General features: G+C 43.4%; 3 protein-coding genes across 3 annotated transcripts; all 3 read left to right on the top strand.

Annotated features, from left to right (window-relative positions):
* Positions 1–2,705: 2,705 nt before the first annotated feature.
* Positions 2,706–4,673, top strand: LOC310961603 (rho-related GTP-binding protein RhoU-like; the record flags this gene model as incomplete). Its single annotated transcript, XM_083933734.1, has 4 exons — positions 2,706–2,973; positions 3,197–3,255; positions 3,432–3,461; positions 4,185–4,673. The coding sequence occupies 4 exons, from the start codon at positions 2,706–2,708 to the stop codon at positions 4,671–4,673; spliced, it is 846 nt and encodes a 281-aa protein (XP_083789860.1).
* A 30,988-nt stretch (positions 4,674–35,661) lies between these two features.
* On the top strand, positions 35,662–45,779 carry arhgap19 (Rho GTPase activating protein 19; the record flags this gene model as incomplete). The annotated part of the gene is made up of 12 exons (XM_083931864.1): positions 35,662–35,705; positions 38,501–38,772; positions 39,162–39,242; positions 39,969–40,178; positions 40,944–41,170; positions 41,786–41,872; positions 42,417–42,482; positions 42,912–43,118; positions 43,238–43,345; positions 44,185–44,298; positions 44,552–44,653; positions 45,685–45,779. 12 exons carry the CDS (start codon positions 35,662–35,664, stop codon positions 45,742–45,744), a joined length of 1,578 nt encoding a protein of 525 aa, XP_083787990.1. The 3' UTR covers positions 45,745–45,779.
* Positions 45,780–56,209: 10,430 nt separating this feature from the next.
* On the top strand, positions 56,210–138,265 carry LOC310959947 (slit homolog 1 protein-like; the record flags this gene model as incomplete). The annotated part of the gene is made up of 37 exons (XM_083931503.1): positions 56,210–56,361; positions 73,049–73,120; positions 74,815–74,886; positions 75,705–75,776; positions 99,333–99,404; positions 99,648–99,719; positions 100,437–100,508; positions 100,914–101,077; positions 101,173–101,320; positions 102,864–102,935; positions 105,580–105,651; positions 106,244–106,315; positions 108,260–108,403; positions 108,687–108,874; positions 112,852–112,996; positions 114,321–114,395; positions 115,263–115,406; positions 116,015–116,158; positions 116,330–116,496; positions 117,162–117,300; positions 118,797–118,865; positions 120,109–120,180; positions 121,063–121,134; positions 121,394–121,465; positions 123,813–123,976; positions 126,363–126,487; positions 126,807–126,901; positions 127,217–127,356; positions 127,557–127,650; positions 127,993–128,130; positions 129,684–129,915; positions 131,724–131,854; positions 134,650–134,804; positions 134,925–135,136; positions 136,273–136,397; positions 136,496–136,704; positions 137,991–138,265. 37 exons carry the CDS (start codon positions 56,210–56,212, stop codon positions 138,263–138,265), a joined length of 4,638 nt encoding a protein of 1,545 aa, XP_083787629.1.
* Positions 138,266–144,179: the final 5,914 nt, after the last annotated feature.

Below are 144,179 nucleotides of genomic sequence, written 5' to 3'. Positions count from 1 at the left end.
TCTAAATTGAGTTAATGTATTTGCCTGGTCTGCAAACTCCAATAGGAGGCCTGGGGTCCCCAAAGATTCTGATTAGGTGTCTAGTTTATCAGATGCTGGAGGCGGAGGGAGACTGTTTGTACATGAGGAGAATAGCAGCCTTGTGTGTGTGTGTGTGTGTGTGTGTGTGTGTGTATATGTGTGTGTTGACAAGGTTTATGGGTGCCAGCTTCTGGAGCAGGCTCCCATAGATCTCTGTTGTTGTTGACTCTGCGTTAATCCCGTTAAGCAGCGATGTCGGTGCTTGGTTAAAGATGATTTCTCGTCTCCGTCGAGGAGCTGGGAGACTGTCTGCTCTCGTATGCGTCTTCGTCTTCATGAGGACGACCTTCAGGTTCAGATGTTGAAAAAAGTGAGGACGTTATTTTGGGGACGTGAGATTTATGGTGAGAATATGTTTCAGGTCAAGGTTCGGGTTAGGAGAGCATTATGTCATATAGGTGTGTGTGATACAGGTTGTTTCATATCTCAATAAAGAAATATTTCACGATTAAGCATTTTTTTAATTGAATGATTAAATAGTCTTCAGTATATGAAATGACCACCTCATCATTTTACATCAAGTTTTAGATCTTTTAGTACAGTAAGTCTCTGTGATTGTTTTGCATCTATTTTTAGTCATTTTGCATCTTTTTGTGCTGGTTTTGCATCTATTTTTAGTCATTTTGTATCTTTTTGTGGTGGTTTTGCATCTATTTTTAGTCATTTTGCATCTTTTTGTGATGGTTTTGCGTCTATTTTTAGTCATTTTGTATCTTTTTGTGGTGGTTTTGCATCTATTTTTAGTCATTTTGCATCTTTTTGTGGTGGTTTTGCATCTATTTTTAGTCATTTTGCATCTTTTTGTGGTGGTTTCGCATCTACTTGTAGTCATTTTGCATCTTTTTGTGCTGGTTTTGCATCTATTTTTAGTCATTTTGCATCTTTTTGTGCTGGTTTTGCATCTATTTTTAGTCATTTTGCATCTTTTTGTGGTGGTTTTGCATCTATTTTTAGTCATTTTGTAGCTTTTTGTGGTGGTTTTGCATCTATTTTTAGTCATTTTGCATCTTTCCGTGGTGGTTTTGCATCTATTTTTAGTCATTTTGCATCTTTTTGTGGTGGTTTTGCATCTATTTTTAGACATTTTGCATCTTTTTGTGATGGTTTTGCATCTATTTTAAGTCATTTTGCATCTTTTTGTGCTGGTTTTGCATCTACTTTTAGTCATTTAGCATCTTTTTGTGCTGGTTTTGCATCTATTTTAAATAATTTTGTGTGTCTTCGTCATAATTTTATTGTCTCAGTGTGGTCGTTTTGCATCCCTATGGTCATTCTTTGTCTCTTTTCGGTCATTTTTTTGTCATTTTGTGTATATTTGTGGTCCTTCTTGGTAATTTTGTGTGTACTTGTGGTCATCTTTGGTTAATTTTTGTGTACTCGTGGTCATTTAGCATCTCTTTGTGATCATTCTTTATTTGTTTTTCAGCAGCATTTTATGAGTCAGGGCCCCTGACCTCATGGACCGCTGCTGTCTCACCATGTTGGGGTCCTTCTGCAGAAGCTGTGTTTCCTGATGCTTTTTGCTCAAATGAACTGAGATAATAAAAGCACCTCAGGCCTGTGTAATATCATCTTCAGTGATTTGACGCCTCTGATATGTGACCAATTGTAACGGAGCGTTACATGAATAAAATTACACATGTCTCTGGTTTGACTAGTTGGAAACATTTGGGATAATGTAAGAACTCACCTCTAGTAAATGTAGAATTTGTGAATGACCCTCATTAATGTTGCGCTTGATAAGGACTCTCTCTCTCTCTCTCTCTCTCTCTCTCTCTCTCTCTCAGCTGACGTGGTACCACCACTAGGGGGCGTCAGTCCGCCACATCCCCTCTCTCTTCATACTTTCCTATAAAGCACCCTGGTGGTCTCCTGTTTGAGTGAATAGGTGTTGCAGGACAGAAGAAGTCAGAGCGATAAAAGCAAAAGAAACTATTTGTGTCATATTGTAATTTATTCACTCATTAATTTCAGAATTATTCAGATGGACTCAGCATGTTTTGTCTCATGGAGCTTTAACTTCATATTGTTTTAAAGTTAAATAATATAATATATATTTAAATAACTGAGGTTAGACTGCTGCAGTGTGTAATCCCATCCTCGCGGGTTTTTGTAAAACTTAAAAAAACAAACATAAACACATTGTTTATTGTTTGGCCCCTGATGTAGAAAGATGTTCCACATAATGCCACTATCAATGTGAGCGTTTTGTGTCCTTCATCTAATTGGCTTAAGAGGGAGACATGCTGTATATTTCACTCTATGGGATAAAGGTTTCCAGTAAGCTTAGTTCATTTCACTTGGAAATCTCTGGAGCCTCATATGGTGCTGTGCGCGCTAAGCCTCTTATGGAATCACGACCACAGCAGATGTAGGGAGCATGCCAATCAGGAGCTCCTGCTGAGCGGAGAAACCCGACGGCTGTGCCACTGCGCGCTGCAAATCTCTGCCCCGGTTCACACGAAACACGGCTGAACACCGTAAATGTTTGCCGTCCACAGACCTAAACAGCAGTAGAAAGACGCGTGCGCTGTCAGGGAGATGGAGCGCGCGGGGAGCCACCCACGACCCTGAACTGCCAGACGAAAACAAACAAATCCTTTCTCCATCTAAAAAGCAGAGCCATGCTTCCTCAGGATATCGGGAAGCAGAAGCCACGCCGTGTGTCGGAGCCGATGTGCGGGGTAGACAGTCCTTCTCAAATTCGGCGCTTAAAGAACCGGGAGTTCCCTCTGAGCGCGAAGCGCCGGCGGTCCGGCTCCGCACCTGAGCGCAAGGTGAACTGCATCCTGGTTGGAGACGGGGCTGTGGGCAAGACCAGCCTCATCGTCAGCTACACCACCAACGGATACCCGACAGAATATGTTCCAACAGCGTTTGACAACTTTACCGGTAAGGTGTGACATCAATGGAGCTGATTTTTGGGAGGAGTTTTACGCACACCTGAACGTTAACGTTTAAGGCTATTGTCTGTTGTTCTTTACCTATATGAGTAAAAAAAAAGCCTCTAGATGGTGTACGCCTTTATTCATTGAGCTCTCACAGAGACTGCTGAAGCATACGTTACAAGAACATCCTTCAGCACATACTGTAAGTGCTTTCTTTGTCTTCTCAGTGATGGTTGTGGTTGACGGGAAACCAGTGAGGCTGCAGCTGTGTGACACGGCCGGACAGGTGAGCTGAGCCTTCTCTTATTTCACAGTTTGAATATTATAACAAATACAAGAATGAACAATTTAAACCTGCGCATGTGGCTGCTGAGGTGCGTGAACTACATGTCCTCTTAGTGGAAATCTAACTCAGCTGCACTTCTTTTTGCTTTTCTCCCTCGTTCTGCTTTGGGACGACAGAAGTGGGGGCTGGTGGATGGATCAATCAATGTAAGTCATCGGGAATCAATAAGTTTCTGTCAGGGTGTTACTCCTGAACCTTTGCGGTCCTTGGTGTGTTTGTGTTGGTTGCCCCCTGCAGCCGGATTTAAGTCCTGGACTGAAATCCTTTAAGACCCCTTTAGCTTAACCCCCCTCCCCTGTAGTCCTGTAACTCCACATCTTACATCGCCCCCTGCAGGAAGAAGTTTTGCCCCCTCTGTCCCCCTGTGTTCCATCGCCCTCTTTTGGTCAGTGTTTCTCATCCATCATCCAACTCTTAACTCCCATCAGGAGCCTCTCTTTTAACCATCTGAAAATAAGATGTTTTTACAAAGTCTTTTGCATGATGAAGTCACATTAAATCTAAATTACAGCTTCGGTTCACTTGTAGTATAGCTGCAGGACGTTTACCACTCTAACCTCTTAAAAGAATACTTTTATAAACTAATAAAAAAGTGGCTAATTAAGTCTTAAGTAGAATTCAAATAGTATACTTATGAGTAAATACTAAATATATAATAAAAACTACAGTGACCAGCTGTTTTAGGAAAGTCAATGAGACCTAAAACGAAACTAAACATGTCAGTGTGTATTGAGAGACACTGACACGTTGTCTGTTTGGTTTTTTTTAGAGGTTTATTCGACAGTAAGATATATTTGAATAATGCCTGTCTTGCCCTGTGAAGGCTTTTTCTAACCCAGCCTCTCTGTTTCTGGTTTTACCTCCTGAAGGACGAGCTGGAGCGCCTCAGACCTCTGTGCTACAAAAACGCAGACGTCTTCCTCCTCTGCTACAGCGTGGTGCGCCCCTGCTCTTTCCGCAACCTGATCAACAAGTGGGTTCCTGAGATCCGTCAGCACTGTCCCGCCGCACCCCTGGTCCTCGTCGGCACCCAGGTGGACCTGAGGGAGGACGTCCAGGTGCTGATTCACCTGGCACAGAACCAGGAGCGGCCGGTGGGCACAGAGGAGGGCCAGCAGCTTGCCCAGGAGCTCGGCGTGGTGGGCTTTGCCGAGTGCTCTGCGCTGACCCAGAAGAACCTGAAGGACACTTTCGATTCAGCCATCTTAGCCAGCATCCAGCAAACGGACACCTGTAGCGTCCAGCAGCAGAGGCTGACTCTGAGGAAGAAGACGCCGGATAAGATCAAGAGCCTCTCGGAGACCTGGTGGAGGAAGATCAACTGTCTGATGGGAGAGCAGAGCTGTAATATCAAGTGAACAGCTGCCGCACAATTACAAACCTGGGTCAGATCATGTTTGCGTCTTCTTTGTAAGATTTGGTTTGCAGAAGGTGCCAGATGGGTTAAGATTTTACCAAACAACACAACAAGTTCCAGAAAGAGCTCAGAAATGCAGGTTTGTGACCGACTGACAGGAAAAGTGTGGCTGGGGGACACTCGAGCTACTGTAGAACGTCTTCTGGTCCTCTGAAGAACCCTTTTAAAACACTGACAGCTTCTCATTTGTGTAAGACTAAACCTCGGTTACCTTGAGGGTAGAAATTGACAGCAGTGGGCGTTTACCAGGCAGAGAGCTTCTAACGACAGATCCTCTTCAATTGCATTTTGGGAAGTGTCGTATCCAGAGATTTTTCAAGTCATACTAAAAAGTTTATTCTTTCTGTCTCTCACAAGTCCTCCAACCCAAAGCTGCAGTCGGCAAGTGTGGCAGATCGAGTTGACTCAGTCAAATTTTGAATGTTCGCAACTCTCACGCCCCTCCCCCTCTACCACAGAGCTCCTCCGCTCACTCCCATCAAGTGCTCGTTGATACCTGTGAACGCGCCTGTGTCTTCTCTCGTCATTAAACAGCACGGGGTACACGCTACACGGTTTAGGCTGGCTAACTTACCCAGTCATTTAGCATATACCTAGCTTGAGGCGTGTGCCTGTGATATTGTAACATGCGTGAGGGGGAGGGTGGGATCTGTGGCGTGTGCACAAGCTCTGCTCTGAGTGGACAGGATGATACGGGCGCGGTGGATTTTGCAAAACAAACTCTAGGTGCAGATAGAGGCACATTTTTTTATTCTACCACCGGATGTTGTATGTTGTTCTATTGGAGCATAGTGTCGGCTTCAGTGAATATGATCCAAAAACGTTGCAGACTGCACGTTTAACACAAGTCCAGTATGTAATATCTGGAGCAAACCTTTAACAATACTCAACCATCAACTGCCAAATAACGCAGAAGGTTAGAAAACCACAGGAACTTGTCCTAATGGGGTTAACCCCGACCATCTGAGGTTCCCCGAAGGTTCAAACAAACATTTTCTGACCCAGGTTTGAGTCCGACTGTCCAACAGGTCCATTTATATCTAACCTCTTTTTTTAAACTCGTGTGTTGTTTGTCACTTTTCACCCCAAGTACTTTATTTGACTCTTAGTTTGTAGTTAAGTTATTATATCGGTATTGATTCATGGTTGTTTCATTGCCATCACTGATCATGGAATATGCTCAGAAGCCTTTTTATTAAAGTTAATAACAACTGTATATTGTTATCACCTCATTGAACAAAAAGATTTAGGGCGGTGGTTCCCTTTTTGGTCTGACCTGTTTGAACTGTTTTTACATTACTTTATTTTACTTAATTAGCCTATTTGAACCGCAAGTCCTTTACTTTATAGCTGATATATTATTATAATTTTATAATTTTCATAATCATTTTATTTTTTTGGCCTTTATTTGAGGGGAGCTTTACAGGAAACAGGGGTGAGAGAGAGGGGGGGGGGGGGGGGTGACATGCAGCAAAGGGCCGCAGGTGGGAATCGAACCAGGGGCGCTGCGTTAAGGACTTCCAGCCTCCAGCCTCAAGTCCGACAACCTCTGCTCTTGATCCTTCCCCAGAGTTAATAGGGATCAAGTGTCGTTGATTGTCCTCAATCAACTACTGACCCAGTCCGTCCAGACTTAGATGGACCTGCGTGCACTAAAATGCATCATTACCTCAGTCAGTCAATGTTGGAGTCAGGCAGTCAGAGGCAGAGCGTCCCCTGGGTGATTTTCCTGTAATCTCAAGGTAAGCAGAGTATCGCTACTCTGCTCAGCTGTCCTCTGCGATTCAGAGTCGCATCTCTGGTCCTCTAATAGGAACAGACAGGACCACCTGGACTGGATTAGACCAGCATATGGAGCCCGATCCTCTCACTCAGGATGCCTCACATCTTGTAAAGGCACGAGAGGACAGATTCCTCTGCCTTTATGGGTTTATTCTGCAGCCACACACACACACACACACACACACACACACACACACACACACACACACACACACACACACACACACACACACACACACACACACACACACACACACACACACACACACACACACACACACACACACACACACACACCTTCAGGGGACACTGCAGTCATTCCCTGTAGATTTACCACTACATGTCTAACCCCAACCCTACGCTAACTTTAACCTGAAACCAAACCCTATAATGTAAAGATTCATGATGTTGGGAGTTGGATTTTGATCCCAAATAATGTCACTGTAGGTAAGTATGTGAGTAGGCCTACGCGTTCTTAAAAAAGGGATAAAACTTAAACATTCACCAAACATCTTAAGGATAAAAGTAGTCACTAAAAAATGGCGTCAGTCCTGATCTTAGAACCCACCATAGACCTAATAAACAAATTGACGTAGCCTCTCCATCGAGGTCCGTTCTCTCAACTTGATCCAATCGTCCTCACCTACAGGAGTCGCCATCTTGTCAGACTTTGACTCCGCCTCATTTCCTTTTACCAAAAAAGGCCATGTATGTGACGTTGGGGGGAGGGAGAAACGTCCGTCTGACTGACGTATACCTCTGAGGAGAAGTGAGGGCTAAACTAGCTGTCACTCAAGAGGCCACACCCCTAATTATTCATAACCTTTAACCTCCAATAAAATAAAAACTAGCGTGGTACAGAACAATTCACCCCCTCAGTGTTGTCATGGAGATATGACCTAAACATACAGACTATAATTGTTTTTTGTACCAGGCCTTAAATAAATCATACTCCGCCGCCCCTCTTGAAATCGCGTGCGCAGATCGACTTTGTATGTAATTGCGCTGCTTCTATCGTGTCTATCACTTCTGGTTTGAACGCGGCATAAGTGAGGAACGCTTGGTGCTATTTGTCCTCCTAGTGGTAAGACATGTTTTGTGGATGTGGGCCCAGGAAGGACTTCACTAAACTAGACCATACAACCTTTTTTTTTAATCCAGATCCTTACGTGTACTTGATGTAAATGTATATTATAAGACAGGGCTGCCCAACCCTGCTCCTAGAGAGCCACTGCCATGCATGTTTTAGGTTTCTCTCTGCTCCAACACACCTGAGTCTAATGATGTGCTCGTTATCAAGCAGCTGAAGCTCGTCACAGGTTTGAAAATGGTTAGACTCAAGTGTGTTGGAGCAGGGAGAAACCTCAAACATGCAGCACAGTGGCTCTCCAGGAGCAGGGTTGGGCAGCCCTGGTGTAAGACATCCCACACAAAGTAGTGCAAGTCAAACTATAACAAAAATATGTTTTGGCCTCAAATAGACACAAACGTGAGCTACTCACACACAAAAGTGATCGTGCTGTGTATGAGCATTTTGATTTAACACTTCATAAACAGTCACCGTGTTAACTTCCTGAGCGTCCGGAGACACGACAGGTTAGGTTTACCAGGCGACCTCATTTAACCTGGCCTTAATTCCCTCACACGGAGACACAAACAGCAGGTGTGGTTATCTCCCGGAGCATCTGGCTCCTGCTGCTGCTCTTGTTCATGTTGAATACAGTTTAAAACATGACATGCAAACATACTGTTAGCTTTGCACCAATTCATGTTTCTTTTTTCTTTTTATTTCTGTAGGCGCTAATGGCACAATTTGAAAGTCAGGGTTGTGTTTTTTTTACCCGTGACCTCCGCATGTAACCCTAAAAATATATGAGGAATAGACAATACAGGAAGAAAATCTTGATTGGTATTCAGGAGTGCAGATCTGATGTCAGGACTGTGTGTATGCAACTTGTACCATGCCACCATAAGTCAAAACTTTGAGGCGGCTCGCCATATCATTACAAAAGTAGCGAACATGGGATAATTTACTGTGCTTACCTTTCTTGTTTATTTGTCCTAGACAGCCAACAGCGCGTATCACTGCTTACTTAACTGTTATATTAGTAAATTCTCATTCTAAAGGTCTTGGGCATGTAAAGACCAGAGATGAATCTGTGCTGGGTTTCTAGAGTGCTGGGTAATCTCAGAGATGAGATTAGAAAAAAAGCGTTCAGGACAGTCTGAAATCTGAGGGTTTCGCTCTCAGGGATTATTTTTACATACTTTACCTCATTATTTAATGTTTTGGCCACATTTAATATGAACATCCAACATTGTGACATTAAATATATGACAGAAAATAAGGAAAAACAAAGTGGGTCCCCTTTACCATGAGCTTTCAAAGTAAGTGATGGGGACAACATGCACAGCCATTTTATTGTTTTCATATAAAAGTAATAACTAGACCTGTTCAAGATCACATTTGAGCGTTTGTGAGCTTGTTTTTGTGTCCTTTCCAATTCTTCTCATCATAACCAGCGGGTGAGTCAGCTTTCTTTCATCAAGCAGTTGCTGTTTTAGGTTGTGCATTAACATCAGAGTGAGACATTGGTCAGAGCAAATGGACTCGTGTATATTTTATTTGCAGAGAAAAACTTTATTCTGAATAATAAACACAAAAAGAAAGTTGCACACTATCGCCCTCTGCAGCAGTGAGAAGGAACTGACATGATGTTCAAACTACAACACAAGCAATACATAGAAAATGAGTAAAACGCTAAAGAACTGGGCTAATGTTTTTGAACGTGTCATAAATAGACTAGGCTGTAAGAAACATCCTGTACTGCTGTGAAAGATTTTAGCTTCACTGTCTTTCTCCAGGTAGGGAATGAGTTCTTACCCCAAGTGAAGGAGTTCAAGGACCTCGGGATCATGTTCACGAGTGAGGGGACGATGGAGCGTGAGTTTGGCCGGAGAATCGGAGCAGCGGGGGCGGTGTTGCAGTCGCTCTACCGCACCGTTGTGACGAAAAGAGAGCTGAGGAAGGCAAAGCTCTGGATCTACCGGTCAATCTTCGTTCCTACCCTCACCTGTGGTCATGAAAGCTGGGTCATGACCGAAAGAACGAGGTCGCGGGTACAAGCGGCCGAAATGGGTTTTCTCAGGAGGGGGGCTGGAGTCTCCCTTAGAGAGAGGGGGAGAAGTTCAGCATCCGTGAGGAACTCGGAGTAGAGCCGCTGCTCCTTTGCGTTGAAAGGAGCCAGTTGAGGTGGTTCAGGATCATCTAGTAAGGATGAACCCTGGGTGCCTCCCTAGGGAGGTGTTCCAGGCACGTCCAGCTGGGAGGAGGCCTCGGGGAAGACCCAGGACCAGGTGGAGAGATTAGATCTCCACACTGGCCTGGGAACGCCTCGGGATCCCCCAGTTAGAGCTGGTTAATGTGGCCCGGGAAAGGGAAGTTTTCGGGTCCCCTACTAAAGCTGCTGCCCCCGTGACCCGACCCGGGATAAGCGGATGAAGATGAGATGAGATGAGATAATTTAGTTAAATGTTCCTGCACTGGTACAAATAAAGCCTGCACTCTCCTCAAATCTTCCATACCTACTGCTGATTAAAACTGACACTGAAAACACATTTGGAGTTGAAGGTAAATGCATCCACTTCATTGTTGTACATTGATGGTTGGTTTTAGGGAAGTTATTTCTCAGATGTGATGTTGAGTTTGTTCATTTTCCCTCCATGCCGCAGATTCAAAGCTGTCTGACCTTCACTCCTTTGTGTCTTCTGTCTGTGCTGCAGGGACGGTGTTATCGTCTGAGATGTTGGCAAAAGGATGATCAGACTCCATCTGACGGGAAGAGAGAAGGGAACATGACTGTCGAAGGCCTCGTGCAAGGAAACTTGGATACAGTGAGACTTTAAAGCAAATGAGAGACTGTTTCCTTTAAAAGGCTCTTTGGTACAAAGCAAATGTGATTGGACTGTTTCACATTGGTGGTTTCTATAAAGGAATATGTTGCTAATCAAATTATATGTAAAGATAGATAGATTGATAGATAGATAGATAGATAGATAGATAGATAGATAGATAGATGGATAGATGGATAGATAGATAGATAGATAGATAGATAGATAGATAGATAGATAGATAGATAGATAGATAGATAGATAGATAGAAAGATAGATACTTTATTCATCTCCTCAGGGAAATTCAATGTGTCCCATAGCTCACAGTACACAGTACACATAATACGTACACCATAAAAAAGACATTCATTCAACAATAAAAGAAATATGAATAAATAACAATATAAATAAAGAATAATACAGTAGTAAAAGAAGTGATAAAAGAAGTGAGGAGGTGGAGGGTGGATTGAGTTGGGCCTGGCACCAGAGCCAAAGTCAGCAGCCCCTGTCCACTATTGAACTGTTGGACAGCCTGATGACCGTAGGGACGAAGGACTTCCTGTGGCGCTCAGTCCTCGAGCGCAGCGCAGTTAGCCGCCCGCTGTGGTTGTGGTGGAGGGGGTGGTTGGTATTGTCCATGATGTCAGACAACTTGGTCCACATCCTCCTCTTCAACCCCGGCCCCCAGTGAGTCTAGGCACCTACCCGGCACTGAGCCTGCTTTCCGGATCAGTTTTTCCAGCCTTCTGGTGTCCCTCTCAGTCGCACTGCCTCCCCAGCAGACAGCAGCATAAAAGATGGTACTTGCCACCACCGACTGGTAGAACATGTGCAGCATCTCCACACAGACATCGAAGGACCTGAGCCTCCTCAGGAAGAAGAGCCTGCTCTGGTCCTTCCTGCTCTTTATGATCTTATACTGTATATATATCATCAAATTATAAAACATCTCTGTCTCACCTCCACAGCCTCTGTGGGTTCATTCGTCTTAGTGCAGCTCAGAACTTTCTTCTTCCTGAATTGAATCCAAAATCAAAGAAATAAGGTTTAATTGTTAAATTCCAAAACTATGAAAGTCAATGATAAAAAAAGGTCAGTGATGGTAAAGATTAATTTGTATAGTGTCACCTCATCAACAGACAAACAAGAAGCAGAAGAATCAGCACGACGACCCCCAGAGCCAAAGTGATGTTTATGATCTTCATTGATTTACCTAGAAATGGAGACAGTCATGAGGTAAACACTATTGCACCCTACTAGAAGGGTTTGATTCATAAATCAGTTGGAGAGGTGACACTGTCTGTTAATGAGCTAATTAATGTTGTGGAGAAACTTACGTGCCATACGTGCCACAACAGTCAGATTTAAGTTGAAGCTACGGCGTCCTCTTCTGTTCTCAGCTACACAGTAATAACTCCCACTGTGTTCAGCTTTAGCATCAGTGATGCTGAAGATCTGTCCTGATGCTTTTGGTGAATCTTCATTCTCCTTGTACCAGGTGAAGTTAGCTGCTGGGTTAGCATCACTGCTACAGGTCAGAGTCACTGAACTGCCCTCCTCTATCTCAGCAGAGGGACTCGCTGACACAGAGGGAAGCTTTGGAGCATCTGGAGGAGACAAAATAGGCAAACAGACAAACTAAGTTGATTTGGGTGCCTACTACTGGGAGAGGCATCAAACAAAACACATAATGCAAATACAGTAGATTTCCTAATGTACCCGATGCCGTATCTGCAAGGTCACCAATGTTTGAACACAAGGATGCTCATAAGTGCATGTGGTACCGGAGCACCCAAGGCGGAAGGTCAATGATCGATATGTATATCGTCTGATCTGAGGCCGCATGTTTTGGACACTCGAGTGAAGACAGGGGTGGAGCTCTCAATTGATCACCATCTGATGATGGGTTGAATCAGAGTATTGGGGAAGATTCTGGACAGATCTGGTAAGCCCAAACTGGTAGTGCGGGTGAACTGGGAACATCTGGAGGAGGCCCTCATCTGAGAGATCTTCAACTCACCCCTCCGGCTGAGCTTTTCTGGCATCCCTGTGATGGTTGGGGGCATTAAACCTAAGTGGGCAATGTTCAAAGCTTCCATTGCTGAAGCTGCGGCAGTCAGCTGTGGCCTCAAGGGGCAGTAATCCTCAAACACCATGTTGGACAATGATGGTCAGGGAATCTCTTCAGCTGAAGAAGGACTTTGCCGTGTCAGAGGCAAAGCTGCGATGTGGTAGAAGTTTCGAGAAGTCATGGAGAAGTCATGGAGAAAGACTTCAGGAAGGCACCAAGGTGCTTCTGGAAAACCATTCGGCACCTCATGAGGGGGAAACGGGGAACCACACAAGGTGTGTACAGTAAGGATGGGATGCTGTTTAATCAACTGAGGTGGTAAACGGGCGGTTGAAGGAGCACTTTGAGAAACTCTTGAATCTGATTGGCATGCCCTTTTTTGTAGAGTCAGAGCTGGAGGCTGCTGGGGGATCGTTGTCAGTTTCCCTGGCTGGCGTCACTGAGGTAATCAAACAACTCCACAGTGGAAAATCCCCAGGGATTGATGAGACCCATCCAGAAATCCTGAAATCTTTGGGTGGGGAGGGGCTGTCATGGGTGAGACATCTCTTCAGCATTGGGTGGGAGTCTGGGACAAAAGGACGGTTAAACGAATGGCAGACTGGGGTGGTGGTTCCCCTGTTCATTAAGGGTGACCAGAGCTTGTGTGCCAATCACAGAGGTATCACACTACTCAGCCTCCCTGGTAAAATCTATTCCAAGGTGCTGGAAAGGAGGGTTTGGCAGATAGTCACACCTCAGATTGAAGAGGAACAATGCGAGTTCTGTCCTGGATGTCTAACAATGGAACAGCTCTTTTCTTTCACAAAGGTCCTGGAAGGGGCCTGGGAGTATGCCCGTCCAGTTTACATGTGTTTTGTGGATCTGGAGAAGGCATATGACCAGGTCCCCCTGGAGTTACTGTGAGATGTGCTGTGGGAGTATAGGTTGTGGGGGTCACTTCTCAGGGCCATTGAATCTCTGTACACTCAAAGTGAGAGCTGTGTTCTCTGCAGTAAGAAAGACTCGTTCACGTTGGGGGTTGGCCTCCACCACAGCTGCACTTTGTCACCTATTCTGTTCAGGATATTCATGGACAGGATATCGAGGGGGGTTGTAGTTCGGTGGGATGGGGATTGCATCTCTGCTATTTGCAGATGATGTGGTCCTGATGGCATCATCAGTCAGTGACCTTCAGCACTCACTGGATCGGTTTGCAGACAAGTGTAAAGCAGCTGGGATGAGGATCAGCACCTCTTTATCTGAGGCCATGGCTCTCAGCAGGAAACTGGTGGATTGCTTACTCTGGGTAAGGAATTAGTCCTTACCCCAAGTGAAGGGGTTCAAGTACTTTGGGTTCTTTTTGTGAGTGAGAGGAGGGTGAAGTGTGAGATTGGCCAGGGAATCAGAGCAGTGGGGGCGGTAGAGGTGAGCGTGAAGGCAAAACCTACCGGTTAATCTTTGTTCCTTCCCGCACCCATGGTCATGAAGGCTGGGTCATGACGTGAAAGAACTAGATCACGGGTATAAGCAGCCAAAATTGTTTTTTTCTCGGGAGGGTGGCTGGTGTCTCCTTTAGAGATGAGAAGCTCAGTCATCTGTGAGGAACTCAGAGTACAGCTGCTGCGACTTTGATTAAAAAAGGAGCCACTTGAGGTGGTTCAGGCATCTGGTAAGGATGCCGCATGGGTATCTTCCTAGGGAGATGTTCCAGGCACGTTCAGCTGGGAGGAGGCCTCAGGGAAGACCCAGGACTTGCTGGAGAGATTATATCCCTTCACTAGCCTGTTGATGAGTGAGTGACTAAATTAATGTAAAATGAATGTCCAGGCAGAAAGGTCGGATCAGGGGAAAACGTCTGAGTTGAGCGTTAAGCCCTGTAATGTGAACGTAGTCTCGGTTCTATCTGTCTAGACTTCATCGGTACTGCTCATGTGCCACCTGCTACTGCTGGATAAAAAAAATTTCCAACTTCAAATGCCGCTCTGGATGTGATTTCTACACTAATATCTGCTTGGAATACCTTTACTTACAGTGTGTTACTTTTCATAGTTATATGTATGACAGCCTGTTTGAGAACCAGTGCTTTAAATCCCTTATGGTGCTACTTTAGGACATGTTTCTAAACTCATGTGACGTTAACATCCACTGTCTGAACTTCAGCACACTGTAGGTTGAAGTGGTTTGTACTCACACTGGACATCTATGCGTAGAGACGTGGAGTTTAACCGTCCAAACTGATTCTCAGACTTGCAGTGGTAGATCCCTCTGTCCTCAGAGCTGATGGAGGGGAAATGATAACTTCCTTCTGCTCCTTGAAGCAGTGTTTGTTTCTCCTTGTACCAGGTGTATTTAGCTGCTGGGTTAGCATCACTGCTACAGCTCAGAGTCACTGAACTGCCCTCCACTATCTCACCAGAGGGCTTCACTGATGCGGAGGAGATCTTTGGAGCATCTGGAGGAGATGTGTTAACAGAGATTATTCAATAGACTGGAAACATTTAAGCAATTTGTTATCTTTAAATATCTCACATTTCACATCAATGAAGATGGACTCAGTTGTCTTCCCCAGCTTGTTCTCAGCTGAACAGAAATACTCTCCAGAGTCAGAGGACAGGATGGACCTGAGGACAAGCTGAGGTTCTTTACTGATATGTTTAGCGTCTGGATTTACATTCTTCTTGTACCAGGTGACGTTAGCTGCTGGGTTAGCATCACTGCTACAGTTCAGAGTCACTGAACTGTTCCTCAGAATCTCACCAGGGGGACTCACTGACAAAGAGATGTTTGGAGCATCTGGAGGAGATGTGTTAACAGAGATTATTCAATGTCAGGGTTGTAAATACAGAAGAATATATTATACTTAAATAACAAACTGTTAATAGCTGTGTGTAGCAGTGTTTCAGACTTTGCAGGTGGTCTGAAAATGGACGTTTGAGGTTTGAGGCCCAAAACTGCATAAAACTCCTACTATCTCCTGGAGCTGCTCGGTGAATTACAACAGAGTGATTGTGAAGCAAGAAGAGCTGAAGAAAGAAGTTTTCACCAGTGAAATCTTCTCCTGCAAAGACTGGAAAGGTGTAAGCAGTTTTTTATCTTCAAATAAACTGTTTAACTCACATTTCACATCAATAAAGATGGACTCAGATGTCGTCTTCCCCAGCTCATTCTCAACTGTACAGAAATACTCTCCAGAGTCAGAGGACTGGATGGAGCTGAAGACAAGCTGAGGTCTTGTTCTGAGACGTTTAGGGTTTGCATTTAAATTCTTCTTGTACCAGAAATAATAAGCTGCTGGATTAGCATCAGAGCTACAGCTCAGAGTCACTGAACTGCCCTCCAATATGTCACCAGAGGCACTCACTGACACTGAGGGAAACTGTGGAGCATCTGGAGGAGATGTGTTAACAGAGATTATTCATTGTTAAGGTTGTTGATACAGAACAACATATGATACTTAAATTACAAACTGTTAATAGCCGTGTGCAGACTTTGAAGGTTGCCTAAGACAGTCATTTTGATAAGCCAAATATTCTCCTGCAAAGATTGAATATATTTAAGCAGTTTGTTATCTTTGTATAAACTGTTTAACTCACATTTCACATTAATAAAGATGGATTCAGATCCACTTGTCTTCCCCAGCTTGTTTGCAGCTACACAGAAATACCCTCCAGAGTCAGAGGACTGGATGGAGCTGAAGACAAGCTGAGGTCCTTCACTGAGAGGATGAAGGTCTGGATTTACATTCTTCTTGTACCAGGTGAAGTTAGCTGCTGGGTTAGCATCACTGCTACAGGTCACAGTCACTGAACTGTTCCTCATAATGTCACGAGAGGGACTCAATGACACAGAGGGATGCTTTGGAGCATCTGGAGGCGAAATTAGAATAAAAAAGTTAAACAACCTAAAGTTTAGAACATGTTTTCATGCATAAGACTGTCACAGGTTGGACTCATGAAAAATCTTTTAATAATTTGTCATTTTTAACAACTCTACTAGGAACATTTCGCCCAGTACATGCAGCGGCTGTTGAGGAGAGTACTGCAGATTGTTTTGGGAACTCCAGAGATAAATACTTTTCAAAATTATAACCATGACAATTTGTTTCTCTTTAAACTGACTGTTGAAATACTTGGTTTATGAGGACTGACCTCAGAGCATGCTGGGAGACATTGTTTTGAAGTGTACCGTATGTTCATTCATTCATTTTCAACCGCTAATCCCGGGGTCAGGGTCGCGGGGGGTGCTGGAGCAAATCCCAGCTGACATCGGGCGTGAGGCGGAGTACACCCTGGACAGGATGCCAGTCTATCGCAGGGCACATAGAGACGAATAGAGACAGACAGCCATTCACACCTACGGGCGATTTTAGAGTAATCAATTAACCTAACACGTGCATGTCTTTGGATTGTGGGAGGAAACCGGAGAACCCGGAGAAAACCAACGCAGACATGCAGCTAATTTTATTATAACTTGATTATGATTCTGAACTGGTCCTTGTGTTAAGATTTGTCCTCGCGCTTCACATTATTCTCTGTTCTCTTCTCACTTAGTTGTTGCGGAAAGTTATTGTTTTTTACAAGGGTCTACAAAACAAACTAATTACCGGGGATGAGGAGTGAACATTAAGTTTATTTCTGAGGAAAAAAACAGACTTTCATTGATTTTCATTGGGTCGTAGTGATAAAACTGCAACACACTCAATATTTCTACTTCCTATTACAAATGTAACAACAGTGAGTTTCATATTATTATATTCTGCCTCTGTGGTTAAAGCTGCACTTATGTTTTGCAGGTTTACAATAACTAACTCATTACATTAAACGTATCCTGCTGTGTGTACTCCAGCGAGTTTACATCTGAAATGGTTGTAAATATTGTACTGTAATGTCAGTGTCTATGTGTGTTGTTTGTTACAGGACACTTACACACTGGAGGAGAGTGGAAATCCTCATATCCTTTCAAAGCACAAGTCATGACGTCTCCAGGATAAAACCAGCTTCTATAAGAAGACTTCTCCTCACTCTCTTTCTTTCCATTCTTGAACCAGACGTAGTCAGAAAGATGAACAGTTGGGCTGCAGCTGCTGTTACACTTCAGCTCTACAAAGTTAGCATCAAACTCATAGTCTGTGATCACCTGAATCTGGAGACCTGGATATGAGAACAAGAAACAACATATATCACTGTTATATATGTATAAATATCAATATCACTGGTTCTAAAGAAAGTCTGACAGCTGTGCACATGAGGTGTTTGTTGTTGTTGTTTTGTAATTAGTGTTTTCTGAGTAATTAGTGTCATAACATTAGATTTACAATTGGTTAAGGAGCTGGACTATGTATTTAAAAAAATAGTGAAGGTTCTCTGAGGGCGCCATACCCCTTACAAAACGTGCAAAATGATCTACTGACCAGTGACCTTATAATGTCTTCCCTCAAGAAAGTCAAGTCTGGGTCCCAGAAGAGAAAAACGGAGAAAAGAAAGAGAGGAAAAACAAACCAAGGTAAAAAAACAACTGTAAATCAATTTCTTTTAAAAGAAAGGTGGCTAGCTATTAGCAAACTTCTACTATGACAGCTAGCTAACAGCTACCCAGCTGAGATGGCCCACAGCTGCTATTGATGACTAGCTAGCTAACTTGGTGGTGGCAATTAAAAAAAGAGAAGTACAAGAAGTGAAAGGGCAGGGAGTGTTGACAGTTGTTCTCAATATTGCTTTTCCCCCCTTATATATTCATGGTTTTCCCACGTCTTTACTTTGTTGACCTTACATGACTTGGAAGTATAATCCCTTTGATTTCATCATTTCATTTGGGTCATCCGGATCGGCACCCTATTTATTTATACCACGATATTGACAGAAACTGATCATAATCAACATATTTAGTGTTTTTAAATGTACTGTGTTGGAGTTCATGAGTACCTGTGACAGTCAGAGTTGTTCCAGGTGAACTGTCCCATTCAATGCTTCCTGTCTGGAGTTTGAAGTGATACTGGGCTGAATCTGTGTGCGTCAGGTCGGTGATTCTCAGAGTGGAGCGTCCTCTCTTTGTTTCAAGGACATGAACACGATGGACATACTGGGAGTCTTCACGAAGGTCAGAGGGACTCTGTGACTGATGAAACCTGAACCAGAATGTTGTTTTATCCTGATAATTGAAACTGTTGTACATGCAAGAAATGTTCACTGACGAGCCTTCGGGGGCACAGATGCTTGTGTCAGTGTACGCTACTCCATTACAGGTTTGACCACGGACACCTGGAAGAGAAAACAATTTATAGATACTTGTTTAACCAGGAGGGCGAGGACTCACAATGGGGGTGTCCATATTAACAACACACGTGGTTATACTGCAGTGGAGTAAACTCACAAACTGAAGGAGAGGGGAAATCCTCGTATCCTTCAAGAGCACAGGAATAGCTGTCTTGATGATTGGAGCGTAAATGAAAAGAAGGTGTTTTTATCTGAATTTTCTGTCCATTCCTGTACCAGACGTGGGGAAGACGACCAGGTGGAACACAAGTGCTGTCACACCACAGCTTTGGCAAGGAATCTGCATAAGTTCTGCTCACCTGCAGATCTGGATTTGTGGAGAACAAACATAAATGTTAATTCAGACAAAACTTCACATACACACACGCATATAAACATACAACATATTTATATTATTGTTGTTTTTTAGATGCAATAAAATGTTACCTGTGACAGACAAAACAACTCCAGGTCTAAGAGTAAAACCTCCATCTGGTTGGTTTGTTATGAACCTGAACTTGTATTCAGCTCGGTCGGTCTTTCTCAGGTCTCGGAGTGTCAGAGTGCAGGTCTTCCCATAACAATCATTGTTTACACGACCTGAATAATCTGAGTCTGCAGTCACATCCAAACGTTCGCCGCCATTCATTTTGGTGAACCAGAATGTTTTCTGAACTGTAGTGTCAAGGCCATTTACAGTGGATGGGTATCTGTAGGTGCTTTGCATTGTCACTGTCGATCCTTTTACGGCACAGATCCGCGTAGGACTGTAGGTCATTCCCCTGTCATCCTGACCCTGTATCCCTGTAACACAGAGCACACCAGGAACCACAATCAGACTCAGAACAACATCGACATCAGATGTTTGATTTTATCTTCAGTGTGTGAAGCTGCATTTCCCCAAACTTCTTGTGCTCTCATGTCATCTCACTTTAAGTCAGCGTGAGACAAAGATCTTAAAGTACCAACTTGTTTTTTTTGTCAGGGAGTTTAGACAAACTTTAAAAAACAGCAGATTTATCTCAACAAGAACTGAGCTTCAGACTAAACCCTGTGTCATTTTATTATACATTTACTTTTACTGTCATTTGTGGTTCCTGCCAAAATGAGCAGAGGTAGAAATGAGAAGTCTAAAATTCAATCAGGTCACAAATCAAAGAGTGTGAAAGATATGTAACAAAAAGAGACTTGTTCTGACATTCCTTAACTAATGATCTATTAAGTGTGAACTAATCTCAAAGTCGTACAAAAAATTCGACATCAAAAAATTAAACATCAAAAAATTAAACATCAAAAAATTCCACATTAAAAAATCCAACATTAAAAAATCCAACATACCAAAATCAATTGATTTGACCCATTGGTTTTTTTGAAAGTTGCTACACTTAAACATCCTCGGCATCAGTACCAGTGGCGTCCGTCACTGTCGCTATCATCACGTAGGACAGGAGGATGAAGATTCAACCTCTTTATTTTCCGAAAGACAAAACTCCTTTTCTACATCGCTCCAGAAAGTGAGACGCTCTCTCTGCCGCCGTTGTTTGCATTTCTGTTACGTTACATCACCTTTGGAAGGTTGAGCCACCGCTGTTCCTGCTGTGACAGGTCTACACAGGCCTAATATGAGTCAACTGCATCACACAGGATCAAATGCTTTATGACAATGAGCAGTGATGATGGGCCGATATAAATATGAAAACATAATGGGTGATTGATTGCGGACGTAAGCACAGAGCAACTTTCTACACATCGTCCTAAACTTTAACCTTTTTAGTTGTTACAAAAGAAGAAAAGATACTTTGTTTGCTGCCTTTTCATCTTCATGAACGAAGTCGAGTTAAAAGAAAACATGGAGAAACTTCACGGTGTCTTCTATCTTACAGTCATTTACCGCTCTTTGACAGCTACCGGAGATTTTAAGGTGGAGTGAACGGGGACACCTGCCCTTTTCTGACCTCCGACCGACACTGAAAAAAATAAAATGTTCTGCCAAAGTCTGTTAATGCTTTAAAAGCTCATCGTCCTACAGAATATATTCTGTGGGATATATCTCATATTGCACACAACGTCTTATTCCATTGTTTTATCCTGTGTGGGTCTGGTGTCCTCCTGAGTGTGTAATGTATTATACGGTGTGTCTTGTCTCTTCTATTTGTACTTTATTTATTTATTTAGTAGTATTTGTATTTGTTCTATTTTTTTTAGCAGGGACTACAGATGCAAATTAGCATCTTTGCTATAATCCGGCACTTTTACAGTGATATGTTGTATCGTTGTTCATTAATGTGCACTGTCCCTAAAAAATAAAGTATTGATTGATTGATTGAATCCCCATGTCTCCACTTAGCAGTTGAGCGTCAAAGGGTATTTGCTTGTTGTCTTGCTTCCTACATGTTAAAAAAGGTGAAGTAGTAAAACAAAAGGTGTTTTTGGGAAATACACTTAATCAATAATATTGAGTTGAGATTGTGAATCAACCGAGCCACCTTAATTGTCGAAAAATGATAAACTATTTGTTTTTATCGTCTTTCTTAAACGACATACGCTTTAATAATGATCGGATCTTGAAGTGCTAAGAAAAGACCTGTAGGTATAAACTATACTTATCCTGTTTTTATCATAAGGAGAAAGAAGCACTACATTAACATCCAATCTTTTAATAAAAATCACCTTAATCTGTATTTCAGAGGTGTACTAACAGCCTAAGTATGTAAATGTAGACGTACAGTACCTTGTACAGAGAGAAGGACGAGAACAAATCTTGCTGCTGCTGTTAAACTCATAGCTGCTTCTCACGTCTCTGTTTAATCTGCAGGTAGATCACAGACATGAGTAATACTGAATGTCACAACGTCTCAAACAACATTTCTTAAAAAAGGGAAGATGTGATTTTAGAACACGCTGTGTGTGATTTCTGGTGTTGGCACAATTGTGTGAAATAGATAGCCATCTGAAACTTCCTTCCTCCTTACATCATTAATCAACAGGAGAAGGTTTATTATTGTAAATCTTCAAGTTGAAATGAAGGATTTATATTGCATTAACGTCTTAAAATAAAGTTTATTCCATGGTCAGTAGACGGACCACTGCATTGGCTACAATCCCTGCTCTGATCGGTCGTCATTGCCGACCCTAAAAGCCACACTGCTGACATGCATAAAATCAGGAACGAACATTAAATGCAACATTGGTGCAAAGTGGAGACACCAGTAAAGCAAATTAGCTTTGATCAAACCAAAAGACCTAAACCAGAGTCTGTGTGACCTAAAGCTATGAACTGGGAGTTTGCAGCAGAGATAAATGTGACCTGTCCTACAATGTCTCCATTCCTGAGAGCAGATTTTGCTTGCTGTACTGCCTCAGAAGGGGTCCTCTTCGCCCAGTTGCCAATCTGGGAGCATCCGCTCGTATCATAACATCTTGAGACTCGGTCGGTGTCATGTCCAGTCTCACTCTAGTGCAGCGGTGTCAAACTCAAATTCACAGTGGGCCAAATTTAAAAACTGGGACAAAGTTTCGGGCCAAACTCAATATTTACTAAAAAAAATAAATAAAAAAAAAGACTGCAAATGTGCATGTGTTCCCTTCTCTCCAGATGTGTAACGTTGAACCTTTCCAGTGCAGGTCCTTGTTCTTGTCGAGGTGTTTCTTCTGTTTGATTCTTTGGTTACAGCCACGGTGACAAACAGCTCTTTACCTTCAGACACAGATCATCTGCCTCCCACCGCTGCTGAAAGCTCCTGTTCTCCATCTTTCTTTGGGTCGTTTTTGGGGAGGGGTGGATGAAGTCTGTCTGCAGAGACTGGTAGCATGGATGCTCATGTTTGTGAACAGAAAAGTAGACGTGTATGTGCTTTATACTCACGGGCCAGCTCTCAGAGAACCTTGATATGATCTTGGGGGCCAAATATAATTACACCGCGGGCCAGATTTGGCCCACGGGCCTGAGTTTGACATCCCTGCTCTAGTGCATTTGTATTCTTCAGTGAGGCTAGAGACAGTCTAGCTTCCAGCTTCAGAGATATATGTGAATATGTGTGCACCTTTTTATCAATCGACACGAAAATACAAATGTGCCTTTGGTGTCATTTGGATGCTCTAACATTTACATTTCAAATCCATTTCGGTGTGCATAATATAACATGTGAAACACTGAAGACAGACACAGCTGTCGGACAAACAGAGGCATTTAAAATATAATTTTAATCAGTAAACATTCATAGTTATAAAGTATCAATGATGGTCTAACTCTTGATTGACTGGTGATTCACAAAAGGTTTATTGCTGTATAAAATATATAACAGATAGGATGGAAAACATTACATTGCAAAGTGATGGTTGGCCCTCTACTGGACTCTCTGGGTAATACTCTCCACCAATGAACAGCACACCTTCACCCACTGAAATCTGCATAAACATAGCCATATGTGCAGACCCAACAGTATATAAGCAGTACACACAGCTGTCTGCTATCCTTTTTTCTATCGATCTGCCCACTGATGAAGCTGGAAGTGTTTTATCCTCCAACCCTTGCAGAGCACAGGGAGGCAAAACTGCATCTGCTTTGCCCAGTGTGTGTGCGTTGGCATGTAATGTTGAACTCACAGCCCGCATCAGACGTGCTGAACAGTTGTTTGTTTCAGGGATGGTGTAGTTGGTAAAGCTTTATAATTGTACTTTGTGAGTATCTGCAAAGTCTATAGGTGTACACGCTAGACGTGGTGGTGTGGCAGTGTTGGCAGGCCTGGTTTGGCAGAGTGAATGCCGCTTTGGCAGCTCAGGTTATGCAGGGGTAGGTAGGACGCTGTGTCTGGCCTTTAGCCGGTCAAGGCTGGCGTGGTTGGGCATAGACTGTATAAAAAATGACGTAGCCCCTCTCTCGAGGTCTATTCTCTGAATTTGTTCCAATCGTACTGTCCTCTGGGAGTCGCAATCTTCTCAGACTTTGACTCCACCTTGTATTCTTTTTGTACGTTGGGGGGAGGGAGAGACGTCCATCTAGCTGACGTTTACTGAATTAGCAACATTAGAACCACCGCCTGAGAGCTAGGCTAACAGAACACGTTACTAGGTAAACGGGAGTAGGAGTAAACGGGGTCATTTCTTTTAACTTTCCGTGTCTCTAGCGGAGATTACACCGGTTCTGGGAGTCAAGTGTAGGCAGCCAGCATTTACGATAAATGATTTAAACTGATATTAAACACAGTACCATGCCCTTAGACTGTAAAACACTGACCCTCACAGCCCGAAACCTCCCACAGCTCCAAATTAGCATCTAGTGTATGTGCCATCAATAGTAGGCTGTATTGCAAGTCATGGTGCAAGTGTTATTTAATTAGCATAACAGAGCTAACACATTGTGTTCCTAAACCATCTGTTGGTACAGTTGATCGAGGAGCAAAACATCTTGTCACTTATAGAAACACCACCACACGAATGACCACAGTCCAGGTCGAGTTAGCATGCCTTAACAGAAATGGCCTGTTTAACATGGGGGTCAATGAGAAACGGCTCTATTAGTCCTAGTGGCCACTCGGAGAACTGCAGTTTTTGGCACTTCCGTATTGGATCAGGAAGTTGCTGTGGTGGGGGCTTGGTTCATTCATCAAGCTCCACCCACTGTACCCATTGAGTCCAGTTGAGGGGGGAGCTTGTGTGACATTGAACAAAGGTTATTGTTCTATAAGCACAGACGGAGCGCTCTACCTAGGGACCCTGTCACTCCTATGCCACTCGCTGAAGAAGGTGTAGGATAGCATACAGTGGTGTGTGCTTCATTTACTGTGGGTATAGGAACGTCTTGATTGGCTGGCTAGGTTTATGCAAATTTCAGTGGATGAATGCATGCTGATTTTTGGAGCAGAGGTTCGACCATAGTACTAGGGTTACAATATCGTAACCTCCGTTAAGTAGTGCGTTGTGGCATCTGGGGCTCCACGCAATGCTTCACATCAGGTCTTCCTGTTCTTCTGTGTCTTCAGTCTTTGCTGCAGTGTTGGACTTCAAGGCTGAGACTTTCTGGTACTCAGGACCAGAGTCGGACTGAGGGGGGCATTAAAATGATGACACACAGTTAGACTTCATCTTAAAATGGGTTTAAAGAGTTCTAAATCTGGCTTCTTTCGTAACAAAGCTTTCTCCATCGCTAACCTTCACACTGTGCACAGGGTCATTTGGTTCACAGGCAGAGGCCAGAGTTTTCTTTTTCCTGGATTAAAGCCGTCAAGAAACAAGAAACAACAATTTGTGATTAAAAAATCTTCATGAGAAATCTTGCATACAGTAAATTAAATTAAAAATGGAACTGACAGATGTGATAATAAGATATAAACTCTGATGTGTAGTTAAATATTGTCAAAGAGGAACTGAATATATCCTGAAACATGAGCAAAGGGGAACATGGAAGCTTGCTCTCATTTACATTATTTTCAAACTGTGATTGTCAAACAAGATATCAAAAGAAACCTGATGTAATTCATTATTTGTGTGTATTTGTTCATGTTACGGCCTCTAAACAATTGCATAAATTGACTAGTGGCTCAAACTGGAGACTGAAACATAAAAGAAGGACACCAAAGAAGATAGAACTTTTAACGTTTTTTATTAAACAACTTATCCCAACAGGAAACAAACATTGCTTAAGGACAACTCGCAAAATACAAATAAAGATCTTACCGAAAAAAGAAATCAGCAAACCCAAAATGGGACCTGGAGATGCCGGCCAAACACAGCAAACATGGAGGGGGGACCAGGCCCTCCCTACCTCACAAAACCAAATTATAAACTAAAAACTAAATGAAGAAAGAAGGCTGCCGGCCGTCTCCAGGCAAAAAATATCGCAAAAATTATTAATGAAATTACGGCAAGCCCCCTCACTCTCATCTCCATTAGTTGCATGTATAGGTCCTGTCTGTGCATGTGTGTATTTCAGGCCTGTGTGCGTAACATGATTAATAATAAGAGTGAAAAAATTCAATTTCCCCGTTGCGGGATCAATAAAGTAATTCTTCTTCTATATTTCTTAAAAGCAATGTATGACATAAAACCAGATTTTACCATGTTAAAAACTGCACATATGGAGTAAACGAATGAATAATTTTGTTGATACATTTAGAGGAACAAAACAAAATATGTAACATAAACATTCATCTTTACAGCAATCCATTTTACAGAATCAATAACCAGAAATGGAAAAGGCTGCAGCACAAGGCTTATTTGTACCGATCTTATACAATCCATAAAACCGCCCAGAATATCAGCAATTTAACAGAAACACAAGAAAATACCAAATATATTAATCCCATAATTCCCAATATCAAACAAAACAAGAACAACTGCACTATATCATGTGAATATGTATATAGGTCTATTTCTATGTCTATTTCTATTTCTTCCCTTTTTAAATTTAACTTTATTGCTTATTTTTGCTTTTTTTTTTAAAAAATCTTTTGTCTCATTTTATCTTATTTTGTAATATGTTTCTACTTTTCATATTCTGTTGCTGCTGTGACAAACGAATTTCCCCGTCTGCGGGACATTAAAGGTTTTTCTGATTCTGATTCTGATAAATGGAAGACCTAAGGCTGTCTGACCTTCCCACCACGTCTTCTGTCTGTGCTGCAGTGACGGTGTTATCATCTGAGATGTTGACATAAGACTCCAACTGACGGGTAGAGAGAAGAAAACATGAGAGTCGAAGGGTCATGAATGGAAAACTTGGATACAGTGAGCTTTAAAATGAAAAGATGGACTTTGCTAGAATAAGTTCTGTCCCACATCTCTGTCTCACCTCCACAGCCTCTGTGGGTTCATTTGTCTTAGTGCAGCTCAGAACTTTCTTCTTCCTGAATTGAATCCAAATCAAAGAAATCATTTAAATGTTTAATCGAAAAATTCCAAAACTATGAAAGTCAATGATCAAACATAAAGATCGTGATGGTAAAGGTTAATTTGTATAGTGTCACCTCATCAACAGACAAACAAGAAGCAGAAGAATCAGCACGACGACCCCCAGAGTCAACCTGATGATGTTCATGATCATCATGGATTTACCTAGAAATAGAGACAGGAGGAGTCATGAGGTAAACACTATTGCACCCTACTAGAAGGGTTTGATTCATAAATCAGTTGGAGAGGTGACGCTGTTTGTTAATGAGCTAATTAATGTTGTGGAGAAACTTACGTGCCATACGTGCCACAACAGTCAGATATAAGGTGTTGTTACGGCGTCCTCTTCTGTTCTCAGCTACACAGTAATAACTCCCACTGTGTTCAGCTTTAGCATCAGTGATGCTGAAGATCTGTCCTGATGCTTTTGGTGACTCTTCATTCTCCTTGTACCAGGTGAAGTTAGCTGCTGGGTTAGCATCACTGCTACAGGTCAGATTCACTGAACTACCCTCCTCTATTTCACCAGAGGGACTCACTGACACAGAGGGAAGCTTCGGAGCATCTGGAGGACAATATGTATAAACTTGTCATTATTTGTGTGCAGCGTGCGGCAGGAAGGTTAGATATAATGGCAACATGCAAATGTAGTAACCTTTTTCATAAATCCATTGCTACTGATACAAAGTTAATTAAGAAAAGAATACACAACCACTGCTCTGTGTGAAAGAGGTAACTGCAAGGTTTCTACAGCTACCTTTAAAGTCTGCAGCTGGGAGGAGGTTCATATGAGAAAACGGCTTTAGTGTTGCATCTTTATAATGTTGCATCTACGTTTAAATACATTAAGAGCCTTAAATGATGTGCTGAGGTTTTCTACTTACACTGAACATCCACTGACAGAGGCGATGAAAGGATCCGTCCAAACTGATTCTCAGACTTGCAGTGGTAGATCCCTCTGTCCTCAGAGCTGATGGAGGGGAAATGATAACTTCCTTCTGCTCCTTGAAGCAACGTCTGGTTCTTCTTGTACCAGGTGTATTTAGCTGCTGGGTTAGCATCACTGCTACAGTTCAGAGTCACTGAACTGCCCTCCACCACTGACACAGAGGAGATCTTTGGAGCATCTGGAGGAGATGTGTAAGTTTTAACTACAGCTGCAGACTGTGAATGTGAAGGAAACAGGTCTAGTCTGCTAAATCTGCACCTCTATCAACTAGATTAAACAAATCTGACAGATTAAAATCGTTAGGTGCCTTTGAATAGGCTGTTTTACTCACAGTGTACATTAATAAATACAGATTCAGACGTCTTCCTCCCCAGTTCGTTCTCAGCTGTGCAGTGATACTCTCCAGAATTAGACGACTGGATGGAGCTGAAGACGAGCTGTGGTTCATTATTGTGCAGGGTTTGGTTCTTCTTGTACCAGGTGTATTTAGCTTCTGGGTTAGCATCACTGCTACAGCTCAGAGTCACTGAATCCCCCTTCATAATGTCAACAGAGGCACTCACTGACACAGAGGGAACCTTCGGAGCATCTGGAGGAGATAATACACAAATACATTAATATCAGTGTGTTATTCACTGAGTCTTGATCTCATATGCTGACAAAAACCACTGTACACTGTAGCCTATGATAAAGATGGATGTAGCGTCCAGGTCTGAAAAGTGAAGCCAATGGTGAAGTGCCTCAAGTCCGATCAGTCCGTCAGTCCGTTTGTATAGAAGTCAATGAGAAAGTGAGCCTACTTCTCACTTGATTTACTGCCTCAGTAAACATTTTCCTGATGAGTTTATGATCTTGTTGAACTCACACACTGGAGGAGAGCGGTAACTCTGGTAAGCACAGGAGTAATTGTCTGCAGGGTTGATGTTTCCTCTGTAAGAAGGAGCGGTTTCTTCCTCGATCTTCGTTTCATTTTTGTACCAAACGAAGGCAGAACGATCGGTAAGACAGGTGCTGTGACAAATCAGCTTTGGACCAGCAGAGGACCAGATCACCTGAACCTGTAAGTCTGGATCTGTAGGAGCAAGGAACACAAGCGTAATAAAATGAACTGTCAATAAAAACCCAGTTTCCCTTCTGCTCTGAGGAGATAAATGCAACGTAGAACACTGAACTTTAGCCTGATTCTTCAGCACATGCAAAAGAAAATCTGACTCCTTAACAATATCAACACAACATGCACAATCTACCACTTTCTTATGTACTCTTCAAGCTCTTATCAAACAGATGAAAGGTCTTTATGTGTAAAACAGAGACGTGACAGCACACTCTTAACTGCAACTCACATTTTTCTCATTAATGTGCTTAAACTGGCATTAACTTCTTATTCAGTACTTCCCCTTGTGTTAAACTTCACTTTAACCTTACTGTGCATTTATCAAAATGATCATCTTCAATAAAAAAAGAACATAATCTCCACGATGAATACATTTAACATCACAACTAACTGGGTTTATGTTCGTCAGTACCTGTGACGGTCAGAGCTGTACCAGGTAAAATACTCCTCCATTCAAAGCTCTGTGTTTCGAATTTGAAGCGATACTCGGCTGCATCGGTGTCTCTCAGGTCAGTGATTCTCAGAGTGGAGCGTCCTCCCCATGTTTCGATGTGAACACGCTGTTCATACTGTGAGTCTTTACTGAGGTCCTCAGGTTGATTGTCATACCTCCAACGGCGACTACGTTCAGGACTGAACCAGAATTTAGACTCATCCTCATCATCGTCGTTGATGTTGTAGGTGCAAGAAATGTCCACCGATGAGCCTTTGAAGGCACAGACTCTTCTGTCGGCGTAATTCACTTTGTTGCAGGTTTGACCGCGGACGCCTGAAAAAGAGAACACTTTAGATTATTAGTATTATAATAATTAGTTTTATTAGTGCAGTAACAGCTGGTTGTATTGCTGCGGGCGGGGTCGCCCATGTAAAAGACAAATGCAGACACGTTACAGGACAGCAGCTTAAAAGTTGAACAGCGCGTCGTGTGAGTGAAAGACTGTGGAGGAAACTCACACACTGAAGGAGAGGGGTGGTCCTCATATCCTCTTACAGCACAGGAATAGCTGTCTTTGGAGTAAAAGTAGTGATTGAAAGATTCTTTATCTTTTCCCTTCATACTCTCTCCATTCTTGTACCAGATGTAGGAAGGAGAAGAAGTTAGACGACAGCTGCTGTGACATCTTAGGTCTGCCCATGTACAGGAACCACTAAAGCATGACTTTGTATTGCTCTTCTGCACCTGGAAACCTGAATTTGCAAAGAAACAAAAATAAATTCTGAGAATAGACACAGAGATTCTCAGCAGAGCTTCTTAAATGTTGAGCATTTGGAGCAAACGGGCAAAAATGTCACCTGTGACAGACAAAGCGACCCCAGGTTCACCAGTAGCTCTTCCACCTGGTTGGTTTGTTATGAACCTGAACTTGTACGTAGCTGAGTCGCTCTATCTCAGGTCTCTGATTGTCAGAGTGCACGTCTTCCCATCACAGTGATACCGAACACGTCCTGCGTACTTTGGGTCTGTTCTCAGATCCACCGGCTCTTTGTCCTGCAGTTTAGTGAACCAGAATGTTTTCTCAACTGAAGTATCACCGTTGTTTCCTCTGGGTGGGTATCTGTAGGTGCAGCCTAATGTCACTGTGCTTCCTTTTAAGGCACAGATCCGAGTACGAGTGTAAGTCCCTCCCCACTCCCAGTCATTCTGACCCTGAATCACTGAAACACAGAAGAAACACAATCAGATTTAGAACTGACTCAAATATGAGGAGACTGTGATTATTCTCACTTGTCCAGGTCATCGTTTCCCTCAAAGCCATTTCAGTCAAAAGCAACTGGACTTGTTTATTTGTCTAGGAAGACGTTTCACCTCTCATCCAAGACGCATCTGATCAGATGCGTCTAAAAGACTAGGCACCAGTTGGCTCATTGTCATTCCTGCTAGATTCTAGGTTTTGTGAGGAGGCATGGATGAACGTATTTTTGTCTGCAGAGGAAAAAACACTTTGGCAAAATAAACCACGGAGAGAAAGCGGATCCTGTTTGTTGATCTTTATTGAAGAGATCCATTTCCACAACAGAGTCAACAGCATTATACGTAAGGTTTCTCACTGATGTGCAAACCATAGACTGTATAAAAAAGGTGCAAACCAGTGGTGGGTTGTAGCAGGAAGTGCTATTGTTGTTTTATTTTTAGAAGCAATTTGTTGAGCTTGAGCGATCATAACTTCCTCTTTTGCACTGCTGCTAAGGCAACCCTGTAAATGCTTCTCTCGCTATTACAGCTGCTCACAACAAAATGAAAAGATATTTTGAATAGTATTTAAAATATATTAAAATGAATCAACACAACGCAGAGCGGGATCCAAACACACACTTCAGGTTAATAACCACAATTTGGTGAACTTGCCAGCCCGTCTCATGTTGGCCTTACCAGCGGCCCATATTTGTATCTGACGCTTTACTGCGTGTCACTTCCTCTTTCCTGTTATTCTTCATCTATTCTTATAAAGCCCTAAAAAAATCATCTTAAAAAAGAAAGAAAGGGGAAGATCTTTGAGAACATCCTGCATGTTACACCTACATGACTCCTCACTCCTCTACATCCAGTCTCATGCAAACAGACGCTGGCTGGAGTTGAGTTCGGAGGACTGCAGAACGATAGAGGAAGTTCCACTGGGCGATTCGTTTTTATTAAACTTATATCGTTTTTTCTTTGTCAATGTGTGTACAGTCATTACTTTCATGCACACTAACACAGTTTTACTGTCTACAATGACGCACAACACTTCAGTTTATAACATTTATGATGTCATGGTCTAAGTGTGCAGAGATGCTGCAGGGGTCAGAAACCGCTCTGTGTTTGTCGTCCTTTAAAGACTTCAATCTAAAGACAAGTGAATGTCCGGCGAGGAGGGGATCAAACCACAAATCTTTTAATAAAAAACACATTTATCTGAATTTCAGACGTGTGGGTACTGCCTTAAAATATAAATGTAGATGTACAGTACCTTGTAAAGAGAGGAGGACAACAAATCCACTCGCTGCTGCTGTTAAACCCATAGCTGCTCCGCACTTCTCTGGTACATCAGCTACAGTACATCAGAGAAAGGAGGCTGTGGTCTTTGAAGAGAGCTTGTGTCTTCTGCGGTTGGAACAATTGTGTTAAATAGATATCAAGCTGTTAAAAACTGGCTTCCTTCCTCTATACAGCATTAATAAACATGAAAAGATGTAATGTTGTGAATCTTCAAGTTGATGTGAAAATATTTACTGTACATTGCATTTACTTCTTTAAATATAGTTCACTATGGTCAGTGGACAGACCACTGAATTGGCTACTAAATGTAACATTGTTGCATCATCAATGCATGTTAGTAATTTACTTCTTCCCCAGAGTTGTTTGTGCTTTGTCGTCTCGCAGGTCTCTGCTGATGGTGGTGGTGCCTGCTGCCGTGGTCCTGCATGACGCTTCCTGCTGCTCTTATAATCTATCACCTTTGCTGTGCTTGTTTCTACTATTCTGCTGTATTAATAAGTCATATTCACATTACTATAGATATTATTATAGTTACTGGAAGTGTGTCTGTCTCTGTCTTTGTCTCTCTCTGTCCATCTGTCCGTCTTTTCTCTCTCTCTCCTTTTCTTCCTCTCTCCGGTGCAGACGGATGTGCGTCCTCCACAGAGCTGGGTCTGTCTGACGTTCCTGTCTGTTATAGTGAAGGTTTTCGTCTCCACCGTACTCTACGGGGGAATTGTTGGGTCTATGTAAATCATAAATAAGTCATAGAGTGTGGTCTTTACCTACTCTGTAAAGTGTCCTGAGATAACTTCTGTTATGTCAGTATAAATAAAATAAAATTGAACTGAATTGAATTAAAGTGGACATACCAGTAGAGCAAATTAGCTTTGATCCAACTAAAAGGCCTAAACCAGAGTCTGTATGACCTAAAGCTCTGACAATGAACTGGGAGTCAGGACATCTTTATATTATTATTGTTGGGGTTTATTACATTTTTCATCATGTTTACTGCATATATATATATATATATATATATATATATATATATATATATATATATATATATATATATATCACTTTTGTATTTTGCATTATTTAGAAGAAGAATTACTTTATTAATCCCGCAAGCGGAAATTCAATTCATGTTACACACACACAGGCCCGAAATACACACATATACACAAACAGGACCAATATACATGCAATTAATGGAGAGATGTTAGAGCGAGGAGGCTGCCAATGGATCGGCGCCCCGAGCAGTTGGGAGTACGGTGCCTTGCTCAGAAGCACATTGGCAGTGCCCAGGAGATGAACTGGCACCTTTCCAGCCACCAGTCCACGCTCCATACATGGTCCGGCGACCATCCGGTTCCCAGCCGAGTTACCTATGGACTGAGCTACTGCCGTCCCCAAATTTCAACTATATTATTATCAAGTTTGACACATCCAGCCAACATCTGTGGAACTGTTGAACACACAGGTCACACAACAAATATAAAGTTAAAAAATAAATAAAAACATGTAAAGATCAGTGTCTCACAGAAAAACATCTGGACGAACTTCCTCTCTTTGAAACCCTTCCGTTTCATAAACTCAATTGCTTTGCAGAAGTGTATATTTGCAACATTGTGATAATAAAAGATAAAGGAGAGAGATAAAATAAATGTAGATGTAATGCTGAAAACTATACGCCCAGGAAAACACCATTGCACACACGTTCAGCTTCTTTTCAACACGGGTAAAAGTTGTCCTGTTCAAAGCATATTGTTCACTTCTTTACACCGCCCATTTATGGCCAAGCTACAACAAAATCTATCATGCAGAGGCTGCAGGTTGAGTAAAATTATGCTTTGCACATCCTTTTACAAATACCCAGAGGGGGCAGTGCCAGCCAGATGTTTGTCGCTGCAGGAGCGACAGGAGTGAGCACATTCCATGCACTTTTAAGAAATCTTATGTTTGAATTTATGAAACAACTGGAAGAATCTGGGAATAGTATCATTGTGGTACTTGTAATTCCCAATCTGAGTTGTTGACGCTATACATCTTCTATACACTGTATGAAAAGTTTGTATATAAGCTGACTGTTTTTTATTTTGTACTTTTGTACTTGTCCTATACTATTTATGGACTATTACTCTGAAATAAAGATTTCATATAATAATAATAATAATAAAAATAATAATAATACTTTGTATTCATGAGCGCCTTTCATGACACTGAAGGTCACCTTACATCTACAAAAAAAAAGAAATAAACAGATAGACAGCAGTAAAAATAAAAACACATAACAAAAACAAAAAGCAGACCAAGCATAAATCCAAAGTAATAAACAGCAACAGATTTATAGCATCAATGGAAACTTTGCACACAAACTTTCCCCCGGTCCACATGTCGAAGTGTCCTTGGGCAAGACACTGAACCCTGAATTGCTCCCTGTGCTTTGCATGGGTGTGTAAATGTGGTGTGAATGGTTAGATTAGATGGTATGAAGATGTCCACCGCCATCAGTGTGAATGTCTGTGTGAACGGGTGAATGTGACAAACACTGTGAAAGCACCTCGAGAAGCCAGAGAAAGGCACTATATAAGTACAAGTCCATTCACCATTTGCAACACAGCACCCATGCACGGGGTGATTGCTTACTTGTACAATGACAATAAAGGCCCTATGATGATGATGATTGATGAAGTAAATACGAAAATATTTCTAAAAAGTTCCCCTGATTAAAAGTTACACAGAGAATATTCAATTCAATTTTATTGATAGTAGGCAGTAGCTCAGTCCATTGGCTTGGAACCGGAGGGTCGCTGGTTCGAGTCCCTGTGTGGACCATAAATGGATTGTAGACTGGTGGCTGGAGAGGTGCCAGTTCATTGAGCAAGGCACCGAACCTCCGACTGCTTGTGGCGCCGGTCACTGGCAGCCCCCTCGCTCTGACATCTCTCCATTAATTGCATGTATATAGGTCCTGTCTGTGCATGTGTGTGTAATTCGGGCCTGTGTGTGCATGTGTGTGTAATTCGGGCCTGTGTGTGTGTGTGTTTAAAATTAAAAATAATAATAGAGTAGAAAATTGAATTTCCCCATTGTGGGACAAATAAAGGAATTTTTCTTCTTTACAAACTAGGTATAGACCAGGGGTCTGCAGCCCGCGGCTCTTGGGCCTCATGCAGCTCCTCAGCCCCTTTTCAGTGGCTCCTGTAGCTTTGCTAAAAAATAACATGGAAATAAATGATGTGTTTTTTGCACAGTGGACAATCTTTCAAAGGGAGCACCTGTTCTCTGGGAGTTCAAGGTGATTTAAAAAAAACTAAAATATGCGTCACATGCTACGGCTGTGGCTCAGCACCTTTCCCTGCTAACCTTGAGTTTCTGACCCGCACTGTCAGGATGCTAACCGTGGATAAATCCCACCAAAAAAATTATCAGAGCAAAATGAAGTGTTGCCAACGATGATGGCTTACCTGTATGCCTGATATATGGTGAGAAATCAGGTAATAATAATGATAATAGTAATAGGAATGAAATGTCGACAGTTTTCTTTATTTTTGTTCTATAATTTCATAAATGCAACAAACTGTGTTTTTTTTTTGTTTATATATATATATAACTATATATACAACTTTATAAGCTGTGAGATCAAATATGATTTGCGGCTCCAGACAAATTTGACTTGGTGAAGAGGCGGCAAAATGGCTCTTTTGATAGTAAGGGTTGCAGACCCCTGGTATAGACCATACTCTATAACTTCCTTAGGAGTCACATAGACCCATATGCATGTGGAACTAAAAACGGAACAGAAATATAACAAAAATGATGCATGTGTTGGACGCTTGCAGGCTTATCTGAGCGCTTTAGCTTGAGGCTGCATGCAGATGTTGTTTACCTCTTAGACAAAGCTACTGAATTCAAACCGACCAATCACAGCGAGGGACACGCAGAAACGGCCGCGACGTGCCACGCCCCTTCCAAACAAACGGACCAATGGTTGTCGAGGTGGGCGGGGCCTGGCGGTTAACAGCGGACTATTCAAACTGAACATGGCTGCGGGTAAAGATGTCGAAGAAAACACACAAAAAAGAAGGTAAGAACGAATGAAAACGGACATTAATAGACTCGTAATTGTATCTACTTTGACCCAAATGTAGTATTTCTCACGTCTGAAGCTGAACTCGAGGCGTTTTAGGCCGGTGAACATACGTGTCGGTAGTGTGAGTCTGACTGAGGGCTGTCACTCTCTAACGAAGGCAGTCAGTCGACGCTAACGGTAGCTGCTTTACGTTAACGGCGTAACAAACACGAACATTACGTAAGTTAACGTTAACTACAACTAAGTGACCACATATTGTTGCTAACAAATTTAATGGTCATTTCAACCCGGTTGAGTTACGTTATTGTTGTTATTGATGTTATTGACAGCACGCAGTGACGTTAGCTTTCGCTAGCTGAGGGATGTTGTGTTGCCATAGCGTTAGCTAACGTAACCGTTACGTACGGAGGACCAAACATGACATAAATCAATATATATATATATGTGCATAAATAAATGTATATGTCAATACAGGAATAAATGAATGCATGTTTGAATAAATGCGTGAATAAATGTATGAATCAATACAGAATTAAATAAATGTATATATCAATACAGGAATAAATAAATAAATGCATAAATTAATGAATGAATGTTCAAATAAATGCATAAATAAATGTATATGTCAATACAGGAATAAATGAATGAATGTTTGAATAAATGCGTAAATAAATGTATGAATCAATACAGGAATAAATAAACTAGTGCAGAATTAAATAAATGCATAATTAAATGTATACATAAATACAGGAATAAATAAATAAATGCATAAATGAATGATTGAATTAATGTTCAAATAAATACAGGAATAAATGAATAAATCAATACAGGAATAAATTAATGATTGTTGGAATAAATGCATAAATTAATGTAGAAATCAATAAAAGAATAAATAAATAAGTGCAGAATTAAATAAATGCATAAATACATTTATACATAAATACAGGAATAAATAAATTAATGCATAAATGAATGAATGAATGTTCAAATAAATGCATTAATAAATGTATATGTCAATACAGGAATAAATAAATGAATGTTGGATAAATGCATACATTTAAGTATAAATCAATACAGGGATAAATAAATGAGTGCAGAATTAAAGAAATGCATGAACAAATTTATACATCAATACAGGAATAAATAAGTTAGTCCAGAAATAAATAAATCCATAAATCCATTTATACATCAATACAGGAATAAATAAATAAATGTTTAAATCAATACAGGAATAAATAAATGAAATGAATGAATATTCACATAAATGCATAAATAAATGTATATATCAATACAGGAATAAATAAGTTAGTCCAGAAATAAATAAATCCATAAATCCATTTATACATCAATACAGGAATAATTAAATAAATGTTTAAATCAATACAGGAATAAATAAATGAAATGAATGAATATTCACATAAATGCATAAATAAATGTATATATCAATACAGGAATAAATAAATAAATGCAGAAATAAATATCAATACAAGAATATTTAAATGAATGCATAAATTAATGAATTTTCAAATAAATGCAGGAATAAATGTTCAAATAATGCATAAATAAATATCAATACAATAGTAAATAAATGAATGCTGAAAAAAATAATTAATGTTCATTTTAATGTATAAATCAATACAGGAATAAATCAATAAATGCATAAATTAATGAATAAATAAATGCATAAATAAATGTCAAAATCAATTCAGGAATAAATGAGTACATAAAGAAAGGAATCTATAAACAAATGCATAAATAAACACATTCATAACTACATGTATAAATAAAAGAAAAAAAACATTAATGCGTAAATAAATGAATACAAGAATAAATAATGCTTTACATTTATTTCTACATTTTTGTTCACCTACATTTGTCTATTTCTGTGTCCATATGTTAATTAATGAGGTAGGAGGTCCCATGCATTCATGCAGTTATTCATTCATTCATTTCAGCATTTATTTATTTATTCATGTATTTAGTTATTTATTGAGACTTAGGTCATGTTTAGCAGCATGCTGTAATGTTGGCTGAGGGATGTTGTGTTGTGTTATGTTGTGTGCATAATGTTAGCTAACTTAATATAGAGGACTAAATATCACTTAAGTCCCAATAAATCAGCATAAATGAATACAAGAATTTATAAATGAATGCAGAAATAAATAAACTAACATGTAGAATGTATAATTACGGTGAGGGAAAAAAAAACTTTACCCCCATTAATAAGATATGTCTTCATCTTCATAGCGGTCTGTGTTTTTTGTAACCTAGTCAAAATTCTTTGTGTATGACGTCATCCTATCTCTCATCTCATCTTCATCCTCTTATCCGGGGTCGGGTCGCGGGGGCAGCAGCTTTAGCAGGGGACCCCAAACTTCCCTTTCCGGGCCACATTAACCAGCTCTAACTGGGGGATCCTGAGGCGTTCCCAGGCCAGTGTGGAGATCTAATCTCTCCACCTGGTCCTGGGTCTTCCCCGAGGCCTCCTCCCAGCTGGACGTGCCTGGAACACCTCCCTAGGGAGGCGCCCAGGGTTCATCCTTACTAGATGATCCTGAACCACCTCAACTGGCTCCTTTCAACACAAAGGAGCAGCGGCTCTACTCCGAGTTCCTCACGGATGCTGAACTTCTCACCCTCTCTCTAAGGGAGACTCCAGCCCCCCTCCTGAGGAAACACATTTCGGCCGCTTGTACCCGCGACCTCGTTCTTTCGGTCATGGTTGTGAATGACGTACTCTCCCATACTGTGAGAACACTGTGTGAAATCGTTCTGTGTCCTCCCCTCAGAGGTATAGTGCGCAGTATGGTGATCAATGAGGAATCACCGGGGGACTCTCACGCTGGCCGACCAACTGTCATCTTCAACCCGGACTTCTTTGTGGAGAAACTCCGCCACGAGAGCCCTGAGGTTTTCCTGGAGCTGGTTCTGAGTAACATCACTCGCCTCATTGACCTTCCTGGGACAGAGTTTGCACAGCTCCTTGGTGAGGAGAGTCCCAAGACCCCAACAGGTGGAAATGGAGGCTTCTTTCGCTCATTCAACTTCCTCAAGCGCAAAGGTCAGAGACTACAAATTCCCGCTTTAAACCTGTTTTACCCTGCTCGTTTGTGATGAGACTGTCCTATTTTGAGGCACATATAGCAGGAGAGAAGATTCCTGCACATTCTGTTAACTCCATAAACTTTATTTAATAGTATAACGTTTCGGTCCTTAGTCCCTAATGAGGTCTAAGGACCGAAATGTTGTACTATCAAATAAAGGTTATTCCCATTGTGCAGGAATCTTCTCCTCTTACCTGTGGACATTTCCTCCAACGCACCTGTCCACAGACATTGAAGGTGCACATGAGCCCTCAAAGATTTAACACACATGTAGAAGAAATGGAAGAGCTCTTTCAGCAACTTTTGACATTATCCCTCACTCTCATCTGTCTTGATACTTTTGCAGACAAAGGTGTTGTGTTTGGAACCTCACTGACTGAGAGCTGCATCGCCCAGATCTACCAGCTCATCGAGTACCTCAGCAAAAGTGAGTTATCTACAGGCATGAAAACCACGCACCTTTTGGCGAAAGTTCGCCGTTTTGAAACCCAAATAGGTGACCTACGTGAATCGTGCAGATCTGATGAGAAAATAGGTTGTTTTTTTTTTTGGGGGGGGGGGGGTATGGATGGGACATGGAGGTATACCCGAGATTATCAGTGAACTACGAACGTGCGTACGAACAATGGAATATTTCCTGGTCCTTTGAGTTGAAGCCTGTGTGAAACAGTAATCCCACAGGTCAGAATCCAACCCGGCCGCTGCAGCTCTCATTTTAACAAGTCTGTGCAAAGATGAGCGTGCACAGATCATTTTCTGCTCTGCGTTCCACTACAGCACTTGATAAAAGCGTCTTCCCTACTTCGCCGTCTTGTTGTGGCGTCTGTACTACCACACGTCACATCCCGCTGAGGGCTACATCCGATAGGCAACTGGGCTTCTCTCAGTTGCTCTCCCACAGGGTAAACAAACAAAGCTTGAGCGGCTCACATGCGAATTAAGATAGATAGACCTGCCTCACTCCGGGTATTCGAGCCTTATAGAAATGCACCAAATAGTGATAGTGTCTTATTACTTGTTTTTTGGAATAGCGTGCATGTCATATTTTTTTTTACTTCAGCTAGAATAAAAAAAGCACACAAATAAAATTGACTGGACTCATTTGGAATTATTAGGTGTTTTTAAGTTTTTACCGCCACTCTTACGCACTCAGATCTGCATGTGGAGGGTCTCTTTCGGGTGCCTGGGAACAGCATTCGGCAGCAGACGCTGAAGGAGCTCCTCAACAGCGGGGCCGATGTCGACCTGGAGTCTGGAGACTTTCACCCCAACGACGTGGCCACACTGCTCAAGACTTTCTTGGGAGAGCTGCCCGAGCCCCTGCTCACACACAGACACTTTCACGCACACCTCAAGATAGCTGGTATGAATACACACTCACCTTTTGTATTACATTTGTCTATGTTCTACATTTGGGGCACAAATACTGTACAGTACAACTGAGTATTCTGTCATGAGAAGCACTGTGTTTCCTAAAGGCCAACAACGCTCTGGTAAACGGTTAACTACGTAGTGTGTGTCTAGAGCTTTTATTGAAAAAGGTCAGAACAGAAGAAGTGGAGCTATCTACGCTGTCTTTGTCGAAGGTTGAAGGAGTCAAATCATTTTGTCTGATGTATGAGGTCTAGTAGCAGACCTCTGTGTGGTTGTTTTATAATCCTCATAAGTAAAGAAACAACGTGATTAGTTGGTATCTTATTTTGCAGTGGGAAACTTCAACCTTGATCCAAAAAACAAATTTTAGTTTAACTTATGTAGTTGTAAAGAAAACCTATATTGACGTGCAAATTAATCTCACACAAAAAAACGCCCCGATGTGTAAAGGCCTTAATCGTGTCTCTCCCTGCCTCCTCGAGTGTGTCATGTCAAATTAAAAGCCCTTGCCGATTCGTCTAATTGCGACTTCAAGACATTTAAGGTAATTCTGAAGCACCGGCAGCAATAATTCTGTAGCTGGGCGCCTTAAAAGTCGCATATTTTGAAAAGAAGGACTGAAATTCATCAGTGAAAATATCTAAAATGCAAAGATTCCATTCTTCGATTTGATTATCTTTGTTGTAAATGAGGCAAAATTTCTTTTGTTGTGCTTTTAGTAAATCTATCCATGACTTAACCCCCCCCCCTCCAGATATGACTCTGTTTGACGAGCACGGCAACAAGACCACGATGCCCAACAAGGAGCGTCAAATTGAGTCCCTGCAGCTTCTCTTCCTGCTGTTACCTCAGGCCAACCGCTCACTGCTCAAACTGCTGCTGGACCTGCTCTACCACACGGCCAAGCAGCAGGACAAGAACAAGATGTCTGCCTTCAACCTGGCCCTCATGTTCGCCCCACACGTCCTCTGGCCCAGACATGTAAGATTTGTAGTTTGTAACGACATTATCAGGGTTCACGGACCAGGGGCTTTGCAAATACGATAAAAAATTGTCCATCTTTAGACTATTTTGGTTCATTTTGAAGCATAGTTTTCATTTATATTCACTCTATGAAGTACTTTTGTACATGATTGGTATATATGCTGGTATTTTCCTATGCTGGTGTACACTATAATCTTTTTTGGACTATTTTGCAAGAGGTGTGACAGTTCATGTGTGCTCGTATATGCATTATGGGTTTTAAAGATGGCAACTCTGCAGTCTGGAGGAGAGCCTGGTGCGTACTAAATGTCACACAGCATTCAAATCCTAACAGGAGCTCCGTTCTGTGTGGATCCATGGATCTAATTGGTCATCCACCTTAAAGAAAATTGCCTGAAAAATGGCATATTTTCACATGTAATCTTTACAAGAAAGTATGTGTAGAAATCTTCAAGTTTGTCCCCCCAGTGGTAGTATCAGAAAAGATGCTGAGTATGCACACTGCTATTGTTATAAGCTGCTGATGAAACCCATTTCAAGTGGTCAAAAATCTGTGACTTCAGCTTTAAGTGACTAAGTGTGTTGTCGGTCTTCTGTTCTCTCCTGCTCCAGATGACGGCCAGTGACCTGAAAGACAATCTGAAGAAACTGAACAACAGCATGGCCTTCCTCATCAAACACTCACAGAAACTCTTCAGGGTGATTACCACACACACACACGCACACACATGCACACACACACACACACAGCATAGTGCTGGTGGTTTAGTTTCAAAACGATCTCATCCCCGCCCGACCGAGCTTGCAGCTTCTGTAATCCTGATTCCTTAAATATAAAAAATAAAGTTGCAAATAGAATTTTAAAATAGAAACTAATAAGATCTTCAAAAGTAGAAACCTCTAACGCAGCATTGTTGCCAATGCCAACATAGTCAAAATCGACAATTCTGCAGAAATACAGACACAAGAGTTCTTAATACTGGTACTACTCTAAGTGATGAGATTTCGTTTTTATGATCTATTAGGTTGTGATTCTTTCTACACACACACACACACACACACACACACACACACACACACACACACACACACACACACACACACACACACACACACACACACACACACACACACACACACAGCAAACACTCAAGCACAGAAACAAATTGGGCTACAGATGGATAACGTGACTGGTTTAATAAACCTGTGGATGTGTGACATGTGTCTGCTGCGTGTGGTTCAGGCTCCACTCTACCTGCGGGAATATGCCAGAGTGCACTTCACCGGGACCAAGGCTCTGCAGACCAAGGTAAGTGGACCGAGTTCACATTAGGGCACCACTTTTCCAACATGAACACACCCACAACATGCTTGGCAGTTGGTTTTCACTTCCCCTCCTATTTAAAATCACATTTCATTCATTAATTCTCTTCCTTTCTTCTCCAAAATGCAGATCTTAGAGATGAGATAGACGTTGCAAAGACATTATAAACGTCAAATCTAATGATTTGAAAAGTAGATTAATTGATTGTTTAAAATATTTAGCAACAGTGTCACTATTCTGTATATTTTGGGGCAGTGAATAAGCATTTCTGCAAATTTGCATAACTAGACTGCAAACAATAGTTAGCCAAATGCAGTATTTCTTTTTTTTTTTTTAAATCGTAAACCTTCAATTTGCCACGTCACTCATGTAAAATAGTTTCTGGTTAAAGTGACTTGACTTCTCCTCACTCAGGATGACCTGGAGCTGCTGGTGGCGAGCAGCTCTCCTGCTCAGCGGACTGTGTTGCCCCTGAAGAGGACGGCCGTTCGGGGCCCCAGCTCTCAGGAGCAGTGCCAATCCCCGGCTCAACAATACACAGAAGAGGCTCTGAAGGAGCTCTTCAGACACGTCCACCACAACATGCCAGACTCCGCCAAGAAGAAGAAACTTGTCAGACAGGTTCACCTCAGGATCTTCTTTTACCGTCCTAGAGTTCAGCTAGCTAAAACAGAGAATTTCTGTGGTAAATGTCTTTAAATATAAAAAGTAACTCTTGTTCTTTTTTTTCTAATGTGCAGTTGGTCAAACAGACGACCTCAGGGACGCCTACTAACGAGCACCACCAGGTCCCCCCCGCTGCCAGCAAGAAACATCCGCGTTCCCGCTCCTTCGGTGGCCTCATCAAGGTACTAAACAACTCTGAAGTAGAAAGAGTAGAATGATAAACGAAAAAGATGCTGTTTACTCAAAGAACATGGAAGAAGTCAAACTCATGTCATTGCACATATTAAGTTAAGATAGACTATTATCCTTGGAGGGAAATGTTTAAGGGACTCTAATGCTGTCACATAAAGCTGCTTTACATATGACAAATAACAATACAAATACAGACAATGCATACATATAGACCACAGGCCACATATATCAAACAGCATACAGGAAACAGTCCAATTCACACACACACGCACACGCCCGCCCGCTGTATTACACCATGGGCCATGGTCAGTAGTTCTATTGCACTATTTGTTTGGCCCTATTTGGGGGCATTTAGGATCCTTACTGAGGTGGGCACAAATTAATTCCTAAAGCAGTTGAGTCTGAAAGTGGGGACTGTAGCATCTACCCGATGGTAGAAGCTGGTATTCTGTGTTCTCAGCTTGTGTGAGCACACACTGCTTTTCAGGCCTCCCCATTTATATTTTTTATCGTCTATAACCTCAAACACGCAAACATTTGCTTGCTCTTGTCCTGAGCACCTATGACAAACGGACAGACGTTGTAAAGGTCAATTCTGGTTGGTCTTTAATAAACCGTGATTTCTTATTATTTTTCAAAGTTATCAACTTTAATGTTGAATATTTCAGCAAATAGAAAGCATTAAAAAAAACATCTTATGACATAGAAACCTTGTCAGGTCTTCCGCTCTACTGCATGCTCCCTTTTATTTTATTTATATTTGTGTTTTCCCTGAGTAAAGCTACTCTTCTTGTAACGTGTTTCTTCCCTCCTGATGCTCTGGTAACAGCGCAAAGCTCGTGGTGAGCAGCTGACAGCAGAGAGGCGCATCCGACACCTCTCCCCTGATATCGTCATCAGGGGGGGAAGAAAACCTGGGAAAGAGAACGTCATCCTGCAAGGGGTAAGCTGTGTTTTTTATATATATATATATATATATATATATATATATATATATATATATGTATATAAAAGACAGTATCTAATGTCAATATTTGATGTACTTTATATTTTATTTGTACTGCACCTACTCTGCATGATGACCACACACTTTGTTTCTCTTTCTATTTTCTTCCATCTGCCACACATTTTATCTTGCCATCATTACATTATATTATTATTTTGTTGTGCGTGTGTGTCCGTGTCTGTGTGTGCAGGTGAACAGCCCACTAAATGGTCCTGTGTTGGGGAAAGCGGGGTTGGTAGTAAAAAACCCAGACTTCAATTTCAAGATGGACAAAGCTCTTAAGGTTTCAAAGGTATGATACAGTTTTCCAACCAAAATCAATCTCTGTCCAAATACTGCTCAAACATTTTAGGTGCACTTAACAGTTTATTCTATCTTGTAGTAACTAAAATATATAAATAATAATGATAATTCACAATAGCTCCCACCACGTATGCACATTCATCCACATGTCTATGCATTTACACACATGCACAGCCTCACACACACACACACACACACACACACACACACACACACACACACACACACACACACACACACACACACACACACTCCATGCTAAATTTCAGCCTCCAAGTGGGAAAACTATCTCTGCGAAAGGGTGAAGAATAGATCTGCTTGTCACATTTAACTCATGTGGCCAACCTGAGACCAGCTGGACCGCCGGTGTCCTCGGCCGATATTGTGTTTAAGAGCCCGTGTGGAAAGGGGATAAATCACGTTTGGAAGTTAAGCTAAACTTTGGCGAGAGAAAAAGTAACATGACTATTTTCATAGGGGCCCCTTGACCTCTGACCTCCAGATATCTGAATGAAAATGGGTTCTATGGGTCCCAACGAGTCTCCCCTTTACACACATGCTCACCTTATGCCAATCCAATGCAGTTTTTGGCGACACAAATGCAGCATAAATGTGTTATGTGTGTTATTTCTGCCAATTCTAAAATGCTGTATTTCAATATTTCTGCGTACCAGGGTCCCTGAACAGTCTAGGAAAGCTGGAATTCAATCTGTCCAGTTGTACTCATGTGTGAGGATGTCCTAGGAATGAGCATGAGTTAAAAATATAAAATATCACAAAAACCCAAATTATTTTTAAACAAAATTTTGTTTTTTCTTTATTTTTTGAAGCGGACTTCAGAATGAAATGGATCACTTTGAAAACCGAATAACTACCCAACAAACAAATAGTCAAATATACGTTTCCAGCCCTATAGTTTGGACAAATGTTGTCGCTTCCACTGTTTAACTGTTATTCACGAGTGCCTCCTCTCTCTACCTACCCTTCCACCTCTCTTTCCTCTCTCCGTCCGTCTCTCAGCAGGCCTCTCCCTCTGTGACCATGATGTGTTTCTCTCCAGCTCAGGAGATCTCGCTATAAAAACCCAACTCCTCCTCCTCCTCCTCCTCCTCATCACGGACAGGATTTGGGCAGTATTAATATTATCTCTCCTCATGTTTATCATTGTGTTTTCATCGTAGTATGTCTTATTTTAACTGTGACTAATATACAGCAGCTTTAGCTTTGGCCAGAACAGCCAAACTAAAGCCGGGAACTCACGTCTTGACATTAATCAAGATATGAGTAAGTGTTACAAACTGGCACCAGCAGCTGAATCAAGCCCTCCACTGTCGCTTTGCTCTTCGTGGCCTCAATTTTAACAATTTGAACAATTTTACAGTCTACTTCAAATCATATGGAATAATTATAAGCTCAATATTGGATGACTAATAACACATGCTCTTTTACTTCCACAAATACTTTCAGAAGGTCCCAAATTTCTTGTGTATGAAGACAACTTTGTTAAGTGTGATTCAGTAAAGCAACAATATAGCATATTTCCACAAATAAAGGGTGGGGTTTGGTCGACACAGATGCAGGGAAAAAAACAACTGTGGCTATCTTTTTATATTTATATATCTACATGCCAACTAAGCATGCCAGTTTAGCATGATGCATATTTTCATCACTTTCATCTAGAAATTAAAAAATGTCGCTTGTGCCATTTTTAACGCCTTGTTGTTCTAAAGTGCTGTGAATTTCACCGGATACAAGTGTTGAGTTTCTATTTAACAGATCAAAAGGAGCTTTCATACTCAAATATCACCAATTACACTAAGCAAACAGAAGAAAATTAGAAGTGAAGCCTCTGACACAAGCCTGCTGAAATAAAGACTCATCACCTTTCGTAGTTTACTATGTCACTATTTGAGGAAATATGAAATATATTGGATCTTTTAATCGAACGAGGCCAAAAAGACGTTTAGGTTTGTGAGAACATGGGAATCTGCAACAGCAGTGAGAAATGCAAATTTCCCTTTTTAATAACGTTCATAGTTCAGTTTTTTAAAGTTCACGTTTTAATCGGATTTTGGAGTCTTTAGGCTCTCAGAGTTTGGAAACTGAACCATTCATCTGCATTACATGATCTGATGAAAAGATCCCTGGCTAAACTATTCACACAGAAGCATTAGCACCCAACACATTGCATGGTGCTCATAAACGCACCTTAAATCTGGGGCTGATGCTCAGATCTAACTAAATGTGAATGATTTAAATCAAACTGTGAGCAGAAATCTTTGATTTGGCTTCGCTGGCTCAGACCTGCTCGTACCAGTTATCACTTAAAGACCTTTTTTTTAGCTACTATATCAGAGTCTGTGACCACTAGCACAGTGGGCTTACAGTCTGCTGTCGAGTGTAGAATATGTATACATGTTGTACAGTCTGTGTGTGTGATTTTAAGTTTTTTGGACTTTTTATTTGGGAACTGTGATGGTGTGTGTTTTTGGTACGACATGATGTAAGGCTTTTAGTTACTGGATGATAATTTCCCCTTTGTTGATGTCGCTGATGCAGGATCAGTGAGCAGGTCACTTTATTAATATTTTTGTAATGTGTCACCTTTACTACTCTCTCAGACTTGTTCACTATGAAAACATTGACTGGGATCCCTGTTATATATGAAATGTTACATTCATGTTTTCTTCAGTTGGATGGTGGAAAGGTCATGTGGTGGAGGGATGTGTGATGTTGATGGTTTAAAAGAAAGCCTAAGGAGTGTTTTTTTTATTTTTTACTCTGGTTGAAATGAGCAGTCATCTGTTACAGTCAGCTCCTTTCTTCTTAAGATGTCGTCTAGTATCTATGGAAACCCTGAAAGGCAAGGAGAAATATTATTTATTTTTCCTGTATTTTGTTGGCTAAAACACAAGTTAAAACTAAGGAGGAGGGGACGATAGGATGAGATGCTATCTTCTAGGTACGAGTCAAACTTAGGACGATAGGATGAGATGCTATCTCCTAGGTACGAGTCAAACTTAGAACGATAGGATGAGATGCTATCTCCTAGGTACGAGTTAAACTTAGGACGATAGGATGAGATGCTATCTCCTGGGCACGAGTCAAACTTAGGACGATATGATAAGATGCTATCTCCTAGGTAGGAGTCAAACTTAGGACGATATGATGAGATGCTATCTCCTAGGTACGAGTCAAACTTAGGACGATATGATAAGATGCTATCTCCTGGGTAGGAGTCAAACTTAGGACGATAGGATGAGATACTATCTCCTAGGTACAAGTTAAACTTAGGATGATAGGATGAGATACTATCTCCTAGGTAGGAGTTAAACTTAGGACGATAGGATGAGATACTATCTCCTAGGTACGAGTCAAACTTAGGATTATAGGATGAGCTACTATCTCCTAGGTACAAGTTAAACTTAGGATGATAGGATGAGATACTATCTCCTAGGTAGGAGTTAAACTTAGGACGATAGGATGAGATACTATCTCCTAGGTACGAGTCAAACTTAGGATTATAGGATGAGCTACTATCTCCTAGGTACAAGTTAAACTTAGGATGATAGGATGAGATACTATCTCCTAGGTACGAGTTAAACTTAGGATTATAGGACGACACACTATCTCCTAGGTACGAGTCAAACTTAGGACGATAGGATGAGATACTATCTCCTGGGTACGAGTTAAACTTAGGACGATAGGATGAGATACTATCTCCTAGGTACGAGTCAAATTTAGGATGATAGGATGAAATGCTATCTCCTGGGTACGAGTCAAACTTAGGACGATAGGATGAGATACTATCTCCTGGGTACGAGTTAAACTTAGGACGATAGGACGAGATACTATCTCCTAGGTACGAGTCAAACTTAGGAAGATAGGATGAGATACTATCTCCTGGGTACGAGTCAAACTTAGGACGATAGGATGAGATACTATCTCCTGGGTACGAGTCAAACTTAGGACGATAGGATGAGATACTATCTCCTGGGTACGAGTCAAACTTAGGACGATATGATGAGATACTATCTCCTAGGTACGAGTCAAATTTAGGATGATAGGATGAAATGCTATCTCCTGGGTACGAGTCAAACTTAGGACGATAGGATGAGATACTATCTCCTGGGTACGAGTCAAACTTAGGACGATATGATGAGATACTATCTCCTGGGTACGAGTCAAACTTAGGACGATAGGATGAGATACTATCTCCAAGGTACGAGTCAAACTTAGGACGATAGGATGAGATACTATCTCCTAGGTACGAGTTAAACTTAGGACGATATGATGAGATAGGCTTTGGCCAACAATGCCTTTCAGGGCTTTTGTAAGTATCTGAATTGAGAAGAAGATACACTCTTGTTAAAACACGAGTCTGAATAAAGTAAGAAAGAAACTTAACATGGTTGTTTTATTTACATAATGATAAAAAGTCTGTTAACTAACTTACTGAAACAGATAAGTTGAAAATGAGAAGTGTTTTTCAGATGATGTGTGATTAAAGGGACACTAAGTAATTTACAGGACGCACGTTAAAACTTGACATTAAGGTCTAATAAAGAGACAATATTTAGTTTGAAGCTGTGCTGAACATGTTTCTCTATAACAATATTGACTCAATGTCTCAGAGACCTCAATATTTAATGTTTTTCTCTTTTTTTGGTACAGATGTGCTATCAAATCTAATAAAATACAGTATAAAGTTACTAAATTGTGATTCAAATCGATTCATATAAATGTTACAGAGTGAAAATATTACTTAATGTCCCTTTTAAATATTTCTACTGGCTCGACTTAACAGACGTCTGCTCAATTTGTTGTATAGCGAGTACGGATGCACCGGTACCAGATCCAATACTTCAGCAACAGGATTAGTCCCCCCCCCCCCCCAAACAATGTGGACCTCGACTGAGAGTGACGCCGTCATTATCTGATAATTATAATAATGACAGTGACATCTTTAAGTCTTTAACTTGTATTGATAGTGTGAACATGTCTCATGCTCATGTCTGTTCCCTATACATTTCCTCACCCCTGTGTTAGGAATCTGTTATCGGTGCATCCTGTTTTTGAAGGTGATGTGGATGTCGTAACGAAGGGTTTGTTGAAAGTGACTGAACATGGCCGTCAGGCGCAGATGGACACTAAAAAACCTCCATTTTTTTGTTTTTTTCATTTTATTCTGAAGGGTCATTTTGTACCACACAGTGAAGTTGTCACGATACCACAATTTTAAACTTTGACGCAATACTTGTACAACAAAACACAATTCTTGATACATCTTTTAATAGAAGGCAAAAATAATAAGATTTCAAAGTTTTATTAACCGCCTGCACACTGTGGATGTTCTCCCCTGTTGTTTCATCTGTGCTGCTGATGGTAGATATCCTTCTTTTGTAGTTTTGGTGCTTCGATGCTTTCAAATGTTGATATTGTACCGTTTTAAACGTGGTATTGAAAACGTATAGATACTTTTGACAGCCTCACTGTACTTTTATTTTGAAAGGAACCTGACTGAACTCATCTCAGCAGCATTTTGGAAACTGAATTTCCTGAATGACGAAGGGAGAGCTAAAGTGGATTCTGTTGTATTTATCGCTGTAAGTCTTATTATGTGAGTGGAAATCATGAACCATTGATGTTTTTTTTAATACTTTTGTCCCTCAGACGAGAGCAGTTACATTCTGTATGATGTGGAAATACTGAAACACAAAAGGCCCCTCAGCTTTCTTGTTTTAAGTCTGTTTTTATCTTTTACATAAATGTGAAACGTACAGTTACCGATCTCTACTTTCTTGCTGTGCATCCTGGTCACCATGAGTTCCTCTGTGCGCTGTGAAAACAACACAATTGGTTTGTTGCACTTTATTTCTTTTACTAATGAGACCGTTTTATCGGGTTAACGGTAATCAACACAACACGGTCTCCTTTGTCTAACTTACTCTTCTTTCAGTGTCACAATGAACTTATCTGTGAGTGTTGTACCGTCTGGTTCAAACTGTGGTGACCTTTTGTTTGTTTTTTATATTTTAGTGTGAAGTAACTTAACCCTGTACAGTACTTTTGGATTCCTCGGCGAACCATTCGCTTTGGATTAAAGCTTTTTTAAAGTTTCCTACAGAATGTCTTCTTGTCATAATTCAATTTTTTCAATTGATCTTACTGCAATTTTATATTTTCCAGTGTCTAGGAATGAACTACATCTCTGCAGTGCCTCTGTTTCCCCACTAGAGGATGCTATCAGATAAAGTAGAGGTGTAGGTCTAATGAAAAATATCACAAAGACCAAGTTTGGGTTCTGAGATTGCCCCTTCTGTACTATTACAATAGTTTCTTTTGTCCATATTCCTTAAGTCATCATGTGTTTAAACCTGTATGATTAATCTTTAACTTGGAATAAGAAAGACCTATTCACAGCTGCTATTTTGGGGTAGTTTGAAATGCCATTTACTCTGTCACCCGTTGTGATAGCTTCTATTTATCCTTTTTAAGGTATGATTATAATGTTAGTGATATCAACTTCATTGACACCCATTAAGAAACTTTCTCTCTCCTCCTCCAGGAAGGTCAGAGGTCAGGCTCAACCAGTGAGGCGTCCCAGGGGCTGGTAGGGATTCAGCAGTGCAGGCAGAAAGTAGCCAAAAACCTTCAAATCTAATAATAATAATAATACATTTTATTTATATAGCACTTTTCAGTGACCCAAAGACGCCTACAATGACATTAATACAAAAACAAAAGACAATAAAGGGGTAATGACAGTGAGGGCGGGACAAGCAAAGACAGCACAACAGTAAACATATGGAATAATGGATGTGGCATCAATAATAATAATAATAATAATAATAATTAACTAAAGTGACCTGCAACCAATGGTAGAAGCAGCCAAAATCATTGTGCAAACAGTACAATTAAAACACCGAAATAGAATTAAAATAAAATGCTTTAAAATGTCTTTAAAATGTTTGCATCAAGTGATCAAGACATGTTAAAAAGATGTGTTTTGACCGAGCCTGCCTCTCAAAGTCTTTGGGTAAGCAGTTCCATAATTTGGGAGCGTGATCGAGGACGTACATGACAAGATCAGTTAAGCTAAGTTTTAATGTGATGAACTATATATATACATATATAAAATATATATATATAGGAAATCTGTCAGGATCCTTAATTAGAAGTGGGTATTTCCCCTGCAGTTAAACCGTTTTAACGCTTTAATTCAGGTCAAGTCTGTTGCTTCATAAAACGCCCTCATGTTCATTGCAGCCACTGTGCAACACAATCACTAGTGTGGCGTGCATGGGGGTATCCCGTCTTTTAAGTTTGACATGCACCCTTTCAAAATACTATCCAAACCTGTGAACCTTTTCTCATTGCGTCCTTCTTCAGCGAGACTGTTTTCATCGACGAAAAAGCGCTGAAATGACATTTCTGTCGATTTGTTCAAACAGGAGGGACTACAACGCTGTCCGTGCAGAAATATGAGGTTTGGACCAGGAAATGGGTTCCATCACAGCTTCAAATACCTAATAATCCGAAGCTGTACCTGGAAATATATTGGGTATTTTGTGGTTTGGATGTCAAATAACATTTGAATCACTGAGTCTATATCAACTGCACACATTGTTCTCTTTTAGTCGTCTGTGTATTGTTGTGATTTTGATTTTTGAAGTGTTATTTTTCAGTTTCAGAAGGCAGGGATTCAATTCAATTTTATTTATAGTGCCAAATCCTAACAAAAGTGATCTCAGGACACTTTACAGAGTAGGTAAAGACCACACTCTATGACTTATTTATGATTTACAGAGACTCAACAATTCCCCCGTAGAGATTCAAACCCTGACACGATAGACTCTTAGTTTATGAGTTTAAGTGCTCAAGTGAAGTGCTACTTAATGATCCAATGTATACCACGGCTCTGGACTAACTTTCTTCACTAGGAGCACTGTGCCCCCCCCACTCAAAATATATTAGGGGAGCAACCAGAAATTTTAGGGGCGCACAACGTAAATCAATAATAGATGCAGAAATTACAATGTGCAAAATGTGACCATTTGGTCGCAGTCTGGAGCCCTGTACACACAGTAATTAAGCGGAACTCATCAGATCTTCATTTAATGCGTTAAATAGTCCCATAGTGCTCATCGCAGACCCAAAGGTGGCAGCTTTAAATACCTTGTTTTGTCCGACCAACAGTCCAAAACCCAAAGGTATTCAGTTTACTCACATGTACAACAAAGAAACGGAGTAACTCCTTTCTACTAAGAAATGGTCCCGTGGTCTTTTTCGGCACTTACATCAAATAAGCTGTCAAAACAGTTTTTTCATGTATAAACTATTAACGAAGAAATCCGGTAGAGTCGCTAACAGCCGGATGTGGCTAACTCTGATTAGCTCGGGGCAGTACGAGGAGTTACTGTAAAACAAAGCAGCAACAAAGTGTGAATAGTGAATATTAAAATAGTGTTTTAAAGACTTACCTACTGGCCCCTGTACCAGCTCCTCTCATAGTAAAGTCCATTCAAGTGGATTACCAAAGTCAACCCAAATGGAAGGAGCCCATTGGTGCTTTGTTTTCTGTGTAGGGACTCTTCTCATGCTGCTGCAGAGGTTTGGTGTTATTCTGAGCAGCATTAGTGGTTTAAAAAAGACGTTTTAATGCCCTGAGCTAATCAGTGTTAGCCACGTCCGGCTGTTAGCGACCATTATTTCTCCGTTAATAGTTGTTACACGAAAAAAACTGTCTGGATGGTTTATTTGATGTATGTAAGTGCCCAAAAAGACCCTGTGATGATTTTACGCCGGAATTTCACTTAAAAATAGTGTATTTTTTTTACTGTCGAACAAACGGACTGATTGTTTAGCTCTAAATATGTCAGCTCAGTACATAAAGTTGTAAAAGAAGTGTCTTCCATTTTAATATGTTCCCTCGCACCTGCACCGTGGCTGAAACTGTATCTTAGAAATCACATCAGGAGGGCATTTGACACCTATTTCATCTGGTTTCTTAATTAATATATTTATCGGCATGTCAGTAGAAGAGCCTTCTCTTGAAGGTGGGATTACAAGGTTGTTTTTTTTTGTGCCAAATGATATTATATGCAGGGACTTGATCTGAACGTTTTGAATTGACGCGTTGGAGACAAAAGCATCTGCTCTGTCGTTCCCCGAAATCAATTCAGACGCGTCTGGAGTGAAAAAGCCCCCCCACCACCCCCCACCACCCCACCCACCGTTGCCTCAGAAAGCTATTATGGCCCCAGAAATGAGGGGGTCTACCCCCATGGAGATGTCAACATCTCGTCCCTCCCTTTGTTGCAGATTATCGCCCCGAACGACTCATTCAATTCAGCTGCAGCCGGGGCTCTGCCTGTGGCCAATTTGTTTTCCATCACTTCTGAAGAGCGCCTGGTTAAATGAACCCGTCACACTGAGTCCGCGGGGACAAGACAAAGTGAGGCCACAAGCAATAACCACTCATGTGTGGCGGTAAATAAAAAGCTGGGTAAACTGTGCCCTCCGGTTGTTGATCGTCGTACTGCAAACAAATCAAATGTGTTATTCAAAGGAAATCCTAATTACACTCCGCATGATACATGTGTGGTGCAAATCAGGGACGATGCATGGACAAATATGACGAGTGCTGCAAACAAAAACATAAAGGAAACTGAGTCCAGTAGTTGTTCTCCTTTCTTCCTTGTGATGAACCTTGAACAGTTTACCCTGCATCCGTCCAAAGTATGTAATCTATACGAAAAGAAAAGAAAAATATGCAGGGTTCAGCTTCTTAAATATGATTATTTGCTCTCTTTCTCTGTTTTATATTGATGCAAATGAAACACCATCTGATTTTTTTGGTGAGACAAAATTGGGAATTTGAAGAATTGTGTCAATTTTCACTGTTCTCTTGCAATTTATGGCTCAACCAATAATGGAATAATAACAAAAATGTTGTCGCAGTCCTGCAGTTTTTTTGCTTTAATCCCAGGAAAGGTAGCACACACACTCTTTCAGTGGTGGATTAGCTTCCCGGTGGCTCTAACCCTCCAAAACTCTCCTGATGATTCAGATTTTTTCTCCCCTCCTCTCTATTCCCCGGTTATATGGCAATCACAAAAGCTGAAGCCAGCGTTTCTGTGGAGCTCAAAGAAAAGAAGCAGAAAAAAAACACGCTCCATTTGAATTTCAGAGCCTCGCCAGTGAATTCATAATAGACTTCTGAGTAAGCGCTGTGGCAGCTTATGGCATTCCAGTTATGCCAGTCTCACAAGACCCCCCCCCCCCCCGTCCTTCACAACCAACCCAACCCAATTCCTGCAACCCCGGTGTGCTGGCTTGGCACTGAGCCGCGGCAAAAACAATATTATCACATTCACCGGCAGAACTCCCTCCCTGCTTTCTTTTATTTCCCATTTACTATTTTTTCTCTTTCTTTCCACAAATTGTTCCTCCTTTTTTACGTCTGTCACATTTTCACTGGAGCTCCCTGGTCGGATGCTTCGGTGTGATCACGATTTCCTCTCCTCCCCTCTTCCCTTCCGCCCTCTCTCCCCTCTTCATGTCCATGCTGCCTCGGGCTCTTTTTCTTCCCCAAGGGAGGAGAGCGCATGTGGGCGCGAAGAGAGAGAGAGAGAGAGAGAGAGAGAGAGAGAGAGAGAGAGAAAGAGAGAAAAAGGCTGCCGTCATTGGAGGTGGCTACTGCTGTCACTGAATAGATGTGAGTTCACTCCGGGTGCTGCTGTGTGTGTGTGTCTGTGTGTACATGTGTGTGACTGGGGGTGGTGGCGTGGGAGGAGTCTCGGTGCTGTTATTTGTAAAAGCTTTTGATGGATGATTGCTCTGTGTGTGTGTGTGTGTGTGTGTGTGTGTGTATGTGTGTGTGTGTGAGAGTGAGTGTGTGTGTGTGTGTGAGAGATAGAGTGAGTGAGGGAGTCCCCCCCTTTCTTTTCTTTTTTTTCTTCTAGTGGCTCACTGTTCAGTGCACAATGACTCAATGAAAAGTGGAGGGGAGAGGCAAACACACTGTACGGCTGTGAGAGAGAGAGAGAGAGAGAGAGGGAGCAGAGAACACACAGGAGAGTAGAAGAAGAGAAGCCAATTGGAAGGAGGTCTAAAGCCGGGTACAAGTAGAAGAAAAAGAAGAAGAAGAGGATATACTTGTCTTTTTCCTCCTCTGTCTTTCTCTCTCTGAAAGGCCACTTTGGCATCAAGTGGCAGCCCTTCAGTCGGAGCTGAACTTCACCTGGCCGTGCCGTCTGTCTCAGCCTCTTCAAGCATTTTACTTTGAGCATTTTCGTCCACTTTTTGGTGGAGGTTGTACCGGCGGTGCTGGTATTGGTAGTGGTGGTGGTGGTGGTGGTCAGTCATCCCTGGGAGAAGGATGTCGAAGGAGGGGATAGGATCTGCCAGTTGGTCTCTGCAGTGTGGTGGAGTGGCGCAGGAGAGCAGGATGCCTGCTGGAAGAAGCAGGGATGGAGCCGGGTCAGGAGGCGGTCGGTCGGCGGGGGCACCCGGCCGGGCTCTTCGGTCCGGGCTGCGGACGATGCTGGTGTGGGGCGTCCTGGTGCTGATGGCAGGACGGGGAAGTGTGGAGGCGTGTCCCAATCCCTGCAGCTGCCTGGGGAACACGGTGGACTGCCACGGCCTGGGGATCCACTCCGTACCCAGGAACATCCCCAGAGGGACTGAGAGGCTGTGAGTAGTCGTACACTGACCACGTGTGTATTTGTATTTTACTGTTCTTCTGAGGACCGGGTGATCACACATGCAGAGATGAGGGGAATCCTTTAAAGAGACAGCATGTTGTTGCTCCTCACTTAACGGAGCAAATCTGGGTTCATGGTCAAAAGCAGGTTTTATGTTACCGGTAGGTTTATAGATCAGGGTGTGAAGGTCCTCATAAGTATCATCAAATATGTATTTATCTGATGAACCTGTGTGAAAAACAGAGGAAGAGAAGGTTCACTTGTGCGCGTGTGCGTGCGTGCGTGCGTGCGTGTGTGTGTGTGATTCCTGGTTTGTTGCAGTGCATCTTCTCTTCCTTCCAGCTTTCTTTACGGGTAGTCCGTTTAACTTCATCACACACACACACACACACACACGCACTCTTTGACTCTCCACTTGACTTCCAGGATTCAGAGTGCTGGTCTGCAGCATCATTGCTCTTTCCCTGTTGCAAACACACATGTTAATATTGCTGTCCTTTTCTCTGAATCTGCATCTTTTCATCATTCACACATCTCACGCACTGTACAAATTCCTCATCACCTGTTAGAGAAACATTCCAAGCATGTCCTTTTCTCTCCCCCTGCTTTTTATTCCACTCTTCTCTGTGTCTTGCTTCATCCTTGAGGTAAATGTAATATGATCTCATTTTATTTGTGTATGTTGCTTCTCTTCCAGTCTATTGTGTGCTCCTGATGCACCTCACTGTACAACTACTGTTAATTTCCAAACGTATTCGTAAACGTCTTTTTTTTCCACGACTAAGATGAGACAGTGACGAGATTGCACCGATGTCATTAACACTAACTGTAACGATTATCAGCGTGCATTATTGTTGACAAAAAAGCAGAGATAAAAAAATTATTTACAAAATAAAAGAATAAATAAAAGACACCACAAAGAGGCAGACACTCAGTGCAAAGCTGCCTTTTTAATCATTCAACCTGTGTTTTTCATCAGGTAACGAGAAGATAAACTGAAATATTCAAAAAAGACTAAAATGTACATAGTTTTCATTGGCTACTACGTGACTAAAGCAGTTAATTCTCTGTGCTCAGACATTTTAGTCTTATAAAACTGACTTAAAGCTAAACTGTCCTAACAGGGACGTTTGACACATAATCTAAAAATAGCAGCCACAAATTAACACTATATTCAACTTAACATTTGTTAAAATATCGTTTTAGCTTTGCACATGGTTGAGATGTCAAATCACTAAATTTACAATGTGTGTTAACATTTAAAAGCTTGTCTGGTGGCATCACGTTTCGCGTCAGAGATCCAATTTTCACGCCACTCTGAGGAATGACACGCTGTAATTAAAAAGTCATTATCTCTAACTTTGAAAGGCTGTCATTGCTGCCCTACTGAGCTAGTTTGGATGAAACTTCAAGGAATCCTATTTTGTCTCTTACTCGCACACTTGGATCATATTAGCACCAATGCCAGCTGCTCTGGCCCAGTAGGTGGTTTCCTATGTTTCCGTGCCTCCAGTCGCACTGGGATTTTTGTTATTGTTTCCAGTAACATAAATAAAAAGTGATGCTCATATACCTCTTCTCTCCTGCTGCGGATACTGTCGGTGTCGTAATTGGTCTCTCTGCATGTTCTGCAGCGAAGGTCTCTTAATGTGACGGCTGGGTGTTGGTGCAAATCCCTCGAAATGATCCCTCGCTCTTTGATTCTGTTGCACTGCCACTGCTGTGAAATCTCTACTGCAGCTGTTTGAAACGTCTCTTTGTGACATGAGCTCTCTTATCTACCTTTTCTGACAATTCTGAACAAAAACAAAAGGGAAGATGCACCCAAAGAAGTGTGTGTGTGCGCGTTTGTGCGCGTTTGTGCGTGTGTGTGCGCGTGTGTGCGTCTGTGTGTGTGTGTGTGTATTTCAGGTTCTAGAGTGCCTGTGTGTGAATAATTGATGATTGTCAGGGGTGCCAGCAGAGATACATTATCCGTCCTCCTCTCTGGTTTACTGTAGCGTGGAGGATGTTTTCCCCTCCGGGCCTGATAGCTTTATGATCGGGGGGAAAGAGGGCATGGGCCCCCTGGTCAAAGAGAAATGGCCTGGAAAAAGCTCTGAGCCTGCAGACCCGCTCGCTCGTTTGTCTTTTTTATGTCGCTGAGATGGTAATTGTTCCTCTGCTAAAGGTTTTTTCTCGCTGTGCAAAGTAATAATAACTGACAAGCAACTGCAAAAAGAAAAGAGTTCAGGAACTTTTGTGTCATCTGTCTTTTGCGGGTGCAGTTTTCATTGAGTAGTTTTTATGCCAGGATCTGTATCATCCAGGCATCTGTCACGGCAATCTGTCACTTTATCCCCCCGTAAAAACTGTTTTCAAGACGTATTTCCGGTTCCAAACGGAAAAACTGGCATCCCAGAATTTTGACAGCTGTAATGGCTCAGACGCCGTAGCTGCTGACATCTATGACCCCGGAAGTCTGTCACTGGCCCCTCCTGCTGGTTCACCTGTGCACATCACACACAGGTCGTTAACACGCGCCGGCAGTGATTGGACTGCAGTCTTACGTGTCTTTAACCATGGCAAGAATTGAAGGCGCTGTGATCAGGTGAACTGATACAGTGATCGATGCCATTACATCATTTTATTAAGGAACTTTTAGTGCGAAATGAAAATACGGTGCAAGGATGAGAACGTAAAGTATGTAAATATGGCCATAATGCAATTCGGCAGCTGGCCTTTCCAACATAGCGACAAGAACGTTCTCGAAAGCTATACTGTATATACGATAGACATTTTTATATCGTTATGACGACGTGTTTCATATATTGTGCCCTGAAATCCCAATGTGTTGGTTTTATATTTCAATATCAGCACATTTGAGAGCAAATGTGATGTCATCGATGGCACATTTTTCATGAAATCAAATTGATAAAATTGATATTTAGATGGGTAGATAGTTGGACATTTGGGACGATTTCTTTAGTTTATTCTTAATCACACAGCTTCATTATCAGTGTATTAAATGATTTATCTACACACACAAAAAGGCACAAACATATTATTTTACTCATTTGGGTATTTCTGGTTTTAGTTATCAAGGCGTTGAAAAGTCCAGTCTCTCACAATCCTGCTTCCACCCTGATGCAGAACAGTGGAGCTGAATTACATTTCGTTTTCTCCAATCAATAGAAAAAGATCCTTTAAACACTGAGCAGCAGCGTGTCTTAGCAGAAACACATTTCTCTGCTCTCTGGATGATCCACAGAACACGCTGTTCATCAGTTTTCAAAGGGACCTACGTCTTCTGCAGAAAGTAGTTCCAGTGTAAACTCAACGTAAGGTCTGTTAAGTATTCTCTGGAATAACAGAGACGTTGCTTCTGAAACCTTTTTTAAATTCCTTGACTACTGCAATTGAAAGTCTATTACGCTCTTCTGTTTGCAGTGATCTCAAAATCTTAACATGCATTGTTGGGATTTGTGTGAACTGACCCTTTAAACAAGACCTACGGCAGAGAATGACCGATGGTTACTCAGCGCTTGTAAACACAGCCAGTGTGACCTCTGAATAGTTTCCTCCTCCCAGAGCTCTAGCAGTCTACCATCCCGTCGACTCAGACGGGCTCAGCCCCGCAGTGGAGAGGAGTAACTCATTAAATAGCTATTTGTTCAAGGGCTTGTCGCCCAATTAGCATGTAAAGTGATCTGAGTGTGTGTGTCAGCTGGACAGCTAGCCACTGGGGGGGAGAGAGAGAGAGATAGAGAGAGCGAGAGAGACAGAGTGTGTGTACAGTATTCCCTGGGAGACAGGCAGCAATAAGAGGGTAATTTATCAAGGTGACTGCACCAGTCAAACTAAACACCCCATCCTTGTTGGATTGTCATGGCAACGCTGAAAAAACGGATGCCCCTTTGGGCCCTGTTGAGCATGGTTGTTTGAGCCCAGAAAAGACTAAAGTGTGTGTGTGAGTGAGAGAGAGAGCGAGAGAGAGAGAGAGAGAGAGAGAGGGGATATCTTTGAAGACGTGTTCATGAGTGTGTGCACTGGTATTAGAGAAAAGACTAGACTCATGTCAGTTACTTTCCTCTCATCAAACACTTGTATAGGTTGTATTGGGTCCTGGACCAAGAAGACGCTCTAAACCAAAGTCTGGTGAACTGTAGGCCCTCGTGCAACAAGGGCAGCTTGGTTAACATACTTCAGAAACTGAGAGCTGCTCATAATGCTAAATGGTTCCCTATGTATAGTTTACAATCGTATTGCATCAAAAAATGATCTCCTCTCATCTCATCTTCAGCCTCTTATCCGGGGTTCGGGTCGCGGGGGCAGCAGCTTTAGCAGGGGACCCCAAACTTCCCTTTCCCGGGCCACATTAACCAGCTCTAACTGGGGGATCCCGAGGCGTTCCCAGGCCAGTGTGGAGATATAATCTCTCCACCTGGTCCTGGGTCTTCCCCGAGGCCTCCTCCCAGCTGGACGTGCCTGGAACACCTCCCTAGGGAGGCGCCCAGGGTTCATCCTTACCAGATGATCCTGAACCACCTCAACTGGCTCCTTTCAATGCAAAGGAGCAGCGGCTCTACTCCGAGTTCCTCACGGATGCTGAACTTCTCCCCCTCTCTCTAAGGGAGACTCCAGCCCCCCTCCAGAGAAAACACATTTCGGCCGCTTGTACCCGCGACCTCGTTCTTTCGGTCATGATCAAAAAATTATATTGTTTTTTTATAACAATAATACATCCAACAAAATTATTTCAACATTATCCTGTTTTCCTTTAACTGAGAATGAACTACGAGTCTTCCCATCAGAACCCCTAAAATGGATTTTGTGGGAAATGGCCATTTTATTCAAGAGACACTATTTTAAACACATTGGGTTTCTTTAAATTGTACCCGTTAAAATAAAGGGGTTTCAACTTTTTCAAACCCACCTAACTGCCTAAGGTCCTGTGAATGTTCTCATTTGTCCAGGTCGTCGTTATCCTCAAGGCAATTTCAGTCAAAAGCAACTGGACTTGGTTATTTGTCTAGGAAGACGTTTCACCTCTCATCCAAGAGGCTTCATCAGTTCATGTACGCATCTGACCAGGACCAGGACCAGGACCAGGCTGGGACTGGACCAGGACCAGGACCAGGCTGGGACTTGTCCAACTAACTGGTGTGAGATCCAGGTATTTAACCTCTCACAAGGCCGATGATGTCACTGGAACCCTTTGTGCTCCAAGTGCCAACGACCGTCGTTAGAGTGGCAGTCGTTGGTGGGAAGTTGGTTTGGACTTCGTGAGTGCTCTATCGAGTCTGAACGACAGTCGTTGGAGTCACAGGAGGCAATTTGTGAACAGTTGGGAAGGGATGAAAGGGCAGCATTGTAAATTGGAGATACGTTGTGTCTCAGACCTCCTCCTCTGTTTAGCGATGGTTTCTCTACTTTTGCATAGATGCTTCTTTTACTCCTCTTCAAACCATCTGTCCTCTCTGTCCAGGATGTGGACATCGTTGTCATCAAAGGAGTGGGCTTTCTCCTTGAGGTGTAAGTGGACAGCGGAGTCCAGGCCTGAGGAGTTAGCTCTCCTGTGTTGGGCCGTGCGTTTATGTAGTGGTTGTTTTGTTTCTCCAATGTAGAGATCTTTGCATTCCTGGTTGCATTGGACAGCATAAACCAGATTGCTAACTGGCTGCACTTTTTTTCTTTCTGATCCGTTACCTTTTGCAAGAGCACCAGTGGTTTGAGGGACACGGGCTGCACTCCTGTGATCCTGTGAGCGGCATGAGGATTTGAACTAGTGCACTTCTGGATGTTCATTTGTCTTTTTCAAGTCATTTACAGGAATTTAAACAGGGATTTCTGTATTTTCAAACCTGGACCATATTTCCCCATGTATTTCTGTTTAAGTGACTAATGGCAAGAACTTTTTTTGACATTGGTCCAGTACTGATTCGAGCGCTGCAGCCTGGTCGCTGTGAACCTGTTAATCAAAGGGGCACCTGCACATCACGATATCTCGATATATGACTACATCACAATTCCTTTGAAAGATGATGAATGATCACGTTGAATTATCGCACAGACCTAATGGGAAGTAGAGTAGGGGCCCCCACTTTACGCCTCTGCCCCAGTTTGGCGTTGCAGCTGGTGTGATCTCGTCGTAAGAGGGTCTCTAGTTTTACTTGACTAATCATGCACAAATGGTAAATGCGTAAGCAGCCAAACAAAACTTTGACACTGAAGCATCTCCCAGTTATAGCTCTTATTGCCTGACCCCAAACAAACCCAACACAACCAGGAAGACAAATTCTTTCTGTTTGTTTGTAAAAGTGTGAGAAAGTGCAGGTGGAAAGTTTAATCTTTCTGTATCTGAGGGAGAGAGAGGATTGTGTGTGTGCGCGCGCGTGCATGCATGCGTGTGTATATAGTGTGCCATCAGTGCAGAGTTCCTGGATACAAACAACTTAAAACATAAACAAATGAACCAGCAGGACTCAGACACGCAGCAGTCAGTCACACACACACACACACACACACACACACACACACACACACACACACATACACACACACACACACACACACACACACACACACACACACACACACACACACATACACACACACACAAACCCCACACACTTTGTTCATTTCTGTTCCTGGATGCCTCATTGATTGCTGCATGATTCAAATATTAGTCGAGCTTCGTGTGTGTGTAGCTCGATATTGCATTGACTTTAAATTCATTTTTGGTTAACCTTAATCAGAAATGTCCTCGTGTAATACTTCACGTCATGGGGACCAAACTTTTGGCCCCAAATAGGAGGAAGATCCTAAGTGATTATTACACATGAACAGTTTTCCTGAGCTTGTGTGCGACTGCATGTATTTATGTTCCTCTTTGAGTTGAGAGTGACAACTAACAAACCAAACTCTACTCCAGTTATTATGTACTGTAGTATCTTCATTTTGTGATGAATTGAAGTGCAAAAGTAGGGTACAACTCTCGGTTGCTTAAAGGGGAAGTTTGGTATTTTTTAACCTGGACCATATTTCCCTAAGTGACTAATGGGGACAACAAGCTTTTTAATTGATCCAGTACTGGACGACACTGGTGTGGCTGCGAACCAGGCTAAGAAGTAAACGAACGGATACAATTCCCGTCATTATAGGTCCACTAAAAGAGCTTATTTTTGCCACTGGCAGGCTCGGATTGTTATTATAATTGTCTGACTGTATTCTGGAAGGATGGGGGAAGTCTCATTCTGAAATCTGGCATGGTGACTTGTACTGTAAGTGGCAAAAACAAGCACTAGTGGACGTACAGAGAAGATCATTGTACAAAAATGAAATTCTCCTTTTGAATCATCGTTTCCTTCTGAATGACTGTCAAGAACTCTATGATGATGACAGCACTGTACATGAGGCAAACCCCTTACCTAGTGTTTTACTCAACAGTAACACAACGACTTCAAACAGTTTCCAGGTTACTCAGGATGATCCATTCACTGTTAACATTTCTCATTGGAAACCTGGAGACTGTCCACAGTGAGGTCTGTGGTTTATCCTCCTGAGGAACCTGGACACTGTTTCTGGGAATGGTGTGCTGATGTTAGATTTTCAAAAGTAGCTTTCAGTATCTTAGGGTCTATTCACATTATCCATTCGTACTGTGCCTGAGCAACATTTACGGCTAAAGTCTAGTTTGTTTGACCAGTGTGAATGCAACTGTCTTTCCGGCGTAAAATCATCCCATGGTCTTTTTCGACACATGCATCAAAAAACAACTGTATTTGTTTGTAACAACTATTAACGGAGAAATCCGGGAGAGTCGCTAACTGCTGGATGTGGCTAACACTGATTAGCTCGGGGCAGTAAAGTGAAGTACACGTAAAACGAAGCACCAACAACATAGTTAGCGAGCCCGAAGTTTATTAAAAGAGTGTTTTGTAAGACTTACAAACTGGCCCAGGTACCAACTCCTCTCATAGTAAAGTACAGTCAAGTTGATTACAAAATGCAATCCAAAAGGAAGGAGCCCACTTAACAGCACACTTCCCGACCATGGCCTGGTTGAGAGAGGCTTTTGAAAAGCACGACTGCACATTTACAAGCATGAACTGTGCACATGTACGAGCATGAGCTTGGACGACGGTCCTGAGACTATTTACATCAGACTGTTCCCCGTGACATTTAAAAAGATGGCGCCGAAAGGATCGCGGTGGTGGAGTGTTTACTGCAGATTTTGTCAGTTGAAAATATTAGAAAACAGATGACGTATAAGCAAGAAGCAATCGTGCTGTGGCCCAGATCTTTATAGTAGTGTGGATGCAGGCCGGGTCTGGACCGTGGGGGAGCAGAGAGGGGGGGGCAATCACGCTAAAGCACTGCTCGGATCATCTGGGCCAAGTGGGAGTGCGCCCTTAAAAGCTCAGTAAATTGAAACAGAACATTAAGTAACCTGAGACACAAAGAGATAAAGTAGAATTATTTTTTGCATCTGTTACCAATTTAATTATAGCAATCCTTTTCTCACTTTCATTAACAATGACGGCCCGGTCGGCTTCTCCCTGTGTCTCTTTTTCTCTCCGTCTTTTATAATCATCTTACCGTTTTGTGTGTGCGTGTGCGTGTGCGTGTGCGTGTGTGTGTGTGTGTGTGTGTGTGTGTGTGTGTGTGTGTGTGTGTGTGTGTGTGTGTGTGTGTGTGTGTGTGTGTGTGTGTGTGTGTGTGTGTGTGTGTGTGTGTGTGTGTGTGTGTGTGTGTGTGTGTGTGTGTGTGTGTGTGTGTGTGTGCGTGTGTGTGTGCGCGTGTGTGTGCTAATATTGGTCACATCCATCGTGCTGCTTCTGGAGAGGAAGATGTGATGAGGATAGTTAACAAAAGGAGGATGAAGAAGAAGAACAGAGAGGAAGATTTATTTAAAGGGACGGTTCAGATTTTTTAATAAGTGTATAAGTTACTTCTCTATAGTCAGTGTGTTACCTACAGTAGATGGTGGTCGGCACGCCTCCGGTTTGGATAAGCAGACTGTAGGACTGACACGGACACTAAGCGATGTACTGCTGTGGACGCGAGCAGCAGCTTAACACAATTTATGGCACACTTGCACTTGGCCCGGTTGATCCGTGCCGTGCTTAAGCGCGATTGTCCCCCACCCCTCTCCTCCCCAGTCGGTCAGACCTGGCGTGCTCTCATACTGCTTCAAAAGATCCGGTCCAAGGCACGATTGCTTTTTGCTTATAGGACATCACGGCGTAATACGACACACGCATTGATTGGCTTCATGACAATGAGTCGCCTTGTTTTTGAAAGGGGTTCCGCAGACCTCTGAGTTTTTGTGAGTTTGTCCAACTGCTTTTGAATATTTCCATCTGAACCAAATCTGCAGTAAAAACTCATTCGATCGGGTCATTAAAAAAAAAAACAAAGTGTGTCGCGGGGAACAGTCACATATAAATTGACGTCTGGATTGCCTCTATGCTCGTGCTCGTTCATGTACATGTGCAATCGTGCCATGCAGAAGCAACACCTCTCTCAACTGGGCCACGCTTGGGCATGTTACAGTTGCATTCACACTGGTCAAACGAAGGAGACTTTAGCCGTGAATTGTGCTTGGGCGCGGTACGAAGGAAGTGTGAGGGCGCCCATAGCTACCTAAAATGATAGTTAGAATGATCAGTTTAAGTTTACATTTACCTCTTTACATTGCCGTTAGACACTCCTGTTTAAGTTTACGAAGGGGGAATTGAAGCACTTCAATGCTCTCTTCAAAGCCACAAGACTCCTTTGACAAAAACAGTTATTTTACCTTTAAGAACACGGGAGTTTCTGATCAGTTAGTTAGTTCGTTAGTTAGTAAGTTAGTGTTCCTTTGTGACTTTGTTGTTCTAAAGGGTTAAGAACTATCATATCTATATAACTGATCGAGGCAGCGGTAGACCAGCTACTCCTGTGTTTTGCAGGGTTAAATTACTGTTGCACTTAAAATCAGAGCTATCCCTTTAAGGCTGTCAGAGAAAGAGAGGAGGTGAATGTGAAAGAGAAGAACTGTTGTGGTGAAAGAGGGAAGGATGATAATATGAAAGAGGTGTTCTAGAGGGCAGGAGGGAAAAAGGAGGTGACAGTGAAAACTCAGATTGCTTTTACATATGCAGTGCAGTTTTGTGTTGACTTGGTACTGTTTCACGCAGCAGATTTGAGTTTTCTTTCCTGGTCAGGAAATGACTTTGTTCAGAGCAGCAGAATATTTGCTGTCCTCTTCTGCTGTCATGGTCAGATCTGGGTCCAAATGAAGCACTCCAGGGCTGGTTGGAAAGGTCCCGGGAAACCTCCCGCTCAGTAACATCTTGTACTGATTGCTCTGTTCTCATATGACCAAACAAAGAAAGAAAACCACCCCAGGGTTGCACAGAAATGCTCTGAATAAGGATTAATAAGGTTTAGTGGAAAGTGTTTGGAGCAGTTACCAGGGTCTTGATAGATTTCTATCCTTTGGAAGATCCAGACAATGTGATTAGGATCATGGATCCGTCCGCTTAACTCAAACTCACTCATTCATCTTCAGCTCTATACCTGCCACACTGCAGTTTAGACCTGGAGCCCACCCATCGTTTTAGGCCACGTCGGGACACACTTTAGTTTCAGTAAGCCTGCCAACACGGGGCCTGTGATGGTTGTGATGAAAGATTCTTTCTTGGATTGTATTTCATGTCTGAGGGCCCTGACACCCCAACCGCAGTCGGCCGCGGGTCAAAGTTGGGTGCATTTTTGCGGTGTGTCCGACTCCCGAACTATTGGCACTTGTCGGCCCTGTTCTTCAGCCGATTCAGTGTATTGTATCGTGTCAGAGTGAGAGAAATCAATCTGCTTGGCAGTTCAGCTCAGCGCACTAGAAGAGAAACGAAAGTGAGGAAATAGAGAATGAAGTCGAGGCGGTTGTCAGATCAAAAACAAACTTGTTGTACCAGCTAGGACAGTTTTTATAGCTACTGAGCGGTTTGTTACATTTACGTTTAATACCGTTAGTTGTGTCAACATCGGGTTTTGTTGCTAACGTGCTAACTGGCTAACTAGCGCCTTGAGCAGACTCCCAGCAAGAGCACCAGGCTTTGAAGCCAATTCGACATAGTGGTCAAACGGTGGAGTTGAGCTTCATGGCGAAGGAGACGTCTGTTTTTTTCGAGTGACACAACCCCTGCGAAATGACTTGAAGAGGATTTGGTTTATGCTTTGTGTGTGTGTGTGTATCATGATACTTTACTGTTCCCAGCATCCCGGACAGATATTCAATTGATTGGAAGATAAAATGAGCTCAATGTATCCTACTGCACTGTGTTTTTAGGTGTGAAGATTTTTTAAAACTGTTGATGGCCAATATTTTTCGGGATTGGGACCTCTTTCAGGACGTGTATCAAATTTTCCCTTCCGTATCTTTGGTGCTAAAATCCTCTACAGTCTTTGATATTGTCTATATTTGATTAACCTACTGATTGTTTTTTATTAATGTGGAACCAGAAACAGAATATATAGTAATATTAGTAAATTGAATATAATAAGGGCCCAGGGTAGAGATGAAATGTTTCCAATACTCGTGCATATACGATGAGTTTTGGTTCTGATACTGAAGCAATACTTTTTTCTATACTATACTATATTATTTCTCAGCTTGAGAACCATAAACATATTTTCCTACAAATCCCTCACTTTCATACCTACAACTCTGTCTCAACATAAACAAGGATTTAGATCAATGCTTAGAATTTGAGCAGGCGTTCATTGACATCTTCTGATACGGATCTGTATTCTTTAGGATCGGTGCTTTAACTCACTTTCTGTCTTTTACCTTTATTTGCTTCTCTCGAACTGCACCGTGTATCTTATCTCGGTCGCCCCCCTCCTGCTCTCCCTCCATGTCAGATCTAACAGTGGAGAGCAGATCAACTGCCTCACTGCCCACTGAGGCCGTGATTGTGTGTGTGTGTGTGCGAGACGCGTTCTGCTTTAATGAGGTATTGTTTGGCAGAGTCGCCACTCGAGGGGAGTCTGTCGCTTAGCTGACCCGTGACCCCGCCATGCTGCACAAAACTCGATTAACCACGCCTCATCAGGGCTCAGGGTTCATCTCTACCCTTGCGTCTTTTTCCTCCTCACACAACAAAGACAAATATTTTTGAATTGTGCAATTAGCGGCTGATATTGTCATACTTGGCTGTGTGTTTCTTACAGTATGTGGCGATATGGTCATCGCCTGCGGTACATCTCTCTCTCCCTCCCTCATGCTTGTTTCGCCTGTGCGGTCTAACTGTCAGGGTAATTTCACACACACCCAGGGAGTGATTCTGGACCCCCCGCCACGACCTGTCTACATCCATCCTTCCCTCCCTCCGTCCCAGCCAATCCCCTGCTACTGCTTTCCCCCCACTCTCTCAGAACTACCTCCTCCTCCATCTTCCGACTGCAAAAATATCTTTTTTTATTACAGTGGCATGAAATTATTTCACCTTTCTAACATTATCCACCTCCGAATGTCATAACCTTGACTTTAGCAATCTGCCATCCCAGCATGTGTGACATTGTGCGGAATAAGGCAATTGCTTAACGGAGAGTGACACCGTGCTTTGTTGAGCAGCTGCGAGAGCCAAAGCAACACACAACTGCCATGATTTTCTACCATGATAACACCAAAATTCAACTAGATTGAACAATTTTCCTAGATACACTAGCTTAGGTGACATGCATCCATTGCCAAGCCATTGAGGCGACACTCATTTCACCGTAAAGAAGAAAGGTGAACTTCTTTGTGCATCTCTGACTTCCCATTAGCATATGCTGCTTCTCCTGTGTGCATGCTGCATTCTCTCACTGCACTGGTTGTGCGCATGTTGAGAGTTTAACGCCATAAAAACACAATGGTGAGAGCAGCTTATTAGGATGGGTCAGCATCAGACTGAACAAACCACAACAGCACTGGCCAAAAGCATTGAATAAAAAAAGAGTGGAACCTGTCGACCTCAGGCTCTTGGAATCTGTAATGTGAATATTTCAGCGTTGTGAAAATGATTAGCATTTTACTTGCAGCCCTAGCGAAATCAGAAGTTCTCAAGGATCAGCAGTATCTGTATCTGCCTTATAGACACAGAGTGTGCAGATACACACCTGTCACACTCTTTCTGATCAGGCGGGGATCTTTCACAGTCTTTTTCACACAAAATTGCCTCCTGTGTTACTATCGCTGCAAGGGAACACTCACTGGGGAAACTTTGTACTTAAAAGGATATCACCGCCTGATTTATCTCACTCAGACTGCTGAACACACTCAACACTGAACTCCCTTGGGTCCTTAGCAATACACCGAACCTGACTCGAGAATCTGTCACTGTGAACTGTTTGGTAAAGGGCAGGCACTTTCAAAACATACCCGGCAGGTGATTGGATGAAACGTAATTTCCATCGACTGAAGCCTTCAGTGCTGTTCTTTGCTCTTCTCTCAGTGAGGAAAAACTTTCAGTTCTGATAAAACTGATATTGCAGCATCTACGCTAACCTCTACAGGAGCCGCTATTGTTGTTTTCAGTTGCCGGTAACTCCTCACTGGATGCTGATTGGCCGATAACCATGGCTTTAAGACACATATGTGATCCGATCATGTGATGTTGTGAGAGTCCAGCTGCTGTGCAAGCTAACAAGCTAACAACCAAGTACAAGTACAATGGAATCAACAGTTCTTGAGATCGACAGTTATACATGCATACATGCACAGCCGGACATATTCCTGTCTTTATTAGTTAGATGATGTTACTACAGCGCCACCTATAGGTCAAATGGCACCATATTTCTCATGGCCACTAAAACATCACATCTCCACATGTCCACCAAATATGTAATATAAGCCCTGCTCATCTCATCTTGAGCAACATTTGTACATCAACATCTAAAATCCGGAAAGGGTACGTTTTTTTCCGGCTGGGTCCAGAGAAAGTTTTTGTGCCAAATTTGGTGATGATTGCTCAAATCTGTAGGGGAGAGTGGGGTGGGAAAACAAATTTGGACACACAGAATCCAGAAAAACCACCTGCAACCATCCGAAATTGCACCAAATGACACAAAGACGTCATCGGGTCCCCAGTATGCACCTGCCAAGTCTGAAGAAGCTCAGGTGAACGATTCTTGAGATATACGAAAGACAGATGCAGTGACATTGATTGCTTTTATAGTTAGCTTTGAAACCAGACTTTGTCTACATATCGTAGAAAACTCTGGGAGACTACACTGGGAACGTTTGGAGAAACTTACTCTTAATGACTTTGGGTTTGTTTTGTGCAGTCCCGGGACTCATGTCCTGTTATGGACAACATGTATTTTCCTCTTATTCTTCTTTGCCAGGTGTTTTCTTCGCATTTCCATAAGCGAAGTATAGATCCGGTTCACACACCCAAACCACAACATCCACTCTCTCTCTTTCTCTTTTATGCAGGACGGGACAAGGTCGCACTCTGCTCCACCCTATACAGTAGTACAGGAACATGACACTCCACACAAACACACACACACATACAGGTACGCACACAGGGTTCAGCTTACCTCTAGTTTCACAAACCCTCGTGGGAAGAATGACATCATCCCCCCCTCTTTCTTCGCAGCTGTCAATCAAAGTAGACAATGAGGTCATAGGGTTAAACCCTTCCTGCTAGGAGCAGCCTCCACGACTGATGTCAAAAATAGAGCCTGCCTAAGTCCATTCTCTCGTAACATGCACTGACAGCGGTTTATATCTAAAGTGCGTATACAAAATGGCTGGAAACTGTCTGGAGCTCCTACCTTGGAATGAGTGCGACAGTGGTAAACGTTTACGGAGCGCAATTGGAAAACTAATCTGAGAGGAAGTGAGTGTAGGAGCAACATGATATGCTTGTCAGACAGTAGCTGTTTCACCTTGGATGGAAGTCCATACTGTACATCTGAACAAATCTCTGGAAGAAATGGTTTCCTTGGTTTTCTTGCAATTTCAAGCTGGCGTTGGTTGATTTTTACAGTAAAATAGAAAGGAGAAAAAAAGGGCAGACTGTCCTCAAAGTGAACTCCCACTGAAAAGACTTATTCTCTGCAAACGCAGTGAAAATAACTTCAAAGAGAAGAAGACAAGAAACAATGTGCAAAACACTACGGGTTATTTTTACAGTGTAAACTCATGGAAAGTGTCCTCGAGTAAAGATCTTTTTTAGTAAAAAGGTACAGACGCTGAATAGAGCTCTGGTTGTATGTGTGTGCGTTTGTTTGTGTATGCGCGTATGTATGCTATTAGCAGGTAGCGTCATGTAGCAAACAGCAGCATGTTCCTTTCGGAGCTAAACTTCGTGGGCGTGCCTGGCATGCTCTTCCTGCAGCAGACGACCTTATTTGAAAATCCAAGGCTTGATGTCGGACAGAGAAAGTAGAAAAAAACGTCTGAAAGAAGGCGTGGACAGAAGTCTGGATCTTGAACAGATCTGCTCATGAGGGGTTAGACTGGTTACCCAAAGACACGCTTGACTCATTATTTGAAACGTTGGTCACGTTTAGCCTGAACGTCTGACATTATAACAAGATATACAGGCGTGTGGCAGGAACTAAGGAAAAGCATACGGGGTACACTTTAAATGAAATGGTCAATTAGATTTTTTTGGAGGATTAATTGTTTAGATTAATCGACTAATCAATAGAATAGTCGATAGAGACTTCTTAATAGGACTAGTTGTTAAATATCCCCAATATTCAACACATCAAATGACCGTCATTGGAGAGGTCCTCTACTCTTGGGTGGGGTGGGATTTGGCAATGATCACGTGGTTGTTACATCGCTGTTGCGGCCCCGCTAACTCTTGGAGTATCAGCTAACGTTAGCAGGATCGTGTTTAGCATTTTAAACACGGGTGCAGCTGGCGTGATCACAAGCTAATAGTTAGCATGTTATTCCACGTTCACGTCGTATCAGAGCGTCTGTCGTTAAATCCGGTTTTCCACTTGGAAAAAGGCGTTCAACATCCAATTAAACCAAGTTCTACAGTTAAATAGAGTTTTACTGTTGGTACACTGTTTTTATAATCCGCAAGTTACCACCTCTGCAATCCTACAAATGTCTGCCTGCTATGTTCAAGTGTAATTCCGATTTCTATTGGCTTGCATTTGGTAATCGGCTTGAATGGACTTTACTATGAGAGGAGCTGGTACCTGGGCCAGTTGATGAGTCTTTCAAAACACTCTTTTAATAATCTCCGGGTTCACTGATTACGTTGTTGTTGCTTAGGTCATTAATCAATAGAAAGATAGTGGTTAGTGCAAGCCCTAGTTGTAAGTCAACATATTGGTTTACAGCGTTGGGGTTTAAACACCGTCTAATTATGTACATTTAAGTCTGTAGAGTTTATGATCTGAAATCTTTAACACTTTTAAAAACTGTATCTTCTATTCTTAAAAATATATCACAAATAGTATGCAGTCGTGTGTGTTCTGTGTGTGCTGTGTAACCCAAGACTGTGTGTATTGATATTCACGTCAGCATTGTATTCCCACTCCGCACCGTGCTGCACCACATTTCTCTGCTCCACGTTCTCTCGCACATCTCTCAGATACCATTGATTGTTCGAACGTACTGATATTGACTTCTGTCCTCAGTTAACTTCCTGCTCTCTAATCTGCTCTTGTCATGTTTGTTTGTATTTTTGCAGCGATCTGAATGGAAACAACCTGACGGTCGTCACCAAGGCAGACTTCTCCGGTCTCAAACACCTGCGAGTCCTGTAAGTCTGAAGACGCGTTTACTACTTCACCTACGGTTGGGTTTGGACGTATGCTGATAACTGAGTCCATCAGCAACAGTTTCTTTTATCACTATTATCCAGAACAACCTTCAATTAGATAAGAAGAAGAAGAAGAATTACTTTAATAATCTGCAACGGGAAATTGGATTTTTATTATACATGTTACACACACGCAGGCCAGTGGACCGGCGCCCCGAGCAGTTGGGGGTTCAGTTCCTCGCTCAACAGCACCTCGGTAGTGCCCAGGAGATGAACTGGCACCTTTCCAGCCACCAGTCCACGCTCCATTCATGGTCCACACAGGGACTTGAAGCGGCGACCCTCGGTTCCCAGCCGAGTCACCTATGGACTGAGGCACTGCCGTCCATATATAACATATATTTATTTGTTTTCTTTGAGATATAATCAGGTAGATTTCTGGAAAACGAAGTGCCCTAGTCTTTTCTCCCAGCTCTCAGCGTCTTTGTGGATTGAGAAACCGCTTGTTTCAGATTCTTTCCCACATTTCTTTGATGGTTTAGGTCTCGTTGGAATGTGGGAATCATGGCTTTGGTGCCACCGAGAGCCAGAGGGAACAGACTGATGCTTTAGCTCCGCAGTGACACATGAGCCACCCAGAGGTGCTTGTTCGGTGTCAGTGTCAGTCAAATTTACAACGGGGGAGGGGGTTTATCTGCGACCTTTTGACCTGGAAACACAGTGGCCTCTGAGAGAGGCTGCACTGATGTTGGTTTCCTGTGTTTACCTGAGTGTCTGTGATGGACACGAGGTGTTAAAAATATGACCTGCCAGGAACTAATGACATCTCCGGAGGCCTGCTCAGAACAGATTAGCAGCCTGCTGGGAGCCCTGGGCTCGTTGCTGTCAGGATGGGATTGAGTGTTACACCCGTGGTTTATTATGTGGAAGTCTGTGGAGAGTATTTGTCAAGTGTCCAGATCCCAGCAGCAACTGTGGGTGAAATAATGTGTGTTGAGGCTTTTCAATTTGATTAATGAGAGGTTGTAAGACGTTACATGTGCTCTTTTGTTTTGTGCACAGCCTCAATTTCTGAATGTACGCAATTTTCTTGTAATATGTCAAAAAAACAACAATGCAGTGCTCTTGCTTTGTTGTCCTCTCTGGCCATAATTAGTTTAATTTGCACGTTCCTGATATTTAACTGAGGAAAAAACAGAACATGCTTGAATAATGTTTTTGATGTCATCTAATGGAAAGTTTCAATCTTATTTTAGGCGCAAAAAACAGTGTTCCCAAGCTTCCTGGAAAACCTGGAGAGACTCGTTTTCCCGTCATTGAAACACCTGGAAATTGATTAAAATGGCTCAAACATCCTGGAAAGAAGACATTTTTTTCCTTCTATGTTAGCCCCTCACTCGCCTACGTAAACTTTTCATTGCTGCGTATTTAGTTTGAAACTCAAAAGTGGGAATACCAGACACAAAGCAGAACACCTCCTTCTCATTTCGGCTCCCGTGTCAGTCTGGACTTGCAGCCGTGAGCGGGTTAAATGTGTCACAGTAGGCCTCCCGTGTGTGGGTCTTGAATGATTTCTTATTTTGTTGCCACTGTGTGTTTGACGATGTCTCTGATGGTGATATGTTTCAAATGGGATTCATCCTCAGTGTGTGTTGTTGTGTTTTATTTATTTGTTTGTCTCTTTTTCTTTGCAGTCATTTGATGGAGAATCAGATCAGTAACATTGAGAGAGGAGCTTTTGATGAACTGAAGGAGCTGGAGAGACTGTGAGAGCGCGCGCACACACACACACACACACACACACACACACACACACACACACACTTTCACACAAATATACATGCATAGAGAATATAGGTGACTTCCACTTTAGTTTATTACATTTATTTATATCTGTTACGACCCGGCTCATCGGGAAAAGGGAAGCAACATAAACCAGAATGTTTTTGGTAAAATAGCAACTTATTTATTTGCAGAATAAAAAAAAGAACAGGGAAAAGGGAACGTTGGATGCTGCTCAACTCAAAGAAATAAACATAACTTAAAAAGGTTTCTCCAAACTGAGAGGTAACTGTCAGCCACTTCCAAAAAGAATTACCCAACGTCAACAATAATCAGAAAATACAAAATAAGCAGCACCCTCTCAAGCCTAGTGTCTCTAACATCAGGATACTACAGGTGTCAGGTTGGTATCTGTAAACCCCCCCCCCCCCCCCACACACACACTAAAACCGTGCCCAATTTCCTTACCGCAATTTTAGAGCTAACGCAAAGAAAGTCAAAGAGCACTACACACACACACAAACACACACCAGGCCAGTTGGTCAAAGACAAAGGGGCCAAAATCACAGTGAGGGCAACTATTTCAGCAGAGGGACGGTCTGGAAGGTGGTGGGTGGTTGGAGGAGATTGCCAGATGCCAGATATCCCAGATATCAGGGAGCGTGGATATAAATGCATTCAGTTCAAGACAAAAGATGCTTTGTACTAAATGTAGCTACCAGAAGTATGTAGTTCCATCTGTAACGTTTGTACGGCAAGTTTTTTAAATCCAGCTGGGTTTTCTTTCTTTTTGTTCTTCCAGTCGCCTCAACAAGAACCATCTCAGCCAACTCCCAGAGCTGCTGTTCCAGAAGAACGAAGTCCTGTCTCGACTGTGAGTCTCCCAAACCTCTGCTTACTTTACTCTCCCTACGTACTCCTCACATCGCTCCCTCTGTCGTCCCTCTTACAATATATATTTTCCCTTTTTTCTGCATATTTTTCGCATTATTAACATTGTTTTTATGCAGGACAAAAAACAAATCACAGATAACAAACACTCACCAAATAAAGAAGAAAAAAGGTAAACAAGAGGTCATGAGACAGTCACTGAATCATGGCAAAGTCGCCGGTTTTAAAGGTCAAAATTGCTCAGGATGCAGTTTTTATGAGAAATCCATCTGTTTGTATTTACCATCGCTTTCCAATGCGTTCTGAAGTCATATGGAGAAAGTCATCTTTTGCAAAAGACGCAAAATGTTTAACAATATTAACAAAGAGACCAGCAGGAGGGCGATTTTCTGAAGCCCTCTTACACACACACACACACACACACACACACACACACGCACGCACACACACACACACACACACACTCTGTTCTGTGGATGTTCATAGCTGGCATATGAAATCATACAGTGTCTGTGGTGCCACGGTTGCAGCACCCTGGAAGTATTGGATTTTGCGTCTAAACAAGTCGCTGCATGTTTTGGTTTCGAATGTGTTTAATTTTTCTTTAAACTCAAACTAGAACTAGAAAGAATTTAGGATTAGACACGGTACAATCAAACGGGAAAATACTGTAGTGCAGTGTGCCACGACTGAGAGAGTACTTTGTGTCTGATCCATATTTCAGTGTTCAAATAAAGCTGGACAGCTTCAGCCTCTGCTGGAGCTGGTTCCAGGTCGCATGCGCAGCGTAGGAAAATGCCTTCTTGCCAAGCTCAGTACGGACTGAAGGGACGGCAAACGAGATGAAGTCCAGGGACCGGAGGCTGCGATGGGACTGTTTCCGTACCAGATACATTGACAATTATTCTCCTTTGTCTGTAAATTAAGCTAAATACGACTCAAAACACTTCAAACTACACTCTGAATCGGCACTCGCTGATACCGAAGAACCAATAATATAATATATAATAATATATATATGAGGGATCCAAATTTGCCAAAAAATAAATCATGAATTCATGAGAGAGGAGAGAGAGTAAAGGGCCCAGCACACAGCGTTTGAGATGAACACGCCAGCACGTAGCAACAAAGAACACTCTTCGTCTTTTTTAATTAAGACAATAAACATCGTTTTTACTCCACGGCCCATTTTGGGTTTCAAGCTAAACTTTGGGTAATGACTGCCCTACAGCACACCCACCATGCTACACTGACATCACACCATAACATAGTATGAGCACTGCAAACTAGCTTGCATGAACATATTTTGAAACACTGATAGAAGAAGAAGAATAACTTTATTGATCCCGCAACGGGGAAATTGAATTTTTTCACTCTTATCATTAATCATGTTACACACACACAGGCCCGAAATACACACATGCACAAACACGACCTATAGACATGCAATTAAGGAGAGATGTCAGAGCGAGGGGGGCTGCCTGTGACCGCCACCCCGAGCAGTTGGGGGTTCGGTGCCTTGCTCAACAGCACCTCTGCAGTGCCCAGGAGATGAACTGGTACCTCTCCAGCCACCAGTCCACGCCCCATACATGGTCCACACCAGGACTTGAACCAGCGACCCTATGGTTCCCAAGCCAAGTCACCTATGGACTGAGCTACTGCCGCCCCTGATACTGGTTTGGTTTAAAGTAACGAACCGTTGCAGTCACAGAAGAGAAACAGAGACATTTTTCGGCTGCTTCAGGCTGCGCGCTCGCCAGTTTTCAGATCAAAAATCGACCCATTTTCATCAGCTAGAAAACACTGCAAACAGTCTCCCTTCGGACAGCAGAAGCACCACAGCACCACAAATCACTTCCCACAGTCTCACAGGAGCAGGAGGCACAGTCGGGCTGTAATTCGACAACTAAACACACTCACAAAGAGATTTTCTTTTTCTTTTTTCTTGTTTAATAACCAGGAGCTCTGACGCGGTTGGTTACTATGCGGCTAAATGTGTCTCACACGCACACACACACACGCACACCTCTGAATTCTTTGTTATGAATGTGTGTTTGTCGGATGGTGGGGGGGGTGGTGGGGGTGGTGGTCGGGGGGTTGTATCTGCTACTGCCTGGAGATGCCTGGATACGCACACACAAACACTGCCGGAGAGACGGAGGAAGAAAAGCAAACACAACGGAGCTCTTTAATTAACTTTTCTCAATGATTGATCCATGCATGACAGTAATGTGTGTGTGTGTGTGTGTGTGTGTGTGTGTGTGTGTGTGTGTGTGTGTGTGTGTGTGTGTGTGTGTGTGTGTGTGTGTGTGTGTGTGTGTGTGTGTGTGTGTGTGTGTGTGTGTGTGTGTGTGTGTGTGTGTGTGTGTGTGTGTGTGTGTGTGTGTGTGTGTGTGTGTGTGTGCGCGCGTGCGTGTGCGTGCGTGTGCGTGTTTGATGGATTTAGCGAGTGACACAGAAAATGCACAGATACAAAAGAGACACTACTTACTTTTCCCCTGAACACAGAGGAAGACACAGCCATGAAAAATACAACTAATAACAGAGGGAAGGTGTAGATGAGTGTGCGTGCGTGTGTGTGTGTCTGTGTGTGTGTGTGTGTGTGTGTGTGTGTGTGTGTGTGTGGGGAGAGCGATAGAGAGAAAGTATGTGAGTGTTGTAGAAAAAGAAAGTGTGTGTGTTGGTCTCTATGTGGATGTGTTGGTGCGTGTGCGTGTGCGCGTGTGTGCGTGTGTGTGTGTGTGTCTGTGTGAGGGAAGAGCGGTAGAAAGAAAGTATGTGAGTGTTGAATGGAAAAAGAAAGTGTGTGTGTTGGTCTCTTTGTGGATGTGTGTGTGTGTGTGTCTGTCCTGATTATTTGCTGTTTGCCTTTTTGGCAATTTCACACTCTGGCTCCCATCAGGGAATGCTGAGATGGACTTGGCACGTTTGATCAATCAGCACACACACACACATTCATATAAAGCCACACACACACACACACACACACACACACACACACACACACACACACACACACACACACACACACACACACACACACACACACACACACACACAGTGCAGAGCCATTAGCACTTCCTCCAGCAGGAGTGATTTCTTTTCCACCTGCTGTGTTGATGGACTCTGTACAGCCCGATGTCCCTCAGAAACACACACACACACACACACACACACACACACACACACACACACACACACACACACACACACACACACTCAGCTGCTTTTTGTTTGTGTGCATTATTCTCTCTTTTGGCCAAATTACCTTCAACACTCGTTGCCTTTCGTCTTCATTCTTCTCTCTCTCTCCCTCATATTGTTTCTTTTGTTTGTCTTTGAGATTCAAGGTGTGTGGTTTTTCTCTCTTTCACTCAGATTTAATGTCCTCACACACACCTCGCTACATGTGTGTGCCTTCAAATGTCCTCTTATCCAAGATGCCCAGTGGTGGAAGAAGTATTTAGACCCTTAACTTAAGGGCGTACTCACACTGTCCTTCTGGCCGGGGCCAAAACCGTTTTTTCAGCTAAAGCCTAGTACCTTCAAGCAGTGTGAGTGCACCCGTTCCGCGCATAACTGCGGCCAGCGGGCCGTCCACGGCCCGCTTGAAAGAGGTGGGCTTTAGCGGAGCTGTTTGCACATGTACGAGCACGAGCGTGCGCACGTGTACGAGCACGAGCCTTACGGCAGTAGCGTTGTGTCCGCCTGCTCGGACATGTAAATAGAAGGACGGACCATGCGCGGGACAAGTACCCCAAAGCCCGGGTCGCGGTGCGGAAGGACAGTGTGAGTACGCCCTAAGTAAAAGTAGCAACACTAAAGTGTAGAAATACTCTGTTCCAAGTAAAAGTTCTCCGTTCAAAGCCTGTGAAGTACAAATATTAAAATCAAAATATACTTCAAGTAAAGCACTCATTATGCAGAATGGACATTTCAGAATAATAGATATTATGTCATTGAATTATGATTTTGATGCATTTACTGTATATGTACATCACTTTAATGATAAAACATAAAAACATAACTTAACGTATAATAATGCATCATAATTGAGTTTGCAACATTACAGGAATGTTCAGTAGGAAACATAAACTGGAAATTTTGGGGGTAATATATACTAACTATCTTCTTCTACTCATAAAGAGACATAAATATAAACATTTTGTATTCTCATAAGCAGATATGCATTAGTAATAAATTTTACATCCATCTATCTGTGAGTACAACTTGAATGGATTATTTTATTGAACAACAAACGCACAAAAGCATCAATGTTGAATAAAATAAATAATATAAAGGTATGTAAATAAATGTATCCCATCAAAACTGACCTGACAGGTTGAAGTCCTGTGGGTCCCATACAGTAATGTGGCCTCTAAAGCCTGGCTGTCGTGTGCAAGATACTAATTATCCGTGCATAAGTAATCTGTGGAAGTACCATTAATTCCCATGTATTCCTATTCATTCAAACATATATTCCTATTAATTCACATATATTCCCATTCATTCAAACATATTCATATTAACTCACATACAGTATATTCACGTGTATTCACACTTTCACATTCATTCCCATGTACTCCCATTCATTCCCATATATATTCACATTTATTCACATTCATTCCCATTTGTTCACATTAATTCAAATATATTCGCATTTATTCACATATACAATACTCCCATTAATTCCCATTTACTCCCATTAATTCTCATACATTCCCATTAATTCCCATATATTCCTGCTAATTCAAATATATTCATATTAACTCACATAAAATATATTCACATGTATTCACACTTTCACATTAATTCCCATGTACTCCCATTCATTTCCATATATATTCACATTCATTCCCATTCATTCACATATGTTCACATTAATTCAAATGTATTCACATTAATTCCCATATACTCCCATTAATTCCCATATACTCCCATTCATTCACATTAATCCCCATATAGTCCCTTTCATTCCCATATATTCACATTAATTCACATATACTCCCTTTCATTCCCATATATTCACATTAATTCAACTATATTCACATCCATTCTGATATAAAGTACTCCCATTAATTCCCATATACTCCCATTAATTCCCATATATCCACATTAATTCAAATATATTCACAATAATCCCCATATACTCCCATTAATTCTCATATACTCCCATACATTCCCATATTTTCACATTAATCCACATATAGGACCTTTCATTCACATATGTTCACATTAATTCAAATATATATTCACATATATTCACATTAATCCCCATATATTCACATTAATTCAAATATATTCACATTAATTCCCATATACTCCCATTAATTCACATTAATCCCCATATACTCCCATTAATTCTCATATACTCCCATATAGGACCTTTCATTCACATACAGTATGTTCACATTAATCCACATATAGGACCTTTCATTCACATATGTTCACATTAATTCAAATATATTCACATTAACTCACATACAGTATATTCACATTTATTCGCACTTTCACATTCATTCCCATATACTCCCATTAATTCCCATATAGTCCCTTTCATTCAAATATACTCCCATTAATTCCCATATATATTCCCATTAATCCACATATAGGACCTTTCATTTACATATGTTCACATTAATTCAAATATATTCACATTCATTCCCATATACTGTACTCCCATTCATTCCCATATACTCCCATTCATTCCCATATATTCCCATTCATTCCCGTCGAAAGTTTCCAGCTCTTTTGCCAAAAAAAGTTAATATTCCAGAGCTTAACTTCCAGTGGAAAGCTTCCAGAAAGTTTCCGTCCCTTCCCAACCGTATTTGTTCATTTTATTCTAAATTGGCTGAATCTGTCAACGTTAGCACTGATGAAGCCACAGTGAACGCCGCGCTTCTGTGTTTGAATACCTTAAATTTCAGCGCACGTTCATGAGTCAGGGTTTCACTGTTGGTGCATGTTTTCACATCAACACCTGCTGGATGTTAGGAAGCTTCCTGCGGTTGTTTTCCGTCAGATTAATCACCATGATCACAGCTCTCTCCTCAGGCTTCATCACCTGTCAGCTTGTCTTTCTCCTGTGCGCGCTCTCTCTCTCGGTCTTGTAGCGTCAACTCCTTCCTTTCCTTCGACTCTCATTTCTCTCTCTCTCTCTCTCTCTCTCTCGTCTTTTGTTGGATGTGTGTGTGAAAGGTTTGCGCCACACCCAGTAACAGCCCTTTGTGTGCTTTGATGATACCCAGAGGCTGCCTGAATATGTGTGTGTGTACCAGGGTGCCCTCTCCCAGCACCTCCCTATAGCCCAGGGGAACCCAAGAGTTATGGGACTGTAGCTGGATGTCTCGCACACACACACACACACACACACACACACACACACACACACACACACACACACACACACACACACTGCTCACTGCTCACCTTGACCTGGAGGTGAACTGTGTGGTTAGCCAGTCGAAAGTTCAGCAGGTGTGCTTTTGACCCTGGATTGACCGGTTGGGGAGGAAGAGAAGGAGAGAGAAGAGACAGACAGACAGTGACAAAGACAGACAGAGAGACAGACCCAGAGACTCAAGCAACCACAAAAGTAACTATAATAATATCTATAGTAATTTGAATATGACTGTTATGTTATGGCAGTTAATACAGCAGAATAGTAGAAACAAGCACAGCTAAGGTGATAGAATATGACAATGATAATAATTATGGTGGTAAATATGTTCAATGATGAGTAGTGGCAATAACAGCTGTGAATTATTAGCTATTAATTATTAGCTTCATGTCATCATTTGTGTCACTATTGTGCGTTTTACTGTTGTTTTTTTGCTGCACTACAAGTTGGGGACAATAAAGATCTCTTGACTTGATATGACTTGATACAATGGGGTATATTACTGGTGAGGTTTTTATGCCAATGATAGTTTATATGAGTTATAGTGAGAATAGCAGCAGGAAGCGTCATGCAGGACCACAGCAGCAGGCACCACCACCATCAGCAGAGACCTGCGAGACGACAAAGCACAAACAACTCCGGGGAAGAAGTTGAATTAGTAACATGCAGTGATGAGACATGAATGATACAGACAGTGAGGAGAGAAACTCAGAGTATCTGGAAAAGTATTATCCCCCGGCAGACTCGGCCTATAGCAGCATTGTTAAGCAGAACAAAATCTGAAATAATGTAAAAATATATATACCGTATTTTCCGCACTATAAGTTGCACCTAAAAACCTTCAAATGTCTCAAAAGCCGACAGTGCTTCTTATAATCCGGTGCTCCTTATACATGGACCAATATTGAGCCACAACAGGTCTCCAACTACGGTGAGCAGCCGCCGACTCTATTTTCCCCGTAGAAGAAGTAACGCGCGGTGCATGTTGAGATATACCACTGCGTGAAGCGTGCCGTTTCATTTCCATGTGTGTGTTTGTGTAAAGAGCCCAAAATGGCTCCTGTTAAGAGACACGCTTACGACGCAGAGTTTACACTCAAGGCCATTAGTCACGCAGTAGAACACGGGAATAGAGCAGCAGCCAGAGAGTTTAACATGAACCAATCAATGGTGCCGAAGTGGAGGAAGCAACAAGACGACCTGCGCCAAGTAAAGAAGACTAAACAAAGTTTCCGAGGGAACAGAGCGAGACGGCTGCAGCTGGAGGACAAACTTAAACAGTGGGTTGTTGAACAGAGAGCAGCAAGTAGAAGTGTCAGTACGATCACTATTCAACTGAAGGCAACAGCGCTAGCACGCCAACTTAACATCAAGGAGTTTAGAGGCGGTCCTTAACGTAACCCCAGCCTCGACTGCAGCATCTCTTCTATGCGCCTTATAATGTGGTGCGCCTTATATATGAAAAAAGTTTCAAAATAAACCATTTATTGAAGGTGCGCCTTATAATGTGGTGTGCCTGATAGCGCGGACAATACGGTAACATTTAAAGCTGGAAAAACTGCACACCATGCAATGTCTGGACATGTCTGAATACGATCCTGCTGCTTGTTGAGGTTGCTTAAAGGTGTCATGTGACCACCAGCGGTGCTACGGAGCGATGCTTTCACGAGCAGGTCGCCAAGTGTGTCCTTCGGTAACTTTCCCCTCAGACACTTAGAGATTTTCTCTCATTAAGCACAGAGGCAGAGCTGTCCTCATTAGCGCAATTGATTGGCATCTGAGTGCAGCTCATTAACAGTGTGAAGCGCACGGAGGTGGTGATAGCAGCTGCAGGGCTGCGGCTGTTTAGAGGCTAACCAGAACGTAAACTCCCCATTTACCTCGGCCAATTTACTGAAAGGGAGGACGCACATGCAGGAGCGATGTGTCTACCTCTGTGATAATTGCTTGTATTGTATTTGCATTTGTACTTGTATAATTGACTGTTTTGTGTGTGTGTGTGTGTGTGTGTCTCTGTGCGCTTGCATTTGTACTGGGGCTAATTACACGTATAGCAGTCATTTGTGTTGTGTCGTTGTATGATTAGGTTAATTTTTATAGGTGTGTGTGTGTGTGTGTGTGTGTGTGTGTGTGTGTGTGTGTGTGTGTGTGTGTGTGTGTGTGTGTGTGTGTGTGTGTGTGTGTGTGTGTGTGTGTGTGTGTGTGTGTGTGTGTGTGTGTGTGTGTGTGTGGGGGGGGTCTGCGCGCTTTCATTTATACTGGGGCTAATTACACGTATAGCAGTCATTTGTGTTGTGGCGTTGTATGATTAGGTTAATTTTTATAGGTGTGTGTGTGAGAGAGAGAGATAAAGTGTGTGGCTGTGAGATAATTGGATGCATGTGGATCTTTACAACCTGTACATGTCAGGAAGCATTTTCCCGTTTGTGTGCGTTTGTTTTGTTTGTGTGTGTGTGTGTGTGTGTGTGTGTGTGTGTGTGTGTGTGTGTGTGTGTGTGTGTGTGTGTGTGTGTGTGTGTGTGTGTGTGTGTGTGTGTGTGTGTGTGTGTGTTAATTTCACAGTGTGGTATTATTACAGTATGTTTACTTTAATTCTAATAATACTTCCCCGTGCAGAAGACTGGACATACATACACAGTGTGGATGAAAAGTGTCCAGCCGACAGCACATATGTCTGAGTGTGTTCGGTCCATTTGCAAATGCATGCATTTCTGTATTTACATTATCTACAGGGCTCAAATCTGTCATCGCAGATCACACGGGAACAGCATTTTCCCAGAATTTGAGTTTTCTTAAAGCTGGAACTGTGGGACGCTCCCTGCTGCGTGTGGCGACGGCTTCACGCTGGATAACAGGATCTGTGGCGAGGACAGAAACCATCGCTCCCTTTACAAAAACCTGCTCAGCTGTTATTCTTCAGCTCAGTGTGTGTGTGTGTGTGTGTGTGTGCGTGTGCGTGTGCGTGTGCGTGTGTGTCTGTGTGTGGGAGGTCAGGCCAGAAACGGGGACTTCTCCTGTCATGTCCATCCAAAGTAAAGCTGACACAGTGAGAGCAGGGAAAAGCATGATGGGAAAATAACACTCGACCGTTCAAAGAGCCAATCATTAATCTCAGATTGACACAGTACTAGTGAGAGACGGCAGACAATCCCGGTCAACCCTCACATCTCTGTCCCCGTTGTTTCATTTTCATTCTCTCCCACTTGGGTATTTTCGTCCTTCCCTCCTCCACATCTTCTTCTTTCTCCTGCTCCTTGTTGTTTTCTTCCCCCCTCCCCATCACCTTTCCCTTATCTGCCTGCGGGGGTTTTCAATTAAGTGTTGTGCTCCCCTGTGGATCATGGAGAGAGGGAGGGAGGGAGAGGGGAGAAGCAAAGCTGGGAAGGAAAGAGGCAAAGGCAGAGGAAGGGAAGTAGAGAAAGACGGAGCAAAGACCGAAGTCTTGATGGAGGACGAGAGAAACTAGAAAGAGGAAGAGAAGGATTAGGCTGAGGTGAAAGAACAAGAAGGGAAGCGAAGAGAAAGTGAAGAATGGGTGTGATGAAGGGAAGTAGAGACGAGGTCTGTCTGTGTGAGAGAAGACAAGAAAAAAGGAAAAAGAAATATTGGGAGGGTAGAAAAGACATTAAGATGAGGGATAAAGAGAACTGGAGTTAAAAAGAGAAAGGTTACGTCAATAATAATGAAAATGTGACGCGTGAAAGAACCAAAGATTTAACATTTACATTTCATCTGTTTGTTTTTTGTCAGTTGAATTGATTTGCGCTTATGTGTGTATGTGTTTTCACCCCACAGTCAAATTTCTTTATTTGCTTCGCCGTCGTCTGTAAAAGCAAATGCCTGTGAGTTGTTAAATTATCACAGATAAAGTTGGAGACGGGTTTTAGTAGCAAACAGCGTGCTTGCCGTAGCATGCTAGCTAGCTAATCACCAGGCCAAATTTGCTGTTCAGTCCCGGCAACAAACACGATTTTGTAAGGCATATATTCTCTGTAGATGTTTCATTGTTCATACTGAACTTCACAGCATCAATTTATACTTGTTTCCGTATGTTTGACTAAGGGCGCACTCACACTGTCGTTCTGTCCCGGGCCAAAACCAGTTTTTCAGCTAAAGCCTAGTACCTTTAAGCAGTGTGAGTGCACCCGTTCCGTGCATAACAGCCGACAGCGGGCCGTTCACGGCCCGCTTGAAAGAGGTGGGCTTTAGCAGAGCCGTTTGCACATGTACGAGCATGAGCGTGCACATGTGTACGAGCACGAGCACGAGCCCTACGGCGGTAGCGGTATGTCCGCCTGTTCTCACATAGAAAATAGAAGGACGGACCATGCTCGGACATTTAACAACAACGACAATGGCGGTGAAAGGTTCACGTTGGTCTGGTGCGGAGGTGGAGTGTTTACTGCAGATTTGGTCGATGAAAAGATTCAAAAACAGTCGACAAGACGCACAAAAACTCAGAGGTCTGTGGAAAGATTTGTAAACAAAGCCACACACACGCACGCGATCAATGCGTGTGACGTGTTACGGCGTGATGGCGTATGGACAGCAAGAAGCATTGGCCGGCCCCGGCAGTGTGAGTACAAACGGGCCTGGGGCGCGGGGGGAGAGGGAGGGGGGACAAGTACCCTAAAGCCCGGGTCGCGGTGCGGAAGGACAGTGTGAGTGCGCCCTTAATTGCACTTACCTTGTAGTACTGCATGAGCGGGAGAAAATGGCGCCGACTCTGTATCCAACTCTCCAACGGAAAATGTTCAAATTCATGGGCGGAGCTTAATTACATCCCTGCAGAGTTGGGTTAACACTGGTGTGATCAACTCTGTGGAATAACTCCAACACTGAATGCCATTTAAATCAGAATGTGTTAAAATTACACTCTAGGATTGAGAATCAACTCGGAAATGTTTAACCCTGAAATTTCAACACTCCAGTTTTTGCCGTGTAGTCTGGTTCCTGTTCTGACTGTAACAGCAATATTAAGATATCCCTGATGCAACAAATAGTAAGCATTTATTTATTTGGGGTGCACATTTTGCTGTTTATGTTGAAAACTGGCAACCAAAGGCCAACAATTGGTTGCCAATTTCTCAAAATGGTCGCCAGTGACCACCGCCATTATTGTAACTTCTTTAATTTGACATAAAGCAAGGATGACGCTGAAGCAAGAGAGAAAACGAGACAGGTAGAGTGGCCATCAACAGTATTTACTTCCTGAGCTGTTACCATGGTTACAGCCTCCTCTGTGCCATCAGGTCATGAACCTTTTTAGTTAGCTGTGCGTGGGTCATGTACATCGACCCCGTGATCATGTCTGCTAATGAAGACTGCTCGCGTGTTTCTCACGCACATGCTTCAGTGTGTGTGCGTGTGCGTGTGCGTGTGCGTGTGCGTGTGCGTGTGTGTGTGTGTGTGTGTGTGTGTGTGTGGTGCCTGCAGCTCTGTGGTTGACACAAAGACAAAAGGGAAATGAGAAAAATGAATGTTTGTGGGCTTCAGAAGTAACACCAGACTTTCTCCTACCCCATCCATTTAATTTAATTTATATATGGCGAGAAGAAGTAGAATTACTTTATTAATCCGCAACGGGAAATTCAATTTTTCCACTCTATTGTTATTCATGTTACACACACAGGCCCGGAATACACACACATGCACAGACAGGACCTATAGACATGCAATCAATGGAGAGATGTTAGAGCGAGGGGGCTGCCAGTGGTCCGGCGCCCCGAGCAGTTGGGGGTTCCAGCCACCAGGTCACGCTCCATTCATGGTAGATCGGCATCTCTCACCTGCAGCGATGCAGTGTGAGGCCGGGACTCACACAGGGGCTCAATCCCGCGACCCTCCGGTTCCCAGCCGAGTCACCTGTGGACTGAGCTACTGCCGCCCCAAACAGCAAATGCTGTTCTTTAAGCGTTTCAACTTTTCTGCTTACATTCCCACTTTAAGTGATAATTCTCAAAGATCAAAGACCTCCTATCAGTGTGGAGCATGACGGCATCACGCCGCATCGCTGCAGGTGAGAGCTGCCGATCTACTGACGTCATACAGTCGACACTGTTCGGTTTCCAAAGACACTCTAGGAGGCTCAACTGCAGTTACATCTTACTGCCAAAGAGGCCGCTAGAAACAACATATCTCGATTCTTACAGATCATAGTTTGAAGTCACTATCTTTGAAAGAGGTAACACATTGGTGACTGAGCCTTCAGCCCTCTGATGAAAGTTCTCGCATTAGCATTTCACGACCTGGGTGTCTGTGACTTCAATTGTGGTGAAAATCACAAGCGACGCACAGTTGGTGACGTGCTGCCCGTCACCCAGCAGTGTCTGGTTCGCTGCAGAGGGTAGATGCAGCTGAAGCAGCAGATTCTGCAACTCACACACGTGGAAAACAAGGAAAAGAGCGATGACCACGGACGACGAAACTTCAAAAACAAGCGAAAGTGAGATCCAAAAAACACACCTGCAATAATCGCACAAGAGGTTATCGCAAAGAGAATTACACAGAGATCATTGAGATTATAAGTAAGAGTGGTGCAGTTTTTATAGCTGCACATCTCCATCAAACCAAAAATATTCTAGAGATTTTGTGCATTGTTTTTTTCATATTTGGTATATTTGGCAACTTTGGGACCTTCATCATCATTGATTCATTCATCTTCAACCGCTTATCCCGGGGTCGGGGTCGCGGGGGGCTGGAGCTGATCCCAGCTGACATCGGGCGTGAGGCGGGGTCCACCCTGGACAGGACGCCAGTCTATCACAGGACACATAGAGACGAACAGAGACAGACAACCATTCACACCTACGGGTGATTTAGAGTCATCAATGAACCGAACACCTGCACGTCTTTGGACTGTGGGAGGAAACCGGAGAAAACCCACGCAGACACGGGGAGAACATGCAAACTCCACACAGAATTTAACGAGGCTTGAATCTGGTCTGGGTTTTGTTGAGATCAACCTGCAGTTGCCTCCCGGGTCCGTTGATCGGAGGATAGAAGAAGAGATCTTGAGACGATGGCTTGAGATCACACCAATATCTTTATTGGAGCACTTTGCAAAGCGGAGACAAGTTCTGATACAACTCAAACCAGGTCATACATCAGACGAGTCTGTTGTGGTCTAAGGGTAGCGGCTTTAAATACCCTTCTGTCGATGGTAACGCCTTAAAGGTAAAAAAGGCGGCAATGGGCGTTAATCTGCCCGGCAACACATTATAACACTAAAAGCTGAGTCAAGGAAATTAGTGCATGTCCCTATATGGCTATTTAGAGAGACAGATGTGTCTGTGTTTGCAACACACAAAATTGTTAGTTAATGAGTATGTGTGTGTGTGCCTAAAATAAAGAAATGAGCATTCCTCTGTTTTTTAGAATCATAACGAGGTGATGGGTGAGTGGGCACGAGATCTCTATCGTGCACATTCTACAGATCTGAACTCTCTTTTCTGTGAGGCTCTGTGATGCAAGTTATTATCTGCTCAACCAGCAAGGACTAGTCTCATTCCAGGGGTTTATGTACCATGACCCCACTGTGCACCAACTTCAGTTTAGCCATTTCAAAAGCCACATGACGAGAGCAGCTCATTTCTCTATCTTCCACAGTTTTCAAAAGTTTCCTGGATAATATATTCAACTTATGGAAATTCAGGTTTTTAATCATGCTCGAGCCCAAAACAGCTGCAGTGGTTCAGGCTCAGTTCAGGCTCAGACACAAACTACTCGTGATCATGTCGGGTCGGGGCCCGATCACAGCTCTGCTCTCTCTTCATTTCCCAGTGCAGATCCCTCGGGGTGTGTCTCTTACGATCAAGGAGATGTTTTTGTGGGTGTCAAAATGAGTGACGTGTTTGTGTGATCAGCTTCCTCCTGTAAGACATCCTGGTTAATCCCTCATTATCAGCGTCTTCGTATGCGTGTATCGTGTGTCGCTGTCGGGTCTTTTTAAGGTCACCTTCTGTAAAAACTGTGGTTTTCCAGTCGACCACAGTTGTGCGATCTGTTTTTAACTTTCATTCCTCTCTTCACTCTGTTGTGTCTTCGCTCTTTTTTCTCTCCGTCTGTTTCTCAGTCTCTTTCCGTCGAGTGGATAACTTATTTAAGTTGTTTGTGCTGTGTGTGCGTTCGTGTGTGTGTGTGTGTGTGAGGACCACCCAGACTTTGATAATAAAATATTAACTATGTTATTCCTCTCGCTCTGTCTGCTGACCTGTCTGGATGGGGGTCAAACAAGACAAGTTTGTGTGTTATTGACTGTGAGTGTGAAAAGGAATGGGAGAAAATTGGTTTTCACTGTCAACGCAACTGTTTTATTTTGTAGTGTAGATGAAATGAGGTGATGTTTGTCCAGCATTGGTTTCCATTTAGTTTTCTTACTCAAAGAAAGAAGAGACATTTTCTCAGGGGGAGAAGTTCAGCATCCGTGAGGAACTCGGAGTAGAGCCGCTGCTCCTTTGTGTTGAAAGGAGCCAGTTGAGGTGGTTCAGGATCATCTAGTAAGGATGAACCCTGGGCGCCTCCCTAGGGAGGTGTTCCAGGCACGTCCAGCTGGGAGGAGGCCTCGGGGAAGACCCAGGACCAGGTGGAGAGATTAGATCTCCACACTGGCCTGGGAACGCCTCAGGATCCCCCAGTTAGAGCTGGTTAATGTGGCCCGGGAAAGGGAAGTTTGGGGTCCCCTGCTAAAGCTGCTGCCCCCAAGACCCGACCCTGGATAAGCGGATGGAGATGAGATGAGATGAGATGAGATGAGATGCCCATGTGGCACTAATTTTAGCGTAACACAATTACCTTTGGTAACGGACAATCTGCTCGTTTGGGAAACAGAGGCACTCAGAGTGTCAAATACATGGCCCTCCTGGAATTTAAGCATAGTATATTTCAGGATACTGCTGACGTTTCCATTTCCTTTACTTAAAATGATACTTTTTCAGACATTACAGGCTGCACCTTTCGGACCATTTCTTCCATCGTGACACCTTCATGTTGCAGAGTAGACCTCATTATTTTGCAATCCTTAATTGTCAGAAAAAACATGATGGCATTGATGAGAGGAAATTGATAAGCTTGGATCTGTACGGTTCTGATGGATGAGACAATTTGGAGAACCAGATAATGTCTTGCCATCTTTCTGTATATATTAAGAGGTTTGTTTTCTTCCAGTATCGACCAGAGATGTCATCAACATGCCCATCTCGCGCCATGAATACACCGGGCGATGAGTGGCTCTGTTCACACGCGGGCTCACTCTGAGATTAAACAGTCAGTTTGCTGTGCGTGTGTGACAGGGGCTTAGTCAGTGTTTGTGTGTGAGTAAGAAGGTGGTTCTCAGTTGTGTGTTAACATACAGATTCATCAGCTGATACTATTTTGTGCTTGGGGAGGAGTAATGTTGGCAAAGGCATCCTGGGAAGATGGATGTGTTTCCACCTTTGAAACGATCTCCTTAGGATGCATTTGACATTTTGAGTTGGTTTGAGCAATCAGGTCATAGTGCCTTTCTAGTGCCTCTTTTTGTAGATTTTTTAATATGGTATTGCGATGGAGTGTTGGGCTACGCAGTGGTGTGGTGGTTAGCACTGTCAGCTCACAGCGAGAAGGTCCCTGGTTCAAATCCTGGCTGGGGCCTTTCCTTCTTTCTCCCCCGGCTCTGAAATTGCCCGCAGGTGTGAATGGTTGTCCGTCTCTGTTCGTCTCTATGTGTCCTGTGATAGACTGGCGTCCTGTCCAGGGTGGACCCCGCCTCACGCCTGATGTCAGCTTGGATCGGCTCCAGCCCCCCCGCTACCCCGACAGGGACAAGCGGTTGAAAATGAATGAATATCCAGTCTTCATCTGCAGTGTGACGTGCAAAGACCGCTGAAAATGGGCTGTAACTTTGACACCTTGAGTTGTGATGATGGGACATTACTATCTGTTGCTGCCTGACTTATTTCTCGTAATCAGAGGATTTACTAAAAAGCTGTTAACGTCAACAGCAAATGAATATAAAAAGGTAAAAAAACGGGGACCGGTCACATTGCTTGACTGAAACTCACCCTTACCCGTCAGTCGTGGGAGAGAGAGATGGACGGACGGAGAGGTGAAGAGTTGAAGACGAGCAGGGGAAAACGAGTGGGAAAGTTTACCTTTCTCACCCTCCGCCGGGAGCAGGGGAGGGAGGGATGGAGGGAGGAGGAGGATATTGGAACGACAGGAGAGGCGGCAGAACAATGGGAGGATGAAGAGGAGGGAGGAAGGACGGAGGGGGAGAGGGACACGGACACAACGGATGACCGAACGGATCAGAACATGAATAGAGAAGATAGCAGGAGAGAGAGAGAGCAAATATTATGAGACTACCTACTGACACACACACACACACACACACACACACACACACACACACACACACGTCCAGCTGTGACCAGTCTGTGTTTCCCTCCAGTAAACATCATATCCAGCCTTCTGGTGTCCTGGCAACAGATATCTTGACAACCTGATGGGAAAGCATCTTTAATATTAGTGTGTGTGTGTGTGTGTGTGTGTGTGTGTGTGTGTGTGTGTGTCTGTGTGTGTGTATCTGTGTGTGTCTGTGTGTGTGTGTATGAGTTACTAGTGTTGTAGTGTTGTCACAATACCAAAATTAGACTTTAGTATGATCCCCGTCTAAATGATCTTCTACCGATACTGAAACGATACCTGGAACTTTTATTATTATTTATTTATTTTTATTAATTAAAACACAAAAGTCAAAATAAAAATACATTTTTGTAAAAGCTGCCGAGCTTTATACCTACTGAGCATGTACATGTACAAAGTACTACTCAAATGACCCAGACCTGGCTTAAATCGAATCAAAAGTGCGACCACTGACTCGTCTGTGTCATATTGCACATGACGTCTTATTCCATCGTCTTATCCTGTGTGTGTCTGGTGTCCTCCTGAGTGTGGCATGTATTGTGCGGTGTGTCTTGTCTCTTCTATTTGTATTTTATGTATTTATTTAGTAATATTTGTATTTTTTCTATTTTTTTTAGCAGGCTTAAGGATGCAAGTTAGCATCTTTGCTATAATCCGGCACTTTTACAGTGATATGTTGTTATCGTTGTTCATTAATGTGCACTGTCCCTAACAAATAAAGTATTGATTGATTGATAGATTGACCTGGTGGAGGTCTGTGCTCTAATCAGACCATTCTCTATAACAATAAATTCCAGTATATATTATAAATTATTCACAAAAATGTACATGCTATGATTATATTACCAGTACTCAGAGGTGTCAAGTAACGGAGTACATTATTATTATTTATGAATTACCCAACACGAGACCCAACAACTCCTCCATGAGCAATCTCGTGCACACAGGCAGGAACGTGGAACAGACGCAGCTCCATAGAGGACGGACATTTTGGGTGCACCCAGAGATGCAGAGCAACCACAGATTTAACATTAACTGTAATGTTACGGGTCGGGTCCCCATGTATTAATATCTGGTTAATACTAATGGACAGGATTTGTTATACTGGCTGCATTTACTTTTCATCTATTACTGTTATCAAAGGGCTCGTTGGAGCCAATTAGGTCAGACGTGCTTTATACTGTGTCTCTGGACGAAGCCTAAAGGGGGACTGTCTTGGACACCAAGACCTTTTATTGGGTACAGGTTTAGTGGCCTATTATGCCCAATTATCCCAATATTGTCAGCTGACAGTATGATCTCCCATTGGTGCCTGACCCCCGCAGAGCACCCACAGACTCCTCTTCTATGACTGTCTGCTGATATACAAGAATACACTTTATGAAATCAAGTCTGAGAAGAGAGAAAAAGGGGAATAAAGCACGACTTCTGCTAACAAAGACATTCATTCATTCATCTTCAACCGCTTATCCCGGGGTCGGGGTCGCAGGGGGTGCTGGAACCGATCCCAGCTGACATCGGGCGTGAGGCGGGGTCCACCCTGGACAGGACGCCAGTCTATCACAGGACACATAGAGACGAACAGAGACAGACGACCATTCACACCTACGGGCAATTTTTAGAGTCATCAATTAACCGAACACCTGCACGTCTTTTGAATGTGGGAGGAAACCGGAGAACCCGGAGAAAACCCACGCAGACACGGGGACAACATGCAAACTCCACACAGAAAGGCCCAGGCCGGGATGCGAACCTGAACCACTACACCAGCGTGTAGCCGCTCACAAAGACAGTACACTTTATTTTTGATGCTTTCCGCTGAGATACAGCAGCCGCATTAAACAGCTTATATTTGTCATCAGGCTTATTTATTCATCTGTGAATATTTATGGTGTCGTGCTGTAAGAGATGAAAAAACTTTGTGTTCATTAACTTGCAGATTCAGACTGCAACTTTGAAAGGGCGCTCTCCAGCTCTCCAGGGTTCAAACTTTGAAACTTCGTTACTGCAGCTGAACTCGGACTCTTTGGTTCTTCCTTTGTGTTGCAAATGAATTAATTATTGGTGACAAACAAAACTAAAATCCCTTTTTAACAACATTGATTATACACGAGTGGATCTAAAGCAGGGGTGGGCAAATCCAGGTCCTGCAGGGCCACTGTGCTGCATGTTTTAGGTTTCTCTCTGCTCTAACACACCTGAGTCTAATGATGTGCTCGTTATCAAGCAGCTGATGCTCGTCACAGTTTGATCATTGTTAGACTCAGGTGTGTGAGGGTAGGGAGAGACCTAAAACATGCAGGACAGTGGCCCTCCAGGACCGGAATTGCGTACTGGAAGTGAACCGAGTCGAGCCAGTCAGACAAAAGAAAGTGTGTGTTTGTTCACTGGTCTTGAGCTCTCTCTTTTCTCCTGTCTCTTTCTGTCACCATGACCCTCCTTCTCTTCTTTCCCAACTCTTTACTTGGTCTTGTTGACGACTTGTTTGGTCTCCACACTGTGTCTTAAGTTTTCTCCTTCCCACCCATTTGTATTTTACTAGTTTCTCCTTAATGAATTAAGCAGAGCAGCACAGACACCCTTTACTTCAGCTCCTCATCTGGTACCCCAGTGTGTTTCCAGGCCAGGAGGAAAATATAGTCCCTCCATTAGCCATCTTTCCACTACGTGCCACTGTGGCAGTCTAAAAATGACCCACTGGACCAAAAGCTAAGTCTTCTGACAGGCCTTTATCCACAAAACAAAACAAATACACACTGGAGTCACACCAACAGGCTCCTTCCTTTGGGATTGACTTTGATAATCCACTTGAATGGACTTAACTATGAGAGGAGCTGGTACCTGGGCCAGTAGGTAAATCTTGAAAAACACTCTTTTAATAAACTCAGGGTTCACTAACTATGTTGTTGGTGCTTTGTTTTATGTGTAGGGACTCTTCTCATGCTACTGCAGAGGTTTGGTGTTGTTTTCAGCAGTATTAGTGGTTTAAAAAGACGTTTGAATGCCTTCCCCGTGCTGCCCTGAGCTAATCAGTGTTAGCCACGTCCGGCTGTTAGCGACTCCACTGGATTTCTCCATTAATAGTTGTTACACCAAAAAAAAAAAAGAGAGGTCTATTTGATATATGTAAGTGCAATGTATGAAAGACAGCTGCTGTGTTCTGGTTCTTATCCCTTGATCAAATGCCTTTCTGACTTTTTTACTCTTTTAATTGAGACTCTTGCTTTTCCTTGTATCACCTTTTCTGCTGTGCACCGCCTCACACGTGTTCACTGCGTCTATCATCACCATCAACTTGTCCTCCTTCTAGCTCTTCACTCACTCTGTATATCCCTCAGCACCTCCTTCACTGGTTACTTCATGTCTCAGGCTACTGTGATGCTCCTGCAGCACAGTGATACCTCAGCTTTCATCACAGACCTCAGACAGCGTCACGTGTAGGTTTATTTCATTTCCTGATGTCTCGCTGCTTGTAACCGCTGACCTCTCCGTAATACTTCCTCTGGTTTACCACTGAGCAGAGACAGAGCTGTAACGCTGAGTGCACAGATTGGTTGGACACGATGAGACAGACCTGCATGCTGCCTGCAGCCGCAGTGACACTTAGTTAAAATCTGAATTATTGGCTACAGTTGAAGTTTATTTCAGACTGATTTTCAACAAAAACATATAAAAACATCACAAATTATATCGCGTCAACAATCTGAAACAGGTCTAGACTGAAGTTTAACAAATCATTCATTCAACTTCAGCCGCTTGTCCCTGTCGGGGTCGCGGGGGGCTAGATCAGATCCCAGCTGACATCGGGCGTGAGGCGGGGTCCACCCTGGACAGGACGCCAGTCTATCACAGGACACATAGAGACGCACAGAGACTGACAACCATGCACACTCACATTGACACCTACGGGCAATTTAGAGTCATCAATGAACCGAACACCTGCACGTCTTTGGACTGTGGGAGGAAACCGGAGAACCCGGAGAAAACCCACGCAGACACGGGGAGAACATGCAAACTCCACACAGAAAGGCTCCAGCGGGGATGCAAACCAAGAACCTTCTCCCTGTGAGGCGACATCATGTGTGAAAATAATTTTAAAAATCTATATATTTTTTAAAATAGCTCTTACAAAAGAATTAGACTATTTGTAAATACGATACAATCGTGTGTACAAGCAAAGTTGCACATCCATGGTCCACAGAGGGACTTGAAATGGCGACCCTTCTGTTCCCAGCCGAGTCACCTATGGACTGAGCTACTGCCGCCCCATAATTTGGTCAACTCAAGTATTTTGGTTAGTTAGTTATAGTTAGTTAGTTATAAACACCCACAACAGCTGTTAGAAAGTACAGTATGACCTCAGATCTAAAGTAACACACGGTTATAAACAGTATAAACAGAAACCTCGATGGCGTTGCTACTTTTTTCCCCGTCCTGTTCTGTAGACAAAACCCGTAATGCTCAGATTCAGTGTTTCACAGCAATGTGTAAATTAAACCTGCTTTCAAAGGGCAGGATGTCAAACAGTATATCATATGGGCAGTGTAGCCGCGCAGTAAGTGGGTGTTTCCTCCTCCGTCAGGCTCTCTGGTCTGACCCTGACGTTAATGGAGTGTGTCTGAGGTCCTCCGGGGCAGCCAGGGATGATGTACATCCTCCTCTGCGGCCTTATCTGTCACATTTATATTTACACACTTTTATCCCTGTAGTCTCGCGTTTGTCAGCAGAGCCCTGTCGTCGTTCACCGGTTCTTTCCCACACTTTGGCTGCTCTTTGTAGCTGTGGCATCGTATCTCTCTCCACTCGTCCTCCTTTTTGTCAGTAACAAAGTCGGCTAATGCTGGTTTTTGAGCAACTGCTTCCTGCGTGCACCTCCACACACACACCCCTCTGGGCAGGAGGGAAACACAACATTAAGATAAAGAGGAGGCAGTGTTTAGATTGGTATAAAACCAGCTGGTAATGATGCAGATCAGCCTGGAGTTACAGGACTGATGGTGGGTGGCTGCTGCCAAATTGCTTTTGGCTTTAGAATTGCATAATGCTGTAAATGCACGAGCAGTTTAATTTCTTTGTCTCACATTTGTTTTTCAGACTGTTTTAAATATTTATTGCCTTTTCTTGTACGTATTTGCTTCCCAGCGAGGCGTCTGGCTTTAACAGATGGAGAAGAAGAAGATACAGAGGCTCGCTGTCGTCAACACAAACACAATATTGCCAAAACATCATTGAATAATCAGATTACATAACATTTAAAAACAAACAAAAGCCAAATTCATAAGTGAGAAAAAAGACGGCGTGTGTTTTGGCTTTCCCAAAACTTTGGCTTTGGGGTTTGAGCGCTCTCTCTTGTTTCTCTGGTATGACAAAACATGTGTCTGGGTAGGCATTTGCATGGATGCTTGTGTGTGTTAACACACACGGTTGAATGTACAATCATTCAAATCAGTCCGCACTAATATTTGTTTGTTTAAAAAAGCACATCTTTTTTGATATACATATCTGTATTTATCTTCATTTACATAATATCTTTTATATTTTTTTTATAAAAGACCAATACAATAACAGATGACAGCAGAGAAGTGTGTGAAATGTTTACAAACTAACTATACACACTTGCTCCATACAACTGTACCGACAAGATGAAACAAAAACATGGCCGTCTGGGGGTCTCTCCCCAATGAAGGCACATAATCACGAGTCCACAGAAGAGACATTTAAATATAGTCCAGAAAGTAAGAGAAGAGGAAACTGGGTCGTGCAAAGGGCGCACCTGTACTGTTCCAGTGCAGTCCATCAGGCGCAGCAAAGCATTCTCCTTCATACAGTTGATGAAACGACTCCATACGTTTTGAAATACCTCCTGCCTGTCCTTAAGAGTGTAAGACATTTTTTCCAGAGGTTAACAAGAAGTGAGTTCCCTAAACCACGCAGCTATAGCAGGTTTACCAAAGACTTCCCTCGATCTTAAGGCTATTGTCCTTTTTTCTTGTAGACAACACATGTTTAGAATTTGTTTTTCATGATGCTTAATTCTGTGTTACTCTGTTTAAAGACCTGGCAGAAAGATCCAAGGTTCCTGATCCAATCTAACAGAGAGGATCTCCTGTACAGTGTAACCTCCTCCCAGAACTCCCTCAATCTTTGACAAAATGAAAGTACCCTAATCTACCGCAAAAGCACACCTTTTTGCCACGTTTATGCCTGGTGTCGATACTACTTCGCGTTTCAGAGCCCCTAACACAGTTAGACGTTAGACGTTTGGAAACGCTGCTGAGCCCGTTTTAGTTTGAAAACTCCGATGTTGTGTTTTAGTCTGGACGTGCAGAAGCAGAGATTTGTGTAGACGATGACGCAGACACCCACGTCTCGTGCCTGGTCGCGGTATTTGCTTTGCAAGGACTGTCACTCGGTGTTTTCCGCCGCCGTTACCATCTTCCACCTCGTCCGTCCCAAAAAATACATCACTCGTCTTACGTTAAATCTGAAGTTTTTTCTGTATTAGACATCTTAGACAATCTGCTTCCTGTGAACCAACAAACGCATGCCCAGTGCATGATCACGTCATATGCATGTTCATACAGACGCAGATTATTTCTGATACGGAGCTAAAGCGCTCATGTGGACGGAGATCGTTTTGGTTTAGAGTTAGTGTGGACGAAGCCTAAAGGGTTAAAAGTGTTTCCTCTGAACAGCAACTTTCTCCTCTTTCTCTTTCTCCGTTTTTAGGGACCTGAGTGAAAATGGCATCCAGGCCATCCCCAGGAGGGCCTTCAGAGGAGCCACGGACCTCAAAAACCTGTGTGTGGAAGTGAACACACACACACACACACACACACACACACACACACAGTGAATTAAAATAGTGTATACAAGAAAACAGTTCAATGGTGACACACAGCCAAAAGCTTTCACATGTATCTTCCAGTGTTTGTCCAGTGGGATAGATTCATGAAGCTCCAGTGTTTCTGAATAAAAATGATTTATTATTGGTTTGCTCAGGTGAAATATTCTAAATATTGTTGTTGTTCATTTCCTCCGCAGCCAACTGGATAAGAATCACATCAGCTGTATCGAGGAGGGGGCGTTTCGAGCTCTGCGATCTCTGGAAGTGCTGTGAGTGCAGACCTGAACCACAGTTCCCCCCCGTGTGTTTACATCGTCCTGCTACCTGACAGACTCTGAACTGTTTGTTTTACACTGAATTCAACTTTAATATTTTATTTTTTAATCCTGATTCATTTTCTTCCCAACTCTGTCTCTCTTTCTTTCATTCTTTCTCCTTCTTCTTTCTTTTTCCTCCCCCTTTCCCCCTCTTTCCACCCCCCTGTCTCTCTCTCTCTCTTCCTCTCTCTCCCTCCCTCTCTGTCTCTCTCTCTCTCTCCCTTTCTCCCTTTCTCTCTCTCTCTCTCTCCCTCCCTCCCTTTCTCTCTCTCCCTCTCTCTCTCCCTCCCTCCCTCTCTCTCTCTCCCTCTCTCTCCCTCCCTCTCTCTCTCTCTCTCCCTCCCTCTCTCTCTCTCCCTCCCTCTCTCTCTCCCTCTCTCTCTCCCTTTCTCTCTCTCTATCCCCCCCTCTCTCTCCCTCCCTCTCTCTCTCCCTCCCTCTCTCTCTCTCCCTCCCTCTCTCTCTCTCCCTCTCTCTCTCTCTCTCCCTCTCTCTCTCTTTCCCTCTCTCTCTCTCTCTCTCTCTCTCCCTCCCTCCCTCCCTCTCTCTCTCCCTCCCTCTCTCTCTCTCTCCCTCCCTCTCTCTCTCTCTCTCTCCCTCGCTCTCTCTCTCCCTCTCTCTCTCTCCCTCTCCCTCCCCCCCCCCCCCCTCTCTCTCTCTCTCTCTCAGGACACTGAACAACAACAACATCAGTAGTATTCCAGTCTCCAGTTTCAACCACATGCCCAAGCTCCGCACCTTGTGAGTCCTTCACGTCGATGCACTACGTTACCCAGAATGCATCACAGCCAGACACTTACAGAAAAACCTGTTTCTTGTTTTTCCTCCACTACTCTCCTACCTTTCTTTATTTCTGGTTGATTTCCTCTCTCCTACACCTTTCCTTCCTCTTCTTTCTTCCTCCCACCTATCCACTCCTCCGCTCCTCCCTTCATTTATCCTTCTCTCCTTTGGCGTCTTTTTTCACCCTCATCACTTCCTCATTGGCTCCTTCCTTCCCTTGCTTTCCTTTTGCTTCCTTCCTTCACCTCTTCCTCTTTTCTTTGACCCGACTCTTCTCTCAACAATTCCCTTTTCTGCCCTCCTTTTTTTACTTCAATCCTCTCCCTCTCTTTCCCCTCCCTTCCTCTCTTTCTCCCCTCACAGTCGCCTCCACTCTAACTCTCTGCGTTGTGACTGCCACCTGGCCTGGTTGTCTCCGTGGCTGCGGCAGCGAGGGGCTTTAGGCCTCTACACTCAGTGCAGCTCTCCTCCCACACTGAGAGGCCTCAACCTCGCCGAGCTGCGCAAGAGCGACTTCGCCTGCTCAGGTACGGCGGCCCCTCTGATATCAACACGCTCAGGTCCAGGTGTGGGCGATGGAGTTGGAAGTCAGGAAGAGTTTTTCCACTTCTTTTGTTTGCAGGCCAAGGAGGAAGCGCCTTCGTTCAGCCGTGCAGCCTGGCGTCCGGCTCCTGTCCTCCGATGTGTTCCTGCAGCAACAACATCGTGGACTGTCGAGGGAGGGGCCTCACTGCCATCCCAGCCCACCTGCCCGAGGCCATGACTGAGATGTGAGTATCGCTGGAAGGTTACTGTCATGTGGGGTGACGGAGAACACACGGAGGAGGGGACCCAAATGCAGACACGGAACTCAGGAGACGGTATTAACAAATTTAATAAAACTTATTTACAAAAGGTGAAATAAACACAAAGGAAAAACACGAAGAGAACTGATACAAACTGACACGATGAATGGACACAAGAGGACAGGTACGCAGGGAGACATCTGGGTATGTTGAGTGTATGATCCGGCACAGAGTGAGGCTCAGTACCGGGTTGATATACTGAGTGGCAGGTGATCAATGCTAACGAGAATCACCTGCCAGGGAAACAAACTCAAAACCAGAAAACAGAAAGAACGCACACACAGAAAAACACCGACAGAGGGAGACAAAACAACGACTAAAAAGGAGAGAGAGAAACTGTCCAGAACTAATCACGACATTTACATTCCAACTAAGGGCGCACTCACACTGTCCTTCCGCACCGCGACCAGGGCTTTAGGGTACTTGCCCCCCCTCCCTCCCCCCGCGCCCCAGGCCCGTTTGTACTCACACTGCCTGGGCCTCGGCCAATACTTCTTGCTGTCCATACGCCATCACGCCGTAACACGTCACACGCATTGATCGCGCGTGTGTGGCTTTGTTTACAAATCCTTCCATAGACCTCTGAGTTTTTGTGCGTCTTGTCGACTGTTTTTGAATCTTTTCATCCGACCAAATCTGCAGTAAACACTCCACCTCCGCATCACACCAACGTGAACCTTTCACCGCCATTGTTGTTGTTGTTGTTAAATGTCCGCGCATGGTCCCTCCTTCTATTTACTATGTCCGAACAGGCGGACATAACGCTACCGCCGTAGGGCTCGTGCTCATGCTCGTACATGTGCGCACGCTCGTACGGCTCCGCTAAAGCCCACCTATTTCAAGCGGGCCGCGGAACGGGTGCGCTCACACTGCTTAAAGGTACTAGGCTTTAGCTGAAAGAACGGTTTTGGCCCGGGACAGAAGGACAGTGTGAGTGCGCCCTAAGACAACTTATGAGTTTCAGAGTAGAGAATGGGCTGTGCATTATACTGGAATATGCAATATATAATATACAATATCACTGATGCAGCACTGACATTGCCCCCAAAAAATGATTCTTTCCCGGGACACAATGTGCGGTAATGCATATCTGCAGCATGTGAATACTAAACGATACTGCGATCTCCTCTCAAAAGCTGCTGAAAACACAATGTCACAAAAAGAAAAACGTCATCCATCCACTTTCTAGATTAAAACTTTAATACCTCACATTTCTCATAAGATATCAAGCATTTTAAGCGTCACTTTGAATGAGAACCACGCTTCAGTAACTGGCGGGAGAACAGAACTTTGAATGAATGTTGCATGCGGACAAATGTTTGAGTAGCTTGAAAGGAAACATGCAGACGGTCTAGTTGATGGAAGTAACATCCAGCTGGCAGCTGTGCTGTGGTGTGCAACGACCTACAGGAGGCAAATTATTAATCTCTCTCTCTCTCTCTCTCTCTCTCTCTCCCTCTCTCTCTAGTCGTTTGGAGCAGAACGGCATCAAGTCGGTTCCTCCGGGCGCCTTCACTTCCTACAAGAAGCTTCGTCGAATGTGAGTCCTCTACAGACACACTCGCTCGACGGGACACTTAAATAACAGCTGAGGTTCAAGAAAGATTCTGGATGAATGTCACATAGTTTTCATCTTTGGCTCTTTAATGTAAGAACGCGGCGGCTGAACCTTTAACCAGGTGAAGTAAACTGGGAGGAGACCCACACTCAGAACATACAGGAGAGCATAAACAGTTATTTTGCGAAGGATTTTTGAAGTTACCAGCCAATCAGATTTTTCCACTCGCCAAATTTTCGGAATAACAGCTTCATCCTGTCAAATTGAGAGGCTTTCATTGCTACGAGGCTCTTTGCAGGCGCTGACATTGTTATGTTACACCCGTCTTTGCGTGCTTTGTCTTCAGGCTCTGGAGGTGGCTCTTGGATGGAGTCATGATCTTTCACAGCCTCCACTTATTAGTTAGTAGCACAAATTATTAGTTCCAACGACAAAAGGGTTCGTTTTAAGATCGTCTTTTGTGTAAACCGGCGGTTCTGCAGCCATAACAGGAACACAGCATGTGTGGACTCAGTCAGCAGACTCCATTTCTTTTTAACACTAGCTAATGTTGCACTCTGTTGGCCGTAGCAGAGCTGAAGAGAGGCAAAGGACGAGCAGAACGTCACATCCTTTAAATCGTCCCAGAAAATGTGTCCCGAGTCTTTACACGCAGAAGTCAGTCAGAAGTCACAGGCTGCAAAAAGGCAAATGCGAGTGTCTAATTTTTTTTTAATCCACCTTACAATCAGTTCGCCCATTGGCAATAAAAAAAACTATGTAGTCCATCAAACCGGGCTTTCCTATTCAGAGTAGATGGAGCGTTTTAAATCATTTATTTAATTTTTATTTTCATTTTAACCCAGAAATATATGAATATTAATGAGGAAGGGATCAATGTAAAAAGTTACACACAGAACCTTGAAGACATTTTTGGAGAACAATATTTCTTTACTTAAAAACAGTCTTTTTTTGAATAAACTCTGGGTTCTCTAACTACATTGTTGTTGCTTTTTCATATGTAGGGACTCTGACCATGCTGCTGCAGAGGTTTGGTGTTATTTAGAGCAGGATTAATGGTTAAATAAGCTGTTTTGGATGCGTTCAGCGCGCCACCCCAAGCTAATCAGTGTTAGCCCTTTGGGGCTGTTAGTGTCTCTCGGGCATTCTCTATACATGGGAATAACGGGGAAAAAACTGTCTCCATGGCTTATTTGATGTATTTCATTCTGAAAAAGGACCATTTTGGCCGGACTTATACTTTAACTCTTGAAATCAAAGCGTTTTCTCTTTTCATATTGAGCCTTTTTAAACGTCATTTCCAGTTATTTCTAACTTCTTATGACACCAAGTGTTTAAATATAAATGTTTCTTCACAGGAGGTAGTTTGAAAGTGAGCTAGACTATCACCGTGTAGCCAGAGAAGCTGTGGCTTTAAAAGCTCCACCCCTCGGGTTTCAACCCCAACCAATGAGACTGCAGTGTGTCTGCCTCCAGAGGACCGGTGCCTCTGGGAAAATGTCTCTTTTTCTTTACTCTGATCTGCAAACTGGATCGCTCTCCTCTTGCTCCGTCTCCACTGTTCACCGAGCTGTGGTTTTCCTGCTCCACAGAACAAACAGCCCCAGTGGATTTTCAGCATGGAGGAGCGCTTGATTTATGTCAGCCCGCACAGCCATGCGCCCCGTCAGAGGCCTTTACAGGGTCTTGCATGATACATTGAGCACATATCACTGTGAACTGGTGAATATGTTTGAAATGCACATTCGACCACAATAATAACATTCATTTCTGTGTGACCCTTTCTTTCTTTTTGGCTTTTCTCCCGTTCACCGCTTCTTTCTCTCTTCCTTTGCCCATTTCCCTCCTTCTCCCCATATCCTCCTTCTCTCCATCCTCCTCTTCGCCCTCCTACGTCGTCACTGTGAGACCGTCCCAAAGCCCTGAGACGGGGGTTGATTACATTACCAGGCTGGTTTTTTAAGTGGTTTGTCTTCAAATGTATTATGACAGTTGAGCGACTGACATGTGGCAGCAGAACAAGGATTTTATAATCTGACATGTCGTGGTTTGGCCTGGCCCGACCCAATCAGAGATGCAGGGAGTTACATTTGGCCAGCAGAGCAGCGCTCGCGCTCCTCTCCGAGAGCCTGACTTTCACATGAAGGCGGGTTTCTCGTTTTTATAAACAGTTTTTATTTGAGGTGATTTGGGGATTTGAAAAAAACAAACAGTAAAACCATTCGTGTATGTACGTAGAGGGTAGATGCAGCTGAAGCAACAGATTCTGCAACTCACACGCGTGGAAAACAAAGAAAAGAGCGATGACCACGGACGACGAAACTTCAAAAACAAGGGAAAGTGTTGGACAAAAAATACAGAGTTTTGCATTTGCTCTTAATGGTGTTTTTTTTAATTTACAGGTTCCTCTCAACTTGTGTTTGTTTTCTCTCAGTAGGAAAATATTAATGATGGAGCATTACAGTAGTGTTTGTGGCTGCTGTAACTAATGTACGTGTGTGTGTGTGTGTGTGTGTGTGTGTGTGTGTGTGTGCGTGTGTGTGTGTGTGTGTGTGTGTGTGTGTGTGTGTGTGTGTGTGTGTGTGTGTGTGTTTGTATTTGTGTGTTTTATCTGTTTCATTCTCAGAGACCTGAGTAACAACCAGATATCTGAGATCGCTCCCGATGCTTTCCACGGCCTCCGCGCTCTCAACTCCCTGTGAGTTACCCACAGAGTGGCTGTGTATGTATGTGTGTGTGTGTGTGTGTGTGTGTGTGTGTGTGTGTGTGTGTGTGTGTGTGTGTGTGTGTGTGTGTGTGTGTGTGTGTGTGTGTGTGTGTGTGTGTGTGTGTGTGTGTGTGTGTGTGTGTGTGTGTGTGTGTGTGTGAATAAACTGTTGAGTGTTATGAGAGTGCCTCTACCAATATGTGTTTACATATGTCTGTATTATGCCTGTCAATATACCTCCATATGTTTGCATGGCTTGTGTGTGTTTGCGCGTCTGTCCGTATGAATAATTCAAAAGTGGAGCCTTTAAACAGAGATTCTTTATGAAAGATCACAGCGGGTGGCCTACAAGTCTGTGTGTGTGTGTGTGTGTGTGTGTATATATGTGAGTGTGTGTGTGTATGCCTATACTGTACACGTATCTGTACTCTGGCATGAATCTGCTCCGTGTGTAGAGTGAAACCACCTTAATATTTTACCACTGAAATAAAAACTCTTGCTGTTGTTGATGGCGATGCACACTGATATATCCTAGTAACACACTGATTGAATGTGTATGAATACTCGAGATCTTTGTGTGCAGGGTTCTGTATGGTAATAAGATCACGGAGCTGCCCAGCGGTGTGTTTGATGGCCTGGCCTCTCTGGAGCTGCTGTAAGTCCAAACCACAACATGCATATATTTGTCTGAGCTGACGTTTACACTGACTTTGTTTTACGCTAATTAACTTCAGGTGTCATACGGCTTTAACAGTACCCATAACTTATTGGAGTGTTGCATGGAAACAAATGTGTCCGTGTGCGTGTTGAAGTTTTATTTTTAAGTCAAGCTGATGTGAATCTGTTTCTCATAACTTGTGATGCGATGTTTCTTTTTTTTTGATAACGCCGCCGTCTTCTAATGTACCGCGCGATGCGTTCCACATGCTGAAGCTTCAGCTGTGATAGTTGTGCGGGGGAGGAACGATAGAGACAGACTGCTGAAATGTAGAAACAGGACACTTGTTTTAAAACTGCGATGAAGAATTTGTAAAACGTCTGAATGTGCTGGCCGTGCAGATAGCTGTCCACAAGGTTCAGGAGTTTTGTGAGAAAGCGAGTCAAGTCAGCATCTAATCCAGTGATCCTCCACTGGTGGAACCACCTGAGATCCAATGGAAAAGCTGTCATGGCCAAGTTCACCTTAAGATATCTGAATAAAAACGGGTATAGATGCTTGTTAATACCTGCTAGAAATCCTGACATAAACACCGGCATACTGTGAAGGCATCTTTACTTGTGCTTCAGTTACGTGCAACACAGTCAAACATGATTTTAGACTGACTATGATGCAGTGTAGTGACACCTTTTTCCCTTTTTCCCCGCGAGAAATCACCAATAAAGGCTTCTATACAATAAGCAATTAAATTATAGCTTTCCTGACATTAGCATGTGGCTACATCTTACTGAGTAGTAACATCTGTTACGAATTTCTGATCGTATTCCTGCTGGAACATGTTCGATTGTGTAGTTTGTGGTTTATACAGTGTTATATCTATTGGCATTTTCGCACAGTAAAAAGTGTCGCTACGCTCCGTAACTGTCTGTTGAAGCTATTGAATGATGGCATTGAGTAGTTGGCAGTGATGAAATCAATTAGTCTAGCGGGTATTAAAGTGTAACTGCAGCGAAAAACAAACCCACGGCCGTCGAGACAAGTTTTTTGGGTGATCACCTATTAACAGAGAAATGCTGGAGACTCGCTAGCAGCCAGACATGGTTAACACTGAGTAGCTCAGGGCAGAGCGCTTAACCGTCACCAAACCTCTGCAGTGGCATGATTAAATAGAACTGAGGTCTGGTGCGTTTGGTAATTGACTTGTTTGTGCTGCCTTTCAATATGGACGTAGCCGGCTGCTAAAGCTTGTAGCATTGTTAAACAGTCTTTTTTAATAAACTCCAGGTTCTCTAACTGCGTTGTTGGTGCTTTGTTTTATGTGTAGGGACTCTTCTCATGCTACTGCAGAGGTTTGTTGCTCCCTCCGCGGCCCAGGCCCGTTTGTACTCACACTACCTGGGCCTCGGAGCGAATGCTTCTTGCTGCCTATACGTCATCACACCGTTACACGTCACACGCATTAATGACGTCATCGCGATGCGTCGCTTTGTTTACAAAAGCGTGCGGACTTTTGGCCACATAATGAGAAGCAGTGCAGAAAACAAGGTAACGATTGTGGCTTTGTGGTTTTTCTGACCGAATCTGCAGTAAACACTCCACCTCTGCATCACAACGGGAACTTTTCGCCGCCATTGTTTTGTTTTAAATGCCCGCACATGGTCCGTCCTTCTTTTTTCTACGGCGAACAGGCGCGCATAAAATGATGTCAGAACTGCCGTAGGCCTCGTGCTCGTGCTCGTGCTCGTACATGTGCGCCTAGACACGGTACGGTTGCACTCACACTGGTCAAACGAACTAGACTTTAGCCGTGAAACCTACTTGGGCACGGTACGGATGGACAGTGTGAGTGCGCCCTAAGTCTAAGTCTAGTCTAGTCTAGTCTAAGTGGGCTTGTGCACCGCTATCAAGTTCATTATGCTGACGTTGTCTTGCGTTCATCAGGTTGCTGAATGCCAATAAGATCCACTGCATCAGAGCCTCTGTGTTCAAAGATCTGGAGAACTTGGCTCTGCTGTCGCTGTATGACAACAAAATCCAGAGTCTGGCAAAAGGCACCTTCAGCTCACTGCGCAGCATCCAGACACTGTAAGAAAACACACACACACACACACACACACACACACACACACACACAAACACACACACACAGACACACACACACACACACACACACACACACACACACAGACAGACACAGACACACACACACACACACACACACACACAGACACAGACACAGACACACACACACACACACACACACACACACACACACACACACACACACACACACACACTATTTTAAGCTCTTTTCCACTCCATTCAGTCTGATCTGACTGATGTTGTGCCCCCTGTGATTTCCCATCAGCCACCTGGCCCAGAACCCCTTCGTGTGTGACTGTAATGTGAAGTGGCTGGCCGACTTCCTGCGTTCGAACCCCATAGAGACCAGCGGAGCACGCTGCGCCAGCCCCCGACGCCTCGCCAACAAACGCATCGCACAGATCAAGAGCAGCAAGTTCCGCTGCTCCGGTCAGTGCCGGTCTCTGTCTGTGTGTGTGTGTGCGTGTGTCTGTATGTGTGTGTGTGTATGTGTGTGTATGTATGTGTGTGTGTGTGTGTGTGTATGTGTGTGTGTGTGTGTGTGTAAGAGAGAGCAATAATGAAAGAAAGACCGGGGTGTGAATTGAGTCGTGCAGTGACAGTCTGGGTTTATGAGTTTAAGATAATGAAGCGCAGCAAAGCTTTCCTCAAGAGAAGTATATCTTCCCCAAAGGCCTTTTGTCACATACATACGCTATTAGCATATATATGAGTTAGTGACATTCTGCTGTCAGACACGATCGCTTCTCTGTTCACAGTGAAAAATCTCTGTCCAGAAAAAGCTCAACCGAGAACAACTTGTTTTCCCTCGTCTCTTTTCTCCAACACAAACCGGTCGAGTCAAGGTCACACGAGCTCTGCTAAATACAAGATGACTGCAGTTCAAGAGTTCATCCCCAGAACAACCACAATGAAAATCAAACATGTATAAAGACTGCCAGAGCGTTTCAGGAAGCCCACACTGAGGACGTGTGCCAAAAGTAGGGATGTCTGGATTAACCGATTTTGCCATAACTGCGGTTACACAACCTCACAGTGTCAGAACTGTAAGAACTGAAGAAGCTACGATGTCTGCGGTGTCCTCAATCCTGCGTTGTTGCCAAATCTCTGGTTAAATCTCCCGATGTGTGTGTGTGTGTGTGTGTGTGTGTGTGTGTGTGTGTGTGTGTGAGAGTTGTCGTGCCGCTCACCTGAAGCGTTGAGTAGCAGAGCTGTTAAAATGTCAGAGGGAACTGACTTTCGAAGTCTTATATCTGCCAAAAAAAGCACCTTAAATCTGCAGCGTGGAGCATTTAGTGTGTGTCCAAAATGAGCAGAGAGTTGTCGTGGAAGATGGATATCCAGTTTGTGCAAAGCGTGGCGTCTAAAAGTGCGTGCAAAGGGTCCAACACTGTGAATATGTTCCAACATGTTGGAGATACCAATCCAGCTTTACAGTTACCTGGATGTAACTCTAGTTCTATGAGGGCGGGCTCAACCCTCTAGTTTCAATATCAAATACCGTATTTTGGGGATTAAAGTCGCTCCGGAGTTTAAGTCGCACCGGCCAAAAATGCAAAATAAAGAAGGTAAAAGCAAATATAAGTCGCACTTGAGTATAAGTCGCATTTTTGGGGGAAATGTATTTGATAAAATCCGACACCAAGAAACGACATTTCATCTTGAAAGGCAACTTAAACTAAAACTAGAACAGAGAACAACAGGCTGAGTAAGTGTTTACGTTATATGACGCATGAACAACGAGCTGAGAACCTGCCTGGTGTCATTCACAGAACTATAACATATAGAACATGCTCTACGTTTACCAAACACTCTGTCACTAATCACACAGAACTATAACATATAGAACATGCTCTAGGAGTTTGCATGTTCTCCCCGTGTCTGCGTGGGTTTTCTCCGGGTTCGCCGGTGTCCTCCCACAGTCCAAAGACGTGCAGGTGTTGGGTTCATTGATGACTCTAAATCACCCGTAGGTGTGAATGGTTGTCTGTCTCTGTTCGTCTCTATGTGTCCTGTGATAGACTGGCGTCCTGTCCAGGGTGGACCCCGCCTCACACCCTATGTCAGCTGGGATCAGCTCCAGCCCCCCCCCCCCCCGCGACCCTGACAGGGACAAGCGGTTGAAGATGAATGAATGAATGTTTGTACAGTGTGCAGGGACCATTACATCCTCTGGGGGTCACTAGTGAACATTTTGAACTAAAAGCGCAGGAGATGTCCAGGTTCCAACAGCTCAACGCCGGCAAAGAACTTTCAGAAGAAATAAACGTAGAACATAAAAAACGTATTCTTTTTTAAGAATCTTTTGCAGATATCTAGTTCACCTCAAAAGTGACAAAACAAACGAGTAAGAGAATGATAACCATCTGCACTGATGAAAGGGGAAAGCGTGTGAGGTGTGAGAAACAAAACGACCAAAAGTGTGTGTGTGTTAACAACAACGAGATGAGGATGAGCGAGGAGCGAGGAGCGAGTTCATCTCACCGACTGTAATTGGATGCCTGTGACTAAAAGCTCCCGGACCATTTCCTTCACCCACACCGTGCCAGTGTTTGTGTGTGTTTGTGTGTGTGTGTGTGTAAAGCCAGCCAGCCCCCTGGCCAGTGAAACCATGGCAGTCTCTCTGATCACCACATAAACTGCTCCGCGCCGCTTTAGTCCGCTGCCAGGCCTGGAAAGCTTCTCGCAGGCCGACACATCGCTTCCATAAAACAGCACAACATGGATCTGGAGACAGACAAAGACTGCTGCTGCCAGCTTATACAAAACCTATCCAGGAGTGTGTGTGTGTGCGTGCGTGCGTGTGTGTGTGTGTGTGTGCGTGCGTGCATGCTTTCAAACCTTTTGGCTGACATGGTTTTTGTTTCTTTCTTTTTCATGACAGCCAAGGAGCAGTACCACATCCCAGGTGATTATTTTTGCGTGTGTCCCATTCTGCATGTATACTGAACTGTCAAGCCTATACACTGTATACACTGGCAAAGTCCCGCCCCTTCCACTAGACCCTGATGGGACCTCTGAGATGGTAAAAAAAATGAACGGGTCTCAATGCAGATAATTGAATTATTTGCTGGCCCTATTTGTTATATGCCCTGACTTAAAAATACGCTGTTTGTGGATTTAAATGATCATTTGTGAGGTCAAGAGTTTGACCATTTGTTGTGTAATTGTTCAGTTTACGGTCGTAGAGAAAACACAATGAGAAAGACTACATGTCATGTCGCATACGTCACGTAACGTCACCCCCCTCTCTCACAGAGACGCACAGTGCAGATCAAACCAAAGATGCAGTGTGTTTTGTTACTGAATGATCGATGTTACTATCCTCCCCTTGGAAGCGGAGCAGAGATACGTCCATGCCTGTACCAGAGTACCAAGCGCGGGCGTTGATGTAGATCATGCACATCAAGAGTTGTAGTTCACAAAGCGGCCTAACACAAAAACCTTCTTTAAGCTTCTTCGCAATAAATCAGAGTTTTTTTTTGTATGATAAATGATCTTAAAAAACCACAAACAACATATGTGAAATTCATGGCCAGAGTACCAAGTGTGGAGCTTTGACGTAGATCATGCACACCGAGAGCAGCGTAGAGTTGTAGCTCACATAGCGACCTCACACAAAAACCTTCTTCAAACTTCGTTTTTTGCATGAAAAATAATCCTTAAAACCCACAAACAACAAACGTGAAATTCACGGCACAATTCAAACGGAACCAGAAAATTTATTTCATTAGACACAGGAATACATGCATCGGAAATTCATATTGAGGTCCCATGTACTGGAAGTACAAAGGTGGGACTTTGCCACTATGGCCTGATCAAATGAGTTGAACCTGAACAGCTTGACAGGATTTAATATTTAACACTAATATACACTGTAAAGGTGCAGTCTTGCTGTTTCCTCAGTAGTGTTGTTCAGAGCTCAGTCACCCTCTCGGCTGGATTGACAGGGACAACAGTGATGTTGAAATCCTAATAGCATACGTTTATGTTGTAGAAAACTGTTTTTTTTTGTAGATATAAAGTCAAACAGATCTGCAGCTGTGACTTAGATTCAGATTTATCTATAAACTAATTTGGGCAGATTCGGTATTTTAGGCAAAGTTCAGTGTTTCCTGAACAGTTTCCAATCGTTCCGATTAATGCAAATCTGAAACAAAGAGCGAGGTTTGCTCGTTAGTGAGTTCGTCCAATCAGGTGTGGGGAAAGGTTCATATCGAGACGTGATTGAAGGAAAGACATGTCAATCATTTACAGACTACTACTACTACAACAAATGTATCCATGGTGCTGACAGAGCACAGAGGGAGAAATTAGATTGTTGACCCAGTTTGCATCCTTTTGTCTGTCCCTCGGTCTGTCCTCCCTGTCTGTCTGTCTGTGTGTGTGTGTGTGTGTGTGTGTGTGTGTGTGTGTGTGTGTGTGTCCAGGTACTGAAGACAGGCGTCTGATCTACGAGTGCAACAGTAAGCCGGTGTGTCCTGCCAAGTGCCGCTGCGAGGCAAACGTGGTCGACTGCTCCAACCTCCGCCTCACCAAGTTCCCTGAGCACCTGCCCTCCTCCACCGAAGAGCTGTGAGACACTCAAACACACCCGCCCGCACAAACACACACACACACTGTCAAATAAGAGTCCAGCACATACTGGAATGACCGGCGTCAGTGTTTAAAAACAAGGTGTGAATGTTAATATAGAGTCGAGGACTTTTGAGACTGAAATAACTTCTGGATACAAAGAGTTCATTTGGAAAAAACATAAAAACTAGGGTCATGACCGAAAGAACCAGGTCACGGGTACAAGCGGCCGAAATGTGTTTTCTCAGGAGGGGGGCTGGAGTCTCCCTTAGAGAGGGGGGGAGAAGTTCAGCATCCGTGAGGAACTCGGAGTAGAGCCGCTGCTCCTTTGTGTTGAAATGAGCCAGTTGAGGTGGTTCAGGATCATCTAGTAAGGATGAACCCTGGGCGCCTCCCTAGGGAGGTGTTCCAGGCACGTCCAGCTGGGAGGAGGCCTCGGGGAAGACCCAGGACTAGGTGGAGAGATTAGATCTCCACACTGGCCTGGGAACGCCTCAGGATCCCCCAGTTAGAGCTGGTTAATGTGGCCCGGGAAAGGGAAGTTTGGGGTCCCCTGCTAAAGCTGCTGCCCCCGCGACCCGACCCTGGATAAGAGGCTGAAGATGAGATGAGATGAGATGAGATGAGATGAGAGATAAAAACTAGGGATGCATCTATCGGGTGAACATCAGTATCACCTGATATTCACCGTGTTGACAAGAAAATCGCCTCACACTCGACTACTTGATTATTGCTTTAATCTACAAATCTGTAAAACTGAGTGTCTCCCCAAAGATTCCTGCAAAAACATCACTTTTAATCTTTTGTTTACACGTGCTCGTAAGTTTCTTGGAGTCATTCAGAATGAAAAAAAAGACAAAATTACTGATATGTCGACATTCAATCAAAGTTTTTCTGTTATTTCTTATATTAAAGGTTGTTTGTGTGATTGAATGCGTGCTAAGTGACTTTAAAAAATGTTTATTTATGTTCTTATTATCAAGATTTATTGTTCCCACGGTCCGCGTCCCGTTCTATCCGGGAGATGCTTTTATTCAAGTGCATTCCAGCCTGACCGGTCCCTGTGTGGTCCACAGTATTAAAGCCACATGATTACACTCTTATGCATGTACACACACACACACACACACACAGACTGTATATGAATACACACACACAAACAGGCCCTTCATGGATGTCCATGTTGACATGTTGTGCATGGACTTGTGCTGCATGGATGCACACTCAGTGGACAAACACACACTTTCCAAACCGACTCTTCTGCTAATGATGTTTTTTTGCTCTGCCCCCCCCCCCTCACGTCTGCTCTCTGTGACTGTCCCAGGCGTCTCAACAACAATGACCTCTCCGTGCTGGAGGCCACCGGAGCCTTCAAGGGCCTGTCGCAGCTCAAAAAAATGTAGGTCGACAAAGACGAAAAACCTGCTCATCAAGAGAAACGTCTCGTTGTCTAAAAAACCTTCAAGTGTACTTCCGGCGTAAAATCGTCCCATGATGTTTTTCGGCACTTACATGCATCAAATACGCCATAGCGACAGTTTTTTTTTCATGTATGAACTAATAACGGAGGAATCCCAGAGAGGCGCTAACAGCCGGACGTGGCTAACACTGATTAGCTCGGGGCAGCACGGTGAAGGCATTCAAACGTCTTTTTTAACCACTAATTCTGCTCAAAATAAACAGCAAACCTCTGCAGCAGCATGAGAAGAGTCCCTACACACAAAACAAAGCACCAATGGGCTCCTTCCTCTTGGATTGACTTTGGTAATCCACTTGAATGGACTTTACTATGAGAGGAGCTGGTACAGGGGCCAGTAGGTCAGTCTTTCAAAACACTCTTTTTAATAGACTCCAGGTTCACTAACTAACTATATTGTTGGTGCTTCACCGTACTGCCCTAAGCTAATCAGTTAGCCACGTCCGGCTGTTAGCGACTGTTAGCAACTGTTCCAGATTTCTCTGTTGATAGTTTATACACAAAAAAACTGTCTGTAACTGATGTATTAAGTGCAGAAAAAGACCCTAGGAGGATTTTGCGCTGGGAATTACACTTTAAGCGGGGAAAAGCGTCAGACCAAACTACTCTGACCGTAATGTGAATTTTCAAGGTACTCAAAGCAGTAACAAGAGTACTAAGGTTGACTTCCACCTCATGAATAGGCGGCTGATTTTCAGTTGGATTAATCACAACGACCTGTGAATGAAGCTTGTGATAAACACCACAGTACGTAGACTTTAGAAAACATCTTGTCTTCCTTCCTTCCAGTAATCTGAGCAACAACAAGATCTCGGAGATTGAGGACGGGGCGTTTGAAGGTGCCTCTGCGGCGATGGAGCTTCACCTGACAGCCAATCACCTGGAGTCCGTGAGAGGGAGCATGTTCAAAGGCATGGAGGGACTACGGATGCTGTGAGTTCACATCATACTCCTTTAATATATATATATAATATAATATATAACATTGTTTGTGATGAACGTGGACATTAATAGCATTCTTGTTTGGAGATCGCTCTGTCCTCTTCTATCTTTATTTGTGTCAATGCAACAATTATATGTTTTATATGATGTGATTGGGGCAGCACGGTGGTGTGGAGGTTAGCACTGACGCGGCTGGGGCCCGTCTGTGTGGAGTTTGCGTGTTCTCCTCGTGTCTGCGTGGGTTGTCTCCGGATTCCTCCCACAGTCCAAAGACATGCACGTGTCCATATCGGTCCACCGGTTCCCCGATAGGGACAAGCAGTTGAGGATGGATGGATGATGTGACTGTAAAAGGCTGTTTTTTATGATGTTTAAACAAAACTATTATTGTCTGTAGGGGAGTCCTATAAAAGTTTATTCAGACTTTCTAAAACATTCACAATGAGCTGACGTACCCCCTCATCAAAATCTGAGTGTTTGTGTGTGTGTGTGTGTGTGTGTGTGTGTGTGTGTGTGTGTGTGTGTGTGTGTGTGTGTGTGTGTGTGTGTGTGTGTGTGTGTGTGTGTGTGTGTGTGTGTGTGTGTGTGTGTGTGTGTAGGATGCTGAGGAACAACAAGATCAGCTGCATCCATAACGGCAGCTTCACTGGTCTGAGCAATGTCCGGCTGCTCTCCCTCTATGACAACCAGCTGAGCACCATCCTGCCCGGAGCCTTCGACACACTGCCCAACCTGTCCACACTGTTAGTCTCACACACACACACACACACACACACACACACACACACACACACACACACACACACACACACACACACACACACACACACACACACACACACACACACACACACACACACACGCTCTGTTGTTATCCTCTTTGTCTCCGACTCTACATCTCCTCTGTCCATCAGGAACCTCCTGGCCAATCCTTTTAACTGTGACTGCCGCCTGTCCTGGTTCGGAGCGTGGCTTCGGAGTCGACGAATCGTGACGGGGAATCCTCGCTGTCAGGGCCCCGCCTTCCTCCGAGAGATCCCCCTGCAGGACGTAGCCGTACCAGACTTCCGCTGCGAGGACGGTGCGATACACACGCTCCGACATAAACACAAATACACACTGGACAGGATCAGTTTAAAAAGCCTAATCACTGTAACGTGAATCTACAGCAGAGCGTGTAAAAAAAGAATAAATAAATAAAGAATTGAATTACTGAAGGGTTCAAGGGCCCTGAATCACACATCACATTTCTGAGGGACGCAAAACAACTAATAATACATGCAAAATTACTGTAAACAGATGCTACAGGACTACAAAGAGACGCAAAGTGACCACAAAGAAACCCACAGTTACTAGGAAGAGACACAAAATGGCTAAAAAACAGATGCAAAACCACCATAAAAAGAGGCAAAATTACCACAAACAGATGCAAAACAACCATAAAAAGAGGCAAAATGACCACAAACAGATGCAAAACAACCATAAAAAGAGGCAAAATGACCACAAACAGATGCAATACAACCATAAAAAGATGCAAAATGACTAAAATTGGATGCAAAACCATCACAAAGGGATGCAACATGACCAACAGTAGATTTTTCTGAGTGTGTGTGATTTGTTCCTACGTAGATGACCAGGAGTTCATTGTCTCATTATCCGTCCATGGTTAGAGATGGAGTTTTTACATGACAGTATTAAGCTGAGCTCCCCCATACCCCCCACCTGTCTGTCTGTCTGTCTGTTCAGGCTCAGTTGTGGAGGACAGCAGCTGTGCCCCGGGGCCCCAGTGTCCCAGCCAGTGCACCTGCATAGACACGGTGGTCCGCTGCAGCAACAAACACCTGCAGGCTCTGCCCAGAGGACTCCCCCGCAACGTCACCGAGCTGTGAGTCTGAAACAGCAAAACACCTTTATGACGTCTCACATCATCACGTTGCATCTAAAGTTTAAAACATTTCAAATCAGTCTGATTTTAGCAGTGACATGTTCGAAAGGATTGGCGTCCCCTCACTGGCTGCCTGTCCCTTTTAGATTTGATTTGAATCACTCTCACTGCCATCTTTTGAGTCGTTGCATTGTCTTCTTCATTCTTACCTGTTACTCATTATAACGGTGCTTTCTGTGTGCTGTGTTATTATTCATCGACTGTGATGAGGGTCTCGTTATTCCCCTGCTTTCTTTTATCCGTCCTTGTTTGTGAAGCACTTTGTCACAGTCGTTTCGAAAGGTGCTATATTAATATATTAATATATATTATATATATTATCTTCAGTCCTGTTACTGTCCACGGATAGTTTTGATCGACCTCGCTCACTGCTTGTCTCTCCCAAAAGACAACCGCAGCATGTTTCTAGTATATTATCGTCTAGAACAGGGGTGTCAAACTCAAATTCACAGTGGGCCAAATTTAAAAACTGGGACAAAGTTGCGGGCCAAGCTCAATATTTACAAAAAAGTGCGCTAAAACATGTGCTAAAGTGAGCTCTAGGAGCCACAACGTGTGCTAAAGTGACCTTATGGCAGTCAAAACGTGTGCTGAAGTACCCTCTAGAAGCCAAAACATGTGCTAAAGTGCGCTCTAGGAGTGAAAACGCAGGCTAAAGTGACCTCTCGGAGCCAAAACATGTGCTAAAGTGAGCTCTAGAAGCCAAAACGTGCTAAAGTGAGCTCTAGAAGCCAGAACGTGTGCTAAAGTTACCTTATGGCAGTCAAAACCTGTGCTAAAGTGCCCTCTTGGAGCCAAAACCTGTGCTAAAGTACCCTCTAGAAGCCAAAACATGTGCTAAAGTGCGCTCTAGGAGTGAAAACGCTGGCTAAAGTGTCCTCTCGGGGCCAAAACATGTGCTAAAGTGCCCTCAAGACTGCAAATGTGCATGTTTTCCTTCTCTCCAGATGTGTAACGTTGAACCTTTTCAGTGCAGGTCCTTGTTCTTGTCGTGGTGTTTCTTCTGTTTGATTCTTTGGTTACAGCCACGGTGACAAACAGCTCTTTACCTTCAGACACAGATCATCTGCCTCCCACCGCTGCTGAAAGCTCCTGTCCTCCATCTTTCTTTGGGTCGTTTTTGGGGAGGGGTGGATTCAGTGTGTCTGCAGAGACTGGTAGCATGGATGCTCGTGTTTGTAAACAGAAAAGTAGACGTGTATGTGCTTTATACTCGCGGGCCAGCGCTCAGAGAACCTTTATATGATCTTGGGGGCCAAATATAATTACACCGCGGGCCAGATTTGGCCCACGGGCCTGAGTTTGACACCCCTGGTCTAGAAGGACTATAAAAAGAAGGTCATAACATCCTTTAAATGTTCATAGATTGTACTTTAACATGATGTTTGAAAAGCATATCTTTACTGTCATTGTTGTTGCCACTCTCGCCCTCTCAGGTACCTGGATGGTAACCAGTTCACCAGTGTTCCTAAGGAGTTAGCCACGTTCAAATACCTGCAGCTGGTGTAAGAGCCACTCGACTAAACACTCCATTCACACTGATCCTCTCTCTCCGCTCACCCTCAGCCGCGCCTGCAGTCACTCTACTGACACTCTGTAACAACCACAGACACTTAACAAAGACACTTTCCCGCCTCTGTGAACACGTCTACATTTAGACGCAGGAGGAGGTTTTTATTGATGTACAGTGCAGTGATGCTGACACAGCTCTTGTCTTGACTCGTGCACACTGGATGTCAAGTGAAGCAAACCTGTGAGGATTTATTAGATCTACAGGGTTCGTACAGGGGCTTGAAATCCTTGGAAATGCTTGAATTTTAATGCTAAGGTTTGAAAAGTGCATGAATCTGGGATAAAGTGCTTGAAAGTGCTTGAAATTACATCTGCATTTCATTCGCAACACGTAGCAATTGGCAGTAGCTCAGTCCATAGGTGACTCAGCTGGAAACCGAAAGGTGCGCCGATTCGAGTCCCTGTGTGGACCATGAATGGAGTGTAGGCTGGTGGCTGGAGAGGTGCCAGTTCATCTCCTGGGCACCGAACCCCCGACTGCTCAGGGCGCCGGTCACTGGCAGCCCCCTCACTCTAACATCTCTCCATTAATTGCATGTATATAGGTGCTGTGTGTGCGTGTGTGCGTGTGCGTGTGCGTGCGTGTGTGTAACATGAGTAATAATAGAGTGAAAAAATCTAATTTCCCGTTGTGGGATTAATAAAAGTAAATCTTCTTCAATAGAATAGAGCTATATCATTTAATTTCTTATCTTTCTGGTATAACAAAACAATTTAAGTTGTTTATAACATAACAAAAAAAAAGAGGTGAAATAATAATTTTCAATATCTATGTATATGTAGAAATATGTCACTGTAAGGTGCTGAAAAAAGCTTGAAAATGGTCCAACACAAGCCCCACAGTGTGTCAGTGTGTTCCTGAACACGTCCAGCAGGGGGAGCTGTGGACTGTGCAGTGAAGTCTGTGAGGAGACACTCCAAAAAAGCTTCATGTGTTCAGAAATGATCCTGAACGTCTTCATGTGATCAACTCAAATCATCGATCAGCAGTGTTTTAAGGAGTTTGGAGAGAGAGAAAGAGAGAGAGAGAGAGAGAGAGAGAGAGAGAGAGAGAGAGAGAGAGAGAGAGAGAGAGAGAGAGAGAGAGAGAGAGAGAGAGAGAGAGAGAGAGAGAGAGAGATAGAAAGAGAGAGAGAGAGAGTGGGTACTGATTGGAATTGACCTTTGCCTCCGCAGAGATCTGAGCAACAATAAAATCAGCTCCCTGTCAGACGACTCCTTCTCCAACATGAGCCAGCTTACCACTCTGTGAGTCCACACACACACACACACACACACACACACACACACACACACACACACACACACACACACACACACACACACACACACACACACAGACACCCACTTAGAGATGTCCTTTGTCAAATATTCATTCACCCCAAATGAAAGCTCTGAAGTCACATGTCTGACAGAAAAAGTATATATTCATGTGCTTTAGATAAAATAGGACCAGCGTGTGTTAACGTAAAATCATCAATCGTATTTAAGGAAAGTGCTGTTATCATACTTTTGTGGCATTGAAGGAAGCGATGCATCTATTTGAACATTTCTGTGTTTATTACCAAGTACGTTCTTCACATGCAAGGAGTTTGCCCTGGTGTTCAGTGCACACAGTGATTAAAAAGAAATAAACAAAGTACTGTAGTCCTGAACATGAATATAAAAACAACCATAACAATATGAAACATATACTGTAACAGATATGACAAATAATGTACAATTTAACAGTTAAAAAACGCAAAAAGTTGTGCTGTTCTTATGCAGTAGTAGTAGGGGATGTGCTAAAATGTGCTAAATTTCACAATATATACATACGGTATATATATATTTACATATACACATACTGTATTTACATATATAAATACTGTATTTACATACATCTAGACAGTAATTGCTGAGGTAGCTGCAAAGATTAGCTGGAAACTATAAATATAAATGTCCAAATCCTGTTGTTTCAGCTTCTTCAATGTGAATATTTTCTGGTTTCTTTACTCTTCTGTGACAGTACACTGAATGTCTTTGAGTTGTGGACAAAACCAGACATTTTAGGACGTCGTCTTAAGCTTTTAGAAACACTGATCCGCAGTTCTGACGATCTTTGTTGTGTTGTTGTTTCTCCTCCTGCAGGATCCTCAGTTACAACTCTCTACGCTGTATCCCTCCTCTGGCACTGGGTGGCCTGCGCTCTCTGAGACTGCTGTGAGCTCACACACGCACACACACACACACACACACACACGCACACACACACACACACGCATACACACACACTCACAGCATACCATACATGTCACTGGCCCAAACCACATCACTGCCAGACCTCCTTGCTTTATTACAACAAGCCATCGTCTGTTTTTGGACTTTAAATATTCATCTGTTGCGGTTTCTCTTGAGTTTTGCCTGTTTTTGACCCTTTTTGACCCTTGGCATGTGTGTGTGTGCGTGTCCCCTCTTTCAGCTCTCTCCATGGCAACGACATCTCAGAGCTGCAGCAGGGCATCTTCAGCGACGTGGCCTCCCTGTCTCACCTGTAAGCACTCAAACATACATGCACACACGCAAATGCACAGTGAGAGCTGAGTGTAATGGACAGCGGGGTCCGTCTGCGCTGACAGAATGAGGTCTGTGTGTGTGTGTGTGTGTGTGTGTTTGCGTGTGTGTGTGTGTGTGTGTGTGTGATGTATGTCCATCCCCCTGCTTTTATGGCTCCAGTCAGATGGAGTGCAGTTCTCAGAGAGTGAGTGGTTTCAAGTGGCTGCTCGGTGGATTGAATTAGCTGGAGCGATCCATCGCTTCCCATGGGTCTATTGATCTGAGGCCTGTGTGTGTGTGTGTGTGTGTATGTGTGTGTGTGTGTGTGTGTGTGTGTGTGTGTATGTGTGTGTGTGTGTGTGCGCGTGCATATACAGTAATCATCTTCAGTCAAGTGTGAGCCATGTGAGTCCATCTGAGGATCTATTGTAGGTGTGGAGGGAGGATGAAGAGGAATAAGGAAGGGAGGAGAAGAGTAGCTACATTTTATTTTATTTTATTTTATTTTATTTCAACTGATGCGTGAAATCGAATCCAGCCAGTATAATAATAATAATGACCCGGACTGTAAAGTGATCTCCTGTAACTAATGCTAGTGCTGAGACGGACGTTTTTATATCATTTGAGGTTTCTCTGGTGCTTTTTATAATTATTGGTATAATGTTTTTTCTGTATATTTAGTCTCCGGTTGGTGTGTCACCATATTTATCATGGAGCACCATCTGCTCAGGACGTGCGGGTGTGATGCTCTCAGTGAGAGACAGGAAGTGTTTGGGTGTTTTCCTCCTCATCACTTGTTCCTGATGGAGTTTAATCGACTGAAGACGATTGAATATTGTCTCATGTGACCCTGTTCTCTGTGTGTGTGTGTGTGTGTGTGTGTGTGTGTGTGTGTGTGTGTGTGTGTGTGTGTGTGTGTGTGTGTGTGTGTGTGTGTGTGAGTGTGTGTGTGTGTGTGTGTGTGTGTGTGTGTGTGTGTGTGTGTGTGTGTGTGTGTGTGTGTGTGTGTGTGTGTGAGTGTGTGTGTGTGTGTGTGTGTGTGAGAGAGAGAGATGAGTGATATTTGATCCCACGTTTCTCTGATAATCTTATCAAGTGAATCAATTGACCTGCTCTAAATGAACATTATTATCTTCATGTGTGTGTGTGTGTGTGTGTGTGTGTGTGTGTGTGTGTGTGTGTGTGTGTGTGTGTGTGTGTGTGTGTGTGTGTGTGTGTGTGTGTGTGTGTGAGGACTGAGAGCTCCCCCGTGTGGCTTTACAAATTAGTGCTAAAATGTTGAAGCATTTATCTTTCTTTCTTTCTTTCCTTCTTCCTTTCTTTCTTTCTGTCATTTGTTTGTTTCTCTCTTTCTTTCTTAACGTCTTTCTTTATCCTTCTTTGTTTCTGCTCTTCTTTCTTTCTTTCTTTCTTTCTTTCTTTCTTTTTTCTTTCTCTCCTTTATTTGTTTCTTTTTTTCCGTCTTTATTTTATTATGTCCTTTCTTTCTTTCTTTCTTTCTTTCTTTCTTTCTGTCATTTGTTTGTTTCTCTCTTTCCTTCTTAACGTCTTTCTTCATATCTTTCCCTTTCTTTCTTTCCCTTTCTTTCTTTCTTTCTTTGTTTCTTTCTTTCCTTCTTTATTTTATTATGTCCTTTCTTTCTCGTTCTTTCTTTCTTTCCTTCTTCGTTTCTTGATTTCTGTCATTTGTTTATTTCTCTCTTTCCTTCTTAACGTCTTTCTTCATATCTTTCCCTTTCTTTCTTTATCTTTCTTTGTTTTATGCTCTTCTTTCTTTCTTTCTATCTGTATTTCTTTATTGTTTCTTTCTTTCCATATTTATTTTATTCTGTCCTTTCTTTCTTTGTTTCTTTCTTTCTGTCATTTGTTTGTTTCTCTCTTTCTTTCTTAACATTTTTCTTTCTTTCTCTCTGTCCTTCTTTATTTGTTTCTTTCTTTCCATCTTTTTTTTCTGTCCTTTCTTTCTCGTTCTTTCTTTCTTTCTTCGTTTCTTTCCCATTCTTTCTGTCATTTGTTAGTTTCTTTCTTTATTTCTTAACATCTTTCTTTTATTCTGTCCTTTCTTTCTTTCTTTCTTTCTTAACGTCTCCCCACGCCTTCCCGTTACTTCTTCCTTTCCACCCCTGACAGACTTCCTCTCATCCCCCGTCTCATCTTGTCTTTTACATTTTCCTCATCATTCTTTCCCTCCTCCTTTGTTCTTTCCTTCCTTTATTTTCTTTTTCTTCCCCTCTCCCTGTCCTCTCGTCCCACGTCTCCATAATGAATCCTTCCCACCCTCCCTTTCTCTCCCTTCCTTTCCTTTCCGTCCGTGAGCTCACTCTGTTTCTGTCTCCCTGCATCAGAGCGATCGGGGCCAACCCGCTGTACTGCGACTGCCGTCTGCTGTGGCTCTCAGACTGGGTGAAGAGCGGCTACAAGGAGCCTGGCATCGCTCGCTGTGCCGGACCCGGCGGTATGGAGGGCAAGCTGCTGCTCACCACTCCTGCCGACAAGTTCCAGTGTCTGGGTGAGCCCAAACGACACACACTCACACACTCGTTCAGACCCTTTGTGAACACTTTTGTTGTTTCTCTGGTTTATTTATTTAAAGTGCTTCCTAAATCAAAGTGGCCTGACCTTTTTACTTAATGCTAATACCACCTGTCGTTCAGCAAGAACCGCACGATTCGATGCCATTTCCATTCTTCGGGTCACATTTCAATATGGATTTGATTCCATGTTGATCAAAATGCTTCGATATTGATTCACTGTGATACGTGTAGATGACAGAAATACATCAATAATTCATTTAAGTACCATCTGATGACTTTGAAATTGTAACGTGTGCAATATTTGTGCTGGTTTAGAACAAACTGAGCCCAAAAGAGACAGAAGAGAGTTTCATTATTACTATTAAAATGAGTTCATTAACAGGCTCGTAGGACGTCGTACAAACGTTCTGCATAGAAATTAGTTAAACAGTGAATGAAAGTCGGACGAAAGTGCGATGAAAACGCACCAAGAAACGCCTTGTGACCGGTTTTATCCAACAAAAAGTGCCGGTAAGGGTCAGACACGAAAACCACTTGGTTAGGATCAGAAAAAAAGTCTGTGGTTTGTTTTAGTGCGTCCATGACATGAACGCCACCAGGACATAAACGGCCACCACCAGGGAAATGAACCCAGCTCGTCCGGTTGAAAGTCCTGCTGCTGCTACTTAACGTCTTTCTTTCTCGTTCTTTCTTGTTCACGAGTGAGGGGACGATGGAGCGTGAGTTTGGCCGGAGAATCAGAGCAGCGGGGGCGGAGCTGCAGTCGCTCTACCGCACCGTTGTGACGAAAAGAGAGCTGAGGAAGGCAAAGCTCTGGATCTACCGGTCAATCTTCGTTCCTACCCTCACCTGTGGTCATGAAAGCTGGGTCAGGACCCAAAGAACCAGGTCGTGGGTACAAGCGGCTGAAATGTGTTTCCTCAGGAGGGGGGCTGGAGTCTCCCTTAGAGAGAGGGGGAGAAGTTCAGCATCCGTGAGGAACTCGGAGTAGAGCCGCTGCTCCTTTGCATCGAAAGGAGCCAGTTGAGGTGGTTCAGGATCATCTGGTAAGGATGAACCCTGGGCGCCTCCCTAGGGAGGTGTTCCAGGCACGTCCAGCTGGGAGGAGGCCTCGGGGAAGACCCAGGACCAGGTGGAGAGATTAGATCTCCACACTGGCCTGGGAACGCCTCAGGATCCCCCAGTTAGAGCTGGTTAATGTGGCCCGGGAAAGGGAAGTTTGGGGTCCCCTGCTAAAGCTGCTGCCCCCGAGACCCGACCCCGGATAAGAGGATGAAGATGAGTGATGAGTGATCTCTAACACCTTTGTAATCCTTTCTTAAAACATAATTCTTAATACGTTTCTGTCTTTCCGTCCTCGCAGTATTATACTTTCCTCTTAGTGCTTAACTGCCACACAAACAAAGTGTATTACCATATTTATTCTAGGCTAAAATCGTCCTTTAATATCGCTCATGCCATTGACGGAGTCTGCCTGTAATCGTCATTGGGTCTATTGTGCGACTTCTCAAACAGCAGTACGGATTTAGCTGTGCGATGAGTGCGGAGAGCCGATCTTTTATTCAGTGTTTCGTATTCATGCGTGTGAAGGTATTTGTCTTCCACAGCCTTTTTCTGTGTTGATGAAAATTCTTAATTAATCAACACTGACTTAAAGTTGTGAAATCATTTTAAACTACTGTTAAAACGTACCAGCAGAGGTTTCATCCCGCCGTCTTCAGGGTGTGAGGATGGTGTGAACTTAGCATTAGTGGAGGTTTTGTCAGACCCCTCGTGTATCGTCACAGGTGCTAATTGTAGCATTTTGAATATTAAAATATTAATACACTGTAAAATGAATGGTGGAAAAGCGTGCTGTGTTTAATTAAAACAGAGTGGTGCGTTCTCTCCTCATCTGGGAGCTCCGCACGCTCGTCTTTGTTTCAACTCAAGAGGGTTAAAAACAATTTAGCGGTGCTGCCTTAAGTTCACTAAATATGCATGGCTCTGACACGCGGTGGGTGGTGTCGCCTCCTTCCTGCTCATTTACAGTGTGTTAAATCTCATGCTGCTGCTAATTCATATGAACATTCAAGGTTATAACTGATACCTTTGAGTGCCTTTGGCCAAATAAACAGGATAATGGAACGTCACATGCTTGTTTGGTCTTTGTGGTCATTTTACGTCCATTCTTAGTTGTTTTGTGTGTCTTTGTAACGGTTTTTTCATCTATTTTTTGTCATTTTGCATCATTTTGTGATTGTTTTGCATCTATTTCTAGACATTTTGCATCTTTTTGTGATTGTTTTTGCATCTATTTTTAGTCATTTTGCATCATTTTGTGATTAAATCTCTAACTGACCTCTACGTGTGTGTTATCAGGTCCGGTCGACGCTTCTGTTCAGGCCAAATGCAGCCCCTGTGTGACCTCTCCCTGCCAGAACCAGGGCGTCTGTCAGGTCCACCACACGGAACCGTTCACCTGCACCTGCAAGTCGGGCTTCACGGTATGACACAGTGTGCGTGCTTCGTCGCGTGCTGCAGAGACGCTCACGTGATCTAGTTAGTGAGCTGAGTTTTCCCGACACCTTGTGACCTCTAATCAAAAAAATGACGCACAACAATCCATTTACGAACCGCAAATCCAATGTTTTTCTGTGTTTGCGTGTCTTCTGTGATTATTTTCACATGTGTCTGATGATAATCTCATCAAATTTTCTCTGTGCATCTGATGTGATGTTCATTAATGTGCTCTGTATTAAATGTGTGTGTGTGTGTGTGTGTGTGTGTGTGTGTGTGTGTGTGTGTGTGTGTGTGATATTTCAGGGTAAACACTGTGAGACTCCAGTGGATGCTTGTGTCAGTAATCCCTGCACCAACGGAGGACTCTGCATCAGTGACGAACAGACCAGAGGGTTCAGGTAACATGTCTGAAGACACGTTTGTGGATGGGGATAGAATAAAAATGCAACAACATCATATTCTCTCAAGTTGAGGCATATCGGAGTTCAAATAGTCTATGTGAGAAGTGATAAATGTTCACAGTTTCTAGCTTTCTAACAGGTTTTTTTTTTAATGGAGAGATTGTTTTTGTGAGCTGTCAAAATCAGCGTCTCAACGCGCCGCTCTGGGCTTCGGCTCCGGTGCCGCCTTTAATAGCACCGGGTGCTAATGAGTTGGTTAATAAGCGACGTGAAAGTGACAGTTTATCGTGTTGTGTCTTTCTTTTTGTTTAGCTGTGCGTGTGCGTTTGGCTTCCACGGTACTTTCTGCGAGGTGAACGTGGACGACTGTCAGGAACACGGGTGTGAAAACGACGCCACCTGTGTGGACGGAGTGGGCAACTACACCTGCTTGTGTCCTCCGAACTACACAGGTGTGACTCCGGCTTTGGCTCGCTCTGCCTCCTAATTCCACCTATTGACATTCATATTCACCAGCACTGATCATAAAGCGTTTTACTAAATGAATATGGTAAAGTAAAGAAAGTTTTAAAAGTAACCGTTTGAACTTGAGGAGAGGAGAAATAGTTTGGTGTGAAAGTCCGAAGTGTTTCAGGATCCTTCTCGTTCTCAGGTCTGCTGTGTGAGGAAGAGGAGAGTGTGTGTTCTCCAGGTAGAAACCCGTGTCAGCATCAGTCCACCTGCGTCAGCAGTCCTACCGGCCCCAGGTGACGACGCACACACGCCAGACACACACACACACACACACACACACACACACACACACACACACACTTTATCACTGCGAGGCTCAGCAAAGTTTTAGATCCCAGATGAGATTAAAAATACACACACACAAACACACACACACACACATACACACACACACACACACACACACACACACACACACACACACACACACACACACACACACACAGACATAAGTAAGTTTTGCTGAGGTTTTTGTTGAGTCCCAAAAATCCTACACCATGTCACGTTGTATAATGTGTGTGTGTGTGCGTGTGCGCGTGCGTGTGCGTGTGTGTGTTTGTGCGTGTGTGTTCCAGGTGTGTGTGTATCCCAGGCTGGGTGGGGCCAGACTGCAGTATAGATTATAATGAATGTGCGGACCATCACTGTCAGAACGGAGCTCAGTGTGTCGACCATCTGGACGGGTACAGCTGTGTGTGTCTGCAGGGATACAGGTACTGGGAGCACAGGGAAAACTGGGAGCACAGGTGACACTGTAGATACTGCACCAGGGGAACCGAAGACCGTAGGAAACACGGTTTCTGTTGTTTTCAATTTAAGGGTACCACCTTGATTTAAAGTCCCCATAACCATAAATGGGTTAACATTCAATTTACTGAGTAAATCATCTAAAGTTACACAACACCGACAAAGGGAAAATTTCCTTTTTACAGCAGCAAAGTGGACGGCAAACATAGAAGAAGCATCACTAAGGAACAATACAGTATGAACAATGTAACAATGAAATATAAAAATAAGAACAGCAGAAACAATATATATAATACTTCTTAAATATTTTAAATTCACACTCAGACACAGAGGAAAAATAAAAGTATTGCACATTGTGATTGTAATTCACTGAGCTGAGTATTGACACTGTGAGATGAACCCAGTTGGTGAACATTATAGTTCAGTTATTGTCATGATTTATAATTATTGTTTTTGGTGTGTGTGGTCTCCTCAAAGCCGTGCTGGTTGTACAGTTTGACAGCTGCAGGAAGGAAAGACCTGCGATGCCGCTCCTTCACACACTTTGGGTGACGCAGCCTGTCACTGATGGAGCTCTGCAGTGTTGTCAGTGTTGTTATTGAGATATCAGGTGATAATATTGGCCAATATTAGTCTATCACAGACATATCGGTATCTATCGATATTGGCATATATTTTCCCAATCTTTTTTACAGAACATATAATGTAGAATATCATTCTTGGGCGGATTTAAAAATGGTATCATATAGCTGTTGATTTTATTTTTTTTAATTGATTTGTCCGCAAACTGCTGCTACTGAACATACAGTAAGATTCTCTATTTTATTTATAGCTATTTTATTTTTATTTACTTTTTTTTAAATGGTCAGCGACTGATACTGAACATCCTGTCTAATTAGTTATTTATTTTATATTAATTCCTCTTTTTTGTCAGTTTATTTTTGTAGCATTCATTTCAACAACAAGGTAATTCAAGTGCTTTACACAAAACATTAAAGAAAATAGGGAGAAAGATTACATTAAAATAAAATAATGAAATATATTTATAATTATAGAAATAAAAACAAGGAATTGATGCTGATGAACATAAAATAATGACCATATATATTCAATACATTTGAGGGTTAAGAGTTTAGAATTTAGTCTGCAAGTTTGTGGCAGTAAACACTAAATATTAAATCTAAATATTAAATCTAAATGTTAAATATTAAATCTAAATATTATGTTAAATCTAAATACTAAATATCTAATCTAAATTTTAAATCTTAATACTAAATAATAAACCTATATATTAAATGTAAACACTAAATATTAAATCAATATAATAAATGTTAAATCTTAATATTGAATAAATACAATGAATGCTAAATGTCACTGGTGAAACTAAATATTTAGCTTGTATGCAGATTCACACTCAGTCAGCGGAAGTACCAAAATAAAAGCTTGATTATTTTAAGTCATTCGAGTGTCACAGCACACGTTGTCTGAAACCCTTTGGATTTCTCTTTCCCCCTTATAGTGGTGAGTTTTGTGAGGCGGTCCTTCCTCCTCCCCCGTCTCTGTGCCAGCTGAACCCCTGTCAGAATGGCGCCCCCTGTGTGGAGAAGACGGGGACTGCGGTGTGCCAGTGCCTGCCGGGCTTCGGGGGTCAGAGCTGTGAGAAGCTGCTCAGCGTCAACTTTGTCGACCGCGATTCTTACGTTCAGCTGCAGGACGTGAAGAACTGGCCTCAAGCCAACATCACGCTGCAGGTGAGGGCAAGCTGTTGGTGACAGACGCTGAGGAACGAGAGAAATCAAACATCAGCAGCACAACTTCCTCCACCTGCTCATCTAATCTGGTCATCACCAATACCATTAAAATTTGGATCCAGTTCAGGAAGCAGCACGGCTTGAACAGGGCCTCTCTCCTTGCCCCAGTTTTGAATAACTATGCGTTTCTCCCTCCTGCACCGATCCTACGTTTAGCATGTGGTCAGATAAGGGCCTCAAAACGCTTAATGACTTGTATGACGAAGGTGTTTTTGTGCCCTTTGCATCTATGTCGGACATAACAGCCTGACTAAGGGCGCACTCACACTGTCCTTCCACACCGTGCCCCGTGCTTTAGAGTACTTTCCCCCCCCTCCCTCTCCCCCCGCGCCCCAGGCCCGTTTGTACTCACACTACCTGGGCCTCGCGCAAATGCTTCTTGCCGTCCATACATCATCACGCGGTAACACGTCACACGCATTGATGATGTCATCGCGATGCGTGGCTTTGTTTCCAGATCTTTCCGTAGACCTCAGAGTTTTTGTGCGTCTTGTCGACTGTTTTTGAATCTTTTCATCGACCAAATCTGCAGTAAACACTCCACCTCCGCATCACACCAACGTGAACCTTTCACCGCCATTGTTGTTGTTGTTAAATGTCCGCGCATGGTCCATCCTTCTATTTTCTATGTCCGAACAGGCGCACATAAATTAGGTCAGAACCGCCGTAGGCCTCGTGCTCGTACACGTGCGCACGCTCGTGCTCGTACACGTGGAAACGCGCTCTACAAAAGCCCACCTCTTTCAAGCGGGCCGTGGACGGCCAGCTGTCCGCAGTTATGCGCGGAGCGGTTGCACTCACACTGGTCAAACGCACTAGGCTTTAGCTGAAAAAACGGTTTTGGCCCGGTACAGAAGGACAGTGAGAGTGCGCCCTAATAGCCACTTTTTCTGTACCTTCAAATGAGACATTTTATCCAAAAGCAGTTCCCACATTTTCTGAACTGCCCCCCTGAAGCTGAGATGAACCAATTCCTGTCTCTCACCGTACAACACAAACCACTGATATCTGTGATTTATATTAAGATTGCTCTTCTCAGCCCAGTTCCCTCTGTAGCGCCCGAAAATGCATGGGTAAAGGATTTGGGGGTAGACGTTACTGAGGTCCAGTGGAGGGACATTCTGAAACTGGTCCATTCATCCTCCATATGTGCCCGGCACGGCCTATCACAGTGGAAGCTGCTTCATAGAGCCCATTTCACCAACGCTACATTGGCTAAGATATAACCTAGCCACAGTGATGCTTGTAACTGTTGTAAGCAGTCCCCAGACGACCACGCACACATGTTCTGGATGTGCGATATATTCCAGACCCTTAAACATGCTCTCAACAAAAATTGGGAACCAAATCCTCTGACGGCTCTTTTTCGGCTCCCTCCGTAATCTGCCCATCACTACACAGCGCGTTGTGACCTTTACCACCCTGCTCGCCAGACTTACAACAGTTGGATACGTGAAACTTTACCATGTCCACAGTTAGAGAAGTGTAGGTTTTCACAGAGGGGATCTTTGACAGCATCCCACTAAAGTTGGGACCCACTGCTGGCTCTCATTAATAACAGTCTCACTGTTGCTCCTGATGAGGCTGAGGACGCTTCCTAATACTAATTGCTTAGGTGGTTACCGTGACTACGTCTGACATAGGGTTGTTGGGAGGAATAGCGGGATTCATGTTGGGGTTTCTTTTTCACTTGAAAGCAGACAGAGCATGTGTGTGTGTGTGTGTGTGTGTGTGTGTGTGTGTTTCAGGTGTCAACAGCAGAGGAAAACGGTATCTTGCTCTATAACGGAGACAACGAGCCGATAGCTGTGGAGCTCCATCAGGGTCATGTCAGAGTTATTTATGACCCCGGGAACCAACCTGCCACCACTATCTACAGGTACACACACACACACACACACACACACACACACACACACACACACACTCTCACACAGTTACTACAATGTCTGTTGTTACAAGGAAGAAGAAACAACAGAAGAGGAACCAAATTAATGCTGCAACAATTGATTTTTATTTGAATAATTGATTTGTTAATTGCCAATTATCGATGAATCGGTTTGAAGCAGAGCCCATGTTGACTGACTGGACTCTCGCCTCTCGATGCATCACTTCTTCACCGTTTCTCGCTAACTCTCAAAAACCGCTCTACCGCTCTGTCGCTCTGCAGAGGGGCGTGCAACTCAAGCGGTGAAAGCGGTAGACCACTGGAAGGGACGCTGCGACGATGACAGGCAGGAAGGTTGGCGAACAGAACATGTTGATATACGTTATTATCCCATATAGGTGGATAGTTAACACCCACAGCAGATGAGACAAAATCAGGGGAAACTAAGTGGGGAATAGGTTGTTATACAGCATTTTTCTGCGTCATCTGCTCAACCCGACGACTTCGACGTGTGTGACATCATCACACTCGACCTTGTGACTCCATCCGGCAACTTCCAGGTTAGATAAGTGTGTTCTCATCATCACATATTGAGAGCTGAGTGTTCTCGAGCCCTGAGCGATGCACTGGACACTCTCTCTCTCTCGAGCTCGCCGTAGCCAAGCAAAGCCTCTCAGAGCCTCTCAGCGCGTGTGTTTGTGCAAGTGACGTCCGTTGTTGCTCAGAGCGAATCCTGCAGCGGTGAGGGAACGCTGGACAGATGATAACAGGAAGTGTGGGTATTTTGGTTAAATCACAGACGCAAGCCAGAGAGAACACTTGAAGCTGAATGTCCACTTGATCAGGTGTCAAGTGCTTAAATGTTTCACTGTTAGGAGGAGTCTCGGCCAGCTGGCAGCCCGGCACACGTGCACTCAGAGGCTATTTGTGTGATAAGCAGCTGCATTGAGAGCATGGCAACTCATCTGAGATGTGATAGATGAAGAGAACACGAAAAGTTTTGAGAAAACAGAGAAATTGAGACGTGGAAAGGGGGGATTCATAAATGTCTGTTTTAAAGGGGGACACATTCTTCTCATTTTCAGCTCCATACTTGTAATTTGGGTTTCTAATGAAAACACATTTACATGATTTAATGTTCAAAAAACACATTCGTTTGTCTCGTACTGTCTGTCTGAATATACCTGTATTCCAGTGGCAACTGCTGGTTTTGCAAGGACGGGGAAGCAAGTTTTTCAGGCCTACATCATAATTGTGTTTGTTTTATTTATATGTAAATTCTACCCTTCGAACCAACTAGGCGTCCTTTCCAGGGACTTGACCAGTGTCCTCTTAATGGCCAGCAGAGCCAGGCTGCTTAAACGGCCTTGGCCCAGCTGGAGCTGCTGCGCCAGGCTACTGTGAAGTGTGACCGCCTGTGAGTGTGAGTGTGAGTGATCATGACGGGGGGAGAAGCTCTGCAGCTGTTGCTGCTCGTTGGGGAAAGAAACCACAGAGTGACAGAACAGAGACGAGAAACACAACAATAGTCGTTTTTAACTGAGACAAAGTCTCTGGGGATCGGTAAAGTCTCCGGATCAGTTCAGAACAACAGAATGAAAAACTTGGAAAATGCTCCGCTGGATGTTTATTCTTCAAGATCGCTGATTCGCTCATTTAGCTGTCAATCAAAAAAGGATTCCGCCTCAGACAGCTCAGCCAATCATCATGCAGAAGCCAAGCGTCCGGGCCAGCCCACTGTCCCATTGACCCCCAAAGACGCTGAGTGTCCGATAGCTGGTACAAAGCCCAGCATTTATCCAATGAGCGTCTACTTTGGCTGCAGTGGAACAACCCGCTCTACGCTTCCCCACTGAAGTCAGTAGAAGCTGAGCGTCCAACTGTGTAAAGCGCTGAACAAAAGATGAAGGCTTCCTAGTGCGTATTTACTCAGTGAAATGTACACACTGCAGCACATATTTCACCACGTTTTTTTTTGTTAGGTGGCATTTTAGGGGGAGCTGAGCTTCCCTTGCAGTCTTACAGCAAACGCCACTGCTGCATTCCTCCTGTCTGAAATGCTGCGTTTTAGCACCTGTCTCTTTAAAGTGAAATTCCAGTGTAAAGCCATTCCAGGGTCTTTTTTTGGGAAATAAACTCATCAAATAAGCCGTTGAGACCATTCTTTTGGTGTAGAAACCAATTAACGGAGAAATGCAGGAGAGTCACTAACAGCCAGTTAACACTGATTATCTTGGGGCAGCACGGTTAAGGCATTCAAACATCTTTTATAATGATGCTCAAAACCACCAGTCTAGCAGGAATGACACAGATCCAGCTGGTGCCCAGTCTTTTAAAGGAAGAGGCAGGACGCGCTAAGCATTGGTTGGGTGACGTCTTAAGACCAAACAAAACACACCTCAGACATTACAATTCTTAACATTCTGAACCTCCCTAATCACAAGGTCTCAGTGTACAGATGCACAAATATGCCTTTATACCATCATGAGGCAGTTATTTACGTTATCCAATAAGAAGGTTAAATAGAGGAGACACTGAACTGCGTCTGACCTGACAAAACTATGATTATGAATTACGAATATCCCAAATTCCCGCAACAGACTCTCCGAGATATCTCCGTCAATATCTGTTACACAAAAGAATTTGTCACGAAAGAAAAAGACCCTGGGATGATTTTACGCTGGAATTTCACTTTAAGACCTCATTACATTCTGAACCACAGAGTTAGACATAAAAAAAACTTGGTTGTAAATGTATTAAGTGTGTGTTACACGCTCTACACACAGCACTGAGACGGTGAACGATGGGCAGTTTCACACGGTGGAGCTGGTGACCTTCAATCGGATGGTGAACCTGTCTGTGGACGGAGGAGAGCCAACCACTCTGGACAGTCAGGGCCGGAGCCAGCAGGTGACGGGGGATGCACCTCTGTACGTTGGAGGTAAGAGCAGAGAGCCAGAGGGTAAACACACCTTAACTCAGATAGATAAAACTATCCACGGACCCGTTTGTAGCGATCAGTCACAAGATGGATTTTGTGTCTCCCCGTGTGTTTCTCCAGGTATGCCTGAGGCGGTGATGGATGCCTCTCTGGGTCTCTCCTCTCAGACCCTCAACATGTCCAGTTTCCACGGCTGCATCAGGAACCTCTACATCAACCACGAGCTGCAAGACTTCACCCGCAGTCACATGAAGCCGGGGGTGGTGCCGGGCTGTCAGCCCTGCCGCAAACTCTACTGTCTGCACGGCATCTGCCAGCCCGACGCTGCTCAGGTAGGAGACGTGACGACAGCCTGTGTCAGCGGTGAAAAGACATGCAAACACAACAATAACACAAACGTTCAGTCGAAGCCTAATGGGGTGTTTGCACTAAATACAAAGCAACTTTTCACGTGGTGCACGGTGTATGGATTTAATATATGTGTGTGTGGGGGTCACTTTTAAAAAACAAGGGCTACACGGTGGTGTAGTGGTTAGCACTGTCGCCTCACAGCGGGAAGGTTACAGGTTTGAATCCCGGCCTGGGCCCTTCTGTGTGGAGTTTGCATGTTCTCTCAGTGTCTGCGTGGGTTTTCTCCGGGTTCTCCGGTTTCCTCCCACAATCCAAAGACATGCATGTGTGTGTTAGGTTAATTGATGACTCTAAAATTGCCCGTAGGTGTGAATGGTTGTCTGTCTCTGTTTGTCTCTATGTGCCCTGTGATAGACTGGCGTCCTGTCCAGGGAGGACCCCGCCTCACGCCCGATGTCAGCTGGGATCGGCTCCAGCCCCCCCCCCCCCCCCGCGACCCCGACCCCGGGATAAGCGGTTGAAGATGAATGAATGATTTAAAAAAATAGAAATTAGTGCAAACCTGAGTGAATTATCAGTGTGTGTGTATGTAACAGTGTGTGTTAGACATGGAAATGAAGTGAAATGGAAAAAAGTCGGCGTACGTTAGGATCAGGATATTGGCATTAAACTGCTGAACTAGTATGTTGTTGTTTTTTAAATAACCAAGGCACTTCAAAAACTTGAAAATGGACCTTGAAAGTGCTGAAAACGTGCTTGAATTTGACCTTGGCGTACAAACCCTCTTTATTATGTACGTCCTGTTTATGTTTACGTGAATGTTTCAACAGCCAAGCTCTCTTTTGATGGTTTATAATGGATCAGGACTGTTCCCTGACACTTGAATGTTTTACTCTATACGGTATGTCATAGCAAACAGGCATTTCCATTATTAAAGAGCTCTCTGTACTCCTGAAGTAGTTGCAAAAGGGGAGCGTTGAGGGACAGAGAATAAAGGAAACATAAGAAGAGAAGGTTAATGATGATAAGTGCATTTTTCTTTCATTCAGGTACAACCTATTTTTTTTTTTCCACATATGTTGCTTAGAGGAAGTAGTTAACATGTCGTCTTTCACAGGGTCCCCAGTGTCTCTGCACGCCAGGATGGACAGGAGAGCACTGTGACCAGCCAATAACAGGCAGCCTTACTGGAGCGGATGTCGTCACCACGGCAACCGGTGTCAACCCCTGTGAAGGCAGCAAGTGAGTGTGTTTGGTGTGTGGCATTTACTTCATGCACCGCCTTAACTCTGAAGTGTCATGACGAGTCTTTCCCCCCCCCATCTTCCTCATTCATCCAGGTGTGTGAAGGGCGTGTGCACGGTGCTGGACGCGCAGACGTACCGCTGCGACTGCGAGGAGGGATACCGCGGCGCGTTGTGCAACCTGCAGGAGGAGCCGGCGGGTTTGTGCCGGGGTCTGCAGTGTTTGCATGGCGGGTGTCAGGAGACGGAGGGTGGGGAGCGCTGTGTCTGTGAGCCAGGATACACCGGAGAGAGCTGTGATATTGGTGAGGAAGGACGACACCTATGTCCGTTTGCCGTAAATGTTTGTCAAGATGGTCACCATGTCAGATTAGGTGAACATGCAGCTTTAAAGTTTTAATCCGTAAGATTTTCATCTAGTTAATTGTGTGTTAATTTCCTCTCTGAGTTAAAACAATGGTGATTGATCATGTGACCCACTAATGAGTATTCACATCTGTGTGTCTGTGGAGACATTCCCTCTGTAAATGTAAATGCGGCGCCATGTCACGAGCAGCGTCACTGCCGGTTATGCTGCGTTCACTTGTAATCAGAAATCTGGAACCTGAACTTCTGAGTCAGGCTTGTAGTAAGGGCAGAAGTGTGAACAGGTGCGTGCGTGCGTGTGTGTGTGTGTGTGTGTGTGTGTGTGTGTGTAAGAGGGGAACATATAGGGGACGGACGGGAGGTAGAGAGGTGAAAGAAGTTTACAGAAGAGAAAAAAAAAAAGTCAACGCACATAGTGACCGTGAACGTGACGTGGAGGCTCTGAAACAACAGACTCACCTGCAATTACCTCTTACCGCCACAGAGGCCGCTAGAAAAACGTATCTCTAATCTGACAGATTATGACCTTAAACACACTACGAGTTAAACTTAAAGGTTGAAGATGGAGAAAGAGAAGGACACCGCCATCTAGTGTCTCAAGATCATAGTTGCAACAACAAAAAATAATTCCAGCAGTCCTGTTGCCAGGTTCGTTGCCGAGTGTGTGAAGCGATCAGCCTGCTCCATGTCAGTGATGAATCATACAGGGTAACGACTACTTTCGACTAATCAACAGTATTTAACGTTAGCAAGTCTTCAACTGGAAGTCTTTCCTTGAGTTGTGTGTAATAGACACACACACACAACTCAAAATGATTCCTTGTGTCTGTAGCCGAAACACAGACAACCCTGGCAACCAGCAACGCCCAACGCTATTGGCTGCTACAATGTAATCAGAACGTGAACCCGTCAAAGACTCAATGTACATATTTAAAAGCAAGACTTTCATTCTGTAACCCTCAAAACGCCCCGTGGGTGTATTGTCTTTTTTTTTTAATATAGCTTTTAATAAAGATTCTACAGATTCACCCTTTAAATATGAACATTGAACTGAAGCTTGTCTCTATAATTTTTGGCTAAATCGCAATTCAAATCGCAATATCTGTAAGAAAAGTCACAATTGGATATTTTCCTCAATAAAGATATTGTCTTGGAAAAAATCAGTTTTTTTGTGAATTGACCCTTTAACCCCGGCGCTCTCTTCCCACTTCCTGTGCGTCCACAGAGTCTCCGTGTCGAGGTGAGCCGTTGAGAGATTACCACCGTCTGCAGCAGGGGTCCGTCCTCTGCCAGACGTCCAAGACTTTCTCCTGGGTCGAATGTCGCGGCCGGTGCCAGGCGGGAACCGATCCAAGCGCCGCCGCCGCCTCTACCGCCGCTTCCTGCTGCGCCCCTCTGAGGGTCCGACGCCGGCAGCTCACCTTCGAATGCGACGACGGGACCTCGTTCATGCAGGACGTGGAGAAGCCTGTGGAATGTGGCTGCAAAGAGTGTGTGTAGTACTGTGGGTGTAACGGTGCGCACACACACAAACACAACACACACACACACACACACACAAAACTAAAGAGGTACACACACTGTAGGCATTCTATCACTGATAAACGGACATTTTTGGTGTTTGTTTCGTGTGTTTTTGTCGCGCACAGGCGTAGTTTCGTAACATAAGACGGTTCTTCCCCTCTCGAAAACACGAAAACCAACGAGTCAACCTCATTGTCTTCCTCTTTACCTGCTGCAGGAGAACCTGCCCACTAACTACCTAACACCGGCTCGTTTTTAAATACTCGTGTGTTGAAAAAAGCCTCCGTTTGCCTTCTCGTATGTGTTTCTGATGTGTGTGCAGCTTAGGTGCTGCTCTTCATTCCCTTCACAGCCGCGGCGCCGAGCTTTATCGCAGGAAACGAAGGTATTAATGTAAGCCGTTTAAAAAACCATCTGTCACCTGTCAGACTTCAAGTGTAGGGTTTTTTCTAGGACTGTCACTTTGACGGAGAAGGGAACTGCCGGTGAAATAAAAGTACATTTTAAAGTATTGTTCTCCGCTGACACGACTGCTGTTTCTCTAAAAGGCTCTTCATGCGTCTCCCCACGGTCGAGGGTTTAAGTACCGAGCTGTTGAAGCGGTGCAGCAGTGTTACAGGTGTGAGTTGTTAATATTTAAAGGGACTTCATGTGCTAATTTAACAAGACACGGCGTTTTGTAAAACGAGTAGAATCTCTGAGACGCAGCATATACACACACACACACATACACACACACAGAAAACACTATAGGAATATATTCTTTTCCCCCTCAAAGCCACTGGAAGCGATAGATAATATCAGCCACAACGCAAAGTACAGATGAATGCAGGCTGTAACTATTGGGGCCCTTATCCAATCTCCATGTCCACAGTTTTTGCATTCTGGAGCTTCAGTTTACGTCTTACGCTTGAGCTAAGTTCACACTACACGAGTCTTGGAGTTGTTCTTGAGGAAACCCCGCGTCTGGTTTCCCAACTACGTTTGGAAGTGATGCGGAACATAACAGCATGTGATGTGTGGGAGATACTTGTGGATATCCGTGAGTAGAAAGGGCTCCGGTGTTGTCGGTAGCTGATTTGCAGCGATTAGGGCGCGATGTCGGGTGAACACTTGTTCTCCTAAAGTCCAGTTCAGACCAAAGATTTGCGACCAAACGAGTTGAAACTTGCGACCACTTGAAACTTGCAGGTCTGCAACGTTCTGAAACCAGCCAGTTCACACCAGCGAGACGAGGGGAGACCGTGTATCATCTCCATGGCAACGCCTCTCTGCTTTTTCACGCAACTGGATTTAATTTGTAGCATCTTAAAATATAAATGAGGACAGAGACAGTGAGACAGTTGCTACAGCTGCATTTCTAGTAGTGATAAAAGAGTGTAAATAACATTTTATTTCCCTGATTCACTTGTTTTGTTCTTGTTTACGGCGCTCCCTCTCTTTATTCATTGTACTGCAGGCTTGACCCTCTCTCTCTCCCTCTCTCTCTCTCTCTCTCTCTCTCTCTCTCTCTCTCTCTCTCGCTCTCGCTCTCGCTCTCTCTCTCTCTCTCTCTCTCTCTCTCTCTCTCTCTCTCTCTACCTCTCTCTCTCTCTCTCTCTCACACACACACACACTCACACACACACACGCACGTTATGTCCAAGCCCCCACCACAGCGACTTCCTGGTTGATCCAATTAGGAAGTGCCAAAAACTGCATTTCTCTGAGTGTCCACTAGGGGCATGTTTCATAACAGAGCAGTTTCTCATTGAGCCCCATGTTAAACAGGCCTCTTACACAGCATCATTAAACCTGTTTAAGGCCTGGGACAAAAAAACATTCTAGTCTGTATGTTTAGGTCATATCTCCATGACAACACTGAAGTGGTTGAATTTTTTTGTACCAGGCTAGTTTTTATTTTATTGGAGGTTAAAGTTCATGATTAGGGGCTTGAGAGGCTCAGTAGTAGAGTGGGTCGTCCTCCAATCGACCTCTATTGAGATTCGAGGTTCTATCCCCAGCTTCCCTGGTCCACGTGTCCTTGGGCAAGACACTGAATGTCTTTGTGAATGGGTGAATGTGACAAGTAGTGTGAAAGCCCCTTGAGTAGTCAGAAGACTAGAAAGGCGCTCTATAAGTACAAGTCCATTACCATTTACCATTTGGGTGACAGCTAGCCCCCTGGCCCTCTCTTTTCCTCGGAGGTAAACGTCAGCCAGATGGACGTATCTCCCTCCCCCAAACGTCACATACATGCCCTTTTTTGGTAAGAGGAAATGAGGCGGAGTCGAAGTCTGACAAGATGGCGACTCCCGTAGGCGAGGATAACTGGATCAAGTTGAGAGGACGGACCCCGACGGAGAGGCTACGTCTATTTTTTTTATACAGTCTATGATTATTCCTCCTTTCATAACTACTATTTCAACCAGCTGACAGCTAGCATGTGACTTGACATACCGGTGACTTACGTTTAAAACCAGCTGCTGGCGATTTTACACGCTTAGTCGCAGGGGACAACATTAGTCCAGACGAGACGGGTCAGTTCACACCACTGCAGCTTTCACCTGCACACTGTTAAACAGTTTCATCTCATTGTAAATCTTTGGTCTGAACTGGACTTTTATACATCCATGGTTTCCACGCGTCTTTACTACGTATTGCCTCTTTTCTCTCGGTGCAACAACAACTTTGGGCCGCGTACAAAGTCCCTGTTACTGTTCTTAGCCCGCTCTCATTGGCTGTAACTCATTGACAGTTCCAGATCATGGACTGTGCGACGGCTGAAACATCTGGATCGCCCCCTGGTGGCTGGCTGCGGTGTATAGGTCATAAACTCCGCCCCCTCCATGTTAGCAGATGCTAAAAAAGTCAAAAGTACACCTCAAATACATTTTTCCAAAAAGATGGTTTCTGTCATTTTCATTTTTGATATTTGTTCCTATAAAAACGGGGGATGAAACGTCCCGATTGACAGCTGTGTCGCTTTCGTACAGTGGGAGGAAGTGGAGCCGCGGCGTCTATCTTTATATACAGTCGGTAATCCAGATATTGGATGCGTCTGCGATGCACCAGCGACGTCAGGTCTTTGAACAGTTCATACATCACGCTCAAGCACTCGATCTGGGGCTTTTATTAGTGGAACATCAGGGCTGAAGTCGTGTAGTGTGAACTAGGAGTTACGAAGGATTTGATGTCACGCACGATGTAACAACAGCATCCACTTTACACACTACGTAGATTTAACAATACATTTATTCAAGTTGTGGCGTCACGTCCATTTTAAATTAAGATACACTTTGAATATGAAACCTGTGCTCGCAGTAGCAATCTTTAAATTGTAAAAAAATGAATAAATCCCAGGTCGTTGAGTTTAAACCGTAATCCGAGTGTAAATAAAAAAAGGTCACACGACCAACATGCGCAGCCGGAAGGTCGAAAGGTCACAGGGTTCACGGGGGACAGCAGAGGGTTCATGAGACGTTCCCATGCTGCTCACCACGCGCCCTTTCTCCCAGTTTACTTTGGCGGGGGAGGGCTGGGACTGTGTGTGTGTGTGTGTGTGTGTGTGTGTGTGTTTTCTGTACCTCTATCCTTGTGAGGACCAGTGTTTCTCAACCTTTGGAATGAGACTAATTTGTCCATTTCTTACTTGTTTAAAGCTCTGTTTCAGGGTTTAAACTTGGTTTTTAGAGGTGAGGTTAGAGTTTACCTTACATTTGTACATTTGGCTACATTTACTAACCTCAATATTGTTATGATAACGATCTAAATGTGTCTGGCAGCATGTTTCATAGGCTGCAACATAGCAAGAGATAGCATTGAATGAGGAGCTGGATTCATAATGTTGTTTGTTTTAGTTTGTGTTACTGATATCATTTTTTAATCAATGTAAAATCAACATGGGTATAATTATAGAAACGCAATTAGTGTATTAAAACATCATAAACTGTCAGATAATGTGGATTACTCATGCAGCTGTGATGGTTAAGGGTCTAAGGAATGCATTGATGTGACTAAGGGTCCTCACAAGTATAGAAGTACAGCGTTGTGTGTGTGCGTGTGCGCGCGTGTGTGTGTGTGTGTGTGTGTGTGTGTGTGCGTGTGTGTGTGTAGCTTCCAACACCAAGACGCCGTCCATGATAATGAGCTTCATTATACGACGGCGCGGCGTGTTTGTTCAGATCAAACGCTTCCTTTCCGATTTGTCAGAAGAGCCAGTGAACGCATCACAGAAATGCCACGCGGAGAAAATGTAGCTTTTATAAATGATGACATGTTATTTATATGGATGTGAAACTAAAATAAAGATGCGTAATATTACATTTTAATATGTCTTTATTTGGTTTTTTTAGCCCGTCAACAAACGACACGTTGTCATTAGTCAGATTCAAACTAACGTAGCTTTTATTATTATTATTATTATTATTATTATTATAACTTTAATACATCTACACGCAGTAACAGCCTACCTAACAGATTGTAATATATATATTATAAGCTTATAATGCATTTGATTTTGTCATAGTATTTTTATATGTTGAAGAAGGTGTTGTCACTGTATCATCCGTAGACTGTCTCCGAACCAACTTTGCGTCATTGATGGAAATTTTACAACAAAAAACAAAAAAAGAAGAAAAAAATCCGACAGTGTTTCAGTTCGACAATTAGTGCTTCTTTTGTTTTCTCCTATTTATTTAAATAAAGATCTGTTACTCCTTCGTTGTTGCTTTCTTTCTTTCTTTCTTTCTTCTTCAACCTTGACACTGGTTCTGGTTTTTCATGGCGTTGTTGCTCTGACCTTTGACCTCATTGTGTCACGGTTGTCTAGCGTCCGGGCCGAGTCGATGGGCGATGGCAGCTCATGGAGACGGAGAGAAGGACGGACAGAGAGAGAGAGAGAGAGAGAGAAAAGGGAGGTTGGTCAGCTGAAAGAAAGAAAGAAAGAGAGGCAGTGGGGTCGGGAAGGGAGGCTGAACAGAAAGGGGGAAGAAGAGCAGTGGAGGCCTGTTTTGAAGAGGGGGGAGAGAGAAAGATGGAGGACAAAGTGAGGAAGGATGGAGGGAGAGAGAGAGAGAGAAAAGGGAGGTTGGTCAGCTGAAAGAAAGAAAGAAAGAGAGGCAGTGGGGGTGGGAAAGGAGGCTGAACAGAAAGGGTGAAGAAAAGCAGTGGAGGCCTTTTTTGGGGAGGGGGTGAGAGAGAAAGATGGAGAGGACAAAGTGAGGAAGGATGGAGGGAGAGAAAAGAGAGAAAGAAGAGGAAGAGGGTGGTGGTGGTGGGGGGGGGGGGGGGGTACATCGCTCTGAGACTGAAGCCGTTTAATGAAACAGTGATTTATGCGTCCCATCGCAACCATAAAACATAATATATACCCCCATCGGCTTTGACTGAGTCCCTCCTCCCCCAACACACAGAAACACACACCCTTCTCCCTCTCCAGTGCTGCATCTCTACACCACCAACACCACCACCCCACCTCCACCTCTGCAGCCCATCCAGCCCCCCCCCCCACCGCTTCAACCTTTCTACATCGCCATCTTTGCCCCTTCCCCCTCTCCTCTGTCTTTAAAGGCGGATAAAATCATAGCAGCGGCACCTTCCCAACCCCCCAATTCCAATAAAGCCTCCACATCTTCTCACACTGATGATCTGCTGCACACAAAGGACTAAAACACACACACTGTGGCAGTTTGTCCGCTGCATGAACACACACACACACACACACACACACACACACACCATTGATCATAATAACTGAGGCCGTTTGTCTCTAGATTTAAACCATACATCCACTTTTGGGGTGAGAAAGTGATGTTTATACAGCGTACACACACACATCACCAGCAGCGTTGTTATTCTCTGTAAGGAACGAGGAAATGTTTCATCTCAGAGGGGAAATTGATCCATTAAA

The sequence above is a fragment of the Echiichthys vipera genome, assembly GCF_963691815.1.
Source record: "Echiichthys vipera genome assembly, chromosome: 2".
NCBI lineage: Eukaryota > Metazoa > Chordata > Actinopteri > Perciformes > Trachinidae > Echiichthys > Echiichthys vipera.
This window is presented reverse-complemented; position numbering and strand designations above follow the sequence as displayed.